Genomic DNA, 142,309 nt, shown 5'->3' with positions numbered 1-142,309 from the left:
GCACTATATAGGGAATAGGGTGCCATTTCAGCCCATCAGACCTGGTCTAAAGTAGTGCACTGTATAGGGAATAGGGTGCCATTTCAGCCCATCAGACCTGGTCTAAAGTAGTGCACTGTATAGGGAATAGGGTGCCATTTCAGCCCGATCAGCCCTGGTCTAAAGTAGTGCACTGTATAGGGAATAGGGTGCCATGGCCTATAACCTGCATTGCCACTCACTTCTAGAAGAACGTGTGTGTGTGTGTGTGTGTGTGTGTGTGTGTGTGTGTGTGTGTGTGTGTGTGTGTGTGTGTGTGTGTGTGTGTGTGTGTGTGTGTGTGTGTGTGTGTGTGTGTGTGTGTGTGTGTGTGTGTGTGTGTGTGTGTGTGTGTGTGTGTGTGTGCAGTGAAAGAAAGTGTCGTGGCCAGCCTGAGGTCAGCAGGAAGAATGGGAAGTATGCTATGCTGAACTGCTGGTCAGACGTAGGGCTTTAGGTTTTCCAGCAACTTAGCACACCTCCCAAATGGCACCCGATTCCCTACATAGTACACTACCTCTGACCAGAGTCCTATTGGGTAGAGCCTTAAAGTAGTGCACTAGGGAATAGGGTGTCATTTGAGACACGGACTTACTGCGGTCCAGACCTCATCCCTCCATCTCTCTCCCTCCATCTCCCCCCTTCAAACCAAGTCCTGCTATAAAATGCTTCCTTACTAAATACTGCTCCACCCAACTCTTAAAACTGAGTGCATTAAAAAAGCCCTACAACCCCCCCCAAAACCACAGAGGAAATAAAAACACTCCTTCTCTCCCTGTTAAACCAGCCGAAGGGGAAACCAGTCCCCCTGTTCATTCCACTTGTTCAGGTCCCATTGGTGTAGAGTTTAGAACAGTGCAATCAAAACCATGAAAAGAATGATGGCGGACTGGAGGCTGATCAACTAGGTTAAGGGCATTAGACGGAGGTTATTTTGTGAATGGGCTACTAGTCAACAAGTTTAAGGGCATGAGACAGAGGTTATTATGTGAATGGGCTACTAGTCAACAGGTTTAAGGGCATTAGACGGAGGTTATTTTGTGAATGGGCTACTAGTCAACAAGTTTAAGGGCATGAGACAGAGGTTATTATGTGAATGGGCTACTAGTCAACAAGTTTAAGGGCATTAGACGGAGGTTATTTTGTGAATGGGCAACTAGTCAACTAGGTTAAGGGCATTAGACGGAGGTTATTTTGTCAATGGGCTACTAGTCAACTAGGTTAAGGGCATTAGACGGAGGTTATTTTGTGAATGGGCTACTAGTCAACAAGTTTAAGGGCATGAGACTGAGGTTATTATGTGAATGGGCTACTAGTCAACAAGTTTAAGGGCATTAGACGGAGGTTATTTTGTGAATGGGCTACTAGTCAACAAGTTTAAGGGCATGAGACAGAGGTTATTATGTGAATGGGCTACTAGTCAACAAGTTTAAGGGCATTAGACGGAGGTTATTTTGTGAATGGGCTACTAGTCAACTAGGTTAAGGGCATTAGACGGAGGTTATTTTGAGAATGGGCTACTAGTCAACTAGGTTAAGGGCATGAGACGGAGGTTACTTTTTGAATGGCCTACTAGTCAACTAGGTTAAGGGCATGAGACTGAGGTTATTTTGTGAATGGCCTACTAGTCAACTAGGTTAAGGGCATGAGACTGAGGTTATTTTGTGAATGGGCTACTAGTGAACAAGGTTAAGGGCATGAGACTGAGGTTATTTTGTGAATGGGCTACTAGTCAACTAGGTTAAGGGCATGAGACTGAGGTTATTTTGTGAATGGGCTACTAGTCAACTAGGTTAAGGGCATTAGATGGAGGTTATTTTGTGAATGGGCTACTAGTCAACTAGGTTAAGGGCATGAGACTGAGGTTATTTTGTGAATGGGCTACTAGTCAACAAGGTTAAGGGCATTAGACGGAGGTTATTTTGTGAATGGGCTACTAGTCAACTAGGTTAAGGGCATTAGACAGAGGTTATTTTGTGAATGGGCTACTAGTCAACTAGGTTAAGAGCATTAGACGGAGGTTATTTTGTGAATGGGCTACTAGTCAACTAGGTTAAGGGCATTAGACGGAGGTTATTTTGTGAATGGGCTACTAGTCAACTAGGTTAAGGGCATTAGACGGAGGTTATTTTGTGAATGGGCTACAAGTCAACAAGGTTAAGGGCATGAGACTGAGGTTATTTTGTGAATGGCCTACTAGTCAACTAGGTTAAGGGCATGAGACGGAGGTTACTTTGTGAATGGCCTACTAGTCAACTAGGTTAAGGGCATTAGACGGAGGTTATTTTGTGAATGGGCTACAAGTCAACAAGGTTAAGGGCATGAGACTGAGGTTATTTTGTGAATGGCCTACTAGTCAACTAGGTTAAGGGCATGAGACTGAGGTTACTTTGTGAATGGCCTACTAGTCAACTAGGTTAAGGGCATGAGACTGAGGTTATTTTGTGAATGGGCTACTAGTCAACTAGGTTAAGGGCATGAGACTGAGGTTATTTTGTGAATGGGCTACTAGTCAACTAGGTTAAGGGCATGAGACTGAGGTTATTTTGTGAATGGGCTACTAGTCAACTAGGTTAAGGGCATTAGACGGAGGTTATTTTGTGAATGGCCTACTAGTCAACTAGGTTAAGGGCATTAGACGGAGGTTATTTTGTGAATGGTCTACTAGTCAACAAGGTTAAGGGCATGAGACTGAGGTTATTTTGTGAATGGCCTACTAGTCAACTAGATTAAGGGCATGAGACTGAGGTTATTTTGTGAATGGGCTACTAGTGAACAAGGTTAAGGGCATGAGACTGAGGTTATTTTGTGAATGGGCTACTAGTCAACTAGGTTAAGGGCATGAGACTGAGGTTATTTTGTGAATGGGCTACTAGTCAACTAGGTTAAGGGCATGAGACTGAGGTTATTTTGTGAATGGGCTACTAGTGAACAAGGTTAAGGGCATGAGACTGAGGTTATTTTGTGAATGGGCTACTAGTCAACTAGGTTAAGGGCATGAGACTGAGGTTATTTTGTGAATGGGCTACTAGTCAACAAGGTTAAGGGCATTAGACGGAGGTTATTTTGTGAATGGGCTACTAGTCAACTAGGTTAAGGGCATTAGACGGAGGTTATTTTGTGAATGGGCTACTAGTCAACAAGGTTAAGGGCATTAGACGGAGGTTATTTTGTGAATGGGCTACTAGTCAACAAGGTTAAGGGCATTAGACGGAGGTTATTTTGTGAATGGGCTACTAGTCAACTAGGTTAAGGGCATTAGACGGAGGTTATTTTGTGAATGGGCTACTAGTCAACAAGGTTAAGGGCATTAGACGGAGGTTATTTTGTGAATGGGCTACTAGTCAACAAGGTTAAGGGCATTAGACGGAGGTTATTTTGTGAATGGGCTACTAGTCAACTAGGTTAAGGGCATTAGACAGAGGTTATTTTGTGAATGGGCTACTAGTCAACTAGGTTAAGAGCATTAGACGGAGGTTATTTTGTGAATGGGCTACTAGTCAACTAGGTTAAGGGCATTAGACGGAGGTTATTTTGTGAATGGGCTACTAGTCAACTAGGTTAAGGGCATTAGACGGAGGTTATTTTGTGAATGGGCTACAAGTCAACAAGGTTAAGGGCATGAGACTGAGGTTATTTTGTGAATGGCCTACTAGTCAACTAGGTTAAGGGCATGAGACGGAGGTTACTTTGTGAATGGCCTACTAGTCAACTAGGTTAAGGGCATTAGACGGAGGTTATTTTGTGAATGGGCTACAAGTCAACAAGGTTAAGGGCATGAGACTGAGGTTATTTTGTGAATGGCCTACTAGTCAACTAGGTTAAGGGCATGAGACTGAGGTTACTTTGTGAATGGCCTACTAGTCAACTAGGTTAAGGGCATGAGACTGAGGTTATTTTGTGAATGGGCTACTAGTCAACAAGGTTAAGGGCATGAGACTGAGGTTATTTTGTGAATGGCCTACTAGTCAACAAGGTTAAGGGCATGAGACTGAGGTTATTTTGTGAATGGCCTACTAGTCAACTAGGTTAAGGGCATGAGACTGAGGTTACTTTGTGAATGGCCTACTAGTCAACTAGGTTAAGGGCATGAGACTGAGGTTATTTTGTGAATGGGCTACTAGTCAACTAGGTTAAGGGCATGAGACTGAGGTTATTTTGTGAATGGGCTACTAGTCAACTAGGTTAAGGGCATGAGACTGAGGTTATTTTGTGAATGGGCTACTAGTCAACTAGGTTAAGGGCATTAGACGGAGGTTATTTTGTGAATGGCCTACTAGTCAACTAGGTTAAGGGCATTAGACGGAGGTTATTTTGTGAATGGGCTACTAGTCAACAAGGTTAAGGGCATGAGACTGAGGTTATTTTGTGAATGGCCTACTAGTCAACTAGATTAAGGGCATGAGACGGAGGTTACTTTGTGAATGGCCTACTAGTCAACTAGGTTAAGGGCATGAGACTGAGGTTATTTTGTGAATGGGCTACTAGTGAACAAGGTTAAGGGCATGAGACTGAGGTTATTTTGTGAATGGGCTACTAGTCAACTAGGTTAAGGGCATGAGACTGAGGTTATTTTGTGAATGGGCTACTAGTCAACTAGGTTAAGGGCATGAGACTGAGGTTATTTTGTGAATGGGCTACTAGTGAACAAGGTTAAGGGCATGAGACTGAGGTTATTTTGTGAATGGGCTACTAGTCAACTAGGTTAAGGGCATGAGACTGAGGTTATTTTGTGAATGGGCTACTAGTCAACAAGGTTAAGGGCATTAGACGGAGGTTATTTTGTGAATGGGCTACTAGTCAACTAGGTTAAGGGCATTAGACGGAGGTTATTTTGTGAATGGGCTACTAGTCAACAAGGTTAAGGGCATTAGACGGAGGTTATTTTGTGAATGGGCTACTAGTCAACAAGGTTAAGGGCATTAGACGGAGGTTATTTTGTGAATGGGCTACTAGTCAACTAGGTTAAGGGCATTAGACGGAGGTTATTTTGTGAATGGGCTACTAGTCAACTAGGTTAAGGGCATTAGACGGAGGTTATTTTGTGAATGGGCTACTAGTCAACTAGGTTAAGGGCATTAGACGGAGGTTATTTTGTGAATGGGCTACTAGTCAACTAGGTTAAGGGCATTAGACTGAGGTTATTTTGTGAATGGGCTACTAGTCAACTAGGTTAAGGGCATGAGACAGAGGTTATTTTGTGAATGGGCTACTAGTCAACTAGGTTAAGGGCATTAGACAGAGGTTATTTTGTGAATGGGCTACTAGTCAACTAGGTTAAGAGCATTAGACGGAGGTTATTTTGTGAATGGGCTACTAGTCAACTAGGTTAAGGGCATTAGACGGAGGTTATTTTGTGAATGGGCTACTAGTCAACTAGGTTAAGGGCATTAGACGGAGGTTATTTTGTGAATGGGCTACAAGTCAACAAGGTTAAGGGCATGAGACTGAGGTTATTTTGTGAATGGCCTACTAGTCAACTAGGTTAAGGGCATGAGACGGAGGTTACTTTGTGAATGGCCTACTAGTCAACTAGGTTAAGGGCATTAGACGGAGGTTATTTTGTGAATGGGCTACAAGTCAACAAGGTTAAGGGCATGAGACTGAGGTTATTTTGTGAATGGCCTACTAGTCAACTAGGTTAAGGGCATGAGACTGAGGTTATTTTGTGAATGGGCTACTAGTCAACTAGGTTAAGGGCATGAGACTGAGGTTATTTTGTGAATGGGCTACTAGTCAACTAGGTTAAGGGCATGAGACTGAGGTTATTTTGTGAATGGGCTACTAGTCAACTAGGTTAAGGGCATTAGACGGAGGTTATTTTGTGAATGGCCTACTAGTCAACTAGGTTAAGGGCATTAGACGGAGGTTATTTTGTGAATGGGCTACTAGTCAACAAGGTTAAGGGCATGAGACTGAGGTTATTTTGTGAATGGCCTACTAGTCAACTAGATTAAGGGCATGAGACGGAGGTTACTTTGTGAATGGCCTACTAGTCAACTAGGTTAAGGGCATGAGACTGAGGTTATTTTGTGAATGGGCTACTAGTGAACAAGGTTAAGGGCATGAGACTGAGGTTATTTTGTGAATGGGCTACTAGTCAACTAGGTTAAGGGCATGAGACTGAGGTTATTTTGTGAATGGGCTACTAGTCAACTAGGTTAAGGGCATGAGACTGAGGTTATTTTGTGAATGGGCTACTAGTGAACAAGGTTAAGGGCATGAGACTGAGGTTATTTTGTGAATGGGCTACTAGTCAACTAGGTTAAGGGCATGAGACTGAGGTTATTTTGTGAATGGGCTACTAGTCAACAAGGTTAAGGGCATTAGACGGAGGTTATTTTGTGAATGGGCTACTAGTCAACTAGGTTAAGGGCATTAGACGGAGGTTATTTTGTGAATGGGCTACTAGTCAACAAGGTTAAGGGCATTAGACGGAGGTTATTTTGTGAATGGGCTACTAGTCAACAAGGTTAAGGGCATTAGACGGAGGTTATTTTGTGAATGGGCTACTAGTCAACTAGGTTAAGGGCATTAGACGGAGGTTATTTTGTGAATGGGCTACTAGTCAACTAGGTTAAGGGCATTAGACGGAGGTTATTTTGTGAATGGGCTACTAGTCAACTAGGTTAAGGGCATTAGACGGAGGTTATTTTGTGAATGGGCTACTAGTCAACTAGGTTAAGGGCATTAGACTGAGGTTATTTTGTGAATGGGCTACTAGTCAACTAGGTTAAGGGCATGAGACAGAGGTTATTTTGTGAATGGGCTACTAGTCAACTAGGTTAAGGGCATTAGACAGAGGTTATTTTGTGAATGGGCTACTAGTCAACTAGGTTAAGAGCATTAGACGGAGGTTATTTTGTGAATGGGCTACTAGTCAACTAGGTTAAGGGCATTAGACGGAGGTTATTTTGTGAATGGGCTACTAGTCAACTAGGTTAAGGGCATTAGACGGAGGTTATTTTGTGAATGGGCTACAAGTCAACAAGGTTAAGGGCATGAGACTGAGGTTATTTTGTGAATGGCCTACTAGTCAACTAGGTTAAGGGCATGAGACGGAGGTTACTTTGTGAATGGCCTACTAGTCAACTAGGTTAAGGGCATTAGACGGAGGTTATTTTGTGAATGGGCTACAAGTCAACAAGGTTAAGGGCATGAGACTGAGGTTATTTTGTGAATGGCCTACTAGTCAACTAGGTTAAGGGCATGAGACTGAGGTTACTTTGTGAATGGCCTACTAGTCAACTAGGTTAAGGGCATGAGACTGAGGTTATTTTGTGAATGGGCTACTAGTCAACTAGGTTAAGGGCATGAGACTGAGGTTATTTTGTGAATGGGCTACTAGTCAACTAGGTTAAGGGCATGAGACTGAGGTTATTTTGTGAATGGGCTACTAGTCAACTAGGTTAAGGGCATTAGACGGAGGTTATTTTGTGAATGGCCTACTAGTCAACTAGGTTAAGGGCATTAGACGGAGGTTATTTTGTGAATGGTCTACTAGTCAACAAGGTTAAGGGCATGAGACTGAGGTTATTTTGTGAATGGCCTACTAGTCAACTAGATTAAGGGCATGAGACGGAGGTTACTTTGTGAATGGCCTACTAGTCAACTAGGTTAAGGGCATGAGACTGAGGTTATTTTGTGAATGGGCTACTAGTGAACAAGGTTAAGGGCATGAGACTGAGGTTATTTTGTGAATGGGCTACTAGTCAACTAGGTTAAGGGCATGAGACTGAGGTTATTTTGTGAATGGGCTACTAGTCAACTAGGTTAAGGGCATGAGACTGAGGTTATTTTGTGAATGGGCTACTAGTGAACAAGGTTAAGGGCATGAGACTGAGGTTATTTTGTGAATGGGCTACTAGTCAACTAGGTTAAGGGCATGAGACTGAGGTTATTTTGTGAATGGGCTACTAGTCAACAAGGTTAAGGGCATTAGACGGAGGTTATTTTGTGAATGGGCTACTAGTCAACTAGGTTAAGGGCATTAGACGGAGGTTATTTTGTGAATGGGCTACTAGTCAACAAGGTTAAGGGCATTAGACGGAGGTTATTTTGTGAATGGGCTACTAGTCAACAAGGTTAAGGGCATTAGACGGAGGTTATTTTGTGAATGGGCTACTAGTCAACTAGGTTAAGGGCATTAGACGGAGGTTATTTTGTGAATGGGCTACTAGTCAACAAGGTTAAGGGCATTAGACGGAGGTTATTTTGTGAATGGGCTACTAGTCAACAAGGTTAAGGGCATTAGACGGAGGTTATTTTGTGAATGGGCTACTAGTCAACTAGGTTAAGGGCATTAGACAGAGGTTATTTTGTGAATGGGCTACTAGTCAACTAGGTTAAGAGCATTAGACGGAGGTTATTTTGTGAATGGGCTACTAGTCAACTAGGTTAAGGGCATTAGACGGAGGTTATTTTGTGAATGGGCTACTAGTCAACTAGGTTAAGGGCATTAGACGGAGGTTATTTTGTGAATGGGCTACAAGTCAACAAGGTTAAGGGCATGAGACTGAGGTTATTTTGTGAATGGCCTACTAGTCAACTAGGTTAAGGGCATGAGACGGAGGTTACTTTGTGAATGGCCTACTAGTCAACTAGGTTAAGGGCATTAGACGGAGGTTATTTTGTGAATGGGCTACAAGTCAACAAGGTTAAGGGCATGAGACTGAGGTTATTTTGTGAATGGCCTACTAGTCAACTAGGTTAAGGGCATGAGACTGAGGTTACTTTGTGAATGGCCTACTAGTCAACTAGGTTAAGGGCATGAGACTGAGGTTATTTTGTGAATGGGCTACTAGTCAACTAGGTTAAGGGCATGAGACTGAGGTTATTTTGTGAATGGGCTACTAGTCAACTAGGTTAAGGGCATGAGACTGAGGTTATTTTGTGAATGGGCTACTAGTCAACTAGGTTAAGGGCATTAGACGGAGGTTATTTTGTGAATGGCCTACTAGTCAACAAGGTTAAGGGCATTAGACGGAGGTTATTTTGTGAATGGGCTACTAGTCAACTAGGTTAAGGGCATTAGACGGAGGTTATTTTGTGAATGGGCTACTAGTCAACAAGGTTAAGGGCATTAGACGGAGGTTATTTTGTGAATGGGCTACTAGTCAACAAGGTTAAGGGCATTAGACGGAGGTTATTTTGTGAATGGGCTACTAGTCAACTAGGTTAAGGGCATTAGACAGAGGTTATTTTGTGAATGGGCTACTAGTCAACTAGGTTAAGAGCATTAGACGGAGGTTATTTTGTGAATGGGCTACTAGTCAACTAGGTTAAGGGCATTAGACGGAGGTTATTTTGTGAATGGGCTACTAGTCAACTAGGTTAAGGGCATTAGACGGAGGTTATTTTGTGAATGGGCTACAAGTCAACAAGGTTAAGGGCATGAGACTGAGGTTATTTTGTGAATGGCCTACTAGTCAACTAGGTTAAGGGCATGAGACGGAGGTTACTTTGTGAATGGCCTACTAGTCAACTAGGTTAAGGGCATTAGACGGAGGTTATTTTGTGAATGGGCTACAAGTCAACAAGGTTAAGGGCATGAGACTGAGGTTATTTTGTGAATGGCCTACTAGTCAACTAGGTTAAGGGCATGAGACTGAGGTTACTTTGTGAATGGCCTACTAGTCAACTAGGTTAAGGGCATGAGACTGAGGTTATTTTGTGAATGGGCTACTAGTCAACAAGGTTAAGGGCATGAGACTGAGGTTATTTTGTGAATGGCCTACTAGTCAACAAGGTTAAGGGCATGAGACTGAGGTTATTTTGTGAATGGCCTACTAGTCAACTAGGTTAAGGGCATGAGACTGAGGTTACTTTGTGAATGGCCTACTAGTCAACTAGGTTAAGGGCATGAGACTGAGGTTATTTTGTGAATGGGCTACTAGTCAACTAGGTTAAGGGCATGAGACTGAGGTTATTTTGTGAATGGGCTACTAGTCAACTAGGTTAAGGGCATGAGACTGAGGTTATTTTGTGAATGGGCTACTAGTCAACTAGGTTAAGGGCATTAGACGGAGGTTATTTTGTGAATGGCCTACTAGTCAACTAGGTTAAGGGCATTAGACGGAGGTTATTTTGTGAATGGGCTACTAGTCAACAAGGTTAAGGGCATGAGACTGAGGTTATTTTGTGAATGGCCTACTAGTCAACTAGATTAAGGGCATGAGACGGAGGTTACTTTGTGAATGGCCTACTAGTCAACTAGGTTAAGGGCATGAGACTGAGGTTATTTTGTGAATGGGCTACTAGTGAACAAGGTTAAGGGCATGAGACTGAGGTTATTTTGTGAATGGGCTACTAGTCAACTAGGTTAAGGGCATGAGACTGAGGTTATTTTGTGAATGGGCTACTAGTCAACTAGGTTAAGGGCATGAGACTGAGGTTATTTTGTGAATGGGCTACTAGTGAACAAGGTTAAGGGCATGAGACTGAGGTTATTTTGTGAATGGGCTACTAGTCAACTAGGTTAAGGGCATGAGACTGAGGTTATTTTGTGAATGGGCTACTAGTCAACAAGGTTAAGGGCATTAGACGGAGGTTATTTTGTGAATGGGCTACTAGTCAACTAGGTTAAGGGCATTAGACGGAGGTTATTTTGTGAATGGGCTACTAGTCAACAAGGTTAAGGGCATTAGACGGAGGTTATTTTGTGAATGGGCTACTAGTCAACAAGGTTAAGGGCATTAGACGGAGGTTATTTTGTGAATGGGCTACTAGTCAACTAGGTTAAGGGCATTAGACGGAGGTTATTTTGTGAATGGGCTACTAGTCAACTAGGTTAAGGGCATTAGACGGAGGTTATTTTGTGAATGGGCTACTAGTCAACTAGGTTAAGGGCATTAGACGGAGGTTATTTTGTGAATGGGCTACTAGTCAACTAGGTTAAGGGCATTAGACTGAGGTTATTTTGTGAATGGGCTAGTCAGAGGTTATTTTGTGAATGGGCTACTAGTCAACTAGGTTAAGGGCATTAGACAGAGGTTATTTTGTGAATGGGCTACTAGTCAACTAGGTTAAGGGCATTAGACGGAGGTTATTTTGTGAATGGGCTACTAGTCAACAAGGTTAAGGGCATTAGACGGAGGTTATTTTGTGAATGGGCTACTAGTCAACTAGGTTAAGGGCATTAGACGGAGGTTATTTTGTGAATGGGCTACTAGTCAACAAGGTTAAGGGCATTAGACGGAGGTTATTTTGTGAATGGGCTACTAGTCAACAAGGTTAAGGGCATGAGACGGAGGTTATTTTGTGAATGGCCTACTAGTCAACTAGGTTAAGGGCATTAGACGGAGGTTATTTTGTGAATGGGCTACTAGTCAACAAGGTTAAGGGCATGAGACGGAGGTTATTTTGTGAATGGGCTACTAGAAGGTTAAGGGCATTAGACGGAGGTTATTTTGTGAATGGGCTACTAGTCAACTAGGTTAAGGGCATGAGTTATTTTGTGAATGGGTTCAACTAGGTTTTGAGGTTATTTTGTGAATGGGCTACTAGTCAACTAGGTTAAGGGCATGAGACTGAGGTTATTTTGTGAATGGGCTACTAGTCAACTAGGTTAAGGGCATTAGACGGAGGTTATTTTGTGAATGGGCTACTAGTCAACAAGGTTAAGGGCATGAGACTGAGGTTATTTTGTGAATGGCCTACTAGTCAACTAGGTTAAGGGCATGAGACGGAGGTTATTTTGTGAATGGCCTACTAGTCAACTAGGTTAAGGGCATTAGACGGAGGTTATTTTGTGAATGGGCTACTAGTCAACAAGGTTAAGGGCATGAGACGGAGGTTATTTTGTGAATGAATGGGCTGAGACTGAGGTTAGAATCTACTAGTCAACTAGGTTAAGGGCATGAGACTGAGGTTATTTTGTGAATGGGCTACTAGTCAACTAGGTTAAGGGCATGAGACTGAGGTTATTTTGTGAATGGGCTACTAGTCAACTAGGTTAAGGGCATGAGACTGAGGTTATTTTGTGAATGGGCTACTAGTCAACTAGGTTAAGGGCATTAGACGGAGGTTATTTTGTGAATGGGCTACTAGTCAACAAGGTTAAGGGCATTAGACGGAGGTTATTTTGTGAATGGGCTACTAGTCAACTAGGTTAAGGGCATTAGACGGAGGTTATTTTGTGAATGGGCTACTAGTCAACAAGGTTAAGGGCATTAGACGGAGGTTATTTTGTGAATGGGCTACTAGTCAACAAGGTTAAGGGCATTAGACGGAGGTTATTTTGTGAATGGGCTACTAGTCAACTAGGTTAAGGGCATTAGACAGAGGTTATTTTGTGAATGGGCTACTAGTCAACTAGGTTAAGAGCATTAGACGGAGGTTATTTTGTGAATGGGCTACTAGTCAACTAGGTTAAGGGCATTAGACGGAGGTTATTTTGTGAATGGGCTACTAGTCAACTAGGTTAAGGGCATTAGACGGAGGTTATTTTGTGAATGGGCTACAAGTCAACAAGTTAAGGGCAGACTGAGGTTATTTTTGAATGGCCTACTAGCAGGTTAAGGGCATGAGACTGAGGTTACTTTGTGAATGGCCTACTAGTCAACTAGGTTAAGGGCATTAGACGGAGGTTATTTTGTGAATGGGCTACTAGTCAACAAGGTTAAGGGCATGAGACTGAGGTTATTTTGTGAATGGCCTACTAGTCAACTAGGTTAAGGGCATGAGACTGAGGTTATTTTGTGAATGGCCTACTAGTCAACTAGGTTAAGGGCATGAGACTGAGGTTATTTTGTGAATGGGCTACTAGTCAACAAGGTTAAGGGCATGAGACTGAGGTTATTTTGTGAATGGCCTACTAGTCAACAAGGTTAAGGGCATGAGACTGAGGTTATTTTGTGAATGGGCTACTAGTCAACTAGGTTAAGGGCATGAGACTGAGGTTATTTTGTGAATGGCCTACTAGTCAACTAGGTTAAGGGCATGAGACTGAGGTTATTTTGTGAATGGGCTACTAGTCAACTAGGTTAAGGGCATGAGACTGAGGTTATTTTGTGAATGGGCTACTAGTCAACTAGGTTAAGGGCATGAGACTGAGGTTATTTTGTGAATGGGCTACTAGTCAACTAGGTTAAGGGCATTAGACGGAGGTTATTTTGTGAATGGCCTACTAGTCAACTAGGTTAAGGGCATTAGACGGAGGTTATTTTGTGAATGGGCTACTAGTCAACAAGGTTAAGGGCATGAGACTGAGGTTATTTTGTGAATGGCCTACTAGTCAACTAGATTAAGGGCATGAGACGGAGGTTATTTTGTGAATGGCCTACTAGTCAACTAGGTTAAGGGCATGAGACTGAGGTTATTTTGTGAATGGGCTACTAGTGAACAAGGTTAAGGGCATGAGACTGAGGTTATTTTGTGAATGGGCTACTAGTCAACTAGGTTAAGGGCATGAGACTGAGGTTATTTTGTGAATGGGCTACTAGTCAACTAGGTTAAGGGCATGAGACTGAGGTTATTTTGTGAATGGGCTACTAGTGAACAAGGTTAAGGGCATGAGACTGAGGTTATTTTGTGAATGGGCTACTAGTCAACTAGGTTAAGGGCATGAGACTGAGGTTATTTTGTGAATGGGCTACTAGTCAACAAGGTTAAGGGCATTAGACGGAGGTTATTTTGTGAATGGGCTACTAGTCAACTAGGTTAAGGGCATTAGACGGAGGTTATTTTGTGAATGGGCTACTAGTCAACAAGGTTAAGGGCATTAGACGGAGGTTATTTTGTGAATGGGCTACTAGTCAACAAGGTTAAGGGCATTAGACGGAGGTTATTTTGTGAATGGGCTACTAGTCAACTAGGTTAAGGGCATTAGACGGAGGTTATTTTGTGAATGGGCTACTAGTCAACTAGGTTAAGGGCATTAGACGGAGGTTATTTTGTGAATGGGCTACTAGTCAACTAGGTTAAGGGCATTAGACGGAGGTTATTTTGTGAATGGGCTACTAGTCAACTAGGTTAAGGGCATTAGACTGAGGTTATTTTGTGAATGGGCTACTAGTCAACTAGGTTAAGGGCATTAGACAGAGGTTATTTTGTGAATGGGCTACTAGTCAACTAGGTTAAGAGCATTAGACGGAGGTTATTTTGTGAATGGGCTACTAGTCAACTAGGTTAAGGGCATTAGACGGAGGTTATTTTGTGAATGGGCTACTAGTCAACTAGGTTAAGGGCATTAGACGGAGGTTATTTTGTGAATGGGCTACAAGTCAACAAGGTTAAGGGCATGAGACTGAGGTTATTTTGTGAATGGCCTACTAGTCAACTAGGTTAAGGGCATGAGACGGAGGTTACTTTGTGAATGGCCTACTAGTCAACTAGGTTAAGGGCATTAGACGGAGGTTATTTTGTGAATGGGCTACAAGTCAACAAGGTTAAGGGCATGAGACTGAGGTTATTTTGTGAATGGCCTACTAGTCAACTAGGTTAAGGGCATGAGACTGAGGTTATTTTGTGAATGGGCTACTAGTCAACTAGGTTAAGGGCATGAGACTGAGGTTATTTTGTGAATGGGCTACTAGTCAACTAGGTTAAGGGCATGAGACTGAGGTTATTTTGTGAATGGGCTACTAGTCAACTAGGTTAAGGGCATTAGACGGAGGTTATTTTGTGAATGGCCTACTAGTCAACTAGGTTAAGGGCATTAGACGGAGGTTATTTTGTGAATGGGCTACTAGTCAACAAGGTTAAGGGCATGAGACTGAGGTTATTTTGTGAATGGCCTACTAGTCAACTAGATTAAGGGCATGAGACGGAGGTTACTTTGTGAATGGCCTACTAGTCAACTAGGTTAAGGGCATGAGACTGAGGTTATTTTGTGAATGGGCTACTAGTGAACAAGGTTAAGGGCATGAGACTGAGGTTATTTTGTGAATGGGCTACTAGTCAACTAGGTTAAGGGCATGAGACTGAGGTTATTTTGTGAATGGGCTACTAGTCAACTAGGTTAAGGGCATGAGACTGAGGTTATTTTGTGAATGGGCTACTAGTGAACAAGGTTAAGGGCATGAGACTGAGGTTATTTTGTGAATGGGCTACTAGTCAACTAGGTTAAGGGCATGAGACTGAGGTTATTTTGTGAATGGGCTACTAGTCAACAAGGTTAAGGGCATTAGACGGAGGTTATTTTGTGAATGGGCTACTAGTCAACTAGGTTAAGGGCATTAGACGGAGGTTATTTTGTGAATGGGCTACTAGTCAACAAGGTTAAGGGCATTAGACGGAGGTTATTTTGTGAATGGGCTACTAGTCAACAAGGTTAAGGGCATTAGACGGAGGTTATTTTGTGAATGGGCTACTAGTCAACTAGGTTAAGGGCATTAGACGGAGGTTATTTTGTGAATGGGCTACTAGTCAACTAGGTTAAGGGCATTAGACGGAGGTTATTTTGTGAATGGGCTACTAGTCAACTAGGTTAAGGGCATTAGACGGAGGTTATTTTGTGAATGGGCTACTAGTCAACTAGGTTAAGGGCATTAGACTGAGGTTATTTTGTGAATGGGCTACTAGTCAACTAGGTTAAGGGCATGAGACAGAGGTTATTTTGTGAATGGGCTACTAGTCAACTAGGTTAAGGGCATTAGACAGAGGTTATTTTGTGAATGGGCTACTAGTCAACTAGGTTAAGAGCATTAGACGGAGGTTATTTTGTGAATGGGCTACTAGTCAACTAGGTTAAGGGCATTAGACGGAGGTTATTTTGTGAATGGGCTACTAGTCAACTAGGTTAAGGGCATTAGACGGAGGTTATTTTGTGAATGGGCTACAAGTCAACAAGGTTAAGGGCATGAGACTGAGGTTATTTTGTGAATGGCCTACTAGTCAACTAGGTTAAGGGCATGAGACGGAGGTTACTTTGTGAATGGCCTACTAGTCAACTAGGTTAAGGGCATTAGACGGAGGTTATTTTGTGAATGGGCTACAAGTCAACAAGGTTAAGGGCATGAGACTGAGGTTATTTTGTGAATGGCCTACTAGTCAACTAGGTTAAGGGCATGAGACTGAGGTTACTTTGTGAATGGCCTACTAGTCAACTAGGTTAAGGGCATGAGACTGAGGTTATTTTGTGAATGGGCTACTAGTCAACTAGGTTAAGGGCATGAGACTGAGGTTATTTTGTGAATGGGCTACTAGTCAACTAGGTTAAGGGCATGAGACTGAGGTTATTTTGTGAATGGGCTACTAGTCAACTAGGTTAAGGGCATTAGACGGAGGTTATTTTGTGAATGGCCTACTAGTCAACTAGGTTAAGGGCATTAGACGGAGGTTATTTTGTGAATGGTCTACTAGTCAACAAGGTTAAGGGCATGAGACTGAGGTTATTTTGTGAATGGCCTACTAGTCAACTAGATTAAGGGCATGAGACGGAGGTTACTTTGTGAATGGCCTACTAGTCAACTAGGTTAAGGGCATGAGACTGAGGTTATTTTGTGAATGGGCTACTAGTGAACAAGGTTAAGGGCATGAGACTGAGGTTATTTTGTGAATGGGCTACTAGTCAACTAGGTTAAGGGCATGAGACTGAGGTTATTTTGTGAATGGGCTACTAGTCAACTAGGTTAAGGGCATGAGACTGAGGTTATTTTGTGAATGGGCTACTAGTGAACAAGGTTAAGGGCATGAGACTGAGGTTATTTTGTGAATGGGCTACTAGTCAACTAGGTTAAGGGCATGAGACTGAGGTTATTTTGTGAATGGGCTACTAGTCAACAAGGTTAAGGGCATTAGACGGAGGTTATTTTGTGAATGGGCTACTAGTCAACTAGGTTAAGGGCATTAGACGGAGGTTATTTTGTGAATGGGCTACTAGTCAACAAGGTTAAGGGCATTAGACGGAGGTTATTTTGTGAATGGGCTACTAGTCAACAAGGTTAAGGGCATTAGACGGAGGTTATTTTGTGAATGGGCTACTAGTCAACTAGGTTAAGGGCATTAGACGGAGGTTATTTTGTGAATGGGCTACTAGTCAACAAGGTTAAGGGCATTAGACGGAGGTTATTTTGTGAATGGGCTACTAGTCAACAAGGTTAAGGGCATTAGACGGAGGTTATTTTGTGAATGGGCTACTAGTCAACTAGGTTAAGGGCATTAGACAGAGGTTATTTTGTGAATGGGCTACTAGTCAACTAGGTTAAGAGCATTAGACGGAGGTTATTTTGTGAATGGGCTACTAGTCAACTAGGTTAAGGGCATTAGACGGAGGTTATTTTGTGAATGGGCTACTAGTCAACTAGGTTAAGGGCATTAGACGGAGGTTATTTTGTGAATGGCCTACTAGTCAACTAGGTTAAGGGCATTAGACGGAGGTTATTTTGTGAATGGGCTACAAGTCAACAAGGTTAAGGGCATGAGACTGAGGTTATTTTGTGAATGGCCTACTAGTCAACTAGGTTAAGGGCATGAGACTGAGGTTACTTTGTGAATGGCCTACTAGTCAACTAGGTTAAGGGCATGAGACTGAGGTTATTTTGTGAATGGGCTACTAGTCAACTAGGTTAAGGGCATGAGACTGAGGTTATTTTGTGAATGGGCTACTAGTCAACTAGGTTAAGGGCATGAGACTGAGGTTATTTTGTGAATGGGCTACTAGTCAACTAGGTTAAGGGCATTAGACGGAGGTTATTTTGTGAATGGCCTACTAGTCAACTAGGTTAAGGGCATTAGACGGAGGTTATTTTGTGAATGGGCTACTAGTCAACAAGGTTAAGGGCATGAGACTGAGGTTATTTTGTGAATGGCCTACTAGTCAACTAGGTTAAGGGCATGAGACGGAGGTTACTTTGTGAATGGCCTACTAGTCAACTAGGTTAAGGGCATTAGACGGAGGTTATTTTGTGAATGGGCTACAAGTCAACAAGGTTAAGGGCATGAGACTGAGGTTATTTTGTGAATGGCCTACTAGTCAACTAGGTTAAGGGCATGAGACTGAGGTTACTTTGTGAATGGCCTACTAGTCAACTAGGTTAAGGGCATGAGACTGAGGTTATTTTGTGAATGGGCTACTAGTCAACTAGGTTAAGGGCATGAGACTGAGGTTATTTTGTGAATGGGCTACTAGTCAACTAGGTTAAGGGCATGAGACTGAGGTTATTTTGTGAATGGGCTACTAGTCAACTAGGTTAAGGGCATTAGACGGAGGTTATTTTGTGAATGGCCTACTAGTCAACTAGGTTAAGGGCATTAGACGGAGGTTATTTTGTGAATGGGCTACTAGTCAACAAGGTTAAGGGCATGAGACTGAGGTTATTTTGTGAATGGCCTACTAGTCAACTAGATTAAGGGCATGAGACGGAGGTTACTTTGTGAATGGCCTACTAGTCAACTAGGTTAAGGGCATGAGACTGAGGTTATTTTGTGAATGGGCTACTAGTGAACAAGGTTAAGGGCATGAGACTGAGGTTATTTTGTGAATGGGCTACTAGTCAACTAGGTTAAGGGCATGAGACTGAGGTTATTTTGTGAATGGGCTACTAGTCAACTAGGTTAAGGGCATGAGACTGAGGTTATTTTGTGAATGGGCTACTAGTGAACAAGGTTAAGGGCATGAGACTGAGGTTATTTTGTGAATGGGCTACTAGTCAACTAGGTTAAGGGCATGAGACTGAGGTTATTTTGTGAATGGGCTACTAGTCAACAAGGTTAAGGGCATTAGACGGAGGTTATTTTGTGAATGGGCTACTAGTCAACTAGGTTAAGGGCATTAGACGGAGGTTATTTTGTGAATGGGCTACTAGTCAACAAGGTTAAGGGCATTAGACGGAGGTTATTTTGTGAATGGGCTACTAGTCAACAAGGTTAAGGGCATTAGACGGAGGTTATTTTGTGAATGGGCTACTAGTCAACTAGGTTAAGGGCATTAGACGGAGGTTATTTTGTGAATGGGCTACTAGTCAACTAGGTTAAGGGCATTAGACGGAGGTTATTTTGTGAATGGGCTACTAGTCAACTAGGTTAAGGGCATTAGACGGAGGTTATTTTGTGAATGGGCTACTAGTCAACTAGGTTAAGGGCATTAGACTGAGGTTATTTTGTGAATGGGCTACTAGTCAACTAGGTTAAGGGCATGAGACAGAGGTTATTTTGTGAATGGGCTACTAGTCAACTAGGTTAAGGGCATTAGACTGAGGTTATTTTGTGAATGGGCTACTAGTCAACTAGATTAAGGGCATTAGACGGAGGTTATTTTGTGAATGGGCTACTAGTCAACTAGGTTAAGGGCATGAGACTGAGGTTATTTTGTGAATGGGCTACTAGTCAACTAGGTTAAGGGCATTAGATGGAGGTTATTTTGTGAATGGCCTACTAGTCAACTAGGTTAAGGGCATGAGACAGAGGTTATTTTTATGAATGGGCTACTAGTCAACTAGGTTAAGGGCATGAGACAGAGGTTATTTTTATGAATGGGCTACTAGTCAACTAGGTTAAGGGCATGAGACAGAGGTTATTTTTATGAATGGGATACTAGTCAACTAGGTTAAGGGCATGAGACAGAGGTTATTTTGTGAATGGGCTACTAGTCAACTAGGTTAAGGGCATGAGACTGAGGTTATTTTGTGAATGGGCTACTAGTCAACAAGGTTAAGGGCATTAGACAGAGGTTATTTTGTGAATGGGCTACTAGTCAACTAGGTTAAGGGCATTAGACGGAGGTTATTTTGTGAATGGGCTACTAGTCAACAAGGTTAAGGGCATTAGACGGAGGTTATTTTGTGAATGGGCTACTAGTCAACAAGGTTAAGGGCATTAGACGGAGGTTATTTTGTGAATGGGCTACTAGTCAACTAGGTTAAGGGCATTAGACGGAGGTTATTTTGTGAATGGGCTACTAGTCAACTAGGTTAAGGGCATTAGACTGAGGTTATTTTGTGAATGGGCTACTAGTCAACTAGGTTAAGGGCATTAGACGGAGGTTATTTTGTGAATGGGCTACTAGTCAACTAGGTTAAGGGCATTAGATGGAGGTTATTTTGTGAATGGGCTACTAGTCAACTAGGTTAAGGGCATTAGACGGAGGTTATTTTGTGAATGGGCTACTAGTCAACTAGGTTAAGGGCATTAGACTGAGGTTATTTTGTGAATGGGCTACTAGTCAACTAGGTTAAGGGCATGAGACAGAGGTTATTTTGTGAATGGGCTACTAGTCAACTAGGTTAAGGGCATGAGACAGAGGTTATTTTTATGAATGGGCTACTAGTCAACTAGGTTAAGGGCATGAGACAGAGGTTATTTTTATGAATGGGCTACTAGTCAACAAGTTTAAGGGCATGAGGCAGAGGTTATTTTTATGAATGGGCTACTAGTCAACAAGTTTAAGGGCATGAGGCAGAGGTTATTTTTATGAATGGGCTACTAGTCAACAAGTTTAAGGGCATGAGACAGAGGTTATTTTTATGAATGGGCTACTAGTCAACAAGTTTAAGGGCATGAGACAGAGGTTATTTTTATGAATGGGCTACTAGTCAACAAGTTTAAGGGCAAGAGACAGAGGTTATTTTTATGAATGGGCTACTAGTCAACAAGGTTAAGGGCATGAGACAGAGGCTATTATGTGAATGGGCTACTAGTCAACTAGGTTAAGGGCATGAGACGGATGTTATTTTGTGAATGGGCTACTAGTGAACAAGGTTAAGGGCATTAGACGGAGGTTATTTTGTGAATGGGCTACTAGTCAACTAGGTTAAGGGCATGAGACTGAGGTTATTTTGTGAATGGGCTACTAGTGAACAAGGTTAAGGGCATGAGGCAGAGGTTATTTTTATGAATGGGCTACTAGTCAACAAGTTTAAGGGCATGAGACAGAGGTTATTTTTATGAATGGGCTACTAGTCAACAAGTTTAAGGGCATGAGACAGAGGTTATTTTTATGAATGGGCTACTAGTCAACAAGTTTAAGGGCAAGAGACAGAGGTTATTTTTATGAATGGGCTACTAGTCAACAAGGTTAAGGGCATGAGACAGAGGCTATTATGTGAATGGGCTACTAGTCAACTAGGTTAAGGGCATGAGACGGATGTTATTTTGTGAATGGGCTACTAGTGAACAAGGTTAAGGGCATTAGACGGAGGTTATTTTGTGAATGGGCTACTAGTCAACTAGGTTAAGGGCATGAGACTGAGGTTACTTTGTGAATGGCCTACTAGTCAACAAGGTTAAGGGCATGAGACTGAGGTTATTTTGTGAATGGGCTACTAGTCAACAAGTTTAAGGGCATGAGACTGAGGTTATTTTGTGAATGGGCTACTAGTCAACTAGGTTAAGGGCATTAGACGGAGGTTATTTTGTGAATGGGCTACTAGTCAACAAGTTTAAGGGCATGAGACAGAGGTTATTTTTATGAATGGGCTACTAGTCAACAAGTTTAAGGGCATGAGACAGAGGTTATTTTTATGAATGGGATACTAGTCAACAAGTTTAAGGGCATGAGACAGAGGTTATTTTTATGAATGGGCTACTAGTCAACAAGTTTAAGGGCATGAGACAGAGGTTATTTTTATGAATGGGCTACTAGTCAACAAGGTTAAGGGCATGAGACAAAGTTGTTGTCATGTGATTTATCACAAAGAAATATAACGATAATTTACCACTAGATGGCGGTCTAATACAAATTCAAATGATTTGCATGTAAACGGCAATAAAGTGAACTTTCGAAAGAGACGTACTTCTGGGTAACCGAGATGAGTATGGCTTGACACCAACTGGAAGAGACTACATTGTCACTGTCGAAATGTTTTTACAAAAGTAGCTGTCAAATAAAATAAAATCAAATCAAATTGTATTTGTCACATACACATGGTTAGCAGATGTTAATGCGAGTGTGGCGAAATGCTTGTGCTTCTAGTTCCGAGAATGCAGTGATAACCAACAAGTAATCTAACTAACAATTCCAAAACTACTGTCTTATACACAGTGTAAGGGGATAAGGAATATGTACATAAGGATATATGAATGAGTGATGGTACAGAGCAGCATACAGTAGATGGTATCGAGTACAGTATATACATATGAGATGAGTGTGTAGACAAAGTAAACAAAGTGGCATAGTTAAAGTGGCTAGTGATACATGTGTTACATAAGGATGCAGTCGATGATGTAGAGTATAGTATATACATATGCATATGAGATGAATAATGTAGGGTAAGTAACATTATATAAGGTAGCATTGTTTAAAGTGGCTAGTGATATATTTACATCATTTCCCATCAATTCCCATTATTAAAATGGCTGGAGTTGGGTCAGTGTCATTGACAGTGTGTTGGCAGCAGCCACTCAATGTTAGTGGTGGCTGTTTAACAGTCTGATGGCCTTGAGATAGAAGCTGTTTTTCAGTCTCTCGGTCCCAGCTTTGATGCACCTGTACTGACCTCGCATTCTGGATGATAGCGGGGTGAACAGGCAGTGGTTCGGGTGGTTGATGTCCTTGATGATCTTTATGGCCTTCCTGTAACATCGGGTGGTGTAGGTGTCCTGGAGGGCAGATAGTTTGCCCCCGGTGATGCGTTGTGCAGTCCTCACTACCCTCTGGAGAGCCTTACGGTTGAGGGCGGAGCAGTTGCCATACCAGGCGGTGATACAGCCCGCCAGGATGCTCTCGATTGTGCATCTGTAGAAGTTTGTGAGTGCTTTTGGTGACAAGCCAAATTTCTTCCGCCTCCTGAGGTTGAAGAGGCGCTGCTGCGCCTTCTTCACGACGCTGTCAGTGTGAGTGGACCAATTCAGTTTGTCTGTGATGTGTATGCCGAGGAACTTAAAACTAGACTAACTGCTACAACAAGTACAGAAGACAATATTTCCTTAGCCAATTCCAGCTAGCTAGATAATTACTTTCCTTGCGAATTGAGTTGCTGTGAAAACTCATTTTGTAGATTCTTTAAATTGATTTGGACATTCAGTTTACGGGACATTGGAACTCAATAGATGCTGGTGTTGGCAATTGATGTTATTCTTCAATAACACAATAACACAATAACACAAACTTCAAAGCAAATCAGGGGGAGAAAAATAGGTTTATTTGAGATGGACAATTCATAGATGTAATGCTGGGAGGTAGATGTTCAGTCTCCCCTGTCCTCAGCTTTTCTCCACTGAACAAAGGAACAGGATGCTTCATAACCCCCCCACCCTAGCCTGGGGTTGACCAATCAGAAGTTCTTGCAGTACAACTGGCCAATGGCCATATAACAAGTATCCTACTCTAGACTCAATGTCCAGAACGCAGCACATGTAGCTCTGAGTTTAGGAGTGACATTCCACAGATTCTAACAGCTGTTGAACTGAAACCCAACTCTTATTTACAATTCCCTATTGCCCATTAGTACTCTCGTCCTCTGAGTTGTTTATTTATCTTCAACATGTTATTATAGTAGTCAGCCTGAAGTAAACATTGATAAAAGGTAAGATATATAGCATATAGGCTCTATAAAATCTCTGATGCATGCTTGAAACAGTTATTTTCAACCAAAAAAATTCTCCCAAAAAACCATCCTAATCAAATGTGGATTTTTAAAAACATTTCATTTCACTTTTATTTAACCGGATAGGCAAGATGAGAACAAGTTCTCATTTACAACTGCGACCTGGACAAGAGAAAGCAAAGCAGTTGGCAAAGGCAGAATGCAAAGTAGGCCTGAATGATACCATGCTGATTTGATCTACCATACTTTACTTTTAGTCTATACGTTTATCCAACGTATAAAAATAAATACAAAAATCTAATTTTGCTACGTAAAACCGATTGGAGCCTGGTCCCCGTGACTGTCATTCCAAAACCATTATACTGTCACAATATTCGTAATATGAGCCATGGTACAATTCCTATCAAGTGGGTTAACCCTATTGGCACGATGCGTAGGATGCTTGCCTTTCATGACAGTGACCCGGTTTCACTTCCTTGTCCCTCCATTCGCTACATTGGTTGTCGGAGGCGGGACGACCAAAAGGCTGTCATCTCTTGGTGATGTCGCACAAAGGTTGTTTAGTTTTATTACAAGGGGTACAACTTTTATTTTATATTTTACGATTTTCTTTTTTTTTACTGGCTTACCTCACAACAACAAAAAATGGCCTTTGGGACAATAAAATTATCCCACCTAGACTTGTTAACTTCCCCATAATGCAATGAATAATTGAGTTCATGTTTTCAAATGAGGACAATTCTACTCTGGGTTCTAAGATTCTTTAAACAAGCATTTCACGGTAAGGTCTACACTTGTTGTATTCGGGCGCATGTGACAAATTAAGTTTGATTTTGATTTTGAAACTGCAGTGAAAATGTCCTTTGATTAAAAGCCCTGTTATCTGAATGTTTCATTCCAGTAATTCCATGTGGATCAGTTGTAGGTCGATTCTTCACAGATTATAAAGTCTGGGAAAAAGCTCAGTACAGGACATCTGGATGTACTTATTTTAAAATTGTCTGTGTCTGATCATCATTTCCCCAAGTCGTCCTACATAGTGTGTCCATAGGACTCTGCACCCAGCAAGCACAGTTATTATTCAGGAAAGCTGAGCGTGCGTTCTGCCTCCTTTCCGATCTGATCTGAACACACGCTAAGCTTTCCTCGAACGGAATGCTTCCATAATCGCCTAAATATTTCTCATTTCAATAAAATAAAAGTATTACCTTTTATGTGTGGCATAAACATAAACCCGTCACAATGTTTTAATCGGATTAGAATACTTCTGTAAGGACCGACGCTGGGGATGAGAAGCAGGTACAGGGAGTTGAACATTTAATCAGGAACAGACATGGAGCAGGACAGGGTCAGCACACGGGTATATAAGGTTATAAGACAATCAATGCTGAAGCAGGGACCAGAGGGGGGGTGGACCGTCAGCACACGGGTATATAAGGTTATATGACAATCAATGCTGAAGCAGGGACCAGAGGGGGGTGGACCGTCAGCACATGGGTATATAAGGTTATATGACAATCAATGCTGAAGCAGGGACCAGAGGGGGGTGGACCGTCAGCACACGGGTATATAAGGTTATATGACAATCAATGCTGAAGCAGGGACCAGAGGGGGGACCGTCAGCACACGGGTATATAAGGTTATATGACAATCAATGCTGAAGCAGGGACCAGAGGGGGGTGGATCGTCAGCACACGGGTATATAAGGTTATATGACAATCAATGCTGATGCAGGGACCAGAGGGGGGGACCGTCAGCACACGGGTATATAAGGTTATATGAAAATCAATGCTGAAGCAGGGACCAGAGCGGGGGACCAGAGCGGGGGACCAGACAGATATAGGGAAGTTAATGACAGAAGTGAGTTCAGATGAGTCCAATAATCTCCTGATGCGCATGGCGGACGGGCGGACGGACGGACTGACGGACGACAGCTGTGTGTAATGCTGGGGAGCCTGGCACACTCGAGCGCCAGGGGGGAAGAGTGGGAGCAGGCGTGACAACTTCCAATGTCTCCTCTAGGCCACCTGAGCGTGTTCATCCACATCCACATGTTCATCCACATGTTCATCCACATGTTCATCCACATGTTCATCCACATGTTCATCCACATGTTCATCCACTGTAATATAATTCCAGCATCCGAACTAAGCACCAGACATTTGTTGAAAGGAAAGAGTCATCTGTTGCAACACACCAACAAGTTTCATGACATTCGGAGATTGTCAAACCACGTCTTCAGTACTGCTCTATTTCTCCCTGTTATATCTGCTGTATTTCTCCTGTTATATCTGCTGTATTTCTCCTGTTATATCTGCTGTATTTCTCTTGTTATATCTGCTGTATTTCTCCCTGTTATATCTGCTGTATTTCTCCCTGTTATATCTGCTGTATTTCTCCCTGTTATATCTGCTGTATTTCTCCCTGTTATATCTGCTGTATTTCTCCCTGTTATATCTGCTGTATTTCTCCCTGTTATATCTGCTGTATTTCTCCCTGTTATATCTGCTGTATTTCTCCCTGTTATATCTGCTGTATTTCTCCCGGTTATATCTGCTGTATTTCTCCCGGTTATATCTGCTGTATTTCTCCCTGTTATATCTGCTGTATTTCTCCCTGTTATATCTGCTGTATTTCTCCTGTTATATCTGCTGTATTTCTCCTGTTATATCTGCTGTATTTCTCCCTGTTATATCTGCTGTATTTCTCTTGTTATATCTGCTGTATTTCTCTTGTTATATCTGCTGTATTTCTCCCTGTTATATCTGCTGTATTTCTCCCTGTTATATCTGCTGTATTTCTCCCTGTTATATCTGCTGTATTTCTCTTGTTATATCTGCTGTATTTCTCCCTGTTATATCTGCTGTATTTCTCCCTGTTATATCTGCTGTATTTCTCCTGTTATATCTGCTGTATTTCTCTTGTTATATCTGCTGTATTTCTCCTGTTATATCTGCTGTATTTCTCTTGTTATATCTGCTGTATTTCTCCCTGTTATATCTGCTGTATTTCTCCCTGTTATATCTGCTGTATTTCTCCCTGTTATATCTGCTGTATTTCTCCCTGTTATATCTGCTGTATTTCTCCCTGTTATATCTGCTGTATTTCTCCCTGTTATATCTGCTGTATTTCTCCTGTTATATCTGCTGTATTTCTCTTGTTATATCTGCTGTATTTCTCCCTGTTATATCTGCTGTATTTCTCCTGTTATATCTGCTGTATTTCTCTTGTTATATCTGCTGTATTTCTCCCTGTTATATCTGCTGTATTTCTCCTGTTATATCTGCTGTATTTCTCCCTGTTATATCTGCTGTATTTCTCCTGTTATATCTGCTGTATTTCTCCCTGTTATATCTGCTGTATTTCTCCCTGTTATATCTGCTGTATTTCTCCCTGTTATATCTGCTCTATTTCTCCTGTCTTATCATGAGTGTGATCTAAAGTATGCTCCCTGTCTTATCAGATGTCCTGTGAGATCTTAATTATGCTCCCTGTAATTCTCTCTCTCTCTCCTCCCAGAGGACCTGAGCCCGAGAACCATGCCTCAGACCTACCTGGTCTGATGACTCCCGTCTGTCCCATCCCCAGTCCACCTGGTCGTGCTGCTGCTCCAGTGTCAACTGTTCAGAACTATTTCTTAATCATGCAGATAGCTGAGCATTGAACTCTGATTCATTACTGCATTGTCGGAACTAGAAGCACAAGCATTTCGCTACACTTGCATTAATAACATCTGCTAACCATGTGTATGTGACAAATACAATTTGATTTGATTTGATCATGCAGATAGCTGAGGAGCATAGAACTGGGATTCATCATGCAGATAGCTGAGCATTGAACTCTTGATTCATCATGCAGATAGCTGAGCGTTGGACTCTTGATTCATCATGTAGATAGCTGAGCATTGAACTCTTGATTGATCATGCAGATAGCTGAGCATTGAACTCTTGATTGATCATGCAGATAGCTGAGCGTTGAACTCTTGATTGATCATGCAGATAGCTGAGCATTGGACTCTTGATTCATCATGCAGATAGCTGAGCGTTGAACTCTTGATTGATCATGCAGATAGCTGAGCATTGGACTGTTGAACTCTTGATTGATCATGCAGATAGCTGAGCATTGGACTTCATAAGGTGAATGCACCAATTTGTAAGTCGCTCTGGATAAGAGCGTCTGCTAAATGACTTAAATGTAAATGACTCTTGATTCATCATGCAGATAGCTGAGCATTGAACTCTGTAGAGAAACCAGATTTCGACATTGCATATTATTTAACATTTCCATTTTGCGTCATGCTGTTCATAGAAGTACATTTCTCGTAGTTACTTATCCTGGCAAACGGGAGTGGGTTTGGACGGTAAATCTCGGGTAACGCCGTTCTCTAACAGTGTGAGCTGATCGCAGATATTGCTACAGCAGATATTGCTAGAGACTTCATTAGTGTCTTTTCTAATACAGATTCTAGTTTTTTAGTTTCCAAGAACAACATCACATCATCAAGAAATATAATCTTTATATGAGCTCATGACATTCGTTTTTTTAATGTAACAGGAACATCATCTAATGGGGAATAAAATTATCATTAAACGTGCTATAAAAATGTCCCTTGATATAAGACTCAATCATGGACACTCTTACTGACAGTGGTGGCTGCTTTGCGTGACATACTGTTGTCTCCACCTTCTTGCCCTTTGTTGTCTGTGCCCTGTTTTGTGTTGCTGCCATGTTGTGCTGGTGCCAAGTTGTGTTGCTGTCATGTTGTGCTGGTGCCAAGTTGTGTTGCTACCATGTTGTTGTCATGTTGTGCTGGTGCCAAGTTGTGTTACTACCATGGTGTTGTCATGTTGTGCTGCTACCATGTAGTGCTGGTGCCAAGTTGTGTTGCTACCATGTTGTTGTCATGTTGTGCTGCTACCATGTTGTTGTCATGTTGTGCTGCTACCATGTTGTTGTCATGTTGTGCTGCTACCATGTTGTTGTCATGTTGTGCTGCTACCATGTTGTTGCCATGTTGTGTTGCTACCATGTTGTTGTCATGTTGTGCTGGTGCCAAGTTGAGTTGCTACCATGTTGTTGTCATGTTGTGCTGCTACCATGTTGTGCTGGTGCCAAGTTGTGTTGCTACCATGTTGTTGTCATGTTGTGCTGCTACCATGTTGTGCTGGTGCCAAGTTGTGTTGCTACCATGTTGTTGTCATGTTGTGCTGCTACCATGTTGTTGTCATGTTGTTCTGCTACCATGTTGTTGTCATGTTGTGCTGTTACCATGTTGTTGTCATGTTGTGCTGCTACCATGTTGTTGCCATGTTGTGTTGCTACCATGTTGTTGTCATGTTGTGCTGGTGCCAAGTTGTGTTGCTACCATGTTGTTGTCATGTTGTGCTGCTACCATGTTGTGCTGGTGCCAAGTTGTGTTGCTACCATGTTGTTGTCATGTTGTGCTGGTGCCAAGTTGTGTTGCTACCATGTTGTTGTCATGTTGTGCTGGTGCCAAGTTGTGTTGCTACCATGTTGTTGTCATGTTGTGCTGCTACCACGTTGTGCTGGTGCCAAGTTGTGTTGCTACCATGTTGTTGTCATGTTGTGCTGCTACCATGTTGTGCTGGTGCCAAGTTGTGTTGCTACCATGTTGTTGTCATGTTGTGCTGCTACCATGTTGTTGTCATGTTGTGCTGCTACCACGTTGTGCTGGTGCCAAGTTGTGTTGCTACCATGTTGTTGTCATGTTGTGCTGCTACCATGTTGTTGTCATGTTGTGCTGGTGCCAAGTTGTGTTGCTACCATGTTGTTGTCATGTTGTGCTGCTACCACGTTGTGCTGGTGCCAAGATGTGTTACTACCATGTTGTATTGTTGTATTGGGTCTCTCTGTATGTAGAATTGTGGTGTCTCTCTTGTCGTGATGTGTGTTTTGTCCTATATTAATATTTAATTTATTTTTAATCCCGTCCCTGCAGGAGGCCTTTTGGTAGAGCGTCATTGTTAATAGAATTTGTTCTTAACTGACTTGCCTAGTTAAATAAAAGTGAAATAAACATTTTTTAAAAAATCCTGTCTCTTATGTCCTGTGAAGGATGGTGTGGCCAAGGTGGGCTCCAGTACTAATGCCTCTACTGTGCAGAGTGGCCTAGGTGGGCTCCAGTACTAACGCCTCTACTGTGCAGTGTGGCCTAGGTGGGCTCCAGTACTAACGCCTCTACTGTGCAGTGTGGCCTAGGTGGGCTCCAGTACTAACGCCTCTACTGTGCAGTGTGGCCTAGGTGGGCTCCAGTACTAATGCCTCTACTGTGCAGTGTGGTATAGGTGGGCTCCAGTACTAATGCCTCTACTGTGCAGTGTGGCCTAGGTGGGCTCCAGTACTAACGCCTCTACTGTGCATTGTGGCCTAGGTGGGCTCCAGTACTAACGCCGCTACTGTGCAGTGTGGCCTAGGTGGGCTCCAGTACTAACGCCTCTACTGTGCAGTGTGGCCTAGGTGGGCTCCAGTACTAATGCCTCTACTGTGCAGTGTGGCCAAGGTGGGCTCCAGTACTAAAGCCTCTACTGTGCAGCGTGGCCAAGGTGGGCTCCAGTACTAATGCCTCTACTGTGCAGTGTGGCCTAGGTGGGCTCCAGTACTAACGCCTCTACTGTGCAGTGTGGCCTAGGTGGGCTCCAGTACTAACGCCTCTACTGTGCAGTGTGGCCTAGGTGGGCTCCAGTACTAACGCCTCTACTGTGCAGTGTGGCCAAGGTGGGCTCCAGTACTAACGCCTCTACTGTGCAGTGTGGCCTAGGTGGGCTCCAGTACTAATGCCTCTACTGTGCAGTGTGGCCTAGGTGGGCTCCAGTACTAACGCCTCTACTTGTGCAGTGTGGCCTAGGTGGGCTCCAGTACTAACGCCTCTACTGTGCAGTGTGGCCTAGGTGGGCTCCAGTACTAACACCTCTACTGTGCAGTGTGGCCTAGGTGGGCTCCAGTACTAACGCCTCTACTGTGCAGTGTGGCCTAGGTGGAATCCAGTACTAACGCCTCTACTGTGCAGTGTGGCCAAGGTGGGCTCCAGTACTAACGCCTCTACTGTGCAGTGTGGCCTAGGTGGGCTCCAGTACTAACGCTTCCATCCTTCACAGGACATAAGAGACAGGATTTTTTTTTAAATGTTTATTTCACTTTTATTTAACTAGGCAAGTCAGTTAAGAACAAATTATATTAACAATAACGCTCTACCAAAAGGCCTCCTTTAGGGACGGGATTAAAAATAAATTAAATATAAATATAGGACAAAACACACATCAGTGTGGCCAAGGTGGGCTCTAGTACTAACGCCTCTACTGTGCAGAGTGGCCTAGGTGGGCTCCAGTACTAACGCCTCTACTGTGCAGTGTGGCCTAGGTGGGCTCTAGTACTAATGCCTCTACTGTGCAGTGTGGCCAAGGTGGGCTCTAGTACTAATGCCTCTACTGTGCAGAGTGGCCTAGGTGGGCTCCAGTACTAACGCCTCTACTGTGCAGTGTGGCCTAGGTGGGCTCTAGTACTAATGCCTCTACTGTGCAGTGTGGCCAAGGTGGGCTCTAGTACTAATGCCTCTACTGTGCAGAGTGGCCTAGGTGGGCTCCAGTACTAACGCCTCTACTGTGCAGTGTGGCCTAGGTGGGCTCCAGTACTAATGCCTCTACTGTGCAGTGTGGCCTAGGTGGGCTCCAGTACTAACGCCTCTACTGTGCAGTGTGGCCTAGGTGGGCTCCAGTACTAATGCCTCTACTGTGCAGTGTGGCCAAGGTGGGCTCCAGTACTAACGCCTCTACTGTGCAGTGTGGCCTAGGTGGGCTCTAGTACTAATGCCTCTACTGTGCAGTGTGGCCTAGGTGGGCTCCAGTACTAACACCTCTACTGTGCAGTGTGGCCTAGGTGGGCTCTAGTACTAATGCCTCTACTGTGCAGTGTGGCCTAGGTGGGCTCCAGTACTAACACCTCTACTGTGCAGTGTGGCCTAGGTGGGCTCCAGTACTAACACCTCTACTGTGCAGTGTGGCCTAGGTGGGCTCCAGTACTAATGCCTCTACTGTGCAGTGTGGCCTAGGTGGGCTCCAGTACTAACGCCTCTACTGTGCAGTGTGGCCTAGGTGGGCTCCAGTACTAATGCCTCTACTGTGCAGTGTGGCCTAGGTGGGCTCCAGTACTAACGCCTCTACTGTGCAGTGTGGCCTAGGTGGGCTCCAGTACTAATGCCTCTACTGTGCAGTGTGGCCTAGGTGGGCTCCAGTACTAATGCCTCTACTGTGCAGTGTGGCCTAGGTGGGCTCCAGTACTAATGCCTCTACTGTGCAGTGTGGCCTAGGTGGGCTCCAGTACTAACATCTCTACTATCAGCATCAACACCACTAATGCCATGCCCATCGTGTACCCATCATCCTTCACTGCCACTGGTCTAGTGCTCTTCAACATCAACCCTCACTTCCTGGATACCGACCCTAACAGCAGGCACGGGGCTGAGTACAGGGTCTGTGTCTGAACATTTTATTGGTTGTCGAATCTTTGCTTCCTCCATCCACAATTCCTCTCAACGCCCAATCGGAGTAGAAGAGCTAAGGTTCGCATCTCGGAACTCCTCCTCCAATGAGCTTTTGAGAAGAAGGGCGTTGTAAATTATGGGCTAAATTGACATGCCATATCTCTCCTGACTTCCATCTGTCACCTGGTGAGTATGAGAGAAAGCTGGTATATATTATTGACCATTATGTATTGATAACTGTATTGATAACTGATTATTTGACAGAGAGGGGCTGAGAAATTAAAACTCAAATTGTAGCCAAAATCTATCATTGCTATGTTATGGATTGATCAGTGATTGTTGTCTCGGGGTCTGAGAGAGGGGTCCATGTATTGATTGTTGTCTCGGGGTCTGAGAGAGGGGTCCATGTATTGATTGTTGTCTCGGGGTCTGAGAGAGGGGTCCATGTATTGATTGTTGTCTCGGGGTCTGAGAGAGGGGTCCATGTATTGATTGTTGTCTCGGGGTCTGAGAGAGGGGTCCATGTATTGATTGTTGTCTCGGGGTCTGAGAGAGGGGTCCATGTATTGATTGTTGTCTCGGGGTCTGAGAGAGGGGTCCATGTATTGATTGTTGTCTCGGGGTCTGAGAGAGGGGTCCATGTATTGATTGTATTGATTGTTGTCTCGGGTCTGAGAGAGGGGTCCATGTTAGCTCTGACCCGTCCGCCAATGGGAATCTATTTAAAACGGTATGGGGTAGGGCTTGTTAGTGTTTAGGGACGTCCCAAGGATCCCACACATAGCTCTGACCCGTCCGCCAATGGGAATCTATTTAAAACGGTATGGGGTAGGGCTTGTTAGTGTTTAGGGACGTCCCAAGGATCCCACACATAGCTCTGACCCGTCCGCCAATGGGAATCTATTTAAAACGGTATGGGGTAGGGCTTGTTAGTGTTTAGGGACGTCCCAAGGATCCCACACATAGCTCTGACCCGTCCGCCAATGGGGATCCTAATCAAATACAAATCATCATATATATATATAGGTGACTGAGTATGAAGCTAATGGAAAATCAGATGTCATCCCCATTTCACTACTTTTATTTAATTTATTATTCAGTTCTTTGCTCCGTCTGTCTGCAGCCTAACTCCTAGGTTCAGGTCAGCTCCGTAACGGTTCAGGTCAGGTATCAGCTCCGTAACGGTTCAGGTCAGCTCCGTAACGGTTCAGGTCAGTTATCAGCTCCGTAACGGTTCAGGTCAGTTATCAGTTCCGTAAAGGTTCAGGTCAGCTCCGTAACGGTTCAGGTCAGTTATCAGCTCCGTAAAGGTTCAGGTAGGTCCAGGTCAGTTATCAGTTCAGGTTCAGGTCTGTAGGTTCCGTAAAGGTTCAGGTCAGGTATCAGCTCCGTCAGCTCCGAAAGGTTCAGGTCAGGTATCAGCTCCGTAAAGGTTCAGTTCCGTAAAGGTTCAGGTCAGTCATCAGTATCAGCTCCGTAAAGGTTTCAGGTACGGTTCAGCTCCGCTAACGGTTCAGTCAGGTTCAGGTCAGCTCCGTAACGGTTCAGGTCAGTTATCAGCTCCGTAACGGTTCAGGTCAGTCATCAGCTCCGTAACGGTTCAGGTCAGTCATCAGCTCCGTAACGGTTCAGGTCAGTTATCAGTTCCGTAACGGTTCAGGTCAGTTATCAGTTCCGTAAAGGTTCAGGTCAGTTATCAGTTCCGTAAAGGTTCAGTTCGAAAGGTTCATCAGTTCGAAAGGTTCAGGTCAGGTCGGTTCAGGTCAGTTATCAGGAAAGGTTCAGGTCAGTTATCAGTTCCGGAAAGGTTCAGGTCAGCTCCGTAAAGGTTCAGGTCAGTTATCAGTTCCGAAAAGGTTCAGGTCAGTTCCGGAAAGGTTCAGGTCAGTTCCGGAAAGGTTCAGGTCAGTTCCGTAATGGTTCAGGTCAGTTATCAGCTCCGTAAAGGTTCAGGTCAGCTCCGTAAAGGTTCAGGTCAGTTATCAGTTCCATAACGGTTCAGGTCAGTCATCAGCTCCGTAACGGTTCAGGTCAGTTATCAGCTCCGTAAAGGTTCAGGTCAGCTCCGTAAAGGTTCAGGTCAGTTATCAGTTCAGGTCAGCTCCGTAAAGGTCCAGGTCAGTTATCAGTTCCGTAAAGGTTCAGGTCTGTTCCGGAAAGGTTCAGGTCAGTTATCAGCTCTGTACAGGTTCAGGTCAGCTCCGTAAAGGTTCAGGCCAGTTATCAGTTCCGTAACGGTTCAGGTTTGTTCCGGAAAGGTTCAGGTCAGTTATCAGTTCCGTAAAGGTTCAGGTCAGCTCCGTAAGGGTTCAGGTCAGTTATCAGTTCCGTAACGGTTCAGGTCAGTTATCAGATCCGAAAAGGTTCAGGTCAGTTCCGGAAAGGTTCAGGTCAGTTCCGTAATGGTTCAGGTCAGTTATCAGTTCCGAAAAGGTTCAGGTCAGTTCCCGAAAGGTTCAGGTCAGCTCCGTAAAGGTTCAGGTCAGTTATCATCTCCGTAAAGGTTCAGGTCAGTTATCAGTTCCGAAAAGGTTCAGGTCAGTTCCGGAAAGGTTCAGGTCAAGTTCCGTAATGGTTCAGGTCAGTTATCAGTTCCGAAAAGGTTCAGGTCAGTTCCGTAAAGGTTCAGGTCAGTTATCAGATCCGTAAAAGGTTCAGGTCAGTTCCGGAAAGGTTCAGGTCAGTTCCGTAAAGGTTCAGGTCAGTTCCGTAATGGTTCAGGTCAGTTATCAGTTCCGTAAAGGTTCAGGTCAGTTCCGTAAAGGTTCAGGTCAGGTATCAGTTCCGTAAAGGTTCAGGTCAGTTATCAGCTCCGTAAAGGTTCAGGTCAGTTATCAGTTCCGTAAAGGTTCAGGTCAGTTATCAGTTCCGTAAAGGTTCAGGTCAGTTCCGTAAAGGTTCAGGTCAGTTCCGTAAAGGTTCAGGTCAGTTCCGTAAAGGTTCAGGTCAGTTCCGTAAAGGTTCAGGTCAGTTCAGGTTCAGGTCAGTTATCAGTTCCGAAAAGGTTCAGTTCCGTAAAGGTTCAGGTCAGTTCCGTAAAGGTTCAGGTCAGTTATCAGTTCCGTAAAGGTTCAGGTCAGTTCCGTAAAGGTTCAGGTCAGTTCCGTAAAGGTTCAGGTCAGTTCCGTAAAGGTTCAGGTCAGTTCCGTAAAGGTTCAGGTCAGTTCTGTAAAGGTTCAGGTCAGTTATCAGTTCCGTAAAGGTTCAGGTCAGTTCTGTAATGGTTCAGGTCAGTTATCAGTTCCGGTAAAGGTTCAGGTCAGTTATCATTTCAGATAAAGGGCAGATTTTCTGGTGTGTTAATAAAACAGGATCAAATGTGTATATTTCAACATTTCATTTATGAATGAATAAGCTCAACCAGAAACATGTTTGTTTCTTGTGGGAAAAGAATACATAATTATCACCATTTAAAAATAAAAAAAACACAACCCAAAGAGAAATATGAGCGAGGATGGAAGAGCTGGAAGTGTGAATAGGGGCCGGTCCCCCAGTCCATTCACTGCTCACAGCGAAGTGGTGTCGCCTGCCATGGAACAACACACCAAATGAAGATACATAATACTACCAGAAAGGGAGAAGAAACAGGTGAAGTAGGGAATAAGTGCTACTGTTTGATTGGTTAGTGTGACTCCTGTGATACTGTTTGATTGGTTAGTGTGACTCCTGTGTTACTGTTCGATTGGTTAGTGTGACTCCTGTGTTACTGTTTGATTGGTTAGTGTGACTCCTGTGTTACTGTTTGATTGGTTAGTGTGACTGTTTGATTGGTGAGTGTGACTCCTGTGTTACTGTTTGATTGGCTAGTGTGAGTCCTGTGTTACTGTTTGATTGGTTAGTGTGACTCCTGTGTTTCTGTTTGATTGAATAGTGTGAGTCCTGTGTTTCTGTTTGATTGGTTAGTGTGACTCCTGTGTGACTGTTTGATTGGCTAGTGTGACTCTAATATGAACAACAAATGTGATGATCACCCAATATCGGTAAAATCATTCTTGGAAGTAATTTTATAGAAACATTTTTTTTTTTTACATTTACACAGAGACTTGTGATTTTTCGTACATCTACACACGTAGGAAAATAACATATTAAGGTTAAAAAACCTAGTTATATATTAACTGCCTTACATTTTTATAGAGCAGAAACAACACATCAATTAATTATTCATCAAAGTATTGATATGTAAATACAACCCATAGTATGTCCTGCTATCAACACCTTGCAGGATCCATACCAAATTATTTCAACACCAATCATGCCGTGTCTTTAAAGACAATATTATTCAATAACTATCCCTCTGAGTTACACCACATATCATAATTGCTGTCTCATATTCACATTGTTGCAGCAATTCATTTAACTTAAAGTCTAGTGCACTAAGGCTACGTCTATACATTCAGCCCAATTCTGATCTTTTGATCAACCACATCAGATCTTATTCACATCAGATGTTTTTCCCCCGAACTGATCTGATTGGTCCAAAAAGATCTGAATTGGGCTGCCTATGTAGACACAGCTTCTAAGACGCATTAAAATAAACAGTAGAATAAAGAGAGAGAGAGAGAGAGAGAGAGAGAGAGAGAGAGAGAGAGAGAGAGAGAGAGAGAGAGAGAGAGAGAGAGAGAGAGAGAGGTCCAGAGAGAGCGAGTCTGGAAGTCAAAGATTATATACAACAGCACTTAATCAAACCACTATTTTTCCTGTCATCCATATAGTACAGGAAGGTGTCATCCAGATGCAGCTATAAACAGCCAGGTGCCCAGGAGGAGTACTGGTACGGCTGATCCTACATCACCACACTGATTCTGAGATGCTTTGTGAATACATACAGGACTAGGGCCCCGTATCCACAAAGCATCTCAGAAAAGGTCCTAGGAATCATATTAGAATCTGGTTTAAGAACAACAACTCAGAGTAGGTTTTAGGATGCTAAAGACACTGAGTTCTAGCCACAAAAATCAACTCATAAAGTTTCTCAGCTATGTTCAGTCCAACCCTCTTCCTGGAGATCTACTGTCCTGTAGGTTTTCAGTCCAACCCTCTTCCTGGAGATCTACTGTCCTGTAGGTTTTCAGTCCAACCCTCTTTATGGAGATCTACTGTCCTGTAGGTTATCTTCCTGTCTGGGTTGGCGCCCCCCCTTGGGTTGTGCCCTGGAGGAGATCTTTGTGGGCTATACTTGGCCTTGTCTCAGGATGGAAAGTTGGTGGTTGAAGATATCCCTCTAGTGGTGTGGGGGCTGTGCATTGGCAAAGTGGGTGGGGTTATATCCTGCCTGTTTGGCCCTGTCTGGGGGTATCATAGGATGGGGCCATAGTGTCTCCTGACCCCTCCTGTCTCAGCCTCCAGTATTTATGCTGCAGTAGTTTATGTGTCGGGGGGCTAGGGTCAGTTTGTTATATCTGGAGTACTTCTCCTGTCCTATCCGGTGTCCTGTGTGAATTTAAGCATGCTCTCTCGAATTCACTCTCTCTTTCTCTCTTTCTTTCTCTCTGTCTCTCTCTCGGAGGACCTGAGCCCTAGGACCATCCCTCAGGACTACCTGGCATGATGACTCCTTGCTGTCCCCAGTCCACCTGGCCGTGCTGCTGCTCCAGTTTCAACTGTTCTGCCTGCGGCTATGGAACCCTGACCTGTTCACTGGACGTGCTACCCTGCTGTTTTCAACTCTCTAGAGACAGCAGGAGTGGTAGAGATACTCCTAATGATCGGCTATGAAATGCAAACTGACATTTACTCCTGAGGTGCTGACTTGTTGCACCCTCAACAACCACTGTGATTACTATTATTTGACCATGCTGGTCATTTATGAACATTTGAACATCTTGGCCATGTTCTGTTATAATCTCCACTCCACCCGGCACAACCAGAAGAGGACTGGCCACCCCTCATAGCCTGGTTCCTCTCTAGGTTTCTTCCTAGGTTTTGGCCTTTCTAGGGAGTTTTTCCTAGCCACCGTGCTTCTACACCTGCATTGCTTGCTGTTTGGGGTTTTAGGCTGGGTTTCTGTACAGCACTTTGAGATATCAGCTGATGTAAGAAGGACTATATAAATTCATTTGATTTGATTTTGATCTGTCCAACCCTCTTCCTGGAGGGTTGAACTGGTAACCTACAGGACAGTAGATATCCAGGAAGAGGGTTGGACTGAACCTACAGGACACTAGTTCTCCAGGAAGAGGGTTGGACTGAACCTACAGGACACTAGTTCTCCAGGAAGAGGGTTGGACTGAACCTACAGGACACTAGTTCTCCAGGAAGAGGGTTGGGCAGCCCTGCATTAGTGGCTATAGTTATTGAGTCATATCATGTGAATTAGGCCTCTTGTGAAATCATTGTCAATAGCGACACATGTAGGTCTAGATTATGTATGGGTTGATCATAGAAATAGCTAAACATTCTTTCAACTCAAAAGAAATTGACTGTCTATGGTGCAGGAACCTGTCTATGGGTCAGGAACATGTCTATGGGTCAGGAACCTGTCTATGTTGCAGGAACCTGTCTATGGGTCAGGAACCTGTCTATGGGTCAGGAAACTGTCTATGGGTCAGGAACCTGTCTATGGGTCAGGAACCTGTCTATGGGTCAGGAACCTGTCTATGGTGCAGGAACCTGTCTATGGGTCAGGAACCTGTCTATGGGTCAGGAACCTGTCTATGGGTCAGGAACCTGTCTATGGTGCAGGAACCTGTCTATGGGTCATGAACCGGTCTATGGGCGTAGGAACCTGTCTATGGTGCAGGAACCTGTCTATGGTGCAGGAACCTGTCTATGGTGTAGGAAACTGTCTATGGGTCAGGAACCTGTCTATGGGTCAGGAACCTGTCTATGGGTCAGGAACCTGTCTATGGTGCAGGAACCTGTCTATGGTGCAGGAACCTGTCTATGGGTCAGGAACAGGTCTATGGGTCAGGAACCTGTCTATGGTGTAGGAACCTGTCTATGGGTCAGGAACAGGTCTATGGGTCAGGAACCTGTCTATGGTGTAGGAACCTGTCTATGGGTCAGGAACCTGTCTATGGGTCAGGAACCTGTCTATGGGTCAGGAACCTGTCTATGGTGCAGGAACCTGTCTATGGGTCAGGAACAGGTCTATGGGTCAGGAACAGGTCTATGGGTCAGGAACCACTGACTAACTGCCTTTTTCTATTATCAAGACACCAACTGGTAACTGTTAACTGGTTAGGACAGCTCATGAGGTCTCCTGAATATCTGCTGGCTAGATGGGATTTTTATTTATTTTTATTTGCAAAATGTTCTACTTGTGAGAGATAGTGTGTAGATGCAGGTCCTGGTGTTGAAGTCTGGAGACCTCCGGGGGTTGCTGGAGGTCTCAGGCTTCATTGTTCCTGTCACCATTCTCCTGCGGTGCCAGCTGTTCCTTCTCCGTGTTGTCCTCCTGAGGGGGGCGTACACGCTTGAAGAACCCCAGCTGGAGGGAGGGAGGGAGGAGTCACAGACAATTAGGATCCTATGTCCTCTAATTCTATTTATTAAACTTCTATAGCGCTTTTCATTACAGAAGGAATCTCAAAGCGCTGTTATCTGAACACGCAGGTACAGTCTACAAAGTGCTGTTATCTGAACACGCAGTTACAGTCTACAAAGGGGCTTAGAAACCCATCCACTCAGGACTTGACATGTGAAAACAAGGTTAAAAAATGACCATTTCTATAAAAAAATATTAAAAAATATAAAAAATTCAAGAAATGATAACATAATTTGTAAACCCTGTTTGTAAGCTTTTAAATGACATCCATCTCAACCGTTTATCTTTCCCAGTGATGTAAAAACACTCAACCGTTTATCTTTCCCAGTGATGTAAAAACACTCAACTGTTTATCTTTCTCAGTGATGTAAACACTCAACCATTTATCTTTCCCAGTGATGTAAAAACACTCAACCGTTTATCTTTCTCAGTGATGTAAACACTCAACCGTTTATCTTTCCCAGTGATGTAAACACTCAACCGTTTATCTTTCCCAGTGATGTAAAAACACTCAACCGTTTATCTTTCTCAGTGATGTAAAAACACTCAACCGTTTATCTTTCCCAGTGATGTAAAAACATTCAACCGTTTATCTTTCTCAGTGATGTAAAAACACTCAACCGTTTATCTTTCCCAGTGATGTAAACACTCAACCGTTTATCTTTCCCAGTGATGTAAAAACACTCAACCGTTTATCTTTCCCAGTGACGTAAACACTCAACCGTTTATCTTTTCCATTGATGTCTCGTGGTACTTTGGGATATGCAAAAATCAACTTTGAGCACCTTTTATCTCACCAATGTTTTGGTATTCAGGTCCAAAATGTCACTTTCTGAGCACTTCTACAATGGACATATGGAAGGTTTCCTTTTAAATCGAAAGGTGTGCTGTCAAAAAAAGGGATTGAATTTCTAGCTTATGCCTAATTTTCAACGCCGGCCACTAGATGGACTTTATTGGAAACTTTATTGGAGAGGATAGGAGGCAAGGGAAGGAAAGGTTTGACTCACCTTATACATGATGAAGATTAGCAGAGCCAGCAGCAGTAGTCCAGCCAGCACAGCCAGCGCCACCACCCACCCGGGAACAGGTTCAGGATCAGATTGCAACCAGATCACTGACATACTCACCTGAAGGACAAATCACAGGGTTTTACAATACAACACATCTCTATTCATCCAATTCACAGAGACAAAGGAAATGACCTATTTGCTGTTGTAGTAACCAGCCATAAAGAACCATATAGGATCCTATGGACTCAAAAGTAGTGGATTACAGAGACTGGGGTTCCATTTCAGAGGCAGACCTGGTTCATGTCATGTGACTCACCGTAATTGCGTTGGAGGGCAGCTCAGACACCAGGTTCTTGTTATAAGGCATCTCTATGACGCTGAAGGAAGCGGAGGATCTCACGGTGAACGATCGGTTCTGGCTCTCAGTCTGGATGAAAGAAACGCACCATCACGGCTCGATTTTATTACATCAAAAAGGTACTAGGTTTTTCTTTAAGTTATGGCCCATATAGCTAGCCTGGTGGTGCCAGATTTATTTAAGTTGTGGTCCATATAGGTAGCCTGGGGGTGACAGATCTATTTAAGTTATGGTCCATATAGCTAGCCTGGTGGTGCCAGATTTATTTAAGTTATGGCCCATATAGCTAGTCTGGTGGTGCCAGATCTATTTAAGTTATGGCCCATATAGCTAGTCTGGTGGTGCCAGATCTATTTAAGTTATGGCCCATATAGCTAGCCTGGTGGTGCCAGATTTATTTGTGCAGATCCAGTGTGATGCGTCAATAGCAAGCTTTAACAAGCATACACTATGCTACAACCAGGTGTACCAGGCTCTTGTTCATTAGGGCACACCAGTGGCGACCCATCATTCAGGGAATTTGGGGTTGCCTGGTTGCATGTTATTTTGGCATTAATACGTGTCACATATCAGTTTGCAAACAATGTAAACAAAAAAAAAAACTAAAACAACTTATAATTTAGTTAATAAACCCTCCCATACAAACATGGTCTCTTTTTGTCTTTTTTGATTCAGGTGTTTCAGCCTAGCTCAGTGCTTTCTGTGGTGTTGGGGCAGCCAGAGGAAAATACGGCGCATAGGGGTTGGTAAATGTCCTCTTGTTGTGCCGTGATTGGCTCAGTGTTCTGTCACTCATGGGGACACTACGTCACTGCCAAATCTAAGGGTAGACCTTGAAAATTCAAGCCCCTTGGGTGCTGCCATAGAGTTACATTAGAAGTGCCCATCCAAGAAGGCTTTAGGTCATTGGCCACAGATAAAATGATGTCAAATCACATTATATCTACCGTAGCTTTGATTAGACGGATCATGTCAACATTATACTTTCACTATCTTAGCTAGCAAGCTAGCAGTCATCATCATGAATCACGTCGACAATCTACTGGCAAATCTTTTTTAATATTTGTCATATGAAGAGAAATAATGAAGATAAATTATTAATAAAACATATTGGTGCTCATTGGCTATTGGACATAAATATTACACAAGATGGAAATCGTAAATTCAACAATGAGTGGTTTGGAAGGAATCAGTGGCTAACTAAAGATCACTGACGTCATCATGATTCGACCTTGTTTTTTTTGCTGAGTTCCCAGTCTTGAAAGCCCCATAAATCCAGAGAATGCCAGACTTTGATGACAAAATTTGCCCACGAAGGACTGCCGCTTCACCTTCCTGTTCAAGTGAGTCCAAAAATGTCTTGTACACCGCTGCATAAATGATATAATATACCAAGGAGATATGTATAATGTAGCTAAGAAAGTCATACTAAGTGTATGTTGTGTAGTAAGCTGTTAGTAGCCCATGTGCCTCACCCTAATAATTTGGTCTATTTTCCCATCTTAATTTCTCCTACTGTTCTGACTTGGTGGTGCACAAGTAGCCTCTAACCTGTTTTAGAGAAATTATATTATTGAATATTGTAAGAGCATTGTCTGCTTATATGCCCTTTTTTATCATATGGTTCTGACTTGGTGTACAGGGAGAATAATGTAAGAACAGCCCATGTTCGGAATTATGTTGCAGTACATTTCAAAAGTGCTGAACAAGTAGTTGTATTGACTATGTCCATCCTAGCTTGATCAATCGAAATGATGCATTGCCTCTTATCCACTATTCGTCCCATAGTTCGTACATCTCAATTGTCAGTAGAAACAACATTTGTTTAAGCAAGTCAGCCATATCAGCTATGTTTTTTTAAAGGCAGTAAATGAGTCTGAATGAACTGTTTCACTGCCAGACAAGGTTCCTCTGATAGACAGGTGTAGCAGTGGTAAGGTGTTGGGACTCTGCTGTTGGGGACAGCTTTATGTAGGTCCTAACAGTTTGTGGTCACCGTTTGTCACTGTTATAGTGCAATTCATGTATTGTTTAGTGTTGTGTTGTGTAGTGGCTTTGCTGGTATGCAAAAAAATGTTGGTTTGCCCCACCAAGATTTACATGCTAAAATCGCCACTGGGGTACACTGTAGCCACATGTCTTGAAATGGAAATCAGAAACGGCATTTCTCATTGGATAGATAGTACCCCCAATGTACCCCCGTTTGGTGCCTAATGAACACAACCCTGCTGTATGCTTCAACTACAGTAGGTGGAATGTCTCATCTTGAGGAAGGTGGTCACCCCCCTATAGTCTTGAGTGGACGTACAATACAGAACAAACACATCTGGGACCACCAGGCTAGTATAGAACGTCTAGGTCCCTTCAAACTAAACTCGAAGCCAGTTCCACTGCGGGTTTTCTCTTCTTCCATTGTTTCCCTCTAATCAGGGAGTGATGTAGAGGGAGTGATGTAGAGTGATGTAGAGGGTGCAATTAATTATCAGGTAGAAAATAAAACCAGCAGGCTCCAGACCGGGTATGTGAAGAGTTGAAAAGCACTGCTCTAGGGGATAACAGACAGGAGTCTCACCTTGAGGAAGGTGGCCACCCCCAGTCTGGAGTGGACGTACAGGGTAGTACTCTGACCTCTCTCCACACGGCCCACCTGACACCGGAGCTTCAGGCACTGGGCTTTGGAACAGTCCTGAGTGAGGAGACACATTCACAGTGACATTAAACACAATCCATATGGCTAATGCCATCTGTATGAGTACATTAGTACTGTAGCCAACAGGGTTAGCGATTCAGAAAGTACATTTCAGACTTGCGGTTTACTTCCTGAATCAACTGAATTGAAATGGAATTGACCCGAAACCCTGGTATAAAATGACAGTACAGCATTAGCCAGGTAATCACGCCAAGTACCAGAGTTTCCAGGTCTCCCTCCATCTCTTTCTTCGCCAGCTCTCTGCGGTGAACATGGTTCCTGTTCCTCCCTTCTGTATTGTCTCCACTGGTGGAAGCTGAACCATTTGTCTCTGCTGACAGAGGATTCTAGAACGGACAGAGAGAGAGAGAGGAATCCCTTCAAATAACTTAGATTATTATGTCACCAATAGCAACGGAAGCTCTATCTCAATTGTTTAACAATCTGTTCCCTCGTTGTCTCCTCCTGTTCATTTCAACTGACGGAAAATACTGACTGGTGTTACCTGCAGTGGCAGGTTAGTTTATCGCCTGGCTGACGTTCACCTGGTCGCCAGGCTGACGTTCACCTGGTCGCCAGGCTGACGTTCACCTGGTCGCCAGGCTGACGTTCACCTGGTCGCCAGGCTGACGTTCACCTGGTCGCCAGGCTGACGTTCACCTGGTCGCCAGGCTGACGTTCACCTGGTCGCCAGGCTGACGTTCACCTGGTCGCCAGGCTGACGTTCACCTGGTCGCCAGGCTGATGTTCACCTGGTCACTTCTTTCAGATCAGTGCAATAAATGGGAGGAGCATCGGAGAGGACAGACTATTTAGACAATTGAAAAAGAGCCAGTGTCTAGGTTGAATGAAATGGTGAATGGAAGGCTGAATGGAAGGGAGAGAATATCACATACTGAGACATTGAGTGGGTTGATCTCCATGTCTGTACTGCAGTTCATGCCTCCGTCCACCTCTAGTTTAGTGATGTAGAGCAGAGAGCCGTTGTTGAACCTGTAGGGCCACTCGATGTCCAGTATGGCCTTGCTGAAGGTACTGGGACCTCTGTTACGCAACTGGAATAAGACAGATTGTAGTTACCGGTACTGCTCCAGGCTTCACTGACTTATATCGGTGTTACGTGAAAGGTCAGCTATGTCCGTTTTTATATTTATCAGTTGACATTGATCTACAGGTAAATTACACGGCGGGTGAATCTCATGTCACGACACGGTGGGTCTAATGTCACGACACGGTGAATCTCATGTCACGACACGGTGGGTCTAATGTCACGACACGGTGGGTCTAATGTCACGACACGGTGGGTCTAATGTCACGACACGGAGGGTCTAATGTCACGCACGGCGGGTGAATCTCATGTCACGACACGGCGGGTCTAATGTCACGACACGGCAGGTCTAATGTCACGACACGGCGGGTCTAATGTCACGACACGGCGGGTCTAATGTCACGACACGGCAGGTCTAATGTCACGACACGGCAGGTCTAATGTCACGACACGTTGGTTCTAATGTCACGACACGGAGGGTCTAATGTCATGACACGTTGGTTCTAATGTCACGACACGTTGGTTCTAATGTCACGACACGGCGGGTCTAATGTCACAACATGGTGGGTCTAATGTCACGACACGGAGGGTCTAATGTCACGACACAGCGGGTCTAATGTCACGACACGGCGGGTCTAATGTCACGACACGTTGGGTCTAATGTCACGACACGGTGGGTCTAATGTCACGACACGTTGGGTCTAATGTCACGACACGGTGGGTCTAATGTCACGACACGGTGGGTCTAATGTCACGACACGGAGGGTCTAATGTCACGACACAGCGGGTCTAATGTCACGACACGGCGGGTCTAATGTCACGACACGTTGGGTCTAATGTCACGACACAGTGGGTCTAATGTCACGACACTGTCACGACACGGCGGGTCTAATGTCACAACACTGTCACGACACGGAGGGTCTAATGTCACGACACGGTGGGTCTAATGTCACGACACGGTGGGTCTAATGTCACGACACGGAGGGTCTAATGTCACGACACGGCGGGTCTAATGTCGCGACATGGAACCCAATATAGTGCATTACTTTTGACCAGCCTATCTAGGGAATAGGGTGTCATTTGACCAGCCTATATAGGGAACAGTGTCATGGTTGACCTCATAGATGTGCAGTATTTGTGGACCGATGTCGTCTCCTACGACAGGGTTCTCTTTGGGCTTCCAGTTAGCGATGGGCAGGAAGACCTGGTCAGGAAGCGCCACCCTACAGCAGAGGGAAGGGGGGGGGATTGGGGTTCAACGTCTGGGCTATACATATTTATAAACTACATTCTGCATTTCTTCACATCCTATTACCGTGAATCAATAAAGTCATTACTATATGAGAGATGGTAGGGGACATCAGTACTGTCTTTGCTACTAAACCACTTATCATGGGATACATACATTCCAACATACACCATCAAACTAAACCCTTCTGTTACCCTCAGGTCTGAGACAGACAGACAGACAGACAGACAGACAGACAGACAGACAGACAGACAGACAGACAGACAGACAGACAGACAGACAGACAGACAGACAGACAGACAGACAGACAGACAGACAGACAGACAGACAGACAGACAGACAAAGCTGAAGGTCCCACCTGGGATTTGAGCTGGCAGATATTTACTAATTACCAGCTAATTACCTGCTAATTATAATCTAAACACAATCTGCATTTTATGACAGACAGACAGGTGACAGACAGACAGACAGACCCATTAAGGTAGATGAGGACAAAGCTGAAGGTCCCACCTGCCCATTGAGCTAGGATAAGTGTATGTTGGTGACCTCCCACCTGCCCATTAAGGTAGGATGAGGTGTATGTTGGTGACCTCCCACCTGCCCATTAAGGTAGGATAAGGTGTATGTTCTGACCACCACCTGCCCATTTTATGATGTGTATGTTGGTGACCTCCCACCTGCCCATTAAGGTAGGATAAGGTGTATGTTGGTGACCTCCCACCTGCCCATTAAGGTAGGATGAGGTGTATGTTGGTGACCTCCCACCTGCCCATTAAGGTAGGATAAGGTGTATGTTGGTGACCTCCCACCTGCCCATTAAGGTAGGATGAAATGCAGGAGAATATACTAAAGTGAAATAACATTCTCTGCACACTTCAATTAGATGATATTTCTGTACTTAAACTGCTAAGCTTTTGTTCAGTGATGGCCGTCATTGGAGAAGACAACATACCCTCTGACATCCACATTGGTCAGAACAGCCAGCGTAGTGATGCTGGAGACCAGACTGCTGGTGCTGTTGAACTGGTTGGAACTGAAACACAGTATTATATTATTAACTTATTTGAAAAGAAAGACCAGATCGTTTAAACATCAGATAAGCAGTGTACACAGTACAGTACAGGTCGATGCTAAAACACAAAATGTCCACAGGGTGGAACCATTGCATTGTATTGTAATGTTTTGTCCATGATTTTGAACTAGCTGCTAAAGCCTCATAAGAAATATACAAAAACTCCAGACAATTCCACCACAAGACACATCAACTATATTCTAAACAATTTAACAATGACTTTGATCAACAGAATATGTTTTTTTTTTGTAGAGAGGACCAGCGTGACCTTGGGTTAGCAAGGAGAGTAAACAAGAGGTTTTCTTTCATAACAACAAATGCAGCTACTCTGTCAATCCAACCAGGGAGAAGAGAAATAACATATTTTTATTTTATTTTTTACATTTGCTCTTGTCAAAGTGGTCCAATATAGGAAGTAGGGTGCTGTTTGGGACACGCGTTTAGTCTCACTGTCTGTTACCACAGAGTCAGAATGTGTAGTGGAGAATGTACAGGGAGTCTCTTCTCTAAAAAAATATTTTTAGTTAAATTAGGTCCTAACTTTATGACCATTCGACCGTTTCATTCCAGTACTTATACAGGTTAGTAGGTTCATTAAGTCTCGCGAGAGAGACTTGTATACACACCCAGTTGTTTGGAAATAAAGCTCAGGAAAAGTTAATTTTTATTTCTAAAAGCCACACCTGTAAGAAAGACTTGTGTTCTGAACCCGTTTTTGTTAACAGCTCATTACCTCTGTATCTGCAGGTCAAACTTCACAAATGTGTCCTGCTCTGAGAGCTGATGAACACTGAAGCGGAGTCCGGCCAGCACCTGAAGACGACATCGCACCACAGCATCGGGATCATCACCATTCTGATTTTAAGTCTCGTACTGCGTTTATACAGGCAGCACAATACTGAAATGTTTCCCAAAAATGTTTTACCAATCAGATCTGATTTGCACAAAAATTTGGATAAAAGCGTCTGCTAAATGGCATATATTATTATATTATATATTATAAAAAAATTTAAAAATTTGCCAATAAATGAATCAGATTTGGGCAGCCTGTGCAAACGCACCCTCTGATCAGAATCAGAATCATCTTTATTCACCAAGTACATTCACATGTACCAGGAATTTCAACTGGTGAAATGGCGCTGTCTAGTCAACACCAACATAGAAATAGAATCCCTAGAACAGACATCCCCCCCCCATTCAGGTCAACGGGACGGATACCAATCTGCATGCTCCATTCACTCACCTTAATTCCTCCTTTCATGGGGTTCCCCAGGTCACACACCACCACCCTGGTCTGATTCTCTGTCTTGTATGCACAGGACAATCTTGACAGAGTCTGCAAGGGAGAAACCGACAAAATGCATGATACTATGTTAATGTCGATAGCTAGTCACTTTAACTATACCTACATGCACATATTACCTCAATTACCTCGACTAACCTGTGGCCCAGGTTATATAGCCTCTCTACCGTTATTTTAATGCTGATGTTTAATTACTTTCATTTTTTTATTTTTCCTTCACCCTTATTTTTCTTAAAACTGCATTGTTGGTTAAAGGCTTGCAATTAAGCATTTCACTGTAAGGTCTACGACACCTGTTGTATTCAGCATTTCACTGTAAGGTCTACTACACCTGTTGTATTCAGCATTTCACTGTAAGGTCTACTACACCTGTTGTATTCAGCATTTCACTGTAAGGTCTACTACACCTGTTGTATTCAGCATTTCACTGTGAGGTCTACTACACCTGTTGTATTCAGCATTTCACTGTAAGGTCTACTACACTACACCTGTTGTATTCAGCATTTCACTGTGAGGTCTACTACACCTGTTGTATTCAGTATTTCACTGTAAGGTCAACTACACCTGTTGTATTCAGCATTTCACTGTGACGTCTACCTACACCTGTTGTATTCAGCATTTCACTGTAAGGTCTACTACACCTGTTGTATTCAGCATTTCACTGTAAGGTCAACTACACCTGTTGTATTCAGCATTTCACTGTGAGGTCTACCTACACCTGTTGTATTCAGCATTTCACTGTAAGGTCTACTACACCTGTTGTATTAGCATTATCTAATAGTATGTTATCGCTGTAAGAGAACGAGTTAGCTAGCACGCTGTAAGAGAACGCGTTAGCTAGCATGCTCTAATAGTATGTTATCCCTGTAAGAGAACGAGTTAGCTAGCATTTTCTAAGAGTATGTTATCGCTGTAAGAGAACGAGTTAGCTAGCACGCTGTAAGAGAACGAGTTAGCTAGCATGCTGTAAAAGAACGAGTTAGCTAGCATTCTTAATAGTATGTTATCGCTGTAAGAGAACGTGTTAGCTAGCATTCTCCAATGGTATGTTATCGCTGTAAGAGAACGCGTTAGCTAGCATTCTCTAATAGTATGTTATCGCTGTAAGAGAACGCGTTAGCTAGCACGCTGTAAGAGAACGCGTTAGCTAGCATTCTCTAATAGTATGTTATCGCTGTAAGAGAACGCGTTAGCTAGCATGCTCTAATAGTATGTTATCGCTGTAAGAGAACATGTTAGCTAGCATTCTCCAATGGTATGTTATCGCTGTAAGAGAACGCGTTAGCTAGCATTCTCTAATAGTATGTTATCGCTGTAAGAGAACGCGTTCGCTAGCATGCTCTAATAGTATGTTATCGCTGTAAGAGAACGTGTTAGCTAGCATTCTCTAATAGTATGTAATCGCTGTAAGAGAACGTGTTAGCTAGCATTCTCTAATAGTATGTTATCCTGTAAGAGAACGCGTTAGCTAGCATGCTCTATTTGTAATGGTCGCATTAGCTCCCCCTTGCCAATTCACAGTTATTTCCCTGCTAAAAGACATATCACGAATCTACAGGCATCAATATATACTGTCGTCCTGCAAATCTAATCTGCTACCTTGTGTCTATCATCAGAATAAACATCAATCAACTGAGATCGCTGGCTGGACAGTACTTTGGTTTAAAAACACAATGCAAGAGAGTTACGAAGTACGATCACATCTGTTACATCTGGGGCCTCTATTTTATTTTACCTCACTGTTGCGTACGACCCCAGTGAAGTCAGCCTGGGGAGGAAGGAAGACATGGAGCTCTGCCTCGTACGCCCCCTCTCCTCTGTTCTCCGCTGTCACCTCCAGGGTCAAGGGGTTATCATCTCCTATGTAGATCTGCTTCTGGTCACTGGGGAGGTCAGAGATCAGATTAACAGAATGATCTGCTTCTGGTCAGTGGGGAGGTCAGAGATCAGAGTAACAGAATGACCTGCATCTGGTCAGTGGGGAGGTCAGAGATCAGAGTAACAGAATGACCTGCTTCTGGTCAGTGGGGAGGTCAGAGATCAGAGTAACAGAATGACCTGCTTCTGGTCAGTGGGGAGATCAGAGTAACAGAATGACCTGCTTCTGGTCAGTGGGGAGGTCAGAGATCAGATTAACAGAATGGAGTTAGACTATGGGGAAGTTTCCATAATTTTGCTATGCCATAACTGAACAAGTGACAGACCACTCACCTCACTACAGACAGCTTGAGGTCTGGCTTGCAGATGTTGTCATCTCCACAGTCCAGTAGGACATGGGCCTGAAAAACATTGTCACAAGCAGACAGTTTGTTAACCCATCTCTTCTACTCTCACCATGTGACCCACCTCTCCTACTCACCATGTGACCCATCTCTTCTACTCTCACCATGTGACCCACCTCTCCTACTCACCATGTGACCCACCTCTCACCATGTGACCCACCTCTCCTACTCACCATGTGACCCACCTCTCCTACTAACCATGTGACCCACCTCTCCTACTCACCATGTGACCCACCTCTCAAACTCACCATGTGACCCACCTCTCAAACTCACCATGTGACCCACCTCTCAAACTCACCATGTGACCCACCTCTCAAACTCACCATGTGACCCACCTCTCAAACTCACCATGTGACGATGTGACCCATCTCTCCTACTCACCATGTGACCCACCTCTCCTACTCACCATGTGACCCATCTCTCCTACTCACCATGTGACCCACCTCTCCTACTCACCATGTGACCATGTGACCCATCTCTCCTACTCACCATGTGACCCACCTCTCCTACTCACCATGTGACCCACCTCTCCTACTCACCATGTGACCCACCTCTCCTACTCACCATGTGACCCATCTCTCCTACTCACCATGTGACCCATCTCTCCCACTCACCATGTGACCCACCTCTCCTACTCACCATGTGACCCACCTCTCCTACTCACCATGTGACCCACCTCCTCCTCCACACCATGTGACCCATCTCTCCTACTCACCATGTGACCCACCTCTCCTACTCACCATGTGACCCACCTCTCCCACTCACCATGTGACCCACCTCTCCCACTCACCATGTGACCCACCTCTCCCACTCACCATGTGACCCACCTCTCACCATGTGACCCACCTCTCACCATGTGACCCACCTCTCCTACTCACCATGTGACCCACCTCTCACCATGTGACCCACCTCTCACCATGTGACCCACCTCTCACCATGTGACCCACCTCTCACCATGTGACCCAACTCTCACCATGTGACCCACCTCTCACCATGTGACCCACCTCTCACCATGTGTTACTCTATACCTGATCACAACAGTTACTGTTCTTCCCAAATGGCTCAATACTCCCTATATGGCACACTAGTTTTGACCAGAACCCTGTGCACTATATAGAGAATAGGGTATCATTTGGGATGTGTCTTTAGTTAAAGACATATGTGTACCTGTTTGGAGATGTTGGTGAGGGTAGTCTGCTCCAGGATAGGCAGTAGGCCGGTCTTATCTGCAGCCTGCTGGTAGTCCAGACTAAACTCCATGAACACAGAGATGGGAGTGATCTTATCGCGGAACTCAGAGTCATCCTGCAGAGCAAGTTATATTATATCATTATATATGGTTATATTATATCATTATATATGGTTATATTATATCATGGAACACACTAATATCAACTGGTTATATTATATCATGGAACACACTAATATCAACTGGTTATATTATATCATTATATATGGTTATATTATATCATGGAACACACTAATATCAACTGGTTATATTATATCATGTAACACACTAATATCAACTGGTTATATTATATCATTATATATGGTTATATTATATCATGGAACACACTAATATCAACTGGTTATATTATATCATGGAACACACTAATATCAACTGGTTATATTATATCATTATATATGGTTATATTATATCATGGAACACACTAATATCAACTGGTTATATCATGTAACACACTAATTTACATTTACATTTAAGTCATTTCAACTGGTTATATTATATCATTATATATGGTTATATTATATCATGGAACACATTAATATCAACTGGTTATATTATATCATGGAACACATTAATATCAACGGGTTATATTATATCATGGAATATTATATAATATCAACTGGTTATATTATATCATTATATATGGTTATATTATATCATGGAACACACTAATATCAACTGGTTATATTATATCATTATATATGGTTATATTATATCATTATATATGGTTATATTATATCATGTAACACACTAATATCAACTGGTTATATTATATCATTATATATGGTTATATTATATCATTATATATGGTTATATTATATCATTATATATGGTTATATTATATCATGGAACACACTAATATCAACTGGATATATTATATCATGGAACACACTAATATCAACTGGTTATATTATATCATTATATATGGTTATATTATATCATGGAACACACTAATATCAACTGGTTATATCATGGAACACATTAATATCAACTGGTTATATTATATCATGGAACACACTAATATCAACTGGTTATATTATATCATGGAACACACTAATATCAACTGGTTATATTATATCATTATATATGGTTATATTATATCATGGAACACACTAATATCAACTGGTTATATTATATCATGGAACACACTAATATCAACTGGTTATATTATATCATTATATATGGTTATATTATATCATGGAACACACTAATATCAACTGGTTATATTATATCATGGAACACACTAATATCAACTGGTTATATTATATCATTATATATGGTTATATTATATCATTATATATGGTTATATTATATCATGGAACACACTAATATCAACTGGTTATATCATGTAACACACTAATATCAACTGGTTATATTATATCATTATATATGGTTATATTATATCATTATATATGGTTATATTATATCATGGAACACACTAATATCAACTGGTTATATCATGTAACACACTAATATCAACTGGTTATATTATATCATGGAACACACTAATATCAACTGGTTATATTATATCATTAACACACTAATATCAACTGGTTATATTATATATGGTTATATTATATCATGTAACATCAACTGGTTAATATCAACTGGTTATATTATATCATTATATATGGTTATATTATATCATGGAACACACTAATATCAACTGGTTATATCATGTAACACTCTAATATCAACTGGTTATATTATATCATTATATATGGTTATATTATATCATGGAACACACTAATATCAACTGGTTAAATTATATCATGGAACACACTAATATCAACTGGTTATATTATATCATGTAACACACTAATATCAACTGGTTATATTATATCATTATATATGGTTATATTATATCATGGAACACACTAATATCAACTGGATATATTATATCATGGAACACACTAATATCAACTGGTTATATTATATCATTATATATGGTTATATTATATCATGGAACACACTAATATCAACTGGTTATATTATATCATGGAACACACTAATATCAACTGGTTATATTATATCATGGAACACACTAATATCAACTGGTTATATTATATCATTATATATGGTTATATTATATCATGGAACACACTAATATCAACTGGATATATTATATCATGGAACACACTAATATCAACTGGATATATTATATCATGGAACACACTAATATCAACTGGTTATATTATATCATGGAACACACTAATATCAACTGGTTATATTATATCATGTAACACACTAATATCAACTGGTTATATTATATCATTATGGTTATGGTTATATTATATCATGGATTATACACTAATATCAACTGGTTATATTATATCATGGAACACACTAATATCAACTGGTCATATTATATCATTATATATGGTTATATTATATCATTATATATGGTTATATTATATCACTAATATCAACTGGTTATATTATATATGGTTATATTATATATGGTTATATTATATCATGGAACACACTAATATCAACTGGATATATTATATCATGGAACACACTAATATCAACTGGTTATATTATATCATTATATATGGTTATATTATATCATGGAACACACTAATATCAACTGGTTATATTATATCATTATATATGGATATATTATATCATGGAACACACTAATATCAACTGGTTATATTATATCATGGAACACACTAATATCAACTGGTTATATTATATCATGGAACACACTAATATCAACTGGATATATTATAACATGGAACACACTAATATCAACTAGTTATATTAAATCATGGAACACACTAATATCAACTGGTTATATTATATTGTGGAACACAATCTTCTACAAAGGCAATAACCTCAGCAGTGGAGCTTGTAGAAGCATACGGCTGTGCAATGGCATAGCCTTGTTTTGTTCATTTAGCAGACGAGACGCTCTTATTTCCTGAGCCCTTATCAGTCAAGACACACATATTTTATAACAAAATAAAATAGAACAATATTTTTTCCATCTCGGGTCTGGAACAGTTATTCCCAGAGTGGTAATTTTAAACGGATCTCAATTTGGCGAGTTGAAAGACAATTTATTCAGGGTAACAAACCAAAATCTTATTATATACATATTTTTAAAAATATATATATATATATTTTTTTTTAAATATTAAATATTAAATATTTTATATTATATAAAAAAAAAATATATATATATATATATATACATTTTATTTTATATATGATACATATATATATATATATTATATATTTTAAAAATATGTATATAATATATATGTATATAATAAGATTTTGGTTTGTTACCCTGAATAAATTGTCTTTCAACTCTTGCAACCACAAAGCACATTCCAAACAAATAGCTTATAATAACTCCGGTTACAGTTTGAAAACTCGATTACGCAAGACCATCCCTAGTAGTGTTTAGTAAACAGTTAAGCAAAGCAGTGAAGTTGTAAACGTAGGAGTCATGCCGACCAGAACCCTACTGTCCTGTCACCAATGTTTTCTTTCACATTGTCCAGTGTGGTTAAGAGGAAGTACGGGCTACGCCAGGCCAACATAGTACAGCTCACCGTGGCTCAGCTCAGCACTGTGTAAATGGTCCTTCTGTGGCTCAGTTGGTAGAGCATGGCGCTTGTAACGCCAGGGTAGTGGGTTCGATTCCCGGGACCACCCATATGTAGAATGTATGCACACATGACTGTAAGTCGCTTTGGATAAAAGCGTCTGCTAAATGGCATATAGTATTATTATTACTCATACCATGGGGTGCCTAGTGCCTGCTGGTTTTTGTTTTTTTCCTTTCAATTAAGACCTAGACAACCAGGTGAGGGGCAATTCCTTACTAATCAGTGACCTTAATTCAATCAAGGACAAGGGAGGAGCGAAAACCCGTAGACACTGGGCCCTCCGTGGACTGAGTTTGACACCAGGGGCCTCGAGCAATACTTAAACAACAGTGACTCACTATGAGGAAGGCTTCTTGCTCCTCGCAGGCCGGTCCTTGGCCGTTGCTGACCGTCATGTTTTTCGTGTACTGGGACGTTTTGCTGTGGAGGAACAGAACTCTCTTTGTCGCCCCCTTGTGTTTGAGTCTATCCAGGACAAGGTGAACCTGGAACTCTGACAAGTACACAGACAGACGGTAAACATGAGGCCTGGTTAGTGACTAAAACAGTCGCTGACAGCTAGTTTTACACTCATGGCACTAGTGTGATACAAGCAATGCTTTCAGGGGAAATACTAGTTTCCGAAAGACAAAAATCAAATGTTATTTGTCACATGCTTCGTATCAACAGCTGGAGACTAACAGTGAAATGACTTAGCTAAAATAGAAAAATAATAGAAAAGTAATAACACAAGTAATATTAAATACACAATGAGTAATGATAACTTGGCTATATACATGGGGTACCAGTGCCAGGTCGATGTGCAGGAGTATGAGGTAATTATGGTAGATTTGCACATATAACTAGGAATAAAGTGACTAGGAAACAGGATAGATAAGAAACACTAGCAGTAGCGCATGTGATGAGTCAAAAACGTTTATGCAAAAAGGATCAATGCAGATAATCAGGGTAGCTTTCGGTTAAAGGGATACTTTGGGATGTTGGCAATGAGATCCTTTATCCACTTCCCCGGAGTCTCTAACAGGCCACACTGCTAGCCTGAAGCTATGATCTAACAGGCCGCACTGCTAGCCTGAAGCTATGATCTAACAGGCCGCACTGCTAGCCTGAAGCTATTAATAACAGGCTGCACTGCTAGCCTGAAGCTATGATCTAACAGGCTGCACTGCTAGCCTGAAGCTATGATCTAACAGGCTGCAGGGCTAGCCTGAAGCTATGATCTAACAGGCCGCACTGCTAGCCTGAAGCTATGATCTAACAGGCCTCAGGGCTAGCCTGAAGCTATGACCTAACAGGCCGCACTGCTAGCCTGAAGCTATGACCTAACAGGCCGCACTGCTAGCCTGAAGCTATGACCTAACAGGCCGCACTGCTAGTCTGAAGCTATGATCTAACAGGCTGCAGGGCTAGCCTGAAGCTATGATCTAACAGGCCGCACTGCTAGCCTGAAGCTATGACCTAACAGGCCTCAGGGCTAGCCTGAAGCTATGATCTAACAGGCCGCACTGCTAGCCTGAAGCTATGACCTAACAGGCTGCACTGCTAGCCTGAAGCTATTAATAACAGGCTGCAATGCTAGCCTGAAGCTATGATCTAACAGGCTGCAGGGCTAGCCTGAAGCTATGATCTAACAGGCTGCACTGCTAGCCTGAAGCTATGACCTAACAGGCCGCAGGGCTAGCCTGAAGCTATGATCTAACAGGCTGTACTGCTAGCCTGAAGCTATGACCTAACAGGCCGCAGGGCTAGCCTGAAGCTATGATCTAACAGGCTGTACTGCTAGCCTGAAGCTATGACCTAACAGGCCGCAGGGCTAGCCTGAAGCTATGATCTAACAGGAGTTTTCTCTGAGAGAACAGCTTGTCGACAGGGGAGAAGCAAACGCTGTTCTGTAACACAATATCTCCGAGTAGCATTCGTTGAGTAGCAGAGTCCCGTAGGGCTCCAACGTAGCGTAGAGTACTAGAAGATGTCCTTCAGATACTTACTCAGTGAATCTGGTGCACCTCTTCCACTCGCTTTAAGACAGTACTTCACTTTGAAACTGAGGGGAGAACAAGATACGACCAAAAACGAATCAGATTGAACTCGAAAGCAAAGGCCACAGTGTTCTCTAACACCGAATGGTAGCTAGATAAACATGTTGCATGTTTCCGACATCAGCTATCTCTGTCTGACAGTTAGACAGGACGTTACCAGAGAGGAAGTCTGTCTGACAGTTAGACAGGACGTTACCAGAGAGGAAGTCTGTCTGACAGTTAGACAGGACGTTACCAGAGAGGAAGTCTGTCTGACAGTTAGACAGGACGTTACCAGAGAGGAAGTCTGTCTGACAGTTAGACAGGACGTTACCAGAGAGGAAGTCTGTCTGACAGTTAGACAGGACATTACCAGAGAGGAAGTCTGTCTGACAGTTAGACAGGACGTTACCAGAGAGGAAGTCTGTCTGACAATCCAAAATGAAAACAACCCCCCCCAAACACTGTTCATAACATTTTGTCTCCTCAATGCAGCCCCTGATATGGACCATATCATCACACACAGACATCAATATCTATTTAAAAAGTGAAAATCTAATTATATTATCTAATTATATTACTCACCAGGACACTTTAGTGTCACTGTCAGGCAGCTTGCAGCTCCTCTCCTCTGGGTTGAGGATCTGAGGGCTGATGTCCAGGGTGGCGTTAACACTGATGACGGGTCGGGCCCTGGGGGGGGGGGGTTCAGAAGTCAAGCTTACATGCCATATACAGAACAGTGAGCACGGGGGGGGGGGGTACCTCAAGTCAACATCAGAGAGCTTCAATAGAGACTAAGATCTCATCGTGTTGAGGTCAGACCTCACCAGTGACCGGTCGACACTCTGAACCCCGTACAGAGAGCAATCTGGTGTTTGTTGGAAGTTCTCTATAGCAGCACAGGTCTCTGCTCTCGCAGCCAGTCAGCCAGCGGGAGAGAAACTCACTCATCTGTACGTGGGTTAGCGTTGCTATCCAGAGGCCATCGGTCACGACCACAACAACAGAGCTTAGTGTGGAACGCCTGAATAATATGTACACTATTAAGGCTTAATGTGGACTCACGACCACAACAACAGAGCTTAGCTATCGGATCAATTCACCAGTTGATCCTTTAGGAGTTGTACAGTATTGCATGTCAAATTTATACTGTATATGTCTGTGTTGTGGAACGCCTGTATAATACGTACGCTATTAAAGCTTAATGTGGACTTTGTTCACCAAACACATTCACTTTTTAAATGAGAAACAGCTATTAAAGGTTTAAATGTGCCACTAATTGCATACAAATCATGTGGGATACTTTAAATGAAACAGAAACATGGTTTAGCTGGGACGGATCATGAAGAACAGTACATTGAAGACATGTGGAACATCAAAGGAAACCACAGTACTACTGTACCTGTATAGAACAGCTTTGTCTGCACCAAATACACCCACTATTAAGTCTGTGGTGGAGAGACAGAGAGAGAGGTAGAGAAGGGGGGTAGAGAAGGGGAGAGGGAGAGAGGTAGAGAAAGGGGAGGGGGGAGAATAGGGGGAGGGGGAGGTAGAGAAGGGGGGAGGTAGAGAGAGGTAGAGAAGGGGGGTAGAGAAGGGGGAGGGGAGAGAGGTAGAGAAGGGGAGGGGAGGGGGCGAGAGAGGTAGAGAAGGGGGGAGAGGTAGAGAAGAGAAGGGGGAGAAAGGGGGAGAAAAAGGGGGAGGGGGAGAGAGAGATAGAGAAGGGGGAGGGGGAGAAAGGGGGAGAAAAGGGGGAGGGGGAGAGAGAGGTAGAGAAGGGGGAGAGGGAGAGAGAGGTAGAGAAGGGAGAGGGGGAGAGAAAGGTAGAGAATGGGGAGGGAGAGGTAGAGAAGGGGGAGGGGAGTGGTAAAGAAGAGGGAGAGGTAGAGAGGAAGGGGGAGAGAGGTAGAGAGAGGGGAGGTGAGAGGTAGAGAAGGGGAGGGGGAGAGAGAGAGAAGGGGGAGGGAGAGGAGAGGTAGAGAAGTGGGAGGGAGAGGTAGAGAAGGGGGAGGGAGGGAGAGAGGGGGAGAGAAGGGGAGCAGTGGGAGGGAGAGGTAGAGAATGGGGAGGGGAGAGGTAGAGAAGTGGGAGGGAGAGGTAGAGAAGGGGGAGGGAGGTAGAGAGTGGGAGGGAGAGGTAGAGAATGGGGAGGGGGGGAGAGGTAGAGAAGGGGGAGGGGGGAGAGAGGTAGAGAAGGGGGAGGAGAGAAAGGTAGAGAATGGGGGGGGAGAGAGGTAGAGAAGTGGGAGGAGAGAGGTAGAGAAGGGGGGGAGAGGTAGAGAAGAGGGGGAGAGAGGTAGAGAAGTGGGAGGGAGAGGTAGAGAAGTGGGAGGGAGAGGTAAAGAAGGGGGAGAGAGGTAAAGAAGGGGGGAGAGAGGTAGAGAAGTGGGAGGGAGAGGTAGAGAAGGGGGGGAGAGAGGTAAAGAAGGGGGGAGAGATGTAGAGAAGTTGGAGGGGATAGAAACACATCATTATAATGACAGCAGGTTTATTCTAATATTCTAGTATCAAACTACCTGGATATCCATTCTAGTATCAAACTACCTGGGTATCCATTCTACTATCAAACTACCTGGGTATCCATTCTAGTATCAAACTACCCGGGTATCCATTCTAGTATCAAACTACCTGTGTATCCATTCTAGTATCAAACTACCTGGGTATCCATTCTAGTATCAAACTACCCGGGTATCCATTCTAGTATCAAACTACCTGGGTATCCATTCTAGTATCAAACTACCTGGGTATCCATTCTAGTATCAAACTACCTGGGTATCCATTCTAGTATCAAACTACCTGGGTATCCATTCTAGTATCAAACTACCCGGGTATCCATTCTAGTATCAAACTACCTGGGTATCCATTCTGGTCAATATCGGTGGCTCCGTGCAGGGAGTATCCAAAGCTGGGGGGCATGTAAGAGGACGCCCACCTCCCCTCTAGGACCTGAGAAGGCACTGGGTCAGGCCCTGCAGCCCTCCCATTGTGGATGTACACTAGGCCCCTGTGCTTCGGCCCGCCGTAGGGTGCAGCTATGGCAATGTCTGGAACAGAGAAACATTACATGAAGGAAGATCATCAACCACCCTTAATGATGGTTTGGTCATTGTCTTCAAACCAGAGGATCTCCCTGAATAGTATGAGGTAACTTTCCCCACAAAAAGCCACAAAGCTTAAAGGGGACAGGAAGTCTGGTTGGAGCATTCCCAGTTGGGCGACAGGCTTCTTTCCGGCTGAATCCAGGAGTTGTCCAACCGGGATTTCTATTAAACAACCTGTGAACTTTCGTAAAGTTTCTGTTATTTTGCTAAAGAACCAGGCACCTGTAGTTGCCTTATACCGTTGAGGCCTCATACATAACGTTAAAGACTCATACTGTTAAGGACTCATAATGTTACGACCTCATACATACCGTTAAGGACTCATACATACCGTTAAGGACTCATACATACCGTTAAGGACTCATACATACCGTTGAGAACTCATACATACTGTTAAGACCTCATACATACTGTTAGGGCCTCATACATACCGTTAAGGACTCATACATACCGTTAAGGACTCATACATACCGTTGAGAACTCATACATACTGTTAAGACCTCATACATATTGTTAGGGCCTCATACATACCGTTGAGGACTCATACATACCGTTGAGAACTCATACATACTGTTAAGGCCTCATACATATTGTTAAGGCCTCATACATACTGTTGAGAACTCATACATACCGTTGAGAACTCATACCGTTAAGGCCTCATACATACTGGTAAGGCCTCATACATACTGTTAAGGCCTCATACATACCGTTAGGGCCTCATACATACTGTTAAGGCCTCATACATACTGTTAAGGACTCATACATACCGTTAGGGCCTCATACATACTGTTAAGGCCTCATACATACTGTTAAGGACTCATACATACCGTTAGGGCCTCATACATACCGTTAGGGCCTCATACATACCGTTGAGAACTCATACATACCGTTGAAGCCATCCATATCCAGGTCCCCCAGTGTGGCGATAGAACTGCCGAAGCGTGAGTAGATCTCTGTCCCACTCAGTGTGATGGGTGTGTGGAAGGAGAAGCCTCCCTTCCCCAGGAACACAGACACCTGGCCCACCTCCCTCAGCTTCCCATCACTACCGCGGTCCATGAACAGAGGGGCCCCTACAAACAGATCCACCAGCCTGAGGAGAGACAGTCAGGTCCATAAATATTTGGCCATTGACCAAGTTATTGTTATTTTAGCTGTATATCACAGCATATTGGAGTTTAAATTAAATAATGAATAGGAGTTGAAAGTGCAGACTTTCAGCTTTAATTTGAGGGTCTTTACATCCAAATCGGGTGAATGGTGCAGGAATTACAGCACTTTTTATATATGTGTTAAGGGACCAAAAGTAATTGGCCAATTGTCTGCTCAGCTGCTCCATGGCCAGGTGTGTGTTATTCCCTCATTAGTTCATTTACAGGTAAGCAGATGAAAGGAGTTGATTTGAAGTGTGGCATTTGGAATGTGTTGCTGTTAACCCTCAAAATGAAGTCAAAAGCGCTGTCTCTGTCAGTGAAGCCATCATCAGGCTGACAAATCTTTTTAAAAACAACAACATCAGAACGATAGTATAAAAAAAAAAAAAAACACGAGGCCAAATCAACTATTTGGTACATTCCTAAAAAGACAGAACGCACTGGTGAGCTCAGGAACACCAAAAGGCCCGGAAGACCAGGGTGGATGACAGAATCATTCTTTCCCTGGTGGATAAAAAACCCTTTTTCACGACAGTGGTCCAGATCAATAACACCCTCCAGGAGGCAGGAGTATCGGTGTCAGTCAAGAGCCCACTTCACCAGAGTAAATACAGACGGTTTACCACAACATGTAAACCACTGGTAAGTCTCAAAAACAGGAACGCCAGATTAGAGTTTGCACCCAAACAATCTATAAAAAGCCTGTACAGTTCTGGAATAACATCCTATGGACAGATGAGATGAAGATCGACTTGTACCAGAATGATGGGAAGAGAAGAGTATGGAGAAGGGAAGGAACCACCTCATCTGTGAATCACGGTGGGGGTTTTCTTTTTTTAATGATTTAATTTAAATCTTTATTTAACTAGGCCAGTCAGTTAAGAACAAATTATTATTCACAATGACGGCCTACCGCTGGCAAAACCCCGGACGACGCTGGGGCCAATTGTGCGCCGCCCTATGGGACACCCAAACACGACCGGTTGTGATACAGCCTGGAATCTAACCACGGTCTGTAGTGATGCCTCTAGCACTGAGATGCAGTGCCTTGGAACCGCTGTGCCACTCGGGAGATGGTGTTATGGCGTGGGCATGTATGGCTGTCAATGAAACTGGTTTCCCTTGTATTTAGTGATGATGTGACTGTTGACAGAAGCAGCGGGATTAAATCTGAAGTGGTTATTATCTGCTCAGATTCAGCCAAATGCTTCAAAACCCACTGGACGCCGCTTCACAGTGCAGATGAACAATGACCCGAAGCCAATACTGCGAAAGCAAACTAATACTTTATTTTTAAGGCAAAGAAGTGGAATGTTCTGCAACGGCCAAGTCAATCACCTGACCTGAATCCAATTGAGCATTTCGCTTTGCTGAAGGCAAAAGAACAAGCAAGAACTGAAGGCCGCTGCAGTAAAGCCCACCAGGGAAGAAACGCAGCTTCAGGCAGTCATCGACTGCAAAGGATTTGCAACCAAGTATCAAAAATCATAATTTAATTTATGCTTATGTTAGTTTGTCCAATTACTTTTGAGTCCCTAAATGTAAAAATTTAAATAAATAAAAAAAGTGGCTTGGTTTCACACACTTACTGTAGATTCAGCCTCGTATTGGACTAAGAGACATGTTCAATGGAGATCCTCCACTGAAACTGTAGATTCAGCCTCGTATTGGACTAAGAGACATGTTCAATGGAGATCCTCCACTGAAACTGTAGATTCAGCCTCGTATTGGACTAAGAGACACGTTCAATGGAGATCCTCCACTGAAACTGCATTGTAGTCCACAGGAGTAAGGTTTTAGTCTGTGCTCAGGAAACCAACCTTTCGTTCTGTTACAATTTAGTTTTGGGTTTAATGGCCCTGACCTACACACAATATTCCCTAATGTTAAAGGGATCTATTGAACCCAGGGGTTCCCAAAGTGGGCTATGACACCATATGAAACATATTTTGGCCAAGGGATCTGTGGAATATGTTTAGAGGGTGTAAAACAATACAATATAATATTATTTACCTACACGTGTTTTTGTTCCTGGGTAACTTGTGCCTGGGGGGCTCACAGGGATATTGGTATTCACCAATTATACTTTATTTTCACTCAATACTACTTGTTTTCCACCCAAAACTTTTTGTTTGATATTTTTTTGACATAAATACACTGTAATTTAAGCTTTTTTTTTCTGGCAAAACGTGTGGCAGGATATTAGCTTTAAAGCTGCAACAACAACACAAAATCAGCCCCATGACAAAACTGTGTAAAATTGCAGGAAATTAGCCTGAGAACTGCAATATGTTAATCTCCCATGCTGAGAGGCAGGACTTTAAAATGTCCCTTTCCAAAGCCCGAGACTTGTTTCATCCAGCCATACATTGCTGAACTCAGAGTAAAATTCCTTGTAATTCTATTTGAATCCCACTCAAGTTGTGTTCTGAATTTGCTATCACAAAAGGGGTCCCAAAAGGGCACACAAAAAGTAAATAAAAAGGTTTGAGAACTTCTGAAATAAACAACAATTTTTTTTTTGCCAAGATATTCAACTGCTTCTGAAAACAGTCAGGAGTCTGGAGAGGAGGGGTCATTACCCATATACGCTCACGACTGCGTCTTCATCTAGAGATTAATTAGCGAGCTCTGCTACAGGATGAGAACATCTATCGCCTTGAGCTGATAGATTTTTAGTTTGTATAAAGTCAGGCCCTCTATTTATACCATTAACAAACATGCTCCAGGAGCAAGGCTGTGTTGACGAAAACACCAAGAAAACAAACACAACAAAACTACCTGAACATGTCCAATAAAAAACACTTGTTGTCCTTCTGCACCACAACCTACTAAGATAGAGCCCAAGTCCCAAATGGTAACCTATGCCCTAATGTAGTGCACTACTTTTCACCAGGGTCCATAGGGCTCTGCCCTATGTAGTGCATTACTTTCACCAGGGTCAATAGGGCTCCGCCCTACATAGTGCACTACTTTTCACCAGGGTCAATAGGGCTCTGCCCTATGTAGTGCACTATATAAGGGATTAGGGTGACCTTTGGGACATGGCAGTCAGTGTACCCATCATTACTTACCCATCGTTATTGATGTCGGTCGCTGCCACAGAATGGCCGAAGTAGGCAGCCATCTGAGGAGACAGGGAGAAATACAATGTGTTTAACCATTAACCATCACCCCACAGAGACCCCACATCACCCCACAGAGACCCCACCCCACAGACAGGGAGAAATACAATGTGTTTAACCATTAACCATCACCCCACAGAGACCCCACATCACAGACAGGGAGAAATACAATGTGTTTAACCATCACCCCACAGAGACCCCACCCCACAGACAGGGAGAAATACAATGTGTTTAACCATCACCCCACAGAGACCCCACATCACCCCACAGAGACCCCACCCCACAGACAGGGAGAAATACAATGTGTTTAACCATCACCCCACAGAGACCCCACATCACCCCATAGAGACCCCACCCCACAGACAGGGAGAAATACAATGTGTTTAACCATCACCCCACAGAGACCCCACCCCACAGACAGGGAGAAATACAATGTGTTTAACCATCACCCCACAGAGACCAACACGGTGCTGTAAGGTTTACTACAGAGACCGACACGGTGCTGAATGAGGTTTACTACAGAGACCAACACGGTGCTGAATGAGGTTTACTACAGAGACCAACACGGTGCTGAATGAGGTTTACTACAGAGACCAACACGGTGCTGAATGAGGTTTACTACAGAGACCAACACGGTGCTGAATGAGGTTTACTACAGAGACCAACACGGTGCTGAATGAGGTTTACTACAGAGACCAACACGGTGCTGAATAAGGTTTACTACAGAGACCAACACGGTGCTGAATAAGGTTTACTACAGAGACCAACACGGTGCTGAATGAGGTTTACTACAGAGACCAACACGGTGCTGAATGAGGTTTACTACAGAGACCAACACGGTGCTGAATAAGGTTTACTACAGAGACCAACACGGTGCTGAATGAGGTTTACTACAGGTGGACTTCCTGTCTCTGTGTGGACCGTGACGGACTTCCTGTCTCTGTGTGGACCGTAACGGACTTCCTGTCTCTGTGTGGACCGTGACGGACTTACTGTCTCTGTGTGGACCGTGACGGACTTCCTGTCTCTATGTGGACCGTGACGGACTTCCTGTCTCTGTGTGGACCGTAACGGACTTCCTGTCTCTGTGTGGACCGTAACGGACTTCCTGTCTCTGTGTGGACCGTAACGGACTTCCTGTCTCTGTGTGGACCGTAACGGACTTCCTGTCTCTGTGTGGACCGTGGCGGACTTCCTGTCTCTGTGTGGACCGTAACGGACTTCCTGTCTCTGTGTGGGCCGTGGCGGACTTCCTGTCTCTGTGTGGACCGTGACGGACTTCCTGTCTCTGTGTGGACCGTAACGGACTTCCTGTCTCTGTGTGGACCGTGGCGGACTTCCTGTCTCTGTGTGGACCGTAACGGACTTCCTGTCTCTGTGTGGACCGTGGCGGACTTCCTGTCTCTGTGTGGACCGTGACGGACTTCCTGTCTCTGTGTGGATCGTAACGGACTTCCTGTCTCTGTGTGGACCGTAACGGCGATTCCAAGAGGAACCCTCAAAACAAATCATATTAATTACGTCAACATTCCTTTCATCCTGCTGGCTCAGAGTCGGTATGGACACACGCACACACACGCACGCACGCACAGTTTCATGTAAAACCACTATCATCTCATACCGTACCTGTGTTCCTGTGAAGTTCAGGACCGACTCCATATTCCTCCCATTGAAGATGTTCACCTACATGGCAAGACAACATAACTGACTCGGTTTTCGCTTTTCACCCACAATGACATACACACTGATATAATAACAGTTAGCCTAGATGATATAGTCTGTGTGTTTTAGCCATGGCAAATAATAGTTGTCTATAGCACACACAGCACAGATGCAGTAAAGAGATCAATTGAACTGACCAAAACATTGGAAATGCCATGGCAACGACACTCACACCCCCCCATCCCTTAAAAATACATTTAAAGCCTTTACTTAAAGCCTACATTTAAGCTGTTCTTTAAATGTGTATTTGACACTATTTGGGGTAAACATCAGAGTGTAATTATTGTATGGATGTCAACCCCGACACATGTTAATGTCATCGTCACTAATCAACTTATATTTCAAAATGGCTTCAAGTACCACCACTGATTTCTATATGGCTAGCTATGCTACCAGCTGATACGAACAGAAGTTAGCGTTTAGCAGATATTTTTTATGAGCTGAAAATAACTAATGTCTAAATATTAGTCAGCGAAAACAGCGAAATAGATCTAAATTCAGGTTTTTTTAGTAACCACATTGTGGGCCTGTTAGAACACAAAAAAAATCATAACAAATATGACGAATATCCATATTGTAAAATCAGAATTTTTGAATGTGCTCCAATGGAGACCTTGCTCTTCCCTCACGGTACGTTGACCTCTTTAACACATGTAAAGTACAGCTCTCAAAAATATTTTAGCTCAATGATGGGAAAAGCATTCAGACCCCATCACTTTGTAGCAAATGTATATAATTTAAAAAATTATTTAAATAAAAACAGAAATATCACATTTACATAAGTATTCAAACCCTTTACTCAGTAGTTTGTTTGATGCATCCTTGGGCAGCGATTACAGCCTCCAGTCTTCTTGGGCATGAGGCTACAAGCTTGGCACACCTGTATTTGTGGGAGTTTCTCCCATTCTTCTCTGCAGATCCTCTCAAGCTCTAACAGGTTGGATGGGGAGTGTCGCTGCACAGCTATTTTCAGGTCTCTCCAGAGATGTTAGATCGGGTTCAAGTCCGGGCTCTGGCTGTGCCACTCAAGGACATTCAGAGACTTGTCCCGAAGCCACTCCTGCGCTGTCTTAGCTGAGTGCTTAAGGTTGTTGTCCTGTTGGAAGGTGAACCTTCACTCCAGGCTGAGGTCCTTGGCGCTCGAGAGCAGTTTTTCATCAAGGATCTCTCTACTTTGCTCCGTTCATCTTTCCCCCCATCCTGACTAGTCTCCCAGTCCAGTCCCTGCCACAGAAAAACATCCCCACAGCATGACGCTGCCACCACCATGCTTCACTGTAGAGATGGTGCCAGGTTTCCTCCAGATGTGACGCTTGGCATTTCGGCCCAAGAGTTAAATCTTGTTTCTCATGGTCTGAGAGTCTTTAGATGCCAAGCGGGCTGTCATGTGCATTCTACTGAGGAGTGGCTTCCATCTGGCCACTCTATCATAAAGGCCTGATTGGTGGAGTGCTGCAGAGATGGTTGTCCTTCTGGAAGGTTCTCCCATTTCCACAGAGGAACTCTGGAGCTCTGTCAAGGTAATTATCGGGTTCTTGGACACCTCCCTGACCAAGGCCCTTCTCCCCCGATTGATCAGTTTGGCTGGGTGGCCAGCTCTAGGAAGAGTCTTTGTGGTTCCAAAATTCTTCCATTTAAAATTCTTCCATCTTCCACTGTGTTCTTTGGGTCCTTCAATGCTGGTACCCTTCCCCAGATCTGTGTCTGAACACAATCCTGTCTCGAAGCTCTACGGACAATTCCCTCGACCTCAAGGCTTGGTTTTTGCTCTGACATGCAGTGTCAACTGTGGGACCTTATATAGACAGACGTGTGCCTTTCCAAATCATGTCCAATCAATTGAATTTGCCACAGGTGGACTCCGGTCAAGTTATAAAAACAAGTATGATCATTGGGGTATTGAGCATAGATTGAAGATTTTTTTGTTGTACTTAAACCATTTTAGAATAACACACAACAAAATGTGGAAAAAGTGAAGGGGTCTGAATACTTTCAATGAATGCACTGTAAATAAAGGTTAATCTCTCGTTGGCAGACTACGTAGAATCTTGGGTTAACCAAGATGAAATGAAAGCTAAGTAATTGTTGTATACAAAATTCTGTTTGTATATATGAGCTCATAATACTTACGTAGCCCAGAGCTTTGTCTCCCCTGGGTACCCCGGTAATGTAATCTGTACAACAGAAGAGAAATAACAGAAATAATGTTAAAAATGTTATAATGAGATCACAATTGAACTGTTTATAGAATGAGATCACCATTGAACTGTTCTATATAGAATGTTAAAACTAGATCACCATTGAACTGTTCTATATAGAATGTTAAAACTAGATCACCATTGAACTGTTCTATATAGAATGTTAAAACTAGATCACCATTGAACTGTTCTATATAGAATGTTAAAACTAGATCACCATTGAACTGTTCTATATAGAATGTTAGAATGAGATCACCATTGAACTGTTCTATATAGAATGTTAAAACTAGATCACCATTGAACTGTTCTATATAGAATGTTAAAACTAGGATCACCATTGAACTGTTCTATATAGAATGTTAAAACTAGATCACCATTGAACTGTTCTATATAGAATGTTAAAACTAGATCACCATTGAACTGTTCTATATAGAATGTTAAAACTAGATCACCATTGAACTGTTCTATATAGAATGTTAAAACTAGATCACCATTGAACTGTTCTATATAGAATGTTAGAATGAGATCACCATTGAACTGTTCTATATAGAATGTTAGAATGAGATCACCATTGAACTGTTCTATATAGAATGTTAGATTGAGATCACCATTGAACTGTTCTATATAGAATGTTAGAATGAGATCACCATTGAACTGTTCTATATAGAATGTTAAAACTAGATCACCATCGAACTGTTCTATATAGAATGTTAAAACTAGATCACCATTGAACTGTTCTATATAGAATGTTAAAACTAGATCACCATTGAACTGTTCTATATAGAATGTTAAAACTAGATCACCATTGAACTGTTCTATATAGAATGTTAAAACTAGATCACCATTGAACTGTTCTATATAGAATGTTAAAACTAGATCACCATTGAACTGTTCTATATAGAATGTTAGATTGAGATCACCATTGAACTGTTCTATATAGAATGTTAGAATGAGATCACCATTGAACTGTTCTATATAGAATGTTAGAATGAGATCACCATTGAACTGTTCTATATAGAATGTTAAAACTAGATCACCATCGAACTGTTCTATATAGAATGTTAAAACTAGATCACCATTGAACTGTTCTATATAGAATGTTAAAACTAGATCAATTGAACTGTTCTATATAGAATGTTAAAACTAGATCATTGAACTGTTCTATATAGAATGTTAAAACTAGATCACCATTGAACTGTTCTATATAGAATGTTAAAACTAGATCACCATTGAACTGTTCTATATAGAATGTTAGATTGAGATCACCATTGAACTGTTCTATATAGAATGTTAGAATGAGATCACCATTGAACTGTTCTATATAGAATGTTAAAACTAGATCACCATTGAACTGTTCTATATAGAATGTTAAAACTAGATCACCATTGAACTGTTCTATATAGAATGTTAAAACTAGATCACCATTGAACTGTTATATATAGAATGTTAAAACTAGATCACCATTGAACTGTTCTATATAGAATGTTAAAACTAGATCACCATTGAACTGTTCTATATAGAATGTTAAAACTAGATCACCATTGAACTGTTCTATATAGAATGTTAAAACTAGATCACCATTGAACTGTTCTATATAGAATGTTAAAACTAGGATCACCATTGAACTGTTCTATATAGAATGTTAAAACTAGATCACCATTGAACTGTTCTATATAGAATGTTAGATTGAGATCACCATTGAACTGTTCTATATAGAATGTTAGAATGAGATCACCATTGAACTGTTCTATATAGAATGTTAAAACTAGGATCACCATTGAACTGTTCTATATAGAATGTTAAAACTAGATCACCATTGAACTGTTCTATATAGAATGTTAAAACTAGGATCACCATTGAACTGTTCTATATAGAATGTTAAAACTAGATCACCATTGAACTGTTCTATATAGAATGTTAAAACTAGGATCACCATTGAACTGTTCCATTCTGGAACATTAATGATCAAGCACAGAACTAAGACATTCCACAACACATTACTGTACCAAACCCAGAGATTACAGTATGGAGCATCCCACTTTTACAAAGAGACAAAATAACATGAGTAGGTGAAAGGCCATGTATACGCAGTACTAAACAGAGGAAGGAGTGTAGATGGAGACAGAAGAGACGTCAGTAGATGGGAACAGTTTGATGGCCTAAACTTACCATCTTCTCCATCAGCATTGAAGTCACCGACAGTCACAGAATAACCTGGAAGTAAACATCAAATCAATACCAAATAAGCCAGGGGATATGGTACCAGAGTAGAGAACCGTTGCCGTACTAAATTCTACAACAACAGACCATGCACAGTTTAACAACATTGCTAAGTCCTCTGCCACAAAACCCTAAGAGCTCATTAAATTCTTCAACAATAGTTATGAGCCTCTCACAGAGCCAAAACAAGAGCTTCAACACCACTTGAGAACATGCTAATCAAAGTAAGCAAACGTATATTTAACCAGAAAATGAATATGTCCCACATGGCACTCTATCACCCTACGGTCCCTGGTCAACAGTAGAGCACTGTAGAGGAAATAGGGGGCCGATTGGGACTCAGGACAACAGTACTTACCTAAATAGCTGTCATCGTACTGAGCGCTGGCAGACTTAGTGGTCAGCTGGTTACTGTAAGGAGTGTAGTATTGTCTATTGAACCTGGTGATGATCTCAGAGATATCATCACTTATCAGCTGACCTGTGGAAATAACATACAGCATCATACATATCACCTTATGTTATTAATAACATAGAGTCCTACATATTACCTTATGTTATTAATAACATACAGCGTCCTACATATCACCTTATGTTATTAATAACATAGTGTCCTACATATTACCTTATGTTATTAATAACATACAGCATTGTACATATCACCTTATGTTATCAATAACATATTCTACTCCTTAATGACAAAAGGTTAGTGAAAAAGCCGGGTCAGGGGGTGTCAGAGGGTTTGTGTAGCCCAATTAGTTTTGGTCTAAATTGTGCTTCTGCTTACATTTTTCACAAAAAAAAATGATTCAAGGTTCACAGAATGCGAGAATCTAATATAAACTGAGTGTTAAAAACATTAGGAACACCTTCTACTATCGAGTTGCAGACTGGCATGGCACCCATACAAATGTTGACCGTTTTTTAAATTCCACCCCTCCCTAATCAAATTCACTCAGTGCCAACCCAGCATAGCAGCAGCCAATGAGACGCACCGTTACGAACAACTTTGACAGATTTAAAAAAGGGGCTGTATTTGCTCCTTTGACTCACAACAGGATGTTGCAATGAGCAGCACACCCAAAGAAAAACAACATCTCAACATGTTCCCTGGGTCACAGAATCTGTCACAGAATTAAGAGACCAATTCAAGGGAGAGAGAATGTTTTTGTAATGTTACACGGTTCCCATGTTCTCAGAGTACAAGATATTGTCCTAGACGCATTTCGTGGGACTGTTGCTAGAACATTCCTGTGTCCAGTTACCTGAGGCTTTGGAGAAAATTCCATCAATGTCCCACCAAACATACAGAGAACATGGCTGCTTTGTTCTCAGAACATAAAATATTAATCTTATAGACACATTGCTAGAACATTCCTGAGTCCAGTTGTCAGGACGTCACCTGAAGGTCCCAGAGGAAACATCTTGTTACTGTTGCCCAGCCCATCAAGGCTCTGATTGGTGAACCACTGTTACTGTTGCCCAGCCCATCAAGGCTCTGATTGGTGAACCACTGTTACTGTTGCCCAGCTCATCAAGGCTCTGATTGGTGAACCACTGTTACTGTTGCCCAGCCCATCAAGGCTCTGATTGGTGAACCACTGTTACTGTTGCCCAGCCCATCAAGGCTCTGATTGGTGAACCACTGTTACTGTTGCCCAGCTCATCAAGGCTCTGATTGGTGAACCACTGTTACTGTTGCCCAGCTCATCAAGGCTCTGATTGGTGAACCACTGTTACTGTTGCCCAGCCCATCAAGGCTCTGATTGGTGAACCACTGTTACTGTTGCCCAGCCCATCAAGGCTCTGATTGGTGAACCACTGTTACTGTTGCCCAGCCCATCAAGGCTCTGATTGGTGAACCACTGTTACTGTTGCCCAGCCCATCAAGGCTCTGATTGGTGAACCACTGTTACTGTTGTACCGGCCAATCAAGGCTCTGATTGGTCAACCACTGTTACTGTTGCCCAGCCCATCAAGGCTCTGATTGGTGAACCACTGTTACTGTTGCCCAGCCCATCAAGGCTCTGATTGGTGAACCACTGTTACTGTTGCCCAGCCCATCAAGGCTCCGATTGGTCAATCACAGTTACTGTTGCCCAGCCCATCAAGGCTCTGATTGGTGAACCACTGTTACTGTTGCCCAGCCCATCAAGGCTCTGATTGGTCAACCACTGTTAACTGTTGCCCAGCCCATCAAGGCCCTGATTGGTTGGTGAACATCTTAGTTCACGGCATTCAGATCTTCCTGCTATGTCGACATGTCCATCTCAGTTATCAGTTCGTTAGAATATTTCAGATCTTGGGACTATGAAGCATTGTTTCATTTTTTTGAGTTATAGACATCAGCCTTGTACTGTTGTTCAGTGTTCTCTCCCTGGTGTTTTGCGGGTACTATTTAATGAAGCTGCCAGCCTTGTACTGTTGTTCAGTGTTCTCTCCCTGGTGTTTTGCGGGGTACTATTTAATGAAGCTGCCAGCCTTGTACTGTTGTTCAGTGTTCTCTCCCTGGTGTTTTGCAGGGTACTATTTAATGAAGCTGCCAGCCTTGTACTGTTGTTCAGTGTTCTCTCCCTGGTGTTTTGCGGGGTACTATTTAATGAAGCTGCCAGCCTTGTACTGTTGTTCAGTGTTCTCTCCCTGGTGTTTTGCGGGGTACTATTTAATGAAGCTGCCAGTTGAGAACTTGTGAGGCGTCTGTTTCTCAAACTAGACACTCTAATGTACTTGTCCTCTTGCTCAGGTGTGCACCGGGGCCTCCCACTCCTCTTTCTATTCTGGTTAGAGCCAGTTTGCGCTGTTCTGTGAAGGGAGTAGTACACAGTGTTGTACCAGATCTTCAGTTTCTTGGCAATTTCTCACATGGAATAGCCGTCATTTCTCAGAACAAGAATAGACTGATGGGTTTCAGACGAAAGTTATTTGTTTCTGGCCATTTTGAGCCTGTAATCAATACTTGCGTACTATTGCTTGTACAGATGAACGTGGTACCTTCAGGCATTTGGAAATTGCTCCCAAGGATGAAACAGACTTGTGGAGGTCTACAATTTTTGGCTGATTTCTTTTGATTTTCCCATGATGTCAAGCAAAGAGGCACTGAGTTTGAAGGTAGGTCTTGAAATACATCCACAGGTACACCTGCAATTGACTCAAATGATGTCAATTAGCCTATCAGAAGCTTCTAAAGTAATGACACCATTTTCTGGAATTTTCCAAGCTGTTTAAAAGCACAGTCAACGTAGTGTATGTAAACTTCTGACCCACTGGAATTGTGATACAGTGAATTATAAGTGAAATAATCTGTCTGTAAACAATTTTTTGAAACATTATGTGTCATGCACCAAGTAGATGTCCTAACCGACTTACCAAACTACAGGTGGTTAACAAGACATTTTTGGAGTGGTTGAAAAACGAGTTTTAATTACTTCAACCTAAGTGTATGGAAATTTCCGACTTAGAATATATATATTTACATATGTACATACAGTTTGACTTCAACTGTACCTCTATCGTCTTTCTGAAATCAACACCACATACTGTTATACCACATTGAACCAGATACTGTTATACCACATTGAACCAGATACTGTTATACCACGTTGAACCACATACTGTTATATACCATGTTGAACCACACACTGTTATACCATGTTGAACCACATACTGTTATACCACATTGAACCACATACTGTTATACCATGTTGAACCACATACTGTTATACCATGTTGAACCACACACTGTTATACCATATTGAACCACACACTGTTATACCATGTTGAACCACATACTGTTATACCATGTTGAACCACACACTGTTATACCATGTTGAACCAACACGTGTCTGATTAGGAATCACATCAGCTCTCGTCATCGCATTTATATCTGGAACATTCCTAATTCGATGCCGAAACATGGCCCAGGCTATCCCATCGTTGCTGGACAACGCCTCTTATCTGTGACTGTATTCATGATGCAGCACTTCCTCTTATCTGTGACTGTATTCATGATGCAGCACTTCCTCTTATCTGTGACTGTATTCATGATGCAGCACTTCCTCTTATCTGTGACTGTATTCATGATGCAGCACTTCCTCTTATCTGTGACTGTATTCATGATGCAGCACTTCCTCTTATCTGTGACTGTATTCATGATGCAGCACTTCCTCTTATCTGTGACTGTATTCATGATGCAGCACTTCCTCTTATCTGTGACTGTATTCATGATGCAGCACTTCCTCTTATCTGTGACTGTATTCATGATGCAGCACTTCCTCTTATCTGTGACTGTATTCATGATGCAGCACTTCCTCTTATCTGTGACTGTATTCATGATGCAGCACTTCCTCTTATCTGTGACTGTATTCATGATGCAGCACTTCCTCTTATCTGTGACTGTATTCATGATGCAGCACTTCCTCTTATCTGTGACTGTATTCATGATGCAGCACTTCCTCTTATCTGTGACTGTATTCATGATGCAGCACTTCCTCTTATCTGTGACTGTATTCATGATGCACCACTTCCTCTTATCTGTGACTGTATTCATGATGCACCACTTCCTCTTATCTGTGACTGTATTCATGATGCAGCACTTCCTCTTATCTGTGACTGTATTCATGATGCAGCACTTCCTCTTATCTGTGACTGTATTCATGATGCAGCACTTCCTCTTATCTGTGACTGTATTCATGATGCAGCACTTCCTCTTATCTGTGACTGTATTCATGATGCAGCACTCCCTCTTATCTGTGACTGTATTCATGATGCACCACTTCCTCTTATCTGTGACTGTATTCATGATGCACCACTTCCTCTTATCTGTGACTGTATTCATGATGCAGCATTTCCTCTTATCTGTGACTGTATTCATGATGCACCACTTCCTCTTATCTGTGACTGTATTCATGATGCAGCACTTCCTCTTATCTGTGACTGTATTCATGATGCAGCACTTCCTCTTATCTGTGACTGTATTCATGATGCAGCACTTCCTCTTATCTGTGACTGTATTCATGATGCAGCACTTCCTCTTATCTGTGACTGTATTCATGATGCAGCACTCCCTCTTATCTGTGACTGTATTCATGATGCACCACTTCCTCTTATCTGTGACTGTATTCATGATGCACCACTTCCTCTTATCTGTGACTGTATTCATGATGCAGCACTTCCTCTTATCTGTGACTGTATTCATGATGCACCACTCCCTCTTATTTGTGACTGTATTCATGATGCAGCACTTCCTCTTATCTGTGACTGTATTCATGATGCAGCACTTCCTCTTATCTGTGACTGTATTCATGATGCAGCACTTCCTCTTATCTGTGACTGTATTCATGATGCAGCATTTCCTCTTATCTGTGACTGTATTCATGATGCACCACTTCCTCTTATCTGTGACCGTATTCATGATGCACCACTTCCTCTTATCTGTGACTGTATTCATGATGCAGCACTTCCTCTTATCTGTGACTGTATTCATGATGCAGCACTTACTCTTATCTGTGACTGTATTCATGATGCAGCACTTACTCTTATCTGTGACTGTATTCATGATGCAGCACTTCCTCTTATCTGTGACTGTATTCATGATGCAGCACTTCCTCTTATCTGTGACTGTATTCATGATGCACCACTTCCTCTTATCTGTGACTGTATTCATGATCCTCTTATCTGTGACTGTATTCATGATGCACCACTTCCTCTTATCTGTGACTGTATTCATGATGCAGCACTTCCTCTTATCTGTGACTGTATTCATGATGCAGCACTCCCTCTTATCTGTGACTGTATTCATGATGCAGCACTTCCTCTTATCTGTGACTGTATTCATGATGCACCACTTCCTCTTATCTGTGACTGTATTCATGATGCAGCACTTCCTCTTATCTGTGACTGTATTCATGATGCACCACTTCCTCTTATCTGTGACTGTATTCATGATGCAGCACTTCCTCTTATCTGTGACTGTATTCATGATGCAGCACTTCCTCTTATCTGTGACTGTATTCATGATGCAGCACTTCCTCTTATCTGTGACTGTATTCATGATGCAGCACTTCCTCTTATCTGTGACTGTATTCATGATGCAGCATTTCCTCTTATCTGTGACTGTATTCATGATGCACCACTTCCTCTTATCTGTGACCGTATTCATGATGCACCACTTCCTCTTATCTGTGACTGTATTCATGATGCAGCACTTCCTCTTATCTGTGACTGTATTCATGATGCAGCACTTCCTCTTATCTGTGACTGTATTCATGATGCAGCACTTCCTCTTATCTGTGACTGTATTCATGATGCAGCACTTCCTCTTATCTGTGACTGTATTCATGATGCAGCATTTCCTCTTATCTGTGACTGTATTCATGATGCAGCACTTCCTCTTATCTGTGACCGTATTCATGATGCACCACTTCCTCTTATCTGTGACTGTATTCATGATGCAGCACTTCCTCTTATCTGTGACTGTATTCATGATGCAGCACTTCCTCTTATCTGTGACTGTATTCATGATGCAGCACTTCCTCTTATCTGTGACTGTATTCATGATGCAGCACTTCCTCTTATCTGTGACTGTATTCATGATGCAGCACTTCCTCTTATCTGTGACCGTATTCATGATGCAGCACTTCCTCTTATCTGTGACTGTATTCATGATGCAGCACTTCCTCTTATCTGTGACCGTATTCATGATGCAGCACTTCCTCTTATCTGTGACTGTATTCATGATACAACACCTCCCCTTATCTGTGACTGTATTCATGATGCAGCACTTCCTCTTATCTGTGACCGTATTCATGATGCAGCACTTCCTCTTATCTGTGACTGTATTCATGATACAACACCTCCCCTTATCTGTGACCGTATTCATGATGCAGCACTTCCTCTTATCTGTGACTGTATTCATGATACAACACCTCCCCTTATCTGTGACTGTATTCATGATGCAACACCTCCCCTTATCTGTGACTGTATTCATGATGCAACACTTCCTCAACCATATATGTATGTTTGGTGGGACATTGATAGAATATTCTCCTAACCCTCAGAAAACTGGACACGTGAACGTTCTTGTAACGTTCCCATGAAACGTGTCTGGGACATTTAATATCTTAAGTTCTGAGAACATAGCAACCACATTCTTGCTAAGTTATATTTGACATTAAGGGAATGGTCTCTGGGAAACATTCCTTGCACATCACAGGAACATTCCTATGAGACTCTAAAGGGAATGTTCTCTAAAGTTGTGGGAACGTTTGTTGTTAGCTGGGCAGTCACTCCTGCAAGCCAGTGTCATGATCTCACAGACTACTGCTCACTTGTCAGCCTAAGAGCTGCATTGACCACAGCTATATTTATTTAGGCAGTCAAAGCATTACTGCATTGACAACAGCCACAGTTAGGCAGTCAAAGTATTACTGCATTAACAGCTACAGTTAGGCAGTCACAGTATTACTGCATTGACAACAGCCACAGTTAGGCAGTCAAAGTATTACTGCATTGACAACAGCTACAGTTAGGCAGTCAAAGTATTACTGCATTAACAGCTACAGTTAGGCAGTCACAGTATTACTGCATTGACAACAGCCACAGTTAGGCAGTCAAAGCATCACCACAAATTCCCTGAATCACTACATGCCTCATCTCAGAGAAGAGCCACACAGAGCACAGCGTGTCTGATAATACCCTGGAATAACAGACCTGCTCAGTAAATATATAGAATTACACATCACTTACCTTGCCAGTAGAAACTACCAGGGCCTCCAACAACCACCCTGTTATTCTGTTGGAGAGAGAGAGAGAGCGCAAGAGAAAGAGAGAGAGAGAGAGAGAGAGAAAAAAAGAACAAATCGAAAAAGATTAAAATAAAGAAAAACAAATATAAAAAGGAAGGAAGAAAGAAAGAAAGAAAAATAAGTTTATGATGTTATTCTGAAAGAAGAAACCAAGACAATAAGATCTGAAATGGAATCCAAACATCGGAGAACAAAACTTTATAAAATTGTTTTTAAGTTATTTATTTATTGTATGGAACACTGCAAAGTACGCACCTTGACAAAGAGGACACACAAAACACAATACTCACCTTGGCAAAGAGGACACACAAAACACAATACGCACCTTGGCAAAGAGGACACAAAACACAATACGCACCTTGGCAAAGAGGCAAAGAGGACACAAAACACAATACGCACCTTGACAAAGAGGACACAAAACACAATACGCACCTTGGCAAAGAGGCAAAGAGGACACAAAACACAATACGCACCTTGACAAAGAGGAAACACAATACGCACCTTGGCAAAGAGACAAAGAGGACACAAAACACACTACGCACCTTGACAAAGAGGACACACAATACGCACCTTGGCAAAGAGACAAAGAGGACACAAAACACAATACGCACCTTGGCAAAGAGACAAAGAGGACACAAAACACAATACGCACCTTGACAAAGAGGAAACACAAAACACAATACGCCCCTTGACAAAGAGGACACAAAACACAATACGCACCTTGGCAAAGAGGCAAAGAGGACACAAAACACAATACGCACCTTGACAAAGAGGACACACAATACTCACCTTGGCAAAGAGACAAAGAGGACACAAAACACAATACGCACCTTGGCAAAGAGACAAAGAGGACACAAAACACAATACGCACCTTGACAAAGAGGAAACACAAAACACAATACGCACCTTGACAAAGTCAATACTGAATCCAGCCTGACAGAAGCCTTGTCCCTCTGGAGAGTTGGCTTCTGTTCAGAGTAACACAAACACAGAAGGATTGAATCATCTCTCAATGGTAAACCAGGTGGGGGTATCTCAATCTGCAGTTATTGATATAAACAGATATAGAGCCAGTTTCCCAGATCTAATCCCAGACTACAATCCACTTTTTAATGAAGAATCTCTAGGCTTTAAATTGCTGGATCGAGAAAAAACAAACAATTTTCTCAGTCACTTACTAGATCGACAAGGAGAGTACTCCACAACTTCTTGTCCTTTCTTCAGGAAACAGGTTCCAACAGGCTCTCTCTCTGACACACTGTACGTGCTCCACTGGTAGAGAGGAGCACAGGCCTGAGAGAGAGAGACACAACACCTCATGAGTACAGTCAACGACAGCAAGGCCACGCAACAGTCACAGAGACTCGATAGAGAAAATGGGTCTTCTCTCCTTCCAGACTGTTCGCTAGCTGGCGCACGCAAGATTTGGTTCTGGATTCCAAGATAAGGACATGACACTCACCAGGATGTGTTCATAAATTTTAAATACAATAATATACAAACAATACAAAAACAACAATTGTGTGTGTGTTAGAGCAGCGTTTCCCAAACTCGGTCCTGCCATAGAATTTAATTATAATTTCTCTACCATAAGCTGGCTCCAACGTCATTTTAGAGAAATTGAAAGTTAACCAACCGGCCTCACAACCACAAACACCACGCCAGCCCAGGACCTCCACATCCAGCTTCATCACCTGAGGGATCGTCTAAGACCAGCCACCCGGACAGCGGAAGAAACTGAGGAATATTTCTGTCTGTAATAAAGCCCTTTTGTGGAGAAAAACCACTACAACACCACTCCAGCCGACAGTTGGCATGGTGATCTTAAGCTTGTGTGAGGCTGCTCGGCCATGGAAACCCATTTCATGAAGCCCCTGACTAACAGTTCTTAGTAATTTCGGTAGTGAGTGTTACAACTGAGGACAGATGATTTTTACACGCTTCAGCACTCCTGGTCCCGTTCTGTGAACTTCTGTGGCTTACCACTTCGCGACTGAGCCGTTGTTGCTCCTAGACGCTTCCACTTCACATTAACAGCACTTACAGTTGACCGGGGCAGCTCTAGCAGGGCAGAAATTTGATGAACTGACTTGTTGGAAAGGTGGCATCCTATGACGGTGCCACGTTGAAAGTCACTGAGCTCTTCAGTATGGCCATTCTACTGCCAAGGTTTGTCTATTGCATGGCTGTGTGCTCAATTGCATACACAAGTTAGCAACGAGTCTGGCTGAAATACCCAAATCCACGAATTTGAAGAGGTGTTTACATACTGTACTTTTGTATGTGTGTGTGTGTGTTGGGTTGAAGCTACGGACCCTGATGCTTGGCTCTCTCATTCATCCCGGGCTTTTGGGAGGGAAGGTGGACAATGAGCCTGTTGTAGAGGATGTAAGCAATGTTCTCTGGCAGCTCGATAGCTGGGATAAGTTCTTTCCGCCACTGCCACACAGCTTCAGAGAAATCCTTGTTGAGGAAGATGTTGGTTCCTGTCAAATTCTTGGCTCTCTCCAGAACAGCCATCTTGTCCTTAAACCTCAGGAAGTTGACTACTATCGGCTTGGGTCTGTCACCTGGACTAGTGACGGGTTTTCCAGACCTGTGGGCACGCTCCACCTGAATCTATCTCTGCAGTTTTTCAGTGATCACTTTTCTTACTTTCTCTTCATACTCTGTCCAGTTCTCATGAGATGGTATTCCTCCTGGATCGTCCCCCTAGATCCGGGTTTCCCTCACCTTGGGTCACGTTTTAGCCCCCTAGGACTACACAGCTGATTCAAAATAACCAACTCATCATCGTGCTATGATGATTTGAAATCAGCTGTGTAGTGCTAGGGGGCACAAAACTAAAACGTGCACCCAGGAGGGGCCCCAGGAAACCTGGATCGAGATAGTCTGTTTTCCCAGTCATTTGTAATAATGATTCACAGAAAGTACTGATGTCATCTCACATGGACTTCTAGTTTGTTTCCCCATCGCCACGTCTCCCTTGGAGAACTGCAAACTGCTATTAAGGTCTTGGACCTTAATCAATCAGTATTTGGACGAATCTCTTGAAAATATGTTCCTGTTGTTGTAACAACTGCTAGTAAAACCATTTTAGCGTTTTAAAAGATCCTTCACCTGTGATAGAGAAACACTGTCCTCGCCATAACTCCCACCTTTGGATTGGGATGCCAGGGTATCAGTGTAGGCTGATGCTGATACTCCACGCATTTCCAGGTAAGGGGCAGGTCGCAGGGCAGATTTAAACATCAATAAACAGCAGGGATTTAGACAATCTGCGGTTCCAGCCACAAGGGATAACCGCACCGCGGGCTGTGTTCAAGCTGTCAAGGAAAACTTGCTAGTTTGATAGCTAGGTAACAGCTACGCTAGCTGCTACGCCAAGCAGCTCTTAAAACGTTTTGTTAGCAAGATCCCTGGATAGATTTCCACGTCGCAGGATCCAAATTCAGAAAGGTTTCAATATAACTCTTTTTCAGAGACTTTCAGAACAACAAAACGGGCATCATTCAACACGTCATCGAACCATGGAGATAAGGACATGAGGTCCCTTTCTTCCCCCCCCCCCCTATTGTGTTATTGACTGTACTCTTGTTTATTCCATGTGTAACTCTGTGTTGTTGTTTGTGTCGCACTGCTTTGCTTTATCTTGGTCCAGGTCGCAGTTGTAAATGAGAACTTGTTCTCAACTGGCCTACCTGGTTAAATAAAGGTGAAATAAAAATAAAAAATGTTTTAAAAATGACACTCACCAGGATGTGTTCACCATGTGCCCGTACCGTGGCTCCAAACCACTGGTTGGACTTAAATTCCATCTGGAGCCCCTCGTTATTCTTACGATCATCTGTGAGGGAGAAATCATTGTGGTTTTAATGAAGAAACACCATCACTTTAAAGGGTTTCTGCATGAAATAACCTCTACTCTGTGTTGTTTTCATTACGGCACACCAAACAAAAAATATATATTTTTTAAATGTGCCCCCGTTAAACAAGCATTTATTCTTGTCAAGTCAAGGTACTCCTTTCCCTGTTTCAGTCCCTTTTCTTCCATTTGCTGCCTAATGAACATGACCCAGTGTAGGCTGAAAAGCCAACGTATCTCCACCTCCTGTCAAAAGGACCAGCAACATGTACAACCGATAAAGTAAGAGAATGTTATTCAACATTCTGTCTTGTAGAGACTATTGTCTTTTTTTTACAGCTACTTCGTTCGGAATGATAATAATGGATTTACCATGGTAACCAATAAAGGAATAAAGGTGGAATCACATGACACAGGTTCCGACGCCTGCCACATGGGGCTACAGTCCATTATGGAATACAAAGGAAGACCCAACCATGATCTGCCCAACGATGCCTGGTAGAGACCAGACCAACTCAATACATTTTATCCATGTTTCAACAAGAAACAACACAGAACCATGCATGATGGCCCCTGCTGACCTAGAGGACTGGGTGATCTCGCTATCCGAGGCCGAACTCAGTAAGGTTTTTAATCAGGTCAACACTCGTAAAAGCCTCATGGCCGGACGGTATTTCAGGGTGTGTTTTCAGAGCATGCTCAGAACAGCTGGCAGATTTATACACTGTCATTTCCAACCTCTCCTTGTCCCAGTCTGTAATCCACACATCTCAAGATGACCACCATCATTCCTGTTCCTAAGAACTCTGAGGCTTCATGCCACAATGACTACCACCCTGTGTCATTCACATCTGTAATCATGAAGTGCTTTGAGAGGCTGGTTATGGCACACATCAACTCCAGCATCCCAGACACCCTCGAGACCCACTCTAATTTGAATACCGCCCCAACAGATTCATAGATGACGCAATCTCAATTGCACTCAACACTGCCCTCGCCCACCTAGATAATAGGAGTGCTGTTCATTGACTACAGCTCAGCGTTCAACACCATTGTCCCCTCCAAGATTGTCACCAAGCTTAGGACTCTGGATCTGAACATCTCCCTCTGCTACTGGATCCTGGACTTCCTGACGGGCCACCCCCAGGTGGTGAGGGGTAGGCAAAGAGCTGATGGTGGACAATAGGAAACGGTGGGCGAGCACACCCACATCCACAGGGCTGTAGTGGAGCTTCAAGTTCCTCGGTGTCCAAATCACTAAAGGCTTAAAATGGTCCAAACACAGACACACAGCCGAAAAGAAGGTACGACACTGCCTCTTCCCCCTCAGGAGGTAGAAAAGGTTTGGCATGGGCCCTGAAATCCTGAAAAGGTTCTACAGCTGTACCTTTGAAAGCATATTGACTGCCGCACGGCAAGGGGTACCGGTGCATCAAGTCTGACACCAACAGGCTCTTGAACAGCTTCTATCCCCCAAGCAATACGACTGATAAAATAACTAACAAAATAGGACCTTGTATTTTTATTGACCTTTTATTTCAGTATTTTGAACTGTCTATGTACACACACACATCTACCTCCATCACTCCAGTATCCCTGCACATTGTTAATATGGTACTGACCCTGTATATAGTCACCTTACCCCCTATACATATCTACCTCCTACTGACCCTGTATATAGTCACCTTCCCCCAGTACATATCTACCTCCTACTGACCCTGTATATAGTCACCTTCCCCCTATACATATGTCCCTCCATCACTCCAGTCTCCCTGTCACCTTCCCCCTATACATATGTCCCTCCATCACTCCAGTCTCCCTGTCACCTTCCCCCTATACATATCTACCTCCATCACTCCAGTCTCCCTGTCACCTTCCCCCTATACATATCTACCTCCATCACTCCAGTATCCCTGTCTCATTCCCCCTATACATAGCTACCTCCATAACTCCAGTCTCCCTGTCTCATTCCCCCTATACACATCTACCTCCATCACTCCAGTATCCATGTACATTGTTAATATGGTACTGACCCTGTACATAGTATACTTAGTGTATTTCATATTTCTTATTCTTATTTTTCATGTTTTTTCTTCTAGTAATATATTGATATGCAAGAAAGGCATTTCACTGTACATGTCTATGTGACAGTAAAAGTTTAAACAGTCTGACGTTTAGGCAAGACACCGACAGACCACAGCCGAATGGACAGGTTGATGGTTTCCTGAAGGGAGCAGCAGTTTTAAATCAGAGCCTGGAGATTAAACTATATTTTCCCAAGAGGAAATGACTCACAACCAACACCCGTTAATACCCCCCCTTGTCTAGCCAATGCAATCTCTGACACACGTTACTCAATGAGGAAGGACATACATGAGGCAATGTTTTCCCTAGTGTGGTAGAGTTGTTTGTGTTTCCACTTGCCACTGCAGAAACACATTCAGAAAATATTCAGACCCTTTGGCATTTCTTTCTCCGACAAAAAAAAAAAGTACATTACAACCTTATTCTAAAATGTATTAAATAAAAATGTTTTCCTCAATCTAGACACAATACTCCATCATGATGAAGCAAAAAACAGGTTTTTAGAAATGTTTGCTCATTTATTAGAAATAATAAAACAGAAATACTTTATTTACATAAGTATTCAGACTCTTTGCTATGAGACTCAAAATTGTGGTCAGGTACATCCTGTTTCCGACACATTGGTGCGGCTGGCTTCTGGGTTAAGCGAGCAGTGTGTGAAGAAGCAGTGCGGCTTGGCGGGGTCGTGTTTTGGAAGACGCGTGGCTCTCGACCTTCGACCTCTCCCGAATCCGTACGGGAGTTGCAGCGATGGGACAAGACTGTACTACCAAATGGATATCACAGAATTTAGGAGAAAAAGGGGTAAAAAATATATATAATTATAACATTTTTGGGGTGTTATGTCATTGGCTACCCTTTCAGATAGGAAGAGATAGTGAACATCAATACTTCCCAGTCTGATATTTACATGAAAGCACCAGGTTTTGTTCTCTGCGTCCCAGCACCGCCTGGTCACTAGCCCCAAGCACCGCCTGGCCACTGGCCCCAAGCACCGCCTGGTCACTGGCCCCAAGCACCGCCTGGTCACTGGCCCCAAGCACCGCCTGGTCACTGGCCCCAAGCACCGCCTGGTCACTGGCCCCAAGCACCGCCTGGTCACTGGCCCCAAGCACCGCCTGGTCATTGGCCCCAAGCACCACCTGGTCACTGTCCCCAAGCACCACTGGTCACTGGCCAGATATTTCTATCTACACTATGACACTTGAATTATATTTAATTGACACGTGTTGTTAGCGTGTTAACCGTGTTGTTAACCTGTCTGCTCTTAGCAGACACTGTTGTATTGTGGTTTACTTTCAGACACCAGATGGTTTATTTATTGGGGGAAAAAAGCTTGGTTTCTTCATCTCAATACAAAGTGTTTCAATGCATTCTATTTGAAGTCACGTGCTGACAACGCACCCAGAGCTGTCTGACAACGCACCCAGAGCTGTCTGACAACGCACCCAGAGCTGTCTGACAACGCACTCAGAGCTGTCTGACAACGCACCCAGAGCTGTGTGACAACGCACCCAGAGCTGTGTGACAACGCACCCAGAGCTGTGTGACAACGCACCCAGAGCTGTGTGACAACGCACCCAGAGCTGTGTGACAACGCACCCAGAGCTGTGTGACAACGCACCCGAAGAGCTGTGTGACAACGCACCCGAAGAGCTGTGTGACAACGCACCCGAAGAGCTGTGTGACAACGCACCCGAAGAGCTGTGTGACAACGCACCCGAAGAGCTGTGTGACAACGCACCCGAAGAGCTGTGTGTCAGACTTTACAGGCTGGCTTCTACTGGTGGTGTAGTTCAAATCTAAATGAATTCACACAGACATCATAGAATCAACTTTCATTTTATTAACAAGATTAAAAATCTACATTTTAGTACAAAGTACTTTGGTTCACAGTGAAGAACTGCATCCATCATGGTGAGCAGTGGAAAACAAAGGCCTGTTCTGATTAGCTGGCCTTGGGCTGAGTTGTCCTCTCCTAACCATGTCTTCCTGCCATGGCACACGTCCAGGGGGGAGAGGAAGAAGGTCCCTGGGCTTATTTCTTGTTTTGCTTGCAAGCTGTGTCACCCTGGCACGAGAGTCTCCCTGGCTCTTGGAGATGATTGTCCCCTGCCACAAACCCTCCTCCACTCTCCAGGTTGGTAGCTGCCAGACGGGACGGCAGTGTTAGCAAAAGCGGGAGGCATGTAAATCTGCGTTTGGTTCATGAACTTCATCCGTGGAGGACTGGTAGTTGTGGAGGGCCACACAGGTCAACGTCATTAAGCCTCTTTAGCAGTGGTACACACGATTGGCCGAATAAGAATCCTCATCCTTGCAGTCATGGTGCTCAATGCATTTTCTATGACTCCCTGACAACAAGAGTGGCGGTAGTTGTAGGTACGCCCAGCTTCCTGTGAATGAGAGGTGACAAGATTAATATATGTCAGATATAAAATATAAACATATTTTTAGTCAAATAATTTTCTACCCCATAATGACATCACAATACCCCATAATGACATCACAATACCCCATAATGACATCACAATACCCCATAATGACATCACAATAAATTTACATTTACATTCAAGTCATTTAGCAGACGCTCTTATCCAGAGTGACTTACCATAATGACATCACAATACCCCATAATGACATCACAATACCCCATAATGACATCACAATACCCCATAATGACAAAGTGAAAACATGTTTGTTGAAATGTTTGCAAATTTATTGAAAACGAGATACAGAAACATCTAAGTCTCTAAGGGTGATTACTGTTGTGAATCTTACTGGGTAAGTCTCTAAGGGTGATTACTGTTGTGAATCTTACTGGGTAAGTCTAAGGGTGATTACTGTTGTGATTCTTACTGGGTAAGTCTCTAAGAGTGATTACAGCTGTGAATCTTACTGGGTAAGTCTAAGGGTGATTACTGTTGTGAATCTTACTGGGTAAGTCTCTAAGGGTGATTACTGTTGTGAATCTTACTGGGTAAGTCTCTAAGGGTGATTACTGTTGTGAATCTTACTGGGTAAGTCTAAGGGTGATTACTGTTGTGATTCTTACTGGGTAAGTCTCTAAGAGTGATTACAGCTGTGAATCTTACTGGGTAAGTCTAAGGGTGATTACAGCTGTGAATCTTACTGGGTAAGTCTCTAAGGGTGATTACTGTTGTGAATCTTACTGGGCAAGTCTCTAAGAGTGATTACAGCTGTGAATCTTACTGGGTAAGTCTAAGGGTGATTACAGCTGTGAATCTTACTGGGTAAGTCTCTAAGGGTGATTACTGTTGTGATTCTTACTGGGTAAGTCTCTAAGGGTGATTACTGTTGTGAATCTTACTGGGTAAGTCTCTAAGGGTGATTACTGTTGTGAATCTTACTGGGTAAGTCTCTAAGGGTGATTACAGCTGTGAATCTTACTGGGTAAGTCTAAGAGATTTCCTCACCTGGATTGTGCAACATTTTCCCATTATTATTTTCCAAATGCTTCAAGCTCTGTCAAATTGGTTATTGATTATTGCTAGAGAACCATTTTCAGGTCTCGCCATAGATTTTCAAGTAGATTTATGTCAAAACTGTAACTTTGACATTACGGGGTATTGTGTGTAGATCAGTGACGCAATCTCAATTTAAATCAGGCTGTAAAAGTCAAGGGGTGTGAATAATTTATGAAGGCACTGTGGATGTGTATGCAGTATCAAGGGAAATTAGAAACAGGGGAAGTTCAACCGATTCCAACATTGTATTATCAACGTACCTGGATAAGGGTGCATCCGGATTTGATGTCAGGGGAAAACTGCATCTCTCAGGACAACATGGACTTGGTGTTGTGGTACCTGGCAGGACAGCTGGAGGCGGAAAAATCTAGAATCTTCTGCAGCAGTTGAACCAAAATAACTCTTAAAAACAGTCCACCAGCACCCTCTAGACCGTATGCCCTTATATCCATCCTCCGTATCTTGCCTATTATATATCTGCTAAATGACTTAAATGTAATATATGTTTTGCTAGGTAAAGCATATCTAGTAGGGAAATATCTAAATCGGGATGGGGGGTTTATGACTAACTAAATCGGGGTGGGGGGTTATGACTAACTAAATCAGATGGGGGTTATGACTAACTAAATCAGATGGGGGTTATGACTAACTAAATCAGATGGGGGTTATGACTAACTAAATCAGATGGGGGGTTATGACTAACTAAATCAGATGGGGGGTTATGACTAACTAAATCAGATGGGGGTTATGACTAACTAAATCAGATGGGGGGGTTATGACTAACTAAATCAGATGGGGGGTTATGACTAACTAAATCAGATGGGGGTTATGACTAACTAAATCAGATGGGGGGTTATGACTAACTAAATCAGATGGGGGGTTATGACTAACTAAATCAGATGGGGGGTTATGACTAACTAAATCAGATGGGGGTTATGACTAACTAAATCAGATGGGGGGTTATGACTAACTAAATCAGATGGGGGGTTATGACTAACTAAATCAGATGGGGGGTTATGACTAACTAAATCAGATGGGGGGTTATGACTAACTAAATCAGATGGGGGGTTATGACTAACTAAATCAGATGGGGGGTTATGACTAACTAAATCAGATGGGGGGGTTATGACATTCTTGTGTATTTTAGATTTTCACAGTATTTTAGTTTGTATTTCAGTCTTGTTTAAAAAAAAAATTTTGTTCACAAAGAGGATCCGATTAAAAAAAACATCCCAGTTTTTTTCTTTCTTCAAAATTTCACAATATGATTCAGTCATTATATGCTGCAAAACGCATCATGATACTGTGAAACATCTGCCGCCTCTACATGGGCGAGGCAAGCGAGACGATGGTTAACCGAGTCTATAACGTTGGTCTTAATATGTTGATGTGGAAATGATCCATCTCTATCGCAGAACACAAATCACCTGATATGACAAAACCAATGTAAAAGCCCGTCGAAATATTCTGTCAGCTGCAATGTTGCACATTTGCTGGTAACGAAATACCATTGGTGCTTGTTCAGGCAGAGTTGGAGTGGTTTCCTGCCTGGTGCCTACAGGGCTAATGATGTGGAGGGTGATCTCAGACCTAGGAACGTGCTGAGACACCAGGGAGAGAAGAAAACACCTGGTTGTTGCAACAAGTTGAACCTTCCATAGTCTCACATCACAGACTATTACTAAAAATGGGAACTGAACACCAAATCAAGTAGACCAGATTTGGCTGCGAGTGCAGAGATTATAGTTAGTGTATAAGCCTAAACGGTTAAGGACAATAACATGGTGAAGGAGCCTATGAATACATTGTTTCATGATAATCACAGTCTTTATAAATTAGATATTGTTTCATGATAATCACAGCCTTTAAAACATAGATATTGTTTCATGATAATCACAGCCTTTAAAACAGATATTGTTTCATGATAATCACAGTCTTTAAAACATAGATATTGTTTCATGATAATCACAGCCTTTAAAACATAGATATTGTTTCATGATAATCACAGCCTTTAAAACATAGATATTGTTTCATGATAATCACAGCCTTTAAAACATAGATATTGTTTCATGATAATCACAGCCTTTAAAACATAGATATTGTTTCATGATAATCACAGCCTTTAAAACATAGATATTGTTTCATGATAATCACAGTCTTTAAAACATAGATATTGTTTCATGATAATCACAGTCTTTAAAACATAGATATTGTTTCATGATAATCACAGCCTTTAAAACAGACATTGTTTCATGATAATCACAGCCTATATAAATTAGATATCGTTTCATGATAATCACAGCCTTTATAAATTAGACATTGTTTCATGATAATCACAGTCTTTAAATCGTAGATATTGTTTCATGATACTAGAAATAAAGTCCATTCCATAGTGGCACGCAGGATTAAATTACTTGGTGATTGTACAGGGAATGATTACGCCTACTGATTCAGTTCAACTTTTAATTTCAAATAACTTTAGAGAATGGAATGTGGTATTCATTGTTATACTACATTGGAACCAAATGCATTGTGTGAAGGTATGTGCAGACAGAATGAGAGAGAGTTGCATTCTGACATATTTGGGAGGATACTAACCTTCAGAACATACCATCTAGCCAACCACAAAGCTCTGTTCTTGTGTAACCCTGAGTAGAGAAACAGTCTTCGGAGCAACAACTAACCCTCCTGGCTAGCCCTACAGCAAAACACATAGGAACAACTAACCCTCCTGGCTAGTCCAATAACAAAACACATAGGAACAACTAACCCTCCTGGCTAGTCCAATAACAAAACACATAGGAACAACTAACCCTCCTGGCTAGTCCAATAACAAAACACATAGGAACAACTACTAACCCTCCTGGCTAGTCCAATAACAAAACACATAGGAACAACTACTAACACTCCTGGCTAGTCCAATAACAAAACACATAGGAACAACTACTAACCCTCCTGGCTAGTCCAATAACAAAACACATAGGAACAACTACTAACCCTCCTGGCTAGTCCAATAACAAAACACATAGGAACAACTACTAACCCTCCTGGCTAGTCCAATAACAAAACACATAGGAACAACTACTAACCCTCCTGGCTAGTCCAATAACAAAACACATAGGAACAACTACTAACCCTCCTGGCTAGTCCAATAACAAAACACATAGGAACAACTAACCCTCCTGGCTAGTCCAATAACAAAACACATAGGAACAACTAACCCTCCTGGCCTAAATCAAAACTCCTCAATGTTATGTACTAAAGCAACAGTCTTAAGAACAACAGCCCAGCTCCTCCTTAACCTTGACTCACACAACAGTCCCAACACCCCCACACCTCTTCTACACAACAGTCCCAACACCCCCACACTTCTTCTACACAACAGTCCCAACATCCCCACACCTCTTCTACACAACAGTCCCAACACCCCCACACCTCTTCTACACAACAGTCCCAACATCCCCACCCCTTCTACAGCTCTGACTACACCTGGTCAAACATCACATCCACCCATGGGCCATCTAACAAGTATAGTTATGAGACTCTAGTCTGCTGGAAATCTGTCAGTTTAGTCTGTCTAAATCATTGGGAGTGATTTATTTTTATTTTATCGAACCCTTATTTTACCAGTTAAGTTGACTGAGAACATATTCTCATTTACAGCAACGACCTGGGGAATAGTTACAGGGGAGAGGAGGGGGGGGGATGAATGAGCCAATTGTAAACTGGGGATTATTAGGTGACCGTGATGGTTTGAGGGACAGCTTGGGAATTTAGCCAGGACACCGGGGAACACCCCTACTCTTACAATAAGTACCTTGGGATCTTTAGTGACCACAGAGAGTCAGGATAGCCTCAGAGAAAAGCCAGCAGTGGGATGTAGGGTGGGTATGCAGCTGTAATTAGAGACTGCTTTCAATTTGTTTAGACTTTACTTGTTCTGTTTTTTTTTAGGTTTGCCTGTCCACCATGAGTAGACTGACAGAGATGGGAAAACAAGGACTGACTGGGACATTTCAAGAAATAACAGAGAGCCAGAGGAAGACTTCCAGACCACGTGGTAAGACAGCTAGTTCGGTAATGGCCATGTGGGAGAAAACCCCCCTGAGCACACACTAACTAATTACAGTAATTTCCCCCCTAGCCCGAGGCCGCCCGGACAAAAACGCTAATCTAGACCACTGACTGAGGCAGCCTCCCCTCACAGTCTGCAGAGACACTCACCTAGACCCCTGACTGAGGCAGCCTCCCCACAGTCTGCAGAAACACCCATTGTGGCCATGTCGTCACTTACCGTATAATTATGAGGCCAGGTCACTAAGGCACTGACTGGCAAACCATCAGAAATGGCAGCAACGGTAGGAATAATATGGGGGGGGGGACATTACATGGAAATATATTTGCATGTAGCTTTGAACCTGTTTCCAAGTCACACAGACTAGTGTGGGTCAGACGAGTGTGGTACAGACTCCCCCAACAGACTAGTGTGGGTCAGACTCCCCCAACAGACTAGTGTGGGTCAGACGAGTGTGGGTCAGACTCCCCCAACAGACTAGTGTGGGTCAGACTCCCCCAACAGACTAGTGTGGTACAGACTAGTGTGGTTCAGACTCCCCCAACAGACTAGTGTGGGTCAGACGAGTGTGGGTCAGACTCCCCCAACAGACTAGTGTGGGTCAGACTCCCCCAACAGACTAGTGTGGTACAGACTCCCCCAACAGACTAGTGTGGGTCAGTCAACAGACTAGTGTGGGTCAGACTCCCCCAACAGACTAGTGTGGGTCAGACTCCCCCAACAGACTAGTGTGGGTCAGACTCCCCCAACAGACTAGTGTGGGTCAGACTCCCCCAACAGACTAGTGTGGTACAGACTCCCCCAACAGACTAGTGTGGGTCAGACTCCTCCAACAGACTAGTGTGGTTCAGACTCCCCCAACAGACTAGTGTGGGTCAGACTAGTGTGGTACAGACTCCCCCAACAGACTAGTGTGGGTCAGACGAGTGTGGTACAGACTCCCCCAACAGACTAGTGTGGGTCAGACTCCCCCGACAGACTAGTGTGGGTCAGACTCCCCCGACAGACTAGTGTGGGTCAGACTCCCCCGACAGACTAGTGTGGGTCAGACTCCCCCGACAGACTAGTGTGGGTCAGACTCCCCCAACAGACTAGTGTGGGTCAGACTCCCCCAACAGACTAGTGTGGGTCAGACTCCCCCAACAGACTAGTGTGGGTCAGACTCCCCCAACAGACTAGTGTGGGTCAGACTTCCCCAACAGACTAGTGTGGTACAGACTCCCCCAACAGACTAGTGTGGGTCAGACTCCTCCAACAGACTAGTGTGGTTCAGACTCCCCCAACAGACTAGTGTGGGTCAGACGAGTGTGGTACAGACTCCCCCAACAGACTAGTGTGGTACAGACTCCCCCAACAGACTAGTGTGGGTCAGACGAGTGTGGTACAGACTCCCCCAACAGACTAGTGTGGGTCAGACTCCCGCGACAGACTAGTGTGGGTCAGACTCCCCCGACAGACTAGTGTGGGTCAGACTCCCCCGACAGACTAGTGTGGGTCAGACTCCCCCGACAGACTAGTGTGGGTCAGACTCCCCCGACAGACTAGTGTGGGTCAGACTCCCCCGACAGACTAGTGTGGGTCAGACTCCCCCGACAGACTAGTGTGGGTCAGACTCCCCCGACAGACTAGTGTGGGTCAGACTCCCCGACAGACTAGTGTGGGTCAGACTCCCCGACAGACTAGTGTGGGTCAGACTCCCGACAGACTAGTGTGGGTCAGACTCCCCCAACAGACTAGTGTGGGTCAGACTCCCCCAACAGACTAGTGTGGGTCAGACTCCCCCAACAGACTAGTGTGGGTCAGACTCCCCCAACAGACTAGTGTGGGTCAGACTCCCCCAACAGACTAGTGTGGGTCAGACTCCCCCAACAGACTAGTGTGGGTCAGACTTTAATACTCATTTGGCTCCTGGAACTCAATTAGTCTGTTGTCAGTCTATATGAGGAAAACTATGTTGTTCTGAAGTTGCCTATTGATCACAATAAACAAACCAATGTAACTTCCATTGATTAACCAAATGTAACTTCTTATTGATTAACCAACTTAACTTGTATTGATTAACCAAATTAACCTGTATTGAGAACGGTGTAAATAGTTCAGGAGGTAGAGAGGGAGGTCATTGGTTTGGATGGGGACTTGGAGCCCAGAGAGAGAGGGAGGTCATTGGTTTGGATGGGGAGGGAGGTCATTGGTTTGGATGGGGAGGGAGGTCATTGGTTTGGATGGGGACTTGGAGCCCAGAGAGAGAGGGAGGTCATTGGTTTGGATGGGGACTTGGAGCCCAGAGAGAGAGGGAGGTCATTGGTTTGGATGGGGACTTGGAGCCCAGTGAGAGAGGGAGAACATTGGTTTGGATGGGGAGGAAGGTCATTCACATGGTTGTGGTTGGGTTCCAGAGATGATCTTTGGCTCATTGTACCGCCTTACTGTGCATCCAAAATGATACCCTATTCCCTACATAAGTGCACTTAGTTTGACCAAAGCCCTTTGATGCACTATATAGGGAATAGGGTGCCATTTTGAACGAGCCCTTAGTCTAACTTTGGGCTGCCTACCTCTGAGCTCTTACAGACACAGAATGTCAATGAGATCTGGGACAGAATAAACTGCAATATAGCCTTATGTCCCCCAAAATAGCTTAATTACAGTGAATGAGCGTTTGTCATTGATGGGGTTTTGCATTGTGTGTTTTTATTAGTTTGTGCTGGTTCAAACTCATAAAATACAAGGAAGTGCCATAGTGTAGATATTACTAAACGCCTTGCCACATATATCTGTCTGTAATGGATGATTCAACTAGGGAAATGACTAATGCCCCGTTATTCTGCAGAGCAGACAGTCCTTTAAAGGTGATGGGACTCTTTCTGTCTATGATCCCTCCCCCCTATGTCTCTCTGGCTCTCTGTCTCTCTGTCTCGCTGTCTCTCTGTCTCGCTGTCTCTCTGTCTCGCTGTCTCTCTGTCTCGCTGTCTCGCTGTCTCGCTCAAACTTAACATTGAGCATGTCGGCACATCTCCAATATAGGCACATTCCTGGATGAGTCCTAACATGAGAGAACATTTTCCTGTGCTTACTGAACTCATATGGAAGGACACATATCTGACTGACATAGATTTGATGATATGTCCGAATTGATGGATATGACCCTAGACTGAGTCTATTGATCTTCACTTTAGATATCAATTCATAGTGTTCCCTCCCAGTTTGATACAACTCAGATATAGATACCAGACCATGTCAGAAATCGATGAACGGGATACTAAAGTAACAGACCTTCTGTACTCACCAGTATTGTCAAACTGTACTTGGGTACAGTCACTACTCTTCTGCCATGGGCAGGTATAGACTGCCCCTCGCTCCACCACTGTAGAGGCTGAGGAGGTGTTGGCTTTGGGAGCTCCTATAAGAATGTTTGACCTGAAGAAGAAAAATATGTTTCGTGTAAATACAAGAAAACATGCACCACCTGACTTCCTCTTCTACTGTAGCCTACTAGGTTCACAACAAGACTGTCACATGATGAATAGATACTCTACATGACTAAAAGTATGTGGACACCTACTTGTCGAACATCTCATTCCAAAAAAATCACGGGCATTAACATGGAGTTGGTCCCCCCTTTGCGGCTTATAACAGCTCTTCTGGGAAGGCTTTCCACTAGATGTTGGAACATTGCTGCTATAACAGGTTCCACTCTTCTGGGAAGGATTTCCACTAGATGTTGGAACATTGCTACTATAACAGCCTCCACTCTTCTGGGAAGGCTTTCCACGAGATATTGGAACATTGTTGCGGGGAATTGCTTACATTTAGCCACAAGAGCATTAGTAAGGTCAGGCACTAGATGTTGGGCGATTAGGCTTGGCTCGCAGTCGGCATTTCAATTCATCCCCAATTTGTTTGATGGGGTTGTTGAGGTCAAGGCTCTGTGCAGGCACAGATTTCTGTATGTACCTGGCTTTGTGCACAGCGGCATTGTCATGCTGAAATAAGGAAGAGCCAAACGGGTGACACAAATTTGGAAGCACAGAATCGTCTAGAATGTCATCGTTAGCATTACGATTTACCTTCACCGGAACTAAGGGGCCCGAACCATGAAAAACAACCTTAGACCATTATTCCTCCTCCACCAAACTTTACAGTAGCCAATATGCAGTCGGGCAGGTAGCATTCTCCTGTCATCCGACAAATCCAGATTTGTTTGTGAGGCTCCAGAGAACACTTCCACTGTTTCAGAGGCCAATGGCGGTGAGCTTTACACCAGCCGACGCTTGGCATTACGCATGGTGATGTTAGGATTGTGTGCGGCTGCTCGGCCATAGAACCCCATTTCATGAAGCTCCGGACGATCTGTTCTTATGCCAACGTTTCTTCCAGAGGCAGTTTGGAACTCGGTAGTGATTGCTGCATCCGAGGACAGAGAATTTTTTGCGTGCTACGGGCATTCGGCCGGCCCCGTTCTGTGACGTTGTGTGGCCTACCACTTTGCGGCTGAGCCATTGTTGCTCCTAGACATTTCCACTTCGCACTTACATTTGACTGGGACAAATATAGCTTTAGCAGGGCAGAGATTTTACGAACTGACTTGTTGGAAAGGTGACATCCTATAACGGTGCCACACTGAGATCTTCAGTACGGGCCATTCTACTGCCAATGTTTGTCTATGGAGATTGCATGACTATGTGCTCGATTGTATGCCTGCTCCTCTCCATCTTTCTTTCACAGTCCCTTCAGTTTCCCTTAAGTCCCATTAGTTTGGCTGCTCAGGCTACCTAAGTCATCCCTCACCAATCACAGCCCTGCCATTCCCAACCAAATCAAAGTTCTTGGAAATGTGCATCTCCAATATAAGGAAGGGAAGACTGCACGTTTTTTTTTACTACTTTTTATTGCCGATAGTAACACTAAATGTCTGAATGTGGTGCGTAAATTGAACAATATGATTCCAAGTCCTTCAGATTTACTCCCTTCAAAATCATACAAACATCCTCAAATGGAAACAACAATGTCTGTATGTGTGTGGTGGTGACTGTCAAGAGTATAGTGATGGGCCTCAACATCATGCTGTAACAGGACAGCACTATAGAGGACAGAACCAGACCCATCAGTTAGAAGTATACAGCATGTGAGGGAATTCACAGCCGACCACTCAGAAGGATGATACCAGCCAACAGTTTTAACATGGTCCTTCTAACAGAGTTAATGACCACAGCTCCAGGCCTCCCATCGTCTATACAGCATGTGAGGGAATTCACAGCCGACCCTCTCAGAAGGATGATACCAGTCAACCGTTTTGACATGGTCCTTCTAACAGAGTTAATGACCACAGCTCCAGGCCTCCCATCGTCTATACAGCATGTGAGGGAATTCACAGCCGACCCTCTCAGAAGGATGATACCAGTCAACCGTTTTGACATGGTCCTTCTAACAGAGTTAATGACCACAGCTCCAGGCCTCCCATCGTCTATACAGCATGTGAGGGAATTCACAGCCGACCCTCTCAGAAGGATGATACCAGCCAACCGGTCCTTCTAGCGGCTCGTCGGATTTAGTGACCAACGGGCTTTGTTGTTTTTTTAACATTGTCCGAAATCTCCCCGGATTTAGCACCAATCATTATTACAATACACCTGTCAGCAACCGGTGTGCCTGAGATACCCTAAACCACTCATTTGAACTGGTGTCCACATACATATTATATAGAACATGTATACAAAACTATGTACTGTATTTCAAGTTATGCTACGTCATTCAATTAACTAAATAAAAGTGGAAACTATTTAGTTCTAAAAACCTGACATCGCAAACATTATTATATAGAACTCAGTCTTACTGCTTGGCATCAGGCTGGAAGAAATCCACAGAAAATCCAAAATAACTTCCTTTAGGTCCAGAGAATACATAGGGTTTGTCAATGTCCAGATTGAAACAAGTTGTCCATTGTAAACAAGGCAGGATCAAAGCCAAAGATAGACAAAGTTTTCGAAGTCGTTCCATCCTGAAGTGCTCAGTAGAGTAGCAAGTCTTAACTGGGTGTGTGTGGCGTGTTTTTAGTCTGGCGATAATACACTACTGTGATGAGTTCCCCTTTCCTCTTTGTAGTCGTTCTAATGACGATACAGCGACATCCCACACACCATGTGCATGTTAACTCGAACCAGCTCAGCAAAACCGCTCACGGCTACAAACTTTCACGTCTTCTTCTTTCCGGTGAGAAGATTCCAGTTCGAATCAGATCGCGTCCTTAAATCCACGATTCAAGCGATACAATGTATCCAATCTGTGCTAAATGGCAACACACACCTCAGTAGCCAACAGCGATGTTTTGTGTTTAGTAGTCCTAAAAAACCAACTGTACAGGAAGTGAGAGCGTTGTTCCCTATAAAAAAGACTTCCGCAATGTTTCACACTATCCCAACAGCAGTTCTATTCCCTCATCGCCCGTTCCATAGCCATGTATGGGGCTACTGGGTAACAACTGGTTTACAACGAAATATTTCACTTGTAAACAGAGAGGCATCGAGTTTTTGGACTCTTTGACAAATAATCTCGTTCTGGAAATAGCACGTGACATTTTTGGAATCAATTCCTCGTCTGTGCCATTATGAAGGTCAATGAGGGGATTTTGATTTACACACTAGGCTCCAGCACCACGCACACTATAGCATACACAGGCACTATTTTTTAAATAAAAGACAAAAAAATAATATTTAACCTTTATTTAAATAGGAAAGTCAGAAATTCGTATTCACAATGAAGGTTTACCAAAAGGCAAAAAGGCCTCCTGTGATGACGAGGGCCTGGGATTAAAAGTAAAAAATATAGGACAAAACACACATCCAGGTGTGAAAGGGCAGTGTGGAGTGCAAAAGAGATTGCGTCATCTGTGGATCTGTTAGGGCGGTACGCAAATTGAAGTGTGTCTAGGGTTTCTGGGATAATGGTGTTGATATGAGCCATGACCAGCCTTTCAAAGCACTTGATGGCTACAGACGTGAGTGCTACAGGCCTGTATTCATTTAGGAAGGTTACCTTGATGGCTACAGACGTGAGTGCTACAGGCCTGTATTCATTTAGGAAGGTTACCTTGATGGCTACAGACGTGAGTGCTACAGGCCTGTATTCATTTAGGAAGGTTACCTTGATGGCTACAGACGTGAGTGCTACAGGTTTGTATTCATTTAGGCAGGTTACCGTGATGTCTACAGACGTGAGTTCTACAGGTCTGTATTCATTTAGGCAGGTTACCGTGATGTCTACAGACGTGAGTGCTACAGGCCTGTATTCATTTAGGCAGGTTACCGTGATGTCTACAGACGTGAGTGCTACAGGCCTGTATTCATTTAGGCAGGTTACCGTGATGTCTACAGACGTGAGTTCTACAGGCCTGTATTCATTTAGGCAGGTTACCTTGATGGCTACAGACGTGAGTGCTACAGGTCTGTAGACCCTCTATGGACATTCTAAATCCCCCCCCTCCCGCTGCTTCCCATATTGACATTCATTCAGGGACATTTATGACCCACTGTCTCTTTTCGGTCTTATGTTCCAATGTTTTTACATGGTATACATCGTTCACAGTCTTAGACCTTAGATCCATCTCTTAAAGAATTCACATTGGAACACAAATGTAGCCGTGTTCTAAAGCAGTGAGGTATTTGTGTTCTAAAGCAGTGATGCAGCCGTGTTCTAAAGCAGTGAGGTAGCCGTGTTCTAAAGCAGTGAGGCATTTGTGTTCTAAAGCAGTGAGGCAGCCGTGTTCTAAAGCAGTGAGGTAGCCGTGTTCTAAAGCAGTGAGGCAGCCGTGTTCTAAAGCAGTGAGGTAGCCGTGTTCTAAAGCAGTGAGGTAGCCGTGTTCTAAAGCAGTGAGGTAGCCGTGTTCTAAAGCAGTGAGGTAGCCGTGTTCTAAAGCAGTGAGGTAGCCGTGTTCTAAAGCAGTGAGGTAGCCGTGTTCTAAAGCAGTGAGGTAGCCGTGTTCTAAAGCAGTGAGGTAGCCGTGTTCTAAAGCAGTGAGGTAGCCGTGTTCTAAAGCAGTGAGGTAGCCGTGTTCTAAAGCAGTGAGGTAGCCGTGTTCTAAAGCAGTGAGGATGTCATAAGGTGAATGCAACAATTTGTAAGTCGCTCTGGATAAGAGCGTCTGCTAAATGACTTAAATGTAAATGTAAATGTAGGTAGCCGCGTTCTAAAGCAGTGAGGTAGCCGTGTTCTAAAGCAGTGAGGTAGCCGCGTTCTAAAGCAGTGAGGTAGCCGTGTTCTAAAGCAGTGAGGTAGCCGTGTTCTAAAGCAGTGAGGTAGCCGTGTTCTAAAGCAGTGAGGTAGCCGTGTTCTAAAGCAGTGAGGTAGCCGTGTTCTAAAGCAGTGAGGCAGCCGTGTTCTAAAGCAGTGAGGTAGCCGTGTTCTAAAGCAGTGAGGTAGCCGTGTTCTAAAGCAGTGAGGTAGCCGTGTTCTAAAGCAGTGAGGTAGCCGTGTTCTAAAGCAGTGAGGATGTCATAAGGTGAATGCACCAATTTGTAAGTCGCTCTGGATAAGAGCGTCTGCTAAATGACTTAAATGTAAATGTAAATGTAGGTAGCCGCGTTCTAAAGCAGTGAGGTAGCCGTGTTCTAAAGCAGTGAGGTAGCCGTGTTCTAAAGCAGTGAGGTAGCCGTGTTCTAAAGCAGTGAGGTAGCCGTGTTCTAAAGCAGTGAGGTAGCCGTGTTCTAAAGCAGTGAGGTAGCCGTGTTCTAAAGCAGTGAGGTAGCCGTGTTCTAAAGCAGTGAGGTAGCCGTGTTCTAAAGCAGTGAGGTAATGTGTAAAAAAAAAAAAAAGATTTCAACAATAAAAGACTTTATCATCTTCAAGTGCTAAAAGCAGTTTCTTACATTTAGGAAACACTTAAAACACTTAAAACACACACAAGCTAAATATAATATAAATAATAATAATATAATATATATAAATATAATAAATAATATAGACCTAGGCCCATATCATAAGTGTCAGAGTCGTGTGTGTATAGGTGACAGGGAAGTCAGACGCAGGAGAATCAAACTGAATGTAATGGAGTTGTTTAATAACAATAAACGAAACTCCAACACTAAATATAACAATAAAACAAAGTGGGTACGAGGACCCGTCGCGCACCAACACAACACAACACAACACAACACAACACAACACAACACAACACAACACAACACAACACAACACAACACAACACAACACAACACAACACAACACAACACAACACAACACAACACAACACAACACAACACAACACAACACAACACAACACAACACAACACAACACACAACCATCTCTGACAAAGACATGAGGGCAAAACAGAGGGTTAAATGCACAACAGGTAATGAATGGGATTGAAACCAGCTGTGTAGGAAGACAAGACAAAACCAATGGAAAATGAAAAAATGGATCAATGATGGCTAGAAGACCGGTGACGTCGAATACCGCCCGAACAAGGAGAGGCCTCGACTTCGGCAGAAGTCGTGATAATAAGATCCTTTGAGTAACTTTGGTTCTGCCATGACTGGCAGTGAAACAGTTCATTCAGCCTCATTTACTACCTTTAAAAAAACATAGCTGATATGGCTGACTTGCTTAAACAAATGTCGTTTCTACTGACAATTGAGATGTACGAACTATGGCATAACAGGACGACTAGTGGATAAGAGGCCATGCATCATTTCGATTGATCATGCTAGGATGGACATAGTCAAAAAACTATTTGTTCAGCACTTTTGAAATGTACTGCAACATAATTCAGAACATGGGCCGTTCTTCCAGAGTTCTCCCTGTACACCAAGTCAGAACCGTAGGATAAATAAAGGTTGCATGTAAGGAGACAATGAAAGCTCTTACAATATTCTATGATTACATTTCTCTAAAACAGGTTATAGGCTACTTATGCACCACCAAGTCAGAACAGTAGGTGAAATAAAGAGGGGGAAAATAGACCAGATTATTAAGGTGAGGCACATGAGCTACTAACAGCTTACTACACAACATACACTTAGTATGACTTCTTAGCTACAGTCTACATATAGCATATTAAACAACATACACTTAGTATGACTTCTTAGCTACATATCTCCCTGGAATATTACATAATTTATGCAGCAGCATACAATACATATTTGGGCTCACCTTGTTGTGCTGTGCTCACTTGAACAGGAAGGTAGTGCAGTGGTCAATGTGGGCAAATTTTGTCATCAAACTTTGTCATTTAATTCTGTCATTCTCTGGGTTTATGGTGATTTCAAGGTTGAATCATGACGTCGGTGATCTTTAGGTCGGAGCTCTAGAAAGAGGCCAGATGGAATTCAGAGTTAAATGACCGTTCAAAACTTATTTTCCCAGTCGGAGTTCCCAGTCGGAGTTCCCAGTCGGAGATCCCAGTCGGAGTTCCCAGTTGGAGATCCCAGTCGGAGATCCCAGTCGGAGATCCCAGTCGGAGATCCCAGTCGGAGTTCCCAATCGGAGATCCCAGTCGGAGTTCCCAGTCGGAGTTCCCAGTCGGAGATCCCAGTCGGAGTTCCCAGTCGGAGATCCCAGTCGGAGTTCCCAGTCGGAGATCCCAGTCGGAGTTCCCAGTCGGAGTTCCCAGTCGGAGTTCCCAGTCGGAGATCCCAGTCGGAGTTCCCAGTCGGAGTTCCCAGTTGGAGTTCCCAGTCGGAGATCCCAGTCGGAGTTCCCAGTCGGAGATCCCAGTCGGAGTTCCCAGTTGGAGATCCCAGTCGGAGATCCCAGTCAGAGTTCCCAGTTGGAGATCCCAGTCGGAGATCCCAGTCGGAGTTCCCAGTCGGAGATCCCAGTCGGAGATCCCAGTCGGAGTTCCCAGTCGGAGTTCCCAGTCGGAGTTCCCAGTCGGAGATCCCAGTCGGAGTTCCCAGTCGGAGTTCCCAGTCGGAGTTCCCAGTCGGAGATCCCAGTCGGAGTTCCCAGTCGGAGTTCCCAGTCGGAGATCCCAGTCGGAGTTCCCAGTCGGAGTTCCCAGTCGGAGATCCCAGTCGGAGATCCCAGTCGGAGTTCCCAGTCGGAGTTCCCAGTCGGAGTTCCCAGTCGGAGATCCCAGTCGGAGTTCCCAGTCGGAGTTCCCAGTCGGAGTTCCCAGTCGGAGTTCCCAGTCGGAGTTCCCAGTCGGAGAGTTCCCAGTCGGAGTTCCCAGTCGGAGATCCCAGTCGGAGATCCCAGTTATCTTGAACTCATGGAAGTCTGATATTTCCCAGGTCTGAGTTTCCAGTTGTTTTCAACGCAAAACAAATCAAATCAAATCAAATTTTATTTGTCACATACACATGGTTAGCAGATGTTAATGCGAGTGTAGCGAAATGCTTGTGCTTCTAGTTCCGACAATGCAGTGATAACCAACAAGTAATCTAACTAACAATTCCAAAACTACTGTCTTATACACAGTGTAAGGGGATAAGGAACATGTACATAAGGATATATGAATGAGTGATGGTACAGAGCAGCATACATTAGATGGTATCGAGTACAGTATATACATATGAGATGAGTGTGTAGACAAAGTAAACAAAGTGGCATAGTTAAAGTGGCTAGTGATACATGTGTTACATAAGGATGCAGTCGATGATGTAGAGTATAGTATATACATATGCATATGAGATGAATAATGTAGGGTAAGTAACATTATATAAGGTAGCATTGTTTAAAGTGGCTAGTGATATATTTACATCATTTCCCATCAATTCCCATTATTAAAATGGCTGGAGTTGGGTCAGTGTCAATGACAGTGTGTTGGCAGCAGCCACTCAGTGTTAGTGGTGGCTGTTTAACAGTCTGATGGCCTTGAGATAGAAGCTGTTTTTCAGTCTCTCGGTCCCAGCTTTGATGCACCTGTACTGACCTCGCCTTCTGGATGATAGCGGGGTGAACAGGCAGTGGTTCGGGTGGTTGATGTCCTTGATGTTCTTTATGGCCTTCCTGTAACATCGGGTGGTGTAGGTGTCCTGGAGGGCAGGTAGTTTGCCCCCGGTGATGCGTTGTGCAGTCCTCACTACCCTCTGGAGAGCCTTACGGTTGAGGGCGGAGCAGTTGCCGTACCAGGCGGTGATACAGCCCGCCAGGATGCTCTCGATTGTGCATCTGTAGAAGTTTGTGAGTGCTTTTGGTGACAAGCCGAATTTCTTCAGCCTCCTGAGGTTGAATAGGCGCTGCTGCGCCTTCTTCACGACGCTGTCAGTGTGAGTGGACCAATTCAGTTTGTCTGTGATGTGTATGCCGAGGAACTTAAAACTAGCTACCCTCTCCACTACTGTTCCATCGATGTGGATAGGGGGGTGTTCCCTCTGCTGTTTCCGGAAGTCCACAATCATCTCCTTAGTTTTGTTGACGTTGAGTGTGAGGTTATTTTCCTGACACCACACTCCGAGGGCCCTCACCTCCTCCCTGTAGGCCGTCTCGTCGTTGTTGGTAATCAAGCCTACCACTGTTGTGTCGTCCGCAAACTTGATGATTGAGTTGGAGGCGTGCGTGGCCACGCAGTCGTGGGTGAACAGGGAGTACAGGAGAGGGCTCAGAACGCACCCTTGTGGGGCCCCCGTGTTGAGGATCAGCGGGGAGGAGATGTTGTTGCCTACCCTCACCACCTGGGGGCGGCACGTCAGGAAGTCCAGTACCCAGTTGCACAGGGCGGGGTCGAGACCCAGGGTCTCGAGCTTGATGACGAGCTTGGAGGGTACTATGGTGTTGAATGCCGAGCTGTAGTCGATGAACAGCATTCTCACATAGGTATTCCTCTTGTCCAGGTGGGTTAGGGCAGTGTGCAGTGTGGTTGAGATTGCATCGTCTGTGGACCTATTTGGGCGGTAAGCAAATTGGAGTGGGTCTAGGGTGTCAGGTAGGGTGGAGGTGATATGGTCCTTGACTAGTCTCTCAAAGCACTTCATGATGACGGAAGTGAGTGCTACGGGGCGGTAGTCGTTTAGCTCAGTTACCTTAGCTTTCTTGGGAACAGGAACAATGGTGGCCCTCTTGAAGCATGTGGGAACAGCAGACTGGTGTAGGGATTGATTGAATATGTCCGTAAACACACCGGCCAGCTGGTCTGCGCATGCTCTGAGGGCGCGGCTGGGGATGCCGTCTGGGCCTGCAGCCTTGCGAGGGTTAACACGTTTAAATGTCTTACTCACCTCGGCTGCAGTGAAGGAGAGACTCCTTCTCCTTCTCCACTGAATAGCAGACTAGTGATTGCTTTCTTCGCCACTGATTCCTTCCAAACCACTCATTGCTGAATTTGATATTACAATCTTGTTGTGTAATGTTTATGTCCAATGGCTGATGAGCACCAATATGTTTTATCTATAATTTCTCTTCATATGCCAAGGACTGAAAAAGATTTGCCAGTAGATTGTCGACGTGATTCATGATGACGACTGCTAGCTTGCTAGCTAAGATGAAAGTATGATGTTGAGATGATCGGTCTAGTCAAAGCTACGGTAGATATAATGTGATTTGACATCATTTTATCTGTGGCCAATGACCTACAGCCTTCTTGGATGGGCACTTCTAATGTAAGTCTATGGCAGCACCCAAAGGGGCTTGAATTGTTGAGCTCTCCACATAGATTTTGTGGTATTGTAGTGTCCCCATGAATGACAGAACACTGAGCCAATCACAGCGTCACACAGCACACTGGCTGCCCCACCACCACAGAAAGCACTGAACTAGGCTGAAACACCTGCATTTTGGAGCTGTCTTTCTTATAAAAGCCAAAAAGAGAACATGCTTGTATGCTGCTTTATTAACTAAATTACTATTATTTATTTTATATTGTTTGCAAACTGATATGTGACCCGTATTAATGCCAAAATAACATGCAAAACAGGCAAGAACAAAAAAAATCATCATTACTGTTATTATAATTATCTTAGCTAAACAGGTGGGGCTCAATGATGGGTCACCCTGAATGAAAGGTCGCCACCGCAGCTAGCTGTCTTAACTTTGCTTCATCCCGCAACAAGCCATCTGTAAACAATGGCTCGTGGTGGGACCGAAGCAAGCTATAACTGTGCCTGTGTGCAAGTGTGTTGCTAGCAAGCTAATATAGCGAACAATAGCTAGCAATGAAGCCAACATTTTTTGATACTATTGAGAAAATAACGCATGAACATGTAGCTATCTTAACTTCCCACTCGGCTTCAAGCAGTCCAAGTATTCGACAATGCCATGGTGTGAACTACTTTATCAACTGGGTGGTTCGAGCGCTACATTCTGATTGGTAGAGATAGAGATACTCTGAATGATCGGCTATGAAAAGCCAACTGACATTTACTCCTGAGGTGCTGATCTGTTGCACCCTCGACAACTACTGTGATTATTATTATTTGACCCTGCTGGTCACCTATGAATATTTGAAAATCTTGGCCATGTTCTGTTATAATCTCCACCTGGCACAGCCAGAAGAGGACTGGCCACGCCTCATAGCCTGGTTCCTCTCTAGGTTTCTTCCTAGGTTCTGTGTCATGCCCTGACCATAGAGAGCCTTTGTTTTTCTATGGTATAGTAGGTCAGGGCGTGACTGGGGGGGTTTTCTAGTTATTATTTTCTCTATGGGGTTCTAGTTTAGTTTTTCTATGTTTGTGTTTGGTATGATTCCCATTTAGAGGCAGCTGGTTATCGTTGACTCTCGTCGGGATCATATTTAAGTAGCATTTTTTCACCTGTGTTTTATGGGATATTGTTACTCTTAGTTACGGTTCGTGGTCTGCTTCGTTCTTTCTTTGTAGTTTTGTGCGTTTCTAATAAATAATATTTGGAAAGAATATCGCGCTGCAGCTTGGTCCGATAATTATTCCAGCGAAAGTGACATTCTGTCCTTTCAAGGGAGTTTTTCCTAGCCACTGTGCTTCTACACCTGCATTGCTCGCTGTTTGGGGTTTTAGGCTGAGCATGCTCGGACCAACTGGCAAGTGTCTTCACTGACATTTTCAACCTCTCCCTGACCGAGTCTGTAATACACCTACAGCACTTGAATGAGATGAGGGAAATTCAATTAAATCTCTATAGTACAAAGTATATTAATTAACCTCTCAAATAGCACTCCAAACTATTTTTGGACACAGTGGACACAAAGGTAGTGAGTTAGAGCCTGTTTTGTAATAGCTGTGAGTCATTTGACTAAAGCCTGTCTAAATCCAGCAAATCCTTGCTGCTTGACAATTATAGATGACTAATGCTGGGGATATTTTTGTCATATTTGGCCATGTCTGAGACTCATACAACCTCACTGTAAATAGTGCACTACTTTTAGCCAGGGCCAAAGAGAACCCTACTCCCTAAATAGTGCACTACTTTTAGCCATGGCCAAAGAGCACCCTACCCCCTAAATAGTGCACTACTTTTAGCCAGGTTCAAAGAGCACCCTACTCATTCCATAGTACACTACGTTTGTCCTGAACAGACTCCTAAAGTCAGGACTATTGGGGGATGGATGGAGGGAGGAGGATAGAAGTAACGGAGGGAGGGATGGAGGGATGGAGGTTAGAGGTAATGGAGGGATAGAGGGATGGAGGTTAGAGGTAATGGAGGGATAAAGGAATGGAGGTTAGAGGTAACGGAGGGATAGAGGGATGGAGGTTAGAGGTAACAGAAGGAGGGAGGGATGGAGGTTAGAGGTAACAGAGGGAGGGAGGGATGGAGGTTAGAGGTAACAGAAGGAGGGAGGGATGGAGGTTAGAGGTAACAGAGGGAGGGAGGGATGGAGGTTAGAGGTAACAGAGGCATAAAGGGATGGAGGTTAGAGGTAACAGAGGGTGGGATGGAGGGAGGGATGGATGGATGGATGGAGGGGGTTAGAAGTAATGGATGGAGGGATGGAGGGATGGAGGTTAGAGGTAATGGAGGCAGGGATGGAGGGATGGAGGGATGGATGGACAGGGTTAGAGGTAACAGAGGGAGAGATGGAGGGATGGAGGTTAGAGGTAACGGAGGGAGGGATGGAGTGATGGAGTAGGTTAGAAGTAACGGATGGAGGGAGGGAGAGATGGAGCGAGGACGTTAGAAGTAACGGAGGGAGGGATGGAGGGAGGAGGTTAGAGGTAACGGAGGGATAGAGGGATGGAGGAGGTTAATAGTAATGGAGGGATGGAGGGATGGAGAAGGTTAGAAGTAATGGAGGGATGGAGGGATGGAGGAGGTTAGAAGTAATGGAGGGATGGAGGGATGGAGGAGGTTAGAAGTAACGGAGGGAGGGATGGAGGGAGGAGGTTAGAAGTAACGGAAGGAGGGATGGAGCGAGGACGTTAGTAGTAACGGAGGGAGGGATGGAGGGAGGAGGTTAGAGGTAACGGAGGGATGGAGGGATGGAGGAGGTTAATAGTAATGGAGGGATGGAGGGATGGAGGAGGTCAGAAGTAACGGAGGGAGGGATGCAAGGAGGAGGTTAGAAGTAACGGATGGAGGGATGGAGGGATGGAGGGATGGAGGAGGTTAGAAGTAATGGAGGGATGGAGGGATAATGGAGGGATGGAGGTTAGGAGGAAGTAATGGAGGGATGGAGGGATGGAGGAGGTTAGAAGTAATGGAGGGGGATGGAGGGATGGAGGATGGAGGGATGGAAGTTAATGGAGGGAGGGATGGAGGGATGGAGGAGGTTAGAAGTAATGGAGGGATGGAGGGATGGAGGAGGTTAGAAGTAATGGAGGGAGGGATGTAGGGAGGAGGTTGTAAGTAACGGAAGGAGGGATGGAGGAGGTTAGAAGTAATGGAGGGATGGAGGAGGTTAGAAGTAATGGAGGGAGGGATGGAGGAGGTTAGAAGTAATGGAGGGAGGGATGGAGCGTGGAGGTTAGATGGAGGGATGGAGGGAAGGGAGGAGATGGAGGGACGGAGGGAGAGATGGAGGGAGGAGGTTAGGTTAGAGGTAACGGAGGGATGGGTGGAGGGAGGAGGTTAGAAGTAATGGAGGAATGGAGGGATGGAGGGATGGAGGAGGTTAGACGTAACGGAGGAATGGAGGGATGGAGGGATGGAGGAGGTTAGAAGTAATGGAGGGAGGGATGGAGGAGGTTAGAAGTAATGGAGGGAGGGATGGAGCGTGGAGGTTAGAAGTAACGGAGGGAGAGATGGAGGGAGGAGGTTAGAGGTAACGGAGGGATGGGTGGAGGGAGGAGGTTAGAAGTAATGGAGGAATGGAGGGATGGAGGGATGGAGGAGGTTAGAGGTAACGGAGGAATGGAGGGATGGAGGGATGGAGGAGGTTAGAAGTAATGGAGGGAGAGATGGAGCGAGGACGTTAGAAGTAACGGAGCGAGGGATGGAGGGAGGAGGTTAGAGGTAACGGAGGGATGGAGGGATGGAGGAGGTTAATAGTAATGGAGGGACGGAGGAGGTTAGAAGTAATGGAGGGATGGAGGGATGGAGGGATGGAGGAGGTTAGATGTAATGGAGGGATGGAGGGATGGAGGGATCGAGGAGGTTAGATGTAATGGAGGGATGGAGGGATGGAGGGAGGGGTTAGAAGGGATGGAGGGATGGAGGGAGGGATGGAGGGAGGAGGTTAGAAGTAACGGAGGGATGGAGGGATGGAGGGATGGAGGAATGGAGGGATGGAGGAGGTTAGAAGTAACGGAGGGAGGGACGGATGGAGGCATGGAGGAGGTTAGAAATAATGGAGGGATGGAGGGATGAAGGAGGTTAGAAGTAATGGAGGGATGGAGGGATGGAGGGATGGAGGAGGTTAGAAGTAATGGAGGGATGGGGGATGGAGGGATGGAGGGATGGAGGAGGTTAGAAGTAATGAAGGGATGGATGGATGGAGGGATGGAGGGATGGAGGAGGTTAGAAGTAATGAAGGGATGGAGGGATGGAGGAGGTTAGAAGTAATGGAGGTTAAGAATAAGGTACTGTAGGTAGGTTAAACTGTAGGTTAAATGGTTTATGTGTTGTGCAGACACTGCCCTCTGCTTGTATAGGTGATTGAATTACAATATTGGAGAAACATTTAACAGCAGTCTCTGTACAGACTATAGGAGGTTAACACTGAATACAGTCTCCGTACAGACTATAGGAGGTTAACACTGAATACAGTCTCCTTTCAGACTATAGGAGGTTAACACTGAATACAGTCTCCGTACAGAATATAGGAGGTTAACACTGAATACAGTCTCCTTTCAGACTACAGGAGGTTAACACTGAATACAGTCTCCTTTCAGACTATAGGAGGTTAACACTGTATACAGTCTCCTTACAGAATATAGGAAGTTAACACTGAATACAGTCTCCGTACAGACTATAGGAGGTTAACACTGAATACAGTCTCCGTACAGACTATAGGAGGTTAACACTGAATACAGTCTCCTTTCAGACTATAGGAGGTTAACACTGAATACAGTCTCCGTACAGACTATAGGAGGTTAACACTGAATACAGTCTCCTTTCAGACTATAGGAGGTTAACACTATACACAGTCTCCGTACAGACTATAGGAGGTTAACACTGAATACAGTCTCCGTACAGACTATAGGAGGTTAACACTGAATACAGTCTCCGTACAGACTATAGGAGGTTAACACTGAATACAGTCTCCTTTCAGACTATAGGAGGTTATGACAACAGAAGGGACAATGTTATTTTTATATTATGTTGTTTACTTCAAGATTTTCAGTAGATTTGTCTCAGTGGATTCAGATGTGCGACATGTTGTGAAATGTAGTAACTTAGAAAGGCTCATTCTTTCCTGAATACATTGGTGCAGGCAGCATTCTTAGCTTGACTGACTGACCGAGCCTCAGCACGTCAAACGACTACAGTATTTACAGATTAAAAAGAGTGTGGCCCTCTCCTTTTCATTGAAAAAAAACAACAACAATCTGTCTTCTGTATTGTGGACCAGGGCAGACGTGCTTGTGGTTTTTGTGACCATGTGACGCAGCATGAATGTGTTCATTGTTTGGGTCCCAAATGTAACCGTATTCACTACATAGTGCACTACGTTTGACCAGAGCCCCATGGAACCGTATTCACTACATAGTGCACTACGTTTGACCAGAGCCCCATGGAATCGTATTCCCTACATATTTCACTACTTTTGACCAGAGCCCTATGGAATCCTATTCCCTATATAGTGCACTACTTTTGACCAGAGCCCTATGGAACCTAGTCAAAAAATAGGGCCCTGGTCAGATGCGATGCACTATACGAATAGTGTGTCATTTGGGAAGTAGACTGATGATTGTGCCGGTCTCTGACTGACTGCCTGGCTACATGGGCACATTTCCTAACGACAAAAGACTAGTGGCCCGTGTCAAAGGGCATGTTCATAATGATGCCAAGCCCTACTATAGGATAGATGCCCGGGGGTAATGCCCGGGGGTAATGATGCCAAGCCCTACCATAGGATAGATGCCCGGGGATAATACCCGGGGGTAATGATGCCAAGCCCTACCATAGGATAGATGCCCGGGGATAATACCCGGGGGTAATGAGGCCAAGCCCTACCATAGGATAGATGCCCGGGGATAATGCCCGGGGATAATGAGGCCAAGCCCTACCATAAGATAGATGCCCGGGGATAATACCCGGGGGGTAATGAGGCCAAGCCACATCAAAACAAGATGGTCATCTATCAACTACTGTGTTAAACAAAACATAAAATAATGTCTGTCTCGTTCTCAAAAGTGAATAAATGACATGCAATATAAAACAAAACATTAGAGGTTATTTCTGCAATTTACAATTTATCTTAGTATATTAGCGAGAGGGAAGTTAATACCATTTAGTACCCGAAGATAGACTAACGCGAGTATTTCAGAAATCACCTCTTAGCTCATCTCTGTCACCTTACCCACTGGGCAGACACTGGTTAAATCAACGTTGTTTCCACGTCATTTCAATGAAATGACACAGAACAAACGTAGAATAGAGGTTGAATTGACGTCTGTTGCCCAGTCAGTAGATAACACCTCAGCTCATCTCATCTCACCTTTCTCCTCTAAATCCTGAGTGTAAAAGTCAAACCAGAGTTAGAGATGGCATGTAATGGCATTAATTCATCTTTACATCAGCTTCTGTCTGTGGATCTGTCATTCGCTTCAAATCAAACTGTCACGCCCTGACCTTAGAGAGACGTTTTATTTCTCTATTTGGTTAGGTCAGGGTGTGATTTGAGTGGGCATTCTATGTTTTGTTTTCTATGTTTCTTTATTTCTATGTTTTGGCCGGGTGTGGTTCTCAATCAGGTACAGCTGTCTATTGTTGTCTCTGATTGGGAATCATACTTAGGCCCTATCCCCCCCCATTTCAGTGTGGGTAGTTGACTTGTGTTAGTGGTACTTAGCCCACGTAAGCTTCACGGTTGTGCCTTCGTTTGTTGGTGATATTTTACAAATAAAAGGAAAATGCACGCTCACCACGCTGCAATTTGGTCCACTTCTTTTGACGGCTGTGACACAAACTTGATTTATTATCCTCAATAGAAAGATCACAGCTACAGTGTTTACTGTTCACCCAGAGGTCTTGTTTTACTGAGTCATTCTCCTGTCTGGCTGTCACTATGTCTTCTAGAACCTGATTTACAGTCATTCTCCTGTCTGGCTGTCAATATCTCTTCTAGAACCTGATTTACACAGTCATTCTCCTGTCTGGCTGTCACTATGTCTTCTATAACCTGATTTACACAGTCATTCCCCTGTCTGGCTCTCACTATGTCTTCTAGAACCTGATTTACACAATCATTCCCCTGTCTGGCTCTCACTGTCTTCTAGAACCTGATTTACACAGTCATTCCCCTGTCTGGCTCTCACTATGTCTTCTAGAACCTGATTTACAGTCATTCTCCTGTCTGGCTTTCACTGTCTTCTAGAACCTGATTTACAGTCATTCTCCTATCTGGCTGTCACTGTCTTCTAGAACATGATTTACAGAGTCATTCCCCTGTCTGGCTGTCACTATGTCTTCTAGAACCTGATTTACACAATCATTCCCCTGTCTGGCTGTCACTATGTCTTCTAGAACCGGATTTACAGTCATTCTCCTGTCTGGCTCTCACTATGTCTTCTAGAATCTGATTTACACAATCATTACCCTGTCTGGCTCTCACTGTCTTCTAGAACCCGATTTACACAATCATTCCCCTGTCTGGCTCTCACTGTCTTCTAGAACCTGATTTACACAGTCATTCCCCTGTCTGGCTCTCACTATGTCTTCTAGAACATGATTTACAGTCATTCCCCTGTCTGGCTGTCACTGTCTTCTAGAACCTGATTTACACAATCATTCCCCTGTCCGGCTCTCACTGTCTTCTAGAACCTGATTTACACAATCATTCCCCTGTCTGGCTCTCACTGTCTTCTAGAACCCGATTTACACAATCATTCCCCTGTCTGGCTCTCACTGTCTTCTAGAACCTGATTTACACATTCATTCCCCTGTCTGGCTGTCACTATGTCTTCTAGAACCTGATTTACACAATCATTCCCCTGTCTGGCTGTCACTATGTCTTCTAGAACCGGATTTACAGTCATTCTCCTGTCTGGCTCTCACTATGTCTTCTAGAATCTGATTTACACAATCATTACCCTGTCTGGCTCTCACTGTCTTCTAGAACCCGATTTACACAATCATTCCCCTGTCTGGCTCTCACTGTCTTCTAGAACCTGATTTACACAGTCATTCCCCTGTCTGGCTCTCACTATGTCTTCTAGAACATGATTTACAGTCATTCCCCTGTCTGGCTGTCACTGTCTTCTAGAACCTGATTTACACAATCATTCCCCTGTCCGGCTCTCACTGTCTTCTAGAACCTGATTTACACAATCATTCCCCTGTCTGGCTCTCACTGTCTTTAGAACCCGATTTACACAATCATTCCCCTGTCTGGCTCTCACTGTCTTCTAGAACCTGATTTACACATTCATTCCCCTGTCTGGCTGTCACTATGTCTTCTAGAACCTGATTTACACAATCATTCCCCTGTCTGGCTGTCACTATGTCTTCTAGAACCGGATTTACAGTCATTCTCCTGTCTGGCTCTCACTATGTCTTCTAGAATCTGATTTACACAATCATTACCCTGTCTGGCTCTCACTGTCTTCTAGAACCCGATTTACACAATCATTCCCCTGTCTGGCTCTCACTGTCTTCTAGAACCTGATTTACACAGTCATTCCCCTGTCTGGCTCTCACTATGTCTTCTAGAACATGATTTACAGTCATTCCCCTGTCTGGCTGTCACTGTCTTCTAGAACCTGATTTACACAATCATTCCCCTGTCCGGCTCTCACTGTCTTCTAGAACCTGATTTACACAATCATTCCCCTGTCTGGCTCTCACTATGTCTTTTAGAACCCGATTTACACATTCATTCCCCTGTCTGGCTGTCACTATGTCTTCTAGAACCTGATTTACAGTCATTCTCCTGTCTGGCTCTCACTATGTCTTCTAGAACCTGATTTACACAATCATTCCCCTGTCTGGCTCTCACTGTCTTCTAGAACCTGATTTACACAATCATTCCCCTGTCTGGCTCTCACTGTCTTCTAGAACCTGATTTACACAGTCATTCCCCTGTCTGGCTGTCACTATGTCTTCTAGAACATGATTTACAGTCATTCCCTGTCTGGCTGTCACTGTCTTCTAGAACCTGATTTACACAATCATTCCCCTGTCTGGCTCTCAATGTCTTCTAGAACCCGATTTACACAATCATTCCCCTGTCTGGCTCTCACTGTCTTCTAGAACCTGATTTACACAGTCATTCCCCTGTCTGGCTCTCACTATGTCTTCTAGAACATGATTTACAGTCATTCCCCTGTCTGGCTGTCACTGTCTTCTAGAACCTGATTTACACAATCATTCCCCTGTCCGGCTCTCACTGTCTTCTAGAACCTGATTTACACAATCATTCCCCTATCTGGCTCTCACTGTCTTCTAGAACCTGATTTACACAGTCATTCCCCTGTCTGGCTCTCACTATGTCTTCTAGAACCTAATTTACACAATCATTCCCCTGTCTGGCTCTCACTGTCTTCTAGAACCTGATTTACACAATCATTCCCCTGTCTGGCTCTCACTATGTCTTCTAGAACCTGATTTACACAGTCATTCCCCTGTCTGGCTGTCACTATGTCTTCTAGAACATGATTTACAGTCATTCCCTGTCTGGCTGTCACTGTCTTCTAGAACCTGATTTACACAATCATTCCCCTGTCTGGCTCTCACTGTCTTCTAGAACCCGATTTACACAATCATTCCCCTGTCTGGCTCTCACTGTCTTCTAGAACCTGATTTACAGTCATTCCCTGTCTGGCTGTCACTGTCTTCTAGAACCTGATTTACACAATCATTCCCCTGTCTGGCTGTCACTATGTCTTCTAGAACCTGATTTACAGTCATTCTCCTGTCTGGCTCTCACTATGTCTTCTAGAACCTGATTTACACAATCATTCCCCTGTCTGGCTGTCACTATGTCTTCTAGAACATGATTTACACAGTCATTCCCTGTCTGGCTGTCACTGTCTTCTAGAACCTGATTTACACAATCATTCCCCTGTCTGGCTGTCACTATGTCTTCTAGAACCTGATTTACAGTCATTCTCCTGTCTGGCTCTCACTATGTCTTCTAGAACCTGATTTACAAATTCATTCCCCTGTCTGGCTCTCACTGTCTTCTAGAACCCGATTTACACAATCATTCCCCTGTCTGGCTCTCACTGTCTTCTAGAACCTGATTTACACAGTCATTCCCCTGTCTGGCTCTCACTATGTCTTCTAGAACATGATTTACAGTCATTCCCCTGTCTGGCTGTCACTGTCTTCTAGAACCTGATGTACACAATCATTCCCCTGTCCGGCTCTCACTGTCTTCTAGAACCTGATTTACACAATCATTCCCCTATCTGGCTCTCACTGTCTTCTAGAACCTGATTTACACAGTCATTCCCTGTCTGGCTCTCACTATGTCTTCTAGAACCTGATTTACACAATCATTCCCCTGTCTGGCTCTCACTATGTCTTCTAGAACCTGATTTACACATTCATTCCCCTGTATGGCTGTCACTATGTCTTCTAGAACCTGATTTACAGTCATTCTCCTGTCTGGCTCTCACTATGTCTTCTAGAACCTGATTTACACAATCATTCCCTGTCTGGCTCTCACTGTCTTCTAGAACCTGATTTACACAATCATTCCCCTGTCCGGCTCTCACTGTCTTCTAGAACCTGATTTACACAATCATTCCCCTGTCTGGCTCTCACTATGTCTTTTAGAACCCGATTTACACATTCATTCCCCTGTCTGGCTGTCACTATGTCTTCTAGAACCTGATTTACAGTCATTCTCCTGTCTGGCTCTCACTATGTCTTCTAGAACCTGATTTACACAATCATTCCCCTGTCTGGCTCTCACTGTCTTCTAGAACCTGATTTACACAATCATTCCCCTGTCTGGCTCTCACTATGTCTTCTAGAACCTGATTTACACAGTCATTCCCCTGTCTGGCTGTCACTATGTCTTCTAGAACATGATTTACAGTCATTCCCTGTCTGGCTGTCACTGTCTTCTAGAACCTGATTTACACAATCATTCCCCTGTCTGGCTCTCACTGTCTTCTAGAACCCGATTTACACAATCATTCCCCTGTCTGGCTCTCACTGTCTTCTAGAACCTGATTTACAGTCATTCCCTGTCTGGCTGTCACTGTCTTCTAGAACCTGATTTACACAATCATTCCCCTGTCTGGCTGTCACTATGTCTTCTAGAACCTGATTTACAGTCATTCTCCTGTCTGGCTCTCACTATGTCTTCTAGAACCTGATTTACACAATCATTCCCTGTCTGGCTGTCACTATGTCTTCTAGAACATGATTTACACAGTCATTCCCTGTCTGGCTGTCACTGTCTTCTAGAACCTGATTTACACAATCATTCCCCTGTCTGGCTGTCACTATGTCTTCTAGAACCTGATTTACAGTCATTCTCCTGTCTGGCTCTCACTATGTCTTCTAGAACCTGATTTACAAATTCATTCCCCTGTCTGGCTCTCACTGTCTTCTAGAACCCGATTTACACAATCATTCCCCTGTCTGGCTCTCACTGTCTTCTAGAACCTGATTTACACAGTCATTCCCCTGTCTGGCTCTCACTATGTCTTCTAGAACATGATTTACAGTCATTCCCCTGTCTGGCTGTCACTGTCTTCTAGAACCTGATGTACACAATCATTCCCCTGTCCGGCTCTCACTGTCTTCTAGAACCTGATTTACACAATCATTCCCCTATCTGGCTCTCACTGTCTTCTAGAACCTGATTTACACAGTCATTCCCTGTCTGGCTCTCACTATGTCTTCTAGAACCTGATTTACACAATCATTCCCCTGTCTGGCTCTCACTATGTCTTCTAGAACCTGATTTACACATTCATTCCCCTGTATGGCTGTCACTATGTCTTCTAGAACCTGATTTACAGTCATTCTCCTGTCTGGCTCTCACTATGTCTTCTAGAACCTGATTTACACAATCATTCCCCTGTCTGGCTCTCACTGTCTTCTAGAACCTGATTTACACAATCATTCCCCTGTCCGGCTCTCACTGTCTTCTAGAACCTGATTTACACAATCATTCCCCTGTCTGGCTCTCACTATGTCTTTTAGAACCCGATTTACACATTCATTCCCCTGTCTGGCTGTCACTATGTCTTCTAGAACCTGATTTACAGTCATTCTCCTGTCTGGCTCTCACTATGTCTTCTAGAACCTGATTTACACAATCATTCCCCTGTCTGGCTCTCACTGTCTTCTAGAACCTGATTTACACAATCATTCCCTGTCTGGCTCTCACTGTCTTCTAGAACCTGATTTACACAGTCATTCCCCTGTCTGGCTGTCACTATGTCTTCTAGAACATGATTTACAGTCATTCCCTGTCTGGCTGTCACTGTCTTCTAGAACCTGATTTACACAATCATTCCCCTGTCTGGCTGTCACTATGTCTTCTAGAACCAGATTTACAGTCATTCTCCTGTCTGGCTCTCACTATGTCTTCTAGAACCTGATTTACACAATCATTCCCCTGTCTGGCTCTCAATGTCTTCTAGAACCCGATTTACACAATCATTCCCCTGTCTGGCTCTCACTGTCTTCTAGAACCTGATTTAAACAGTCATTCCCCTGTCTGGCTCTCACTATGTCTTCTAGAACATGATTTACAGTCATTCCCCTGTCTGGCTGTCACTGTCTTCTAGAACCTGATTTACACAATCATTCCCCTGTCCGGCTCTCACTGTCTTCTAGAACCTGATTTACACAATCATTCCCCTATCTGGCTCTCACTGTCTTCTAGAACCTGATTTACACAATCATTCCCCTGTCTGGCTCTCACTGTCTTCTAGAACCCGATTTACACAATCATTCCCCTGTCTGGCTCTCACTGTCTTCTAGAACCTGATTTACAGTCATTCCCTGTCTGGCTGTCACTGTCTTCTAGAACCTGATTTACACAATCATTCCCCTGTCTGGCTGTCACTATGTCTTCTAGAACCTGATTTACAGTCATTCTCCTGTCTGGCTCTCACTATGTCTTCTAGAACATGATTTACACAGTCATTCCCTGTCTGGCTGTCACTGTCTTCTAGAACCTGATTTACACAATCATTCCCCTGTCTGGCTGTCACTATGTCTTCTAGAACCTGATTTACAGTCATTCTCCTGTCTGGCTCTCACTATGTCTTCTAGAACCTGATTTACAAATTCATTCCCCTGTCTGGCTCTCACTGTCTTCTAGAACCCGATTTACACAATCATTCCCCTGTCTGGCTCTCACTGTCTTCTAGAACCTGATTTACACAGTCATTCCCCTGTCTGGCTCTCACTATGTCTTCTAGAACATGATTTACAGTCATTCCCCTGTCTGGCTGTCACTGTCTTCTAGAACCTGATGTACACAATCATTCCCCTGTCCGGCTCTCACTGTCTTCTAGAACCTGATTTACACAATCATTCCCCTATCTGGCTCTCACTGTCTTCTAGAACCTGATTTACACAGTCATTCCCTGTCTGGCTCTCACTATGTCTTCTAGAACCTGATTTACACAATCATTCCCCTGTCTGGCTCTCACTATGTCTTCTAGAACCTGATTTACACATTCATTCCCCTGTCTGGCTGTCACTATGTCTTCTAGAACCTGATTTACAGTCATTCTCCTGTCTGGCTCTCACTATGTCTTCTAGAACCTGATTTACACAATCATTCCCCTGTCTGGCTCTCACTGTCTTCTAGAACCTGATTTACACAATCATTCCCCTGTCTGGCTCTCACTGTCTTCTAGAACCTGATTTACACAGTCATTCCCCTGTCTGGCTGTCACTATGTCTTCTAGAACATGATTTACAGTCATTCCCTGTCTGGCTGTCACTGTCTTCTAGAACCTGATTTACACAATCATTCCCCTGTCCGGCTCTCACTGTCTTCTAGAACCTGATTTACACAGTCATTCCCCTGTCTGGCTCTCACTATGTCTTCTAGAACCTGATTTACACAATTATTCCCCTGTCTGGCTCTCACTATGTCTTCTAGAACCTGATTTACACATTCATTCCCCTGTCTGGCTGTCACTATGTCTTCTAGAACCTGATTTACAGTCATTCTCCTGTCTGGCTCTCACTATGTCTTCTAGAACCTGATTTACACAATCATTCCCCTGTCTGGCTCTCACTGTCTTCTAGAACCTTATTTACACAATCATTCCCCTGTCTGGCTCTCACTGTCTTCTAGAACCTGATTTACACAGTCATTCCCCTGTCTGGCTGTCACTATGTCTTCTAGAACATGATTTACAGTCATTCCCTGTCTGGCTGTCACTGTCTTCTAGAACCTGATTTACACAATCATTCCCCTGTCCGGCTCTCACTGTCTTCTAGAACCTGATTTACACAATAATTCCCCTGTCTGGCTGTCACTATGTCTTCTAGAACCTGATTTACACAATCATTCCCCTGTCCGGCTCTCACTGTCTTCTAGAACCTGATTTACACAATCATTCCCCTATCTGGCTCTCACTGTCTTCTAGCACCTGATTTACACAGTCATTCCCCTGTCTGGCTCTCACTATGTCTTCTAGAACCTGATTTACAGTCATTCTCCTGTCTGGCTTTCACTGTCTTCTAGAACCTGATTTAGAGTCATTCTCCTATCTGGCTGTCACTGTCTTCTAGAACCCGATTTACACAGTCATTCCCCTGTCTGGCTGTCACTATGTCTTCTAGAACCTGATTTACACAATCATTCCCCTGTCTGGCTCTCACTGTCTTCTATAACCTGATTTACAGTCATTATCCTGTCTGGCTCTCACTATGTCTTCAAGAACCTGATTTACAGTCATTCTCCTGTCTGGCTCTCACTATGTCTTCTAGAACCTGATTTACACAATCATTCCCCTATCTGGCTGTCACTATGTCTTCTAGAACCTGATTTACAGTCATTCTCCTATCTGGCTGTCACTGTCTTCTAGAACATGATTTAAACAGTCATTCCCCTGTCTGGCTGTCACTATGTCTTCTAGAACCTGATTTACACAACCATTCCCCTGTCTGGCTTTAACTGTCTTCTAGAACCCGATTTACACAATCATTCCCCTGTCTGGCTCTCACTGTCTTCTAGAACCTGATTTACACAGTCATTCCCCTGTCTGGCTCTCACTATGTCTTCTAGAACATGATTTACAGTCATTCCCCTGTCTGGCTGTCACTGTCTTCTAGAACCTGATGTACACAATCATTCCCCTGTCCGGCTCTCACTGTCTTCTAGAACCTGATTTACACAATCATTCCCCTATCTGGCTCTCACTGTCTTCTAGAACCTGATTTACACAGTCATTCCCTGTCTGGCTCTCACTATGTCTTCTAGAACCTGATTTACACAATCATTCCCCTGTCTGGCTCTCACTATGTCTTCTAGAACCTGATTTACACATTCATTCCCCTGTATGGCTGTCACTATGTCTTCTAGAACCTGATTTACAGTCATTCTCCTGTCTGGCTCTCACTATGTCTTCTAGAACCTGATTTACACAATCATTCCCCTGTCTGGCTCTCACTGTCTTCTAGAACCTGATTTACACAATCATTCCCCTGTCCGGCTCTCACTGTCTTCTAGAACCTGATTTACACAATCATTCCCCTGTCTGGCTCTCACTATGTCTTTTAGAACCTGATTTACACATTCATTCCCCTGTCTGGCTGTCACTATGTCTTCTAGAACCTGATTTACAGTCATTCTCCTGTCTGGCTCTCACTATGTCTTCTAGAACCTGATTTACACAATCATTCCCCTGTCTGGCTCTCACTGTCTTCTAGAACCTGATTTACACAATCATTCCCCTGTCTGGCTCTCACTGTCTTCTAGAACCTGATTTACACAGTCATTCCCCTGTCTGGCTGTCACTATGTCTTCTAGAACATGATTTACAGTCATTCCCTGTCTGGCTGTCACTGTCTTCTAGAACCTGATTTACACAATCATTCCCCTGTCTGGCTGTCACTATGTCTTCTAGAACCAGATTTACAGTCATTCTCCTGTCTGGCTCTCACTATGTCTTCTAGAACCTGATTTACACAATCATTCCCCTGTCTGGCTCTCAATGTCTTCTAGAACCCGATTTACACAATCATTCCCCTGTCTGGCTCTCACTGTCTTCTAGAACCTGATTTAAACAGTCATTCCCCTGTCTGGCTCTCACTATGTCTTCTAGAACATGATTTACAGTCATTCCCCTGTCTGGCTGTCACTGTCTTCTAGAACCTGATTTACACAATCATTCCCCTGTCTGGCTCTCACTGTCTTCTAGAACCTGATTTACACAATCATTCCCCTGTCTGGCTCTCACTGTCTTCTAGAACCTGATTTACACAGTCATTCATTCCCCTGTCTGGCTCTCACTATGTCTTCTAGAACCTGATTTACACAATCATTCCCCTGTCTGGCTCTCACTGTCTTCTAGAACCTGATTTACACAATCATTCCCCTGTCTGGCTCTCACTATGTCTTCTAGAACCTGATTTACACAGTCATTCCCTGTCTGGCTGTCACTATGTCTTCTAGAACATGATTTACAGTCATTCCCTGTCTGGCTGTCACTGTCTTCTAGAACCTGATTTACACAATCATTCCCCTGTCTGGCTCTCACTGTCTTCTAGAACCCGATTTACACAATCATTCCCCTGTCTGGCTCTCACTGTCTTCTAGAACCTGATTTACAGTCATTCCCTGTCTGGCTGTCACTGTCTTCTAGAACCTGATTTACACAATCATTCCCCTGTCTGGCTGTCACTATGTCTTCTAGAACCTGATTTACAGTCATTCTCCTGTCTGGCTCTCACTATGTCTTCTAGAACATGATTTACACAGTCATTCCCTGTCTGGCTGTCACTGTCTTCTAGAACCTGATTTACACAATCATTCCCCTGTCTGGCTCTCACTATGTCTTCTAGAACCTGATTTACACATTCATTCCCCTGTCTGGCTGTCACTATGTCTTCTAGAACCTGATTTACAGTCATTCTCCTGTCTGGCTCTCACTATGTCTTCTAGAACCTGATTTACACAATCATTCCCCTGTCTGGCTCTCACTGTCTTCTAGAACCTGATTTACACAATCATTCCCCTGTCTGGCTCTCACTGTCTTCTAGAACCTGATTTACACAGTCATTCCCCTGTCTGGCTGTCACTATGTCTTCTAGAACATGATTTACAGTCATTCCCTGTCTGGCTGTCACTGTCTTCTAGAACCTGATTTACACAATCATTCCCCTGTCCGGCTCTCACTGTCTTCTAGAACCTGATTTACACAGTCATTCCCCTGTCTGGCTCTCACTATGTCTTCTAGAACCTGATTTACACAATTATTCCCCTGTCTGGCTCTCACTATGTCTTCTAGAACCTGATTTACACATTCATTCCCCTGTCTGGCTGTCACTATGTCTTCTAGAACCTGATTTACAGTCATTCTCCTGTCTGGCTCTCACTATGTCTTCTAGAACCTGATTTACACAATCATTCCCCTGTCTGGCTCTCACTGTCTTCTAGAACCTGATTTACACAATCATTCCCCTGTCTGGCTCTCACTGTCTTCTAGAACCTGATTTACACAGTCATTCCCCTGTCTGGCTGTCACTATGTCTTCTAGAACATGATTTACAGTCATTCCCTGTCTGGCTGTCACTGTCTTCTAGAACCTGATTTACACAATCATTCCCCTGTCCGGCTCTCACTGTCTTCTAGAACCTGATTTACACAATAATTCCCCTGTCTGGCTGTCACTATGTCTTCTAGAACCTGATTTACACAATCATTCCCCTGTCCGGCTCTCACTGTCTTCTAGAACCTGATTTACACAATCATTCCCCTATCTGGCTCTCACTGTCTTCTAGCACCTGATTTACACAGTCATTCCCCTGTCTGGCTCTCACTATGTCTTCTAGAACCTGATTTACAGTCATTCTCCTGTCTGGCTTTCACTGTCTTCTAGAACCTGATTTAGAGTCATTCTCCTATCTGGCTGTCACTGTCTTCTAGAACCCGATTTACACAGTCATTCCCCTGTCTGGCTGTCACTATGTCTTCTAGAACCTGATTTACACAATCATTCCCCTGTCTGGCTCTCACTGTCTTCTATAACCTGATTTACAGTCATTATCCTGTCTGGCTCTCACTATGTCTTCAAGAACCTGATTTACAGTCATTCTCCTGTCTGGCTCTCACTATGTCTTCTAGAACCTGATTTACACAATCATTCCCCTATCTGGCTGTCACTATGTCTTCTAGAACCTGATTTACAGTCATTCTCCTATCTGGCTGTCACTGTCTTCTAGAACATGATTTAAACAGTCATTCCCCTGTCTGGCTGTCACTATGTCTTCTAGAACCTGATTTACACAACCATTCCCCTGTCTGGCTTTAACTGTCTTCTAGAACCTGATTTACACAATCATTCTCCTGTCTGGCTTTCACTGTCTTCTAGAACCTGATTTACACAATCATTCTCCTGTCTGGCTTTCACTGTCTTCTAGAACCTGATTTACACAATCATTCCCCTGTCTGGCTGTCACTATGTCTTCTAGAACCTGATTTACACAATCATTCCCCTGTCTGGCTGTCACTATGTCTTCTAGAACCTGATTTACAGTCATTCTCCTATCTGGCTGTCACTGTCTTCTAGAACCTGATTTACACAGTCATTCCCCTGTCTGTCTGTCACTATGTCTTCTAGAACCTGATTTACACAATCATTCCCCTGTCTGGCTCTCACTGTCTTCTATAACCTGATTTACAGTCATTCTCCTGTCTGGCTCTCACTATGTCTTCTAGAACCTGATTTACAGTCATTCTCCTGTCTGGCTCTCACTATGTCTTCTAGAACCTGATTTACAGTCATTCTCCTGTCTGGCTCTCACTATGTCTTCTAGAACCTGATTTACACAATCATTCCCCTGTCTGGCTCTCACTGTCTTCTAGAACCTGATTTACACAATCATTCCCCTTTCTGGCTGTCACTATGTCTTCTAGAACCTGATTTACACAATCATTCCCCTGTCTGGCTGTCACTATGTCTTCTAGAACCTGATTTACACAACCATTCCCCTGTCTGGCTTTTACTGTCTTCTAGAACCTGATTTACACAATCATTCCCCTGTCTGGCTGTCACTATGTCTTCTAGAACCTGATTTACACAATCATTCTCCTGTCTGGCTTTCACTGTCTTCTAGAACCTGATTTACACAATCATTCTCCTGTCTGGCTTTCACTGTCTTCTAGAACCTGATTTACACAATCATTCCCCTGTCTGGCTGTCACTATGTCTTCTAGAACCTGATTTACACAATCATTCCCCTGTCTGGCTGTCACTATGTCTTCTAGAACCTGATTTACAGTCATTCTCCTATCTGGCTGTCACTGTCTTCTAGAACCTGATTTACACAGTCATTCCCCTGTCTGTCTGTCACTATGTCTTCTAGAACCTGATTTACACAATCATTCCCCTGTCTGGCTCTCACTGTCTTCTATAACCTGATTTACAGTCATTCTCCTGTCTGGCTCTCACTATGTCTTCTAGAACCTGATTTACAGTCATTCTCCTGTCTGGCTCTCACTATGTCTTCTAGAACCTGATTTACAGTCATTCTCCTGTCTGGCTCTCACTATGTCTTCTAGAACCTGATTTACACAATCATTCCCCTGTCTGGCTCTCACTGTCTTCTAGAACCTGATTTACACAATCATTCCCCTTTCTGGCTGTCACTATGTCTTCTAGAACCTGATTTACACAATCATTCCCCTGTCTGGCTGTCACTATGTCTTCTAGAACCTGATTTACACAACCATTCCCCTGTCTGGCTTTTACTGTCTTCTAGAACCTGATTTACACAATCATTCCCCTGTCTGGCTGTCACTATGTCTTCTAGAACCTGATTTACACAATCATTCTCCTGTCTGGCTTTCACTGTCTTCTAGAACCTGATTTACACAATCATTCTCCTGTCTGGCTTTCACTGTCTTCTAGAACCTGATTTACACAATCATTCCCCTGTCTGGCTGTCACTATGTCTTCTAGAACCTGATTTACACATTCATTCCCCTGTCTGGCTGTCACTATGTCTTCTAGAACCTGATTTACAGTCATTCTCCTGTCTGGCTCTCACTATGTCTTCTAGAACCTGATTTACACAGTCATTCCCCTGTCTGGCTCTCACTATGTCTTCTAGAACCTGATTTACAGTCATTGTCCTGTCTGGCTTTCACTGTCTTCTAGAACCTGATTTACAGTCATTCTCCTATCTGGCTGTCACTGTCTTCTAGAACATGATTTACAGAGTCATTCCCCTGTCTGGCTGTCACTATGTCTTCTAGAACCTGATTTACACAGTCATTCCCCTGTCTGACTCTCACTATGTCTTCTAGAACCTGATTTACAGTCATTCTCCTATCTGGCTGTCACTGTCTTCTAGAACATGATTTACAGAGTCATTCCCCTGTCTGGCTGCCACTATGTCTTCTAGAACCTGATTTACACAATCATTCCCCTGTCTGGCTGTCACTATGTCTTCTAGAACCGGATTTACAGTCATTCTCCTGTCTGGCTCTCACTATGTCTTCTAGAATCTGATTTACACAATCATTACCCTGTCTGGCTCTCACTGTCTTCTAGAACCCGATTTACACAATCATTCCCCTGTCTGGCTCTCACTGTCTTCTAGAACCTGATTTACACAGTCATTCCCCTGTCTGGCTCTCACTATGTCTTCTAGAACATGATTTACAGTCATTCCCCTGTCTGGCTGTCACTGTCTTCTAGAACCTGATTTACACAATCATTCCCCTGTCCGGCTCTCACTGTCTTCTAGAACCTGATTTACACAATCATTCCCCTGTCTGGCTCTCACTGTCTTCTAGAACCTGAGTTACACAGTCATTCCCCTGTCTGGCTGTCACTATGTCTTCTAGAACATGATTTACAGTCATTCCCTGTCTGGCTCTCACTATGTCTTCTAGAATCTGATTTACACAATCATAATAATAATCCCCTGTCTGGCTCTCACTGTCTTCTAGAACCTGATTTACACAATCATTCCCCTGTCCGGCTCTCACTGTCTTCTAGAACCTGATTTACACAATCATTCCCCTATCTGGCTCTCACTGTCTTCTAGCACCTGATTTACACAGTCATTCCCCTGTCTGGCTCTCACTTTGTCTTCTAGAACCTGATTTACAGTCATTCTCCTGTCTGGCTTTCACTGTCTTCTAGAACCTGATTTACAGTCATTCTCCTATCTGGCTGTCACTGTCTTCTAGAACCCGATTTACACAGTCATTCCCCTGTCTGGCTGTCACTATGTCTTCTAGAACCTGATTTACACAATCATTCCCCTGTCTGGCTCTCACTGTCTTCTATAACCTGATTTACAGTCATTATCCTGTCTGGCTCTCACTATGTCTTCAAGAACCTGATTTACAGTCATTCTCCTGTCTGGCTCTCACTATGTCTTCTAGAACCTGATTTACACAATCATTCCCCTATCTGGCTGTCACTATGTCTTCTAGAACCTGATTTACAGTCATTCTCCTATCTGGCTGTCACTGTCTTCTAGAACCTGATTTACACAATCATTGCCCTATCTGGCTTTTACTGTCTTCTAGAACCTGATTTACACAATCATTCTCCTGTCTGGCTTTCACTGTCTTCTAGAACCTGATTTACACAATCATTCCCCTATCTGGCTGTCACTATGTCTTCTAGAACCTGATTTACACAATCATTCCCCTGTCTGGCTGTCACTATGTCTTCTAGAACCTGATTTACACAATCATTGCCCTATCTGGCTTTTACTGTCTTCTAGAACCTGATTTACACAATCATTCTCCTGTCTGGCTTTCACTGTCTTCTAGAACCTGATTTACACAATCAATCTCCTGTCTGGCTTTCACTGTCTTCTAGAACCTGATTTACACAATCATTCCCCTGTCTGGCTGTCACTATGTCTTCTAGAACCTGATTTACACAATCATTCCCCTGTCTGGCTGTCACTATGTCTTCTAGAACCTGATTTACAGTCATTCTCCTATCTGGCTGTCACTGTCTTCTAGAACCTGATTTACACAGTCATTCCCCTGTCTGGCTGTCACTATGTCTTCTAGAACCTGATTTACACAATCATTCCCCTGTCTGGCTCTCACTGTCTTCTATAACCTGATTTACAGTCATTCTCCTGTCTGGCTCTCACTATGTCTTCTAGAACCTGATTTACAGTCATTCTCCTGTCTGGCTCTCACTATTTCTTCTAGAACCTGATTTACAGTCATTCTCCTGTCTGGCTCTCACTATGTCTTCTAGAACCTGATTTACACAATCATTCCCCTGTCTGGCTCTCACTGTCTTCTAGAACCTGATTTACACAATCATTCCCCTTTCTGGCTGTCACTATGTCTTCTAGAACCTGATTTACACAATCATTCCCCTGTCTGGCTGTCACTATGTCTTCTAGAACCTGATTTACACAACCATTCCCCTGTCTGGCTTTTACTGTCTTCTAGAACCTGATTTACACAATCATTCCCCTGTCTGGCTGTCACTATGTCTTCTAGAACCTGATTTACACAATCATTCTCCTGTCTGGCTTTCACTGTCTTCTAGAACCTGATTTACACAATCATTCTCCTGTCTGGCTTTCACTGTCTTCTAGAACCTGATTTACACAATCATTCCCCTGTCTGGCTGTCACTATGTCTTCTAGAACCTGATTTACACAATCATTCTCCTGTCTGGCTTTCACTGTCTTCTAGAACCTGATTTACACATTCATTCCCCTGTCTGGCTGTCACTGTCTTCTAGAATACCCTAGAATTCAGACCTGTCGTGAGTGAGTCTGTTTTGAATTAGTCAACAACACACATATTCATTCAACATACTACATTCTACACAGGGGCAGTGCAACAATTTTAGTCCCCCTTGTGGCCCCTCTAACAGTACAACAGACCCCAGCTTGTTCCCCCCCAGTTGAAATGGTCTAGAACCACCACTGGGGGGCAGACAAACCAGATGCATGTAAAACACTCATTTTTAAAAAGTGGAAAACAAATATTTGTTGCAAAAGTTTGTAAAGTTGCCAACATCTATTCCTCTAATAGGTTCTACTGGAAAAAGGGATCGTTGTCTTTCGGGTGGCAGACAGGGAACAAAGAGGGTTCTGGGATATTTCCCAGATTATAATTGTTACTGTTGGATATAGTCATTCACTTCAAGCCTTGTGTACCATTGTCCATGGAATTCAGAAAGGTCTAGAGTGTCGAGCTCCTTCTAGAACTCATCCACGTCCTGTGAAGGAGTTCTAGTCTTCATGCACCTCTTCTGTGTCCCTGTCCTCCTCCTCCGTGTCCCTGTCCTCCTCCTCCGTGTCCCTGTCCTCCTCTTCTGTGTCCCTGTCCTCCTCTTCTGTGTCCCTGTCCTCCTCCCCCGTGTCCCTGTCCTCCTCCTCTTCTGTGTCCTGTCCTCCTCCTCCTCCGTGTCCCTGTCCTCCTCTTCTGTGTCCCTGTCCTCCTCCTCCGTGTCCCTGTCCTCCTCCTCTTCTGTGTCCCTGTCCTCCTCCTCCGTGTCCCTGTCCTCCTCTTCTGTGTCCCTGTCCTCCTCCTCCGTGTCCCTGTCCTCCTCCTCCATGTCCCTGTCCTCCTCCTCCGTGTCCCTGTCCTCCTCCTCCGTGTCCCTGTCCTCCTCTTCTGTGTCCCTGTCCTCCTCTTCTGTGTCCCTGTCCTCCTCCTCTGTGTCCTTGTCCTCCTCTTCTGTGTCCCTGTCCTCCTCTTCTGTGTCCCTGTCCTCCTCCTCCGTGTCCCTGTCCTCCTCCTCCGTGTCCCTGTCCTCCTCCTCCGTGTCCCTGCCCTCCTCTTCTGTGTCCCTGTCCTCCTCCTCCGTGTCCCTGTCCTCCTCCTCCGTGTCCTCCTCTCCATCCTCCGTTCACTTCCGTTCTCCTCCAGTCCTCCCGAAGCCTCACTTCTCAAGCTTATTGTCAGCAGGGAGAGGCAGAGTAGAGCAGGTCATGAGCCAACAATATCAGCAGATGAAGAGATCATTGAAACCAGCAGACACCCCTCCCCCCGCGCCCCCCCTTCCCCCCACATGACTACGCTTAGTCAGATAAAAATGATTACAACAGGAAATGTAATAGATTAAACCATTTTTACTGCTTGTATATCATCTAGCTCCTCTAACATGCTCATCGGGTGACATGATTGGAAGCCAACAGTTCCTCATTCAGTTCCTTACGTCAAAAGTAGTACAGTTTCTCTGAGAAAAAAAACTTTATTGGACTGATATCCTGTAGAAAAGGCCATCAAGACCATTATCTGCTCAGCATCAGTGTCCTTAGCTGGCCGAGGTCTGGTCTGCTGAAGCCACTGTGATCCCATCATCATCCACCTCTTTAACAAACAAAAATGGCCACATGAATGTTCTGGAAGTCTGCAGCATCTACTAGCTAAGACAGGTAAGCACATATAGATATCTCAATAGTAACAGATGTATTACATTCAACGCACCATTCAGTAGTCCTATAGTCAAAACACAACCTGTACCATTCAGTAGTCCTATAGTCAACAACACAACCTGTACCATTCAATGGGCCTATAGTCAAAACACAACCTGTACCATTCAGTAGTCCTATAGTCCTATAGTCAACAACACAACCTGTACCATTCAATGGGCCTATAGTCAAAACACAACCTGTACCATTCAGTAGTCCTATAGTCCTATAGTCAACAACACAACCTGTACCATTCAATGGGCCTATAGTCAAAACACAACCTGTACCATTCAGTAGTCCTATAGTCCTATAGTCAACAACACAACCTGTACCATTCAGTAGTCCTATAGTCAACAACACAACCTGTACCATTCAGTAGTCCTATAGTCAACAACACAACCTGTACCATTCAGTAGTCCTAGTCAACAACACAACTTGTACCATTCAGTAGTCCTATAGTCAACAACACAACCCAAATACTGTACCATTCAGTAGTCCTATAGTCAACAACACAACCCAAATACTGTACCATTCAGTAGTCCTATAGTCAACAACACAACCTGAACCATTCAGTAGTCCTATAGTCAACAACACAACCCAAATACTGTACCATTCAGTAGTCCTATAGTCAACAACACAACCTGTACCATTCAGTAGTCTTATAGTCAACAACACAACCTGTACCATTCAGTAGTCCTATAGTCAACAACACAACCTGTACCATTCAGTAGTCCTATAGTCAACAACACAACCTGTACCATTCAGTAGTCCTATAGTCAACAACACAACCTGAACCATTCAGTAGTCCTATAGTCAACAACACATCCTGTACCATTCAGTAGTCCTATAGTCAACAACACAACCTGTACCATTCAGTAGTCCTATAGTCAACAACACAACCTGTACCATTCAGTAGTCCAATAGTCAACAACACAACCTGTACCATTCAGTAGTCCTATAGTCAACAACACAACCTGTACCATTCAGTAGTCCTATAGTCAACAACACAACCCAAATACTGCACCATTCAATAGTCCTATAGTCAACAACACAACCTGTACCATTCAGTAGTCCTAGTCAACAACACAACCCAAATACTGTACCATTCATTAGTCCTATAGTCAACAACACAACCTGTACCATTCAGTAGTCCTATAGTCAACAACACAACCCAAATACTGTACCATTCAGTAGTCCTATAGTCATCAACACAACCTGTACCATTCAGTAGTCCAATAGTCAACAACACATCCTGTACCATTCAATAGTCCTATAGTCAACAACACAACCTGTATCATTCAGTAGTCCTATAGTCAACAACACAACCTGTACCATTCAGTAGTCCTATAGTCAACAACACAACCTGAACCATTCAGTAGTCCTATAGTCAACAACACAACCCAAATACTGTACCATTCAGTAGTCCTATAGTCAACAACACAACCTGTACCATTCAGTAGTCCTATAGTCAACAACACAACCCAAATACTGCACCATTCAATAGTCCTATAGTCAACAACACAACGTGTACCATTCAGTAGTCCTATAGTCAACAACACAACCTGTACCATTCAGTAGTCCTATAGTCAACAACACAACCCAAATACTGTACCATTCAGTAGTCCTATAGTCAACAACACAACCTGTACCATTCAGTAGTCCAATAGTCAACAACACATCCTGTACCATTCAATAGTCCTATAGTCAACAACACAACCTGTACCATTCAGTAGTCCTATAGTCACCAACACAACCTGAACCATTCAGTAGTCCTATAGTCAACAACACAACCCAAATACTGTACCATTCAGTAGTCCTATAGTCAACAAGACAACCCAAATACTGTACCATTCAGTAGTCCTATAGTCAACAACACAACCTGAACCATTCAGTAGTCCTATAGTCAACAACACAACCCAAATACTGTACCATTCAGTAGTCCTATAGTCAACAACACAACCTGAACCATTCAGTAGTCCTATAGTCAACAACACAACCAAATACACCAATAGTCCTGTCACCATTCAACCTGTACCATTCAGTAGTCCTATAGTCAACAACACAACCTGTACCATTCAGTAGTCCTATAGTCAACAACACAACCTGTACCATTCAGCAGTCCAATAGTCAAAACACAACCTGTACCATTCAGTAGTCCTATAGTCAACAACACAACCTGTACCATTCAGTAGTCCTATAGTCAACAACACAACCTGTACCATTCAGTAGTCCTATAGTCAACATCACAACCCAAATACTGTACCATTCAGTAGTCCAATAGTCAACAACACAACCTGTACCATTCAGTAGTCCTATAGTCAACAACACAAACTGTACCATTCAGTAGTCCTATAGTCAACAACACAACCCAAATACTGTACCATTCAGTAGTCCTATAGTCAACAACACAACCTGTACCATTCAATAGTCCTATAGTCAACAACACAACCTGTACCATTCAGTAGTCCTATAGTCAACAACACAACCTGTACCATTCAGTAGTCCTATAGTCAACAACACAACCTGTACCATTCAGTAGTCCTATAGTCAACAACACAACCTGAACCATTCAGTAGTCCTATAGTCAACAACACATCCTGTACCATTCAGTAGTCCTATAGTCAACAACACAACCTGTACCATTCAGTAGTCCTATAGTCAACAACACAACCTGTACCATTCAGTAGTCCTATAGTCAACAACACAACCTGTACCATTCAGTAGTCCTATAGTCAACAACACACCCTGTACCATTCAGTAGTCCTAGTCAACAACACAACCCAAATACTGTACCATTCATTAGTCCTATAGTCAACAACACAACCCAAATACTGTACCATTCAGTAGTCCTATAGTCAACAACACAACCTGAACCATTCAGTAGTCCTATAGTCAACAACACAACCCAAATACTGTACCATTCAGTAGTCCTATAGTCAACAACACAACCTGTACCATTCAGTAGTCCTATAGTGAACAACACAACCTGTACCATTCAGTAGTCCAATAGTCAACAACACAACCTGTACCATTCAGTAGTCCTATAGTCAACAACACAACCCAAATACTGCACCATTCAATAGTCCTATAGTCAACAACACAACCTGTACCATTCAGTAGTCCTATAGTCAACAACACAACCTGTACCATTCAGTAGTCCTATAGTCAACAACACAACCCAAATACTGCTCCATTCAATAGTCCTATAGTCAACAACACAACCTGTACCATTCAGTAGTCCTATAGTCAACAACACAACCTGTACCATTCAATAGTCCTATAGTCAACAACACAACCCAAATACTGCACCATTCAGTAGTCCTATAGTCAACAACACAACCTGTACCATTCAGTAGTCCTATAGTCAACAACACAACCTGTACCATTCAGTAGTCCTATAGTCAACAACACAACCTGTACCATTCAGTAGTCCAATAGTCAACAACCCAAATACTGTACCATTCAGTAGTCCTATAGTCCATAGTCAACAACACAACCTGTACCATTCAGTAGTCCAATAGTCCTATAGTCAACAACACAACCTGTACCATTCAATAGTCCTATAGTCAACAACACAACCTGTACCATTCAGTAGTCCTATAGTCAACAACACAACCTGTACCATTCAGTAGTCCTATAGTCAACAACACAATCCAAATACTGTACCATTCAGTAGTCCTATAGTCAACAACACAACCTGTACCATTCAGTAGTCCTATAGTCAACAACACAACCTGTACCATTCAGTAGTCCTATAGTCAACAACACAAGTCCCTGTACCTGTACCATTCAGTAGTCCAATAGTCAACAACCCAAATACTGTACCATTCAGTAGTCCTATAGTCCTATAGTCAACAACACAACCTGTACCATTCAGTAGTCCTATAGTCCTATAGTCAACAACACAACCTGTACCATTCAGTAGTCCTATAGTCAACAACACAACCAAAATACTGCACCATTCAATAGTCTTATAGTCAACAACACAACCTGTACCATTCAGCAGTCCAATAGTCAAAACACAACCTGTACCATTCAGTAGTCCTATAGTCAACAACACAACCTGTACCATTCAGTAGTCCTATAGTCAACAACACAACCAAAATACTGTACCATTCAGTAGTCCTATAGTCAACAACACAACCAAAATACTGCACCATTCAGTAGTCCTATAGTCAACAACACAACCTGTACCATTCAGTAGTCCTATAGTCAACAACACAACCTGTACCATTCAGTAGTCCTATAGTCAACAACACAACCTGTACCATTCAGTAGTCCTATAGTCAACAACACAACCCAAATACTGTACCATTCAGTAGTCATATAGTCAACAACACAACCTGTACCATTCAGTAGTCCTATAGTCAACAACACAAACTGTACCATTCAGTAGTCCTATAGTCAACAACACAACCCAAATACTGTACCATTCAGTAGTCCAATAGTCAACAACACAACCTGTACCATTCAGTAGTCCTATAGTCAACAACACAAACTGTACCATTCAGTAGTCCTATAGTCAACAACACAACCCAAATACTGCACCATTCAGTAGTCCTATAGTCAACAACACAACCTGTACCATTCACCTGTACCAGTCCTATAGTCAACAACACAACCTGTACCATTCAGTAGTCCTATAGTCAACAACACAACCTGTACCATTCAGTAGTCCTATAGTCAACAACACAAACCATTCAGTAGTCCTATAGTCAACAACACAACCTGTACCATTCAGTAGTCCTATAGTCAACAACACAACCCAAATACTGCACCATTCAATAGTCCTATAGTCAACAACACAACCTGTACCATTCAGTAGTCCTATAGTCAACAACACAACCTGTACCATTCAATAGTCCTATAGTCAACAACACAACCCAAATACTGCACCATTCAGTAGTCCTATAGTCAACAACACAACCTGTACCATTCAGTAGTCCTATAGTCAACAACACAACCTGTACCATTCAGTAGTCCTATAGTCAACAACACAACCTGTACCATTCAGTAGTCCAATAGTCAACAACCCAAATACTGTACCATTCAGTAGTCCTATAGTCCTATAGTCAACAACACAACCTGTACCATTCAGTAGTCCAATAGTCCTATAGTCAACAACACAACCTGTACCATTCAGTAGTCCTATAGTCAACAACACAACCTGTACCATTCAATAGTCCTATAGTCAACAACACAATCCAAATACTGCACCATTCAGTAGTCCTATAGTCAACAACACAACCTGTACCATTCAGTAGTCCTATAGTCAACAACACAACCTGTACCATTCAGTAGTCCTATAGTCAACAACACAACCTGTACCATTCAGTAGTCCTATAGTGAACAACACAACCTGTACCATTCAGTAGTCCAATAGTCAACAACACAACCTGTACCATTCAGTAGTCCTATAGTCAACAACACAACCTGTACCATTCAGCAGTCCTATAGTCAACAACACAACCTGTACCATTCAGTAGTCCTATAGTCAACAACACAACCTGTACCATTCAGTAGTCCTATAGTGAACAACACAACCTGTACCATTCAGTAGTCCAATAGTCAACAACACAACCTGTACCATTCAGTAGTCCTATAGTCAACAACACAACCCAAATACTGCACCATTCAATAGTCCTATAGTCAACAACACAACCTGTACCATTCAGTAGTCCTATAGTCAACAACACAACCTGTACCATTCAGTAGTCCTATAGTCAACAACACAACCCAAATACTGCACCATTCAATAGTCCTATAGTCAACAACACAACCTGTACCATTCAGTAGTCCTATAGTCAACAACACAACCTGTACCATTCAATAGTCCTATAGTCAACAACACAACCCAAATACTGCACCATTCAGTAGTCCTATAGTCAACAACACAACCTGTACCATTCAGTAGTCCTATAGTCAACAACACAACCTGTACCATTCAGTAGTCCTATAGTCAACAACACAACCTGTACCATTCAGTAGTCCAATAGTCAACAACCCAAATACTGTACCATTCAGTAGTCCTATAGTCCTATAGTCAACAACACAACCTGTACCATTCAGTAGTCCAATAGTCCTATAGTCAACAACACAACCTGTACCATTCAATAGTCCTATAGTCAACAACACAACCTGTACCATTCAGTAGTCCTATAGTCAACAACACAACCTGTACCATTCAATAGTCCTATAGTCAACAACACAATCCAAATACTGCACCATTCAGTAGTCCTATAGTCAACAACACAACCTGTACCATTCAGTAGTCCTATAGTCAACAACACAACCTGTACCATTCAGTAGTCCTATAGTCAACAACACAACCTGTACCATTCAGTAGTCCAATAGTCAACAACCCAAATACTGTACCATTCAGTAGTCCTATAGTCCTATAGTCAAAACACAACCTGTACCATTCAGTAGTCCTATAGTCCTATAGTCAACAACACAACCTGTACCATTCAGTAGTCCTATAGTCAACAACACAACCAAAATACTGCACCATTCAATAGTCTTATAGTCAACAACACAACCTGTACCATTCAGCAGTCCAATAGTCAAAACACAACCTGTACCATTCAGTAGTCCTATAGTCAACAACACAACCTGTACCATTCAGTAGTCCTATAGTCAACAACACAACCAAAATACTGTACCATTCAGTAGTCCTATAGTCAACAACACAACCAAAATACTGCACCATTCAGTAGTCCTATAGTCAACAACACAACCTGTACCATTCAGTAGTCCTATAGTCAACAACACAACCTGTACCATTCAGTAGTCCTATAGTCAACAACACAACCTGTACCATTCAGTAGTCCTATAGTCAACAACACAACCCAAATACTGTACCATTCAGTAGTCATATAGTCAACAACACAACCTGTACCATTCAGTAGTCCTATAGTCAACAACACAAACTGTACCATTCAGTAGTCCTATAGTCAACAACACAACCCAAATACTGTACCATTCAGTAGTCCAATAGTCAACAACACAACCTGTACCATTCAGTAGTCCTATAGTCAACAACACAAACTGTACCATTCAGTAGTCCTATAGTCAACAACACAACCCAAATACTGCACCATTCAGTAGTCCTATAGTCAACAACACAACCTGTACCATTCAGCAGTCCTATAGTCAACAACACAACCTGTACCATTCAGTAGTCCTATAGTCAACAACACAACCTGTACCATTCAGTAGTCCTATAGTCAACAACACAACCTGTACCATTCAGTAGTCCAATAGTCAACAACACAACCTGTACCATTCAGTAGTCCTATAGTCAACAACACAACCCAAATACTGCACCATTCAATAGTCCTATAGTCAACAACACAACCTGTACCATTCAGTAGTCCTATAGTCAACACCACAACCTGTACCATTCAGTAGTCCTATAGTCAACAACACAACCCAAATACTGCACCATTCAATAGTCCTATAGTCAACAACACAACCTGTACCATTCAGCAGTCCTATAGTCAACAACACAACCTGTACCATTCAGTAGTCCTATAGTCAACAACACAACCTGTACCATTCAGTAGTCCTATAGTGAACAACACAACCTGTACCATTCAGTAGTCCAATAGTCAACAACACAACCTGTACCATTCAGTAGTCCTATAGTCAACAACACAACCCAAATACTGCACCATTCAATAGTCCTATAGTCAACACCACAACCTGTACCATTCAGTAGTCCTATAGTCAACAACACAACCCAAATACTGCACCATTCAATAGTCCTATAGTCAACAACACAACCTGTACCATTCAGTAGTCCTATAGTCAACAACACAACCTGTACCATTCAATAGTCCTATAGTCAACAACACAACCCAAATACTGCACCATTCAGTAGTCCTATAGTCAACAACACAACCTGTACCATTCAGTAGTCCTATAGTCAACAACACAACCTGTACCATTCAGTAGTCCTATAGTCAACAACACAACCTGTACCATTCAGTAGTCCAATAGTCAACAACCCAAATACTGTACCATTCAGTAGTCCTATAGTCCTATAGTCAACAACACAACCTGTACCATTCAGTAGTCCAATAGTCCTATAGTCAACAACACAACCTGTACCATTCAATAGTCCTATAGTCAACAACACAACCTGTACCATTCAGTAGTCCTATAGTCAACAACACAACCTGTACCATTCAATAGTCCTATAGTCAACAACACAATCCAAATACTGCACCATTCAGTAGTCCTATAGTCAACAACACAACCTGTACCATTCAGTAGTCCTATAGTCAACAACACAACCTGTACCATTCAGTAGTCCTATAGTCAACAACACAACCTGTACCATTCAGTAGTCCAATAGTCAACAACCCAAATACTGTACCATTCAGTAGTCCTATAGTCCTATAGTCAACAACACAACCTGTACCATTCAGTAGTCCTATAGTCCTATAGTCAACAACACAACCTGTACCATTCAGTAGTCCTATAGTCAACAACACAACCAAAATACTGCACCATTCAATAGTCTTATAGTCAACAACACAACCTGTACCATTCAGCAGTCCAATAGTCAAAACACAACCTGTACCATTCAGTAGTCCTATAGTCAACAACACAACCTGTACCATTCAGTAGTCCTATAGTCAACAACACAACCAAAATACTGTACCATTCAGTAGTCCTATAGTCAACAACACAACCAAAATACTGCACCATTCAGTAGTCCTATAGTCAACAACACAACCTGTACCATTCAGTAGTCCTATAGTCAACAACACAACCTGTACCATTCAGTAGTCCTATAGTCAACAACACAACCTGTACCATTCAGTAGTCCTATAGTCAACAACACAACCCAAATACTGTACCATTCAGTAGTCATATAGTCAACAACACAACCTGTACCATTCAGTAGTCCTATAGTCAACAACACAAACTGTACCATTCAGTAGTCCTATAGTCAACAACACAACCCAAATACTGTACCATTCAGTAGTCCAATAGTCAACAACACAACCTGTACCATTCAGTAGTCCTATAGTCAACAACACAAACTGTACCATTCAGTAGTCCTATAGTCAACAACACAACCCAAATACTGCACCATTCAATAGTCCTATAGTCAACAACACAACCTGTACCATTCAGTAGTCCTATAGTCAACAACACAAACTGTACCATTCAGTAGTCCTATAGTCAACAACACAAACTGTACCATTCAGTAGTCCAAACTGTACCATTCAGTAGTCCTATAGTCAACAACACAACCCAAATACTGTACCATTCAGTAGTCCAATAGTCAACAACACAACCTGTACCATTCAGTAGTCCTATAGTCAACAACACAAACTGTACCATTCAGTAGTCCTATAGTCAACAACACAACCCAAATACTGCACCATTCAATAGTCCTATAGTCAACAACACAACCTGTACCATTCAGCAGTCCTATAGTCAACAACACAACCTGTACCATTCAGTAGTCCTATAGTCAACAACACAACCTGTACCATTCAGTAGTCCTATAGTGAACAACACAACCTGTACCATTCAGTAGTCCAATAGTCAACAACACAACCTGTACCATTCAGTAGTCCTATAGTCAACAACACAACCCAAATACTGCACCATTCAATAGTCCTATAGTCAACAACACAACCTGTACCATTCAGTAGTCCTATAGTCAACAACACAACCTGTACCATTCAGTAGTCCTATAGTCAACAACACAACCCAAATACTGCACCATTCAATAGTCCTATAGTCAACAACACAACCTGTACCATTCAGTAGTCCTATAGTCAACAACACAACCTGTACCATTCAATAGTCCTATAGTCAACAACACAACCCAAATACTGCACCATTCAGTAGTCCTATAGTCAACAACACAACCTGTACCATTCAGTAGTCCTATAGTCAACAACACAACCTGTACCATTCAGTAGTCCTATAGTCAACAACACAACCTGTACCATTCAGTAGTCCAATAGTCAACAACCCAAATACTGTACCATTCAGTAGTCCTATAGTCCTATAGTCAACAACACAACCTGTACCATTCAGTAGTCCAATAGTCCTATAGTCAACAACACAACCTGTACCATTCAATAGTCCTATAGTCAACAACACAACCTGTACCATTCAGTAGTCCTATAGTCAACAACACAACCTGTACCATTCAATAGTCCTATAGTCAACAACACAATCCAAATACTGCACCATTCAGTAGTCCTATAGTCAACAACACAACCTGTACCATTCAGTAGTCCTATAGTCAACAACACAACCTGTACCATTCAGTAGTCCTATAGTCAACAACACAACCTGTACCATTCAGTAGTCCAATAGTCAACAACCCAAATACTGTACCATTCAGTAGTCCTATAGTCCTATAGTCAACAACACAACCTGTACCATTCAGTAGTCCTATAGTCCTATAGTCAACAACACAACCTGTACCATTCAGTAGTCCTATAGTCAACAACACAACCAAAATACTGCACCATTCAATAGTCTTATAGTCAACAACACAACCTGTACCATTCAGCAGTCCAATAGTCAAAACACAACCTGTACCATTCAGTAGTCCTATAGTCAACAACACAACCTGTACCATTCAGTAGTCCTATAGTCAACAACACAACCAAAATACTGTACCATTCAGTAGTCCTATAGTCAACAACACAACCAAAATACTGCACCATTCAGTAGTCCTATAGTCAACAACACAACCTGTACCATTCAGTAGTCCTATAGTGAACAACACAACCTGTACCATTCAGTAGTCCTATAGTCAACAACACAACCTGTACCATTCAGTAGTCCTATAGTCAACAACACAACCCAAATACTGTACCATTCAGTAGTCATATAGTCAACAACACAACCTGTACCATTCAGTAGTCCTATAGTCAACAACACAAACTGTACCATTCAGTAGTCCTATAGTCAACAACACAACCCAAATACTGTACCATTCAGTAGTCCAATAGTCAACAACACAACCTGTACCATTCAGTAGTCCTATAGTCAACAACACAAACTGTACCATTCAGTAGTCCTATAGTCAACAACACAACCCAAATACTGCACCATTCAATAGTCCTATAGTCAACAACACAACCTGTACCATTCAGTAGTCCTATAGTCAACAACACAACCTGTACCATTCATTAGTCCTATAGTCAACAACACAACCTGTACCATTCAGTAGTCCTATAGTCAACAACACAACCTGAACCATTCAGTAGTCCTATAGTCAACAACACATCCTGTACCATTCAGTAGTCCTATAGTCAACAACACAACCTGTACCATTCAGTAGTCCTATAGTCAACAACACAACCAAAACAGACATAACAACAACAAGGATACGCTCTTCTTTATGACATTGATACATGACATGACATTGATACATGGCATGACATTGATACATGGCTCGACATTGATGCTGTACATGACATGACATTGATACATGGTATGACATTGATACATGACATGACATTGATACATGACATGACATTGATACATGACATGACATTGATACATGACATGACATTGATACATGGTATGACATTGATACATGACATGACATTGATACATGACATGACATTGATACATGGCATGACATTGATACATGACATGACATTGATGCTGTACATGACATGACATTGATGCTGTACATGACATGACATTGATACATGACATGACATTGATACATGACATGACATTGATACATGACATGACATTGATACATGGTATGACATTGATACATGACATGACATTGATACATGGTATGACATTGATACATGACATGACATTGATACATGGTATGACTTTGATACATGACATGACATTGATACATGACATGACATTGATACATGGTATGATATTGATACATGACATGACATTGATACATGACATGACATTGATAATAAATTTACCTTATGAATGTCACCATCACCATCATCATCACCCTTGGCATATTTAGTATTGCCTGCCTCTTCCTCATCATCACCCTTGGCATATTTAGTATCGTCTGCCTCTTCATCATCATCACCCACCAGGTCGGAGCGGAACTCGAACATGACCACTCACCTGGAAAAGAGCGAGACATTTTCATACCAT

The 142,309-nt window shown here is 43.3% G+C and overlaps 1 protein-coding gene and 1 long non-coding RNA gene across 4 annotated transcripts; both read right to left on the bottom strand.

Annotated features, from left to right (window-relative positions):
- Nucleotides 1-38,087: 38,087 nt before the first annotated feature.
- LOC124031914 (integrin alpha-V-like) lies at nt 38,088-98,635 on the bottom strand. 3 transcript variants are annotated; one of them, XR_006838189.1, is made up of 31 exons: nt 97,997-98,635; nt 95,450-95,580; nt 82,406-82,497; nt 79,829-79,943; nt 79,557-79,618; nt 78,592-78,637; nt 71,207-71,329; nt 70,798-70,842; nt 68,561-68,604; nt 66,335-66,391; nt 64,658-64,710; nt 61,317-61,522; nt 60,181-60,372; nt 58,731-58,776; nt 57,911-58,018; nt 57,296-57,351; nt 55,646-55,800; nt 51,606-51,743; nt 50,368-50,435; nt 49,892-50,039; nt 48,097-48,189; nt 47,587-47,666; nt 46,734-46,814; nt 45,650-45,755; nt 44,381-44,539; nt 43,703-43,831; nt 43,368-43,481; nt 40,754-40,864; nt 40,435-40,554; nt 38,624-39,367; nt 38,088-38,357 (listed from the first exon to the last, which is right to left on the bottom strand). XR_006838189.1 is itself a non-coding variant. In XM_046343760.1 (30 exons), the coding sequence occupies exons 1-30, from the start codon at nt 98,158-98,160 to the stop codon at nt 39,269-39,271; spliced, it is 3,141 nt and encodes a 1,046-aa protein (XP_046199716.1). In that variant the 5' UTR covers nt 98,161-98,635; the 3' UTR covers nt 38,088-39,268. The 3 variants fall into 3 exon arrangements, 1 of the variants encoding a protein (XP_046199716.1); XR_006838193.1 differs by having other exon boundaries at nt 38,088-38,814; nt 38,986-39,367; XM_046343760.1 differs by having other exon boundaries at nt 38,088-39,367.
- LOC124032007 lies at nt 86,427-88,549 on the bottom strand. The gene is made up of 2 exons (XR_006838197.1): nt 88,349-88,549; nt 86,427-86,996 (listed from the first exon to the last, which is right to left on the bottom strand). It is a non-coding gene; the product is annotated as an uncharacterized LOC124032007 (long non-coding RNA).
- Nucleotides 98,636-142,309: the final 43,674 nt, after the last annotated feature.

The sequence above is a fragment of the Oncorhynchus gorbuscha genome, linkage group LG01, assembly GCF_021184085.1.
Source record: "Oncorhynchus gorbuscha isolate QuinsamMale2020 ecotype Even-year linkage group LG01, OgorEven_v1.0, whole genome shotgun sequence".
Lineage (NCBI taxonomy): Eukaryota > Metazoa > Chordata > Actinopteri > Salmoniformes > Salmonidae > Oncorhynchus > Oncorhynchus gorbuscha.
The sequence above is the reverse complement of the archived record's forward strand: the minus strand, read 5'-3'. Positions and strand labels throughout refer to the sequence as shown.

Coding starts and splice junctions, on each gene's coding strand:
- LOC124031914 (XM_046343760.1), bottom strand. CDS start 98,160: ATGGAACGACTTCGAAAACTTTGTCTATCTTTGGCTTTGATCCTGCCT. Junction 45,756..46,733: donor ACCAATGTGGATGTCAGAGG/GTATGTTGTCTT, acceptor CCTCTGCTGTAG/GGTGGCGCTTCCTGACCAGG. Junction 39,368..40,434: donor TAATCTTCATCATGTATAAG/GTGAGTCAAACC, acceptor CCCTCCCTCCAG/CTGGGGTTCTTCAAGCGTGT.